Source organism: Rhynchophorus ferrugineus, unplaced genomic scaffold (genome assembly GCF_030347505.1).
Source record: "Rhynchophorus ferrugineus isolate W39M unplaced genomic scaffold, kcgeb_rfMv2 rfM7, whole genome shotgun sequence".
In the NCBI taxonomy this organism is placed as follows: Eukaryota; Metazoa; Arthropoda; class Insecta; order Coleoptera; family Curculionidae; genus Rhynchophorus; species Rhynchophorus ferrugineus.
In genome coordinates, this window is record NW_027472586.1 from 5,397,742 (window position 1) to 5,523,072 (window position 125,331).

General features: G+C 32.8%; 1 long non-coding RNA gene across 1 annotated transcript; it reads left to right on the forward strand.

Moving 5' to 3' along the window:
* The first annotated feature begins 15,442 nt into the window (after positions 1 to 15,442).
* LOC143199324 (uncharacterized) lies at positions 15,443 to 110,965 on the forward strand. Its single transcript, XR_013006408.1, has 3 exons — positions 15,443 to 15,657; positions 56,187 to 56,238; positions 110,834 to 110,965. It is a non-coding gene; the product is annotated as an uncharacterized LOC143199324 (long non-coding RNA).
* The last annotated feature ends 14,366 nt before the right edge of the window (positions 110,966 to 125,331 follow it).

Here is a 125,331-nt window from a genome sequence, read left to right on the forward strand (position 1 = left end):
CTGCGTTAGCTTCGCCGAGTTTTCGGACGTTTTTAGTGGATAGTCCGCATATTTTAAAGCAGAGACAGCGAATTTCGAAGCTACCGAACAACAAAAATCGCGAGTGCTTCCTTCCGGGGAGTACAGAACATTGAAAAACGACAGAATAAAACTAGCGAATCTCTTAGAGGGCCGCTTTTGCAAACTCTCGTAAATATCCGAGAGTTCGCGCTTTTTTCATTAATTATTCAATGTTTGCTAAAGCGAATTGGATAAACAAGCTGCAGTTAAGTTTACGTACTTGTCGCAAGTCCATTTTCCATTAAAATATTCTGCAATATATAAAAGCAGAACTGCTACTAAATTAATTAATTATATATCCGTTTTTTTCCATTACATAATTACCTTAAATTACGAGGGTATGTTGAAAGTTCTCGTCCTGATACAAAACCAGAAAACATTAATTTTTTTCTAGAATATACGTTTTAAATTGTTGTTTCAAGTGGCTTGTTAAAATCGACGAACGTATGTATCGTGATGTCATAAAATTCCTCGTAATGGGTTGGTTATACCCTAAGGAAATTCATCTGAAGTTGACAAAATCTTAACGGCTCTGATTCTTCCATGATAACCATTAAAAAGTGGACACGTAAAGTGGCGGTGAGTGATATACAAGTGAGGGTAGGTGTGATAGTTGGGGTTCTGAATATATTGAAAGAGGGTAAGAAACTACTTGTACAAAGAATTATATATGGGAGAACTCTGCCCAAGCTGGAAGCTGCATTAGCTGAATGCCAATCAAAATTATGTATGCGCAATGGCTATCAGTCTCAATACATACCACTTGCAATCAGTATCAGGATCAAGGCCCATCGGATACTTGAACCTCCGATAAACAGGACCACTAACTCTGAAAGTTTAGATGTCTCAAATAATAATGAATGAATGAATTAACTCCAGGTTCGCAACATGATGCACCAACGAATAACAAAATTAAATTATATTTGGTAACGCTCCCAGCGGTCTTTTGTTACCAAACAAGATAGAAAGATGTAGTGCTATGGCATAATCTTGCCAAACATTGAAAAATGCTGAATGTATATATATATATATATATATATATATATATATATATATATATATATATATGTATACATTCAATCAGTATCAGCTCAAGGCCCATCGGATACTCGAACCTCCGATAAACAGCACCACTAACTCTAAAGGTTTAGATGACCAAACAATTAGGTTACATTTCTCTGTGGTCGCCACAGTAATATCACAGTATTAGAGCTTAAGTGAATTGCCTCCAGGTTCGCAGCATGATGTTCCAGCGAATAACAAAACTAAACTAAATTTAGCAACGCTTGCAGCGATATTTTAAGTTAAGAAAGAAAATTGCAAGGTGTTCTATCATGGTGTTACAAAACATAGAAAAATTTCGATCAAAAGTATGTTAGGTAATTGAACGACAAAATTTCTGAGAAGGGTGACCTGAAGAAGAAACAACATTTTTCTCCAGGTCAAGGAACTGGGCTATCCCTCGTTTTATTTTGAATTGACACCCTCAGGTTTATCTGGGTTTTACCCAACCTGGCTACTGGCGTGATTGAGATTATTTTCATTGTCGGATACAGCAGGATTCAAACCCACAACTATCTGAATTGCATTTGTTTTAAATTTTCACTTGTTATCCTGAAAAGTATACTGTCAATGTTTAGATGAAATGGAAACAATTATTGTAACTTGTGCTATAAATATTACTTAACACATAATTTAATACCTTTCGACTATATTGTATGCTCGAAAATCTTCTAAAAGGATTTATTGTTTAACTCATTTGTACAAAAATCAATTTCTCAATTGGTTTTACTGAATTACCATCAGAAACGCTGTAGCAAACTTAGTACGACAGTTCAATAAATTGTAGTCTATGTTCGTTCAGCTTAGCCAGTGGATCTTCTAGTAACTTCAAATGATTTACGGTCTAATACAAATTTACAAATCCGTAGTGGATAATAGAGAATATTCATGAAGATATTTAATTAGTAAAGATTTATTTCTCCTGGTTTTTTTAAATATTTTTTATTAACGACAGTTCTGATGTGGGAGGGGTGGCGTTGCATTGGAATTAAATAAAATAAAAACACAGACTAATAGTCTATTCAAAGTTATTTTGCACACACGACATCTAAATTTGTGACGTCAAAACGTCGCAATGTTGCTGCATGAACTCTGAGTTTTAGTTCGATTTGGCTTTGACATATAACGATATTCTGTTCTAAAAAAAATTATTGAATAAAAATGTTATCAAATATTATTTATTTTAACATTATAGTACATCTAAAAACTACAGTTAATTATAGAGCCACAACCTCTTATCTCTATTGCTTTCAATAATTTTTTTAAAACTTACCTACTACTACTACTACTACTTAAAAGAAATACCTAGATTGCTCTTCCAAAACATCCGAATACAATGAACTTTAAGATTTACTTGACGAAAATCTAATCGATTGCTTTCTATGATGTAAGCTATGAATGATGACCATATGTGATTTAAATAAATTGATTTTCACAGCTGAACTTTACTGAAAAAACGAAAATTTTCATGAACCATGAACATTTTCCCAAACCCAAGATATATGTTCATTGATATCAAGCGAAAATAATACTATAATATCAAAAGTATACCATAAAACATAATGCGAAACAATAGCATTTCCCCCAGGGACGGGAACGAAAAAAAGAGAGAGTGGGGAAAGGGCGAAAAATAAATACAGCAGCACGTTTCGGTGACAGCATCGATCGGAACTAACCCCCCGGCTATTTCGGTTTTATTACGTTCGCGATCCGACCAGTTTACTTAATAAATGGACATAATCGACTCGACGCTCTCCCAGTACGTTATCTCCGATACAGGGTTGTAATGTTGGCGTTGTTTCGGCTTAAATGAAATCGTTTGTAATGCGAGACGGACAACCATCATCCGTTTATTCTTTCCCTGGCCGTACTCTCCGCTCTGCCATTCTTTTCGTCTTAATTATTGCTGCTGAAATGATTCATTATCCCATCGGAACCTTTTAAAACCATTGACACTTTGACGAGATGAAAACATCGCCCATTTTTCGGTTGAAATTTTAGAAGCACCCAGTGTCTTCTACCTTTCCTTAATTTTAGACTGTTAGCCAATTTATACTCAGTAGTTTTGGGAGATGGTAACGAGTAGCTTTAGGAGTTTTAGATTAACCTAGCCTGTGACTAGTAATTTTAGGAGAGTCTAGAATAGAGATAGTCCTTTTTAGGATTTTTGGTTTCAGGTCAGATTAGCCTGTAGCTAGTAATTTTAGGGGTTTTAAATCATTCCAGCTTGTAGCTAGTAGTTTTAGTAAAATCTAGCCTGTAGTAATTTTAGGGCAGTGTAGAATACAATTAGCAATTCTTAAGGCTTTTGGTTTAAGGCGGCCTAGCCTGTAGCTAGTAGTTTTAGGTCAGCCTATTTTATAGCTAGTAGCTGTAGACGTTTTAGATCACCTTGACATATAGCTAGTTTTATCAGGACAGTCTAGAAAATAGATAGTAATTTTTAGAATTTTGGTTTTTATGAGTTTTAGATCATCCTAGCCTATAATAATTTTTAGTTCTAGGTTAGCCTAATATGTAACTAGCAGTTTTATATCAGCTTATAGCTAGTCATTTTATTGCAGCCTAGCTTATAACTGGTAGTTTTATTTTTGCCTAGCTTCAATCTAGAATAGAACGAGTTATTCTTAAGACCTTTGGATTAAGACAGCCTAGCCTATAGCTAGTAGTTTTAGGATAGCCTATTTTAGAGCTAGTAGATTTAGAAGTTTTAGATCACCTTGACATATAGCTAGTATTATCAGGACAGTTTAGAAAATAGATAGTAATTTTTAGAATTTTGGTTTTTATGAGTTTTAGATCATCCTAGCCTATAATAATTTTTAGTTCTAGGTTAGTCTAATATGTAACTAGCAGTTTTATATCAGCTTATAGCTAGTCATTTTATTGCAGCCTAGCTTATAACTGGTTGTTTTATTTTTGCCTAGCTTCAATCTAGAATAGAACTAGTTATTCTTAAGACCTTTGGATTAAGACAGCCTAGCCTATAGCTAGTAGTTTTAGGATAGCCTATTTTAGAGCTAGTAGCTTTAGAAGTTTTAGATCACCTTGACATATAGCTAGTATTATCAGGACAGTCTAGAAAATAGATAGTAATTTTTAGGATTTTGGTTTTTATGAGTTTTAGATCATCCTAGCCTATAATAATTTTTAGTTCTAGGTTAGTCTAATATGTAACTAGCAGTTTTATATCAGCTTATAGCTAGTTATTTTATTGCAGCCGAGCTTATAACTGGTAGTTTTATTTTTGCCTAGCTTCAATCTAGAATATAACTAGTTATTGTTAAGACCTTTGGTTTAAGGTTGCCTAGCCTATGGCTAGTAGTTTTAGGTCAGCCTATTTTATAGCTAGTAGTATTAGAAGTTTTAGATCATCTTGACATATAGCTAGTATTATTAGGACTATTAGGAAAAAATAGCTAGTAATTTTTAGAATTTTCGTTTTATGAGTTTGTAATATGTAATAATTTTTGGTTCTAGGTCAGCCTAATGTGAAACTAGTAGTTTTAGCTAGTAGTTTGTAGTTGGTAGTTTCACTGGGAAAAATATAGTGATTTAGTGTGTGCTAGTGGTCGTGTATTAGACAAAAATATGTATCGTTACACAATTACTAAAATTGTCAAGAAACTTGTCGTCCTATGACAAGAAAGAAGTCAATTTAGGATTCAATATACTTAAAAACATATAGATTAGGTCAACAAACATAAACAGCTCTTTGAATTTTTATCTTGTAGATTTTTGTTATCGATATTATTTTTGTTAATTAAGAAAATATAATAAAAATATACTAAATAACAAAGCGTAAAAATTAGTAAAAAATCTGCTCCAAGCAATGGAACCACCCGAGGACTTCGATACAAAAAATGCTAGGACGTAGAACATGTCGCCTAACAAGGGCTTCACAGACAACACTTGATACGACCTAAATTTTCTCCAATAGAATAAAACTAAATTTTTATATATGAAAAAAGAACGAGCGTAAAAAAATGACACACTATTTACCTTCGTATAACCGGGTCCCCTTGAGAAATTGACGAAAACTTTTCGCAGCTCCCTTTTCTCCTTTCGTTCCTCTTCCGCGTCCCACGCCCAGAAAAACGACCATCCGAATCCCTTATGAACGGCGATATTTTCCTTTGAATCTCCTGCCAATTCGATATTCGGCAATAATAAAAGTTACACGGCATTTTTCCGTTCCCGGAAATCCGGACTCTTTTGAAAGGAGACGAGAGCACGGAGTAATCACCGCGTTTAAGGGCGAACGAGCTCCTTGGGAGGATGATGGATGGAGTCCGAACAAGTATGGAGTGTGTTCAAACAAAGAGGACCGAAGGCGATGGAGAGATGTCGCCGGTCTATGCACCGAACTCACGTTTCCGTTTCATTTTGTGTCTTATCAGTTGATGGAGAAGATTTCGCTAGTTTTTTGACTATCGACTGTTTTGTGACTATCGACGGTTTCGACTATTTCCCAACGCTACTCTAACTCTGCAAAATCTCAGTGAAGATGCTCTGATATTATTTCATGTGACCAGAAAAAGTTGCACTCCAAATGTCACGAAACGTAATATTAGATTTACGATCCCGAATAATGCGAATGGGACTATAACTTTGTCCATACAAGTCCCGCTCATATTCCTCCGTCGAAAACTAAGTTTTCGTTTTAATTAATCTGGCAGAACGACGCGCTCGGACCTCGACGACAGAGCGTTTGGATATGGGAGTGTGGGAGTGAGGGGGGTCCGGTTGATATTCGCCGAGGAGACTCGTAACGCCAACAAACTACACATGAAGTAGCGGGTCTTGAGCGAACGCTTAAAATGATTTAAGGTCGGATGCAAATTTTACAAGTCGTAATTCGTGAGCTGCTGCCACTGGAGCGGCAATATCCTCGAGATATAATTACGGGCGAACTCGTCCAGCGGCAATAAAATGTTTCGGTGGATTTATGTCTCTCCACGCTCTCTGGTCTATGCTCGTACTTTATCCGACAACATCTCCACATGAGCTGGTTTAATTTTTTAAATTTTAATATCTATTGGAACAGTAAAACACTTTTTTTGGCAAAATTAGTTTTTTTAATTCAACACAATTCCCTTCAAGGGTGAAACACTGATTATAGCGACCCTTCAACTTTTCGTTACCGTTTTTGTAGTAGGATTTGTCCTTTGCTTCAAAATAGGCCACAGTCTCGGCGATCACCTCTTCATTCGACGAACATTTCTTCCCAGCGAGCATTCTTTTGAGATCTCAGAACAGGAAATAGTCGTTAGGGGCCAGATCTAGAAACGGTGGATGAGACAGTTAGACGAAAAATGTTCAATTTCACCAGACAGCTTTAGGACTGCATTACTGTACTCAACTCGTTGATCAGGATCTCTCGGTAGCAACTATTGGACTAATTTTAATTTTGTACGGGAACATGTACCACATATGCCAAGACTTCCTTATGATCTGTCTAGTTTAACTTGAACCTGGTGAATTTCTTTTTCGCTAAGAAAAACGAATATGATATTTTTACTGGAAATTATTTAATCATTATTAAAATACGGTTCTGGATTTTCTATATTAGTATTGAGTAAGAAGTTCACAATGTTAAGACGCACTTATTTCTCAAATTCAGATGTCTGGTAGCCTCACAGTCGTCACTTATAAGAAATATTTTAACTGATTAATGAAATATCTCATTAGGCAGAAGAACAATACAAATTGATTTTATAACACAGCAAAAAACATTTTATTATATAATATTTGTATATTTGTATCAATAAAATTAATAATTTTTCTTCTCTTAACTGCGAAACGTTTATATATATGTTTATATATACTATTGGGACAGCAGTTTCTTAATGTAATATGTATATTCTGTCACCAAAGACATAATAGTAACGATTATGTTATTTCATTTCATTCAATCACAAGCTGTTCGGATGAATTTCAGGGAACCGCAATTCCAAACTATGTAAAGGGTCTTAGAGCAACGATTAAAATGAATTATGGACGTTGTAAATTACACAAGTCGTAAACGAGTAATATAGTGGTTGAACGCGCCTATTATAGTTGCTGGATGGGAGACCATTTAATTGTTTTATTGAATTTATGATCTATTCTTACGGTCCAAATATGTAATATATCGTAAAGTTCCTACTTCCTCGACGTACATATTAGTCGTTTGGTTGCGTTTGTTTGCTCAGGTTTTGGCAAAACAAATAGAACTGTTAAACAAAACTTAACGTGTCAGAAATGGAAAATGTAATAAGTAGGTGTAGAAAAGTCATCATGAATTATCGAATCGACCAATTTTTGGTATCTTCATAAGTAGTGAAGCGTTACTCAAACAGATTACGGCTCATATGTAGGAACAAGTGGTAATCAAAAGTAACAAGATCTGGAGAATACGGCGGATGGAGCGGCGCTTCCCATTTTAATGTTTCCAAGTATGTTTTCATCTTCTGAATAATAACATTATTGTGTCATATTCAGGCTAATGCTTAGCTCAAGCGCATCAATCATAGTCAATAGCGATAGTGATCCGCTTGTCAAGATCAAGCTGATTCCACCAAACACAGAGCGTTGACTTGGAGCCAATGATATTCGGCTTTACCGTTGAGGTTGATGCGTAACCAGGTGGTCCCCATGATTACTTTAGCTTTTGGTTACTGTAAAGGGTCCACTTTTCATCAGCAGTAACCATACGATGCAAAAAAACCTTTACGATTTTCCGTTAAAGCAGCTTTTCATATACAACGTGGGGCAAAAGACCCGCTACCAGTTTGATTGCCTATACCTTTGCTCGAAGAAAAGATAAGAAAGTTTGGTTTTCAAAAAAAGTTTATTTGGTCTTTACGTTTTTTTTTTCGTTATGATTGAAAGATTATATCGGACAAATGATGACAGCGATTCGCTATGAAACTTTCGGCTCTTGTTAATGTATTTCATGATACTCTGCAACATCTGAAGCTGAATTTCTTCAATTTCGTGACGAATATTGTCCTTAAGATCGTTTAGTTAGTTCGATTGTTAATCGTTTGAGGCTTATTCACTTAAACTATTGATTTTATATAAACCCATAAGAAAAAGCCTGCTGCTGTTATATCCGGAGATTTGGCTGGTTATGCTAAATAGCCACTTCAGGAAATTAATCTTCGTGGAAAAACGTCATTCATTAATTGAATTGTTGAACGAGCTGTGTGTCTTGCTGAAACCACATGCCCTCTAGTCCTTGCTGTTCCATTTTAAGCAAATGAAAATTTCGAATCATGTCTTGATACCGTTCAGCAGTAACAGTAACTGCAACACCTTGGTCAATGGCTTCTTATGTTATTCCCAACAATTCTGCATATTATTCTAGTACTTTACATGGATTATCGTGCAGTAATACCTTCAAAGTTTGTCAAAATTACCATTTTCGAAACGTCTAAACCAGCTTTTCCTGTATTTTTAAAAAAATTGATCTCTTAGAACATCAACAATTTGCCCGTGGGCAATAAATATTATTATATAACTACTCCAACATGTAGAAGATCACTTTAGTAAGTGATCTGCTGTACAACTAATAACCTAAATCTTATTCTAGATACTATTCTAACTTATTCTAAAGACTATTCTAACTTATTATTATCAAATATCACTATATGTGTTTATTAATCAGTTTGTATGGCAGTTTGCATTTGAGCCTACGCATTGTAGTGTCATCGCACACATTTAACTGTTTGGCGAGTGCATTGAGATGTTCTAATAGACTTTCACATTCGTTATGGCTTCTAAGGTGATATCGCGCTGAATCAGTTTGTTGGACACGTAATATGGGGCGTTGACGATGACTCGCAACACTTTATTCTGGAACCTCAGGAGGATATCTATGGAGATTTGCTGGTAGCACCCCACAGTTCAATACCATAGGTTATCTAATGGTAATTAATCAGCCAATTCATCTGGTTTATTTTTAGCTCACGCTGTTTGCGTTTTGTCACTACATGATTTTTCCATGTCAAATCTCGAACAAAATGCATTCCCAGTTATTTAACGTATTTTTCCCACCTGCGCTATGGTTTTGTCGCACAGTTCGGGCGATTCTGACGACATGTGTAACCTATAAGTAAGCAATAGCGGGCTCTTTGTAATATTTGCAGGAATACAATGACTAACCATCTTAAAACGTATCTGTTGTCATGGAAAATTATACTGATAAATATGTGATGTGTTAAAGTTTTGTCGCCGAAGGAAAGATCAAATGGTATAACATAGACATTAGTAATGTAAAAAATGGGAACGTAGGTTCGAATACGCCTCATAAAATGTGACGTATCTTTATTGTTATGTGCCCGTGTTAGCAATCGAACTATTTCATATGATATTCAGCGTTCGTTCGTATGGGGACCCTTCGAAAAAATGCTATAATCGCTATCGGTCTTCTGACCTGGGTCGTTATAACCCTCCGCCGTCGACGATATCGCACGGTTCTCGATCCAGCCGGCATTATAAACGATTTCATTTGGATCCCAACAACGCGGGTAATATGGCGAGGAATTAGAAGCAAGCGATAAACGACGCGGACCACAATATTCCCTCTGTCGGTTTCGATATAGCACTTGATTATATTCGTTTATTAAGTAAACTTCGTTAGACTTTGTAAGCAACGTTGCTCCATTAGTTCGACATATTAAGTTCGTGAAAATGGAACGGAAAAACGGATTTAAAGGTTCATACGGTTAGATTTAGAAGCCATCATTGCAGTTCTGTAATCTGTTGTAAACCTGATGTTATTTTTCATGAATGAATTTCAGTGTATACGGTGAATGGCCAAATTGTTAGGGATACTATTCTGATTACTTAATTTTATAGTTTAATTGGATTTATGTAACAAATGATTAGTTGGGAGTCCCTTATATATTTTCTATTTGTATCTGTAATCTATTAGGATCATAAAAAGTACCAAAAAATATACAAAACAGTTTTATAGTCTTCGTTTTAGTAGTTTTAATATTTGGTAATGCCACCCTTTGCTGCAATAAGAGCTTCTATGAGTCGTGACATGCTCTCAATATATGTTTTCGCATCTTCCTGTAGTTTGGAATTGTAATGCCACTCTCTGATGAGAGTTTCAATTAACTTTTGCTTTGTGGTAATTACTTCTTTTGACACAGCCTATTTGGTGACTTCCCACATGTTTTCTATGGCATTCGTGTCTGGTAAATTTCCTGGCCAAGGCGAAATAGTAATTTTCTTCGGAAAATATTCTTCCGGTTGTGTGACACGATGCCAAATCATGCATAAAAATGTAGTTCTCATCGTCAGGGAACCATTTGTCTTGTTTCGTTGTCCTTTCTACGTATAGGCGTCCCATGCCTTTGGCTGAGAAAACACATCACACCATGACGCTAGCCGGGTGTTTAGCCCCCTTTCCGTCCTAGAAGGTAATCGGGGTGGAATTGTTCACCAGGGCGTCGTCTTAGAAAAGAACTTTTGCCAATCAAAATTTGGAGGTTGATTTATCGGAAAATCACACCTGCAAGTTCATTAATCTTAGAAAATCATTACTGACCAATTGTACTGTTCAAAAAAGTTATGCTTACTCGACTACAGTCTGCAACAGTTATGTTTCGTTGTCTAGAGCATTGGAGTTATTTTTATATTCATGGTGTCGGTTAGTCGTGGGTTTTTTTGGAAGGCCGCCGTCCTATTAGATTCTCTTCAACCAACCAACTCCAGTGTCCTTTTCGATACCTTTACACCCTGGCCGTTGATTATCCTAGTCAAATGAGCGACACTATTTGCGATTTTTGAAGCACCTATTTCTGATTTCTCGACCGGTGCGAGGTGTGATCGCTCTTTTTCTGCCATATTTGCAAATACGATTTTTATTTATCAATTATAATTTTAATTCAATGGACGACATACTTTGAAACTCCAGCAATAGCTGATATCTCTCCTCTCTGGGAATGCGTGGAGTACAGTAACCTTTTTTGTATCGGTCTACATGTTCTTAGAAATGTGTTTAAAGTATTACCCAGGCTGAAACTTGAAAGCTTGAGTTAATCGCGTCGAACCTAAATAAAATATAAATTCGTAGACAAAACATAGTAAAAGTATTTAAATAAGTACTTAACTCTTAAATATTCTAGACACAACAACGTTCTTGTTCGGTTAAAATAATAAAATTATAATATTTAGACAATACAACAATATTGCAAAGGGTGCGTTTTAACGGACCATGATTGAATGAGAACAAACGTCACACAATTGACAAATGACGCACGTATACTCTGTTTCCACTTCACAAAAACAATAATAATGATACCAATACATATTTAAGATAAAATAACCGTTTAAAACAACATCATGTTTTCAAAAAAATACAACAATTTATAAATTACGTAAATACAAGTACTATCCCTACTAATAGTTTGGCCACCTACTGTATAATCCAAAAAATCGTATTTAATTTTTTGCAATATCAATATTCCTAGTTGGTTGCGATATACTGCTTGATTATACTCGTTTATTAAGTAAACTGTGTTCGACATGAGCTCATAAGTTCAGTTACTTCCACCTATTAAGTTGTTTAATTAGTTTGTTCAAATGAAACGGAAAAACCGATTTAAAGTTTCATGTGGTTAGATTGATATCTTAAGAGTTCAGTTGTTGTTCCAGATGGAAATATTTTGTAAACTTTGGTATATTTTCCATGATTTATTCTATGTAAATTAATACAAAAAATTAATGAATGAAATAATTAATGATGAAATGAATTAAAAGTTAATGAAAATTGGAAAGAGTATTTAAAAAATTATAAATTTTAGAGCAATTTTATATGGATTTTCGTTTATTTCACCCAAATTTTTTTATAGTTTTTACTTTGATTTCCTTTCAAATAATTGGAGGTTAATACAAATTACTGGAAGTATAAAGAATTTTACGCTGAATTGAATGTTGGTATAATTATTTTTATGCAACCTTCAGATTTTAAGATATATAACAAAATGTGTATATTCCAAAAAGTACGTTATATCAACTAACTATCAAAATTATAAATTCTGAAGCAATTTATCACGCATTTTTGTTTATTTCACCGCAAAATACATATATTTTGAGATTCTTATCTCAATCCAAGAGGTGAAAAATTTTGGCAATTTTTCCATGTATATAGTCATGAAAATTAGCGATTTTTTGCCATTTTCAAGGTTTTTACTCTCAGTTATTTTCAAATAGTCGCAGGTTTATAAAAATTGCAGCTGTTATAAACAATTTTATGCTGAATCGAATGGTGGTGTAACTATTTTTATGCAATCTTCAGATTTTAAGATGTATAACAAAATGTGTATATTCCAAAGAGTACGTTATATCGGCTTATGTGACATATCTCAAAAATTATAAATTCTGAAGTAATTTATCACGCATTTTTGTTTGTTTCACCGCAAAATACATTTTAGAATTTGAGATTCTTATCTTAATCCAATAGGTGAAAAATTTTGGCAATTTTTCCATGTATATAGTCATGAAAGTTAGCGATTTTTTGCCATTTTCAAGGTTTTTACTCTCAGTTCTTTTCAAATAGTCGCAGGTTTATAAAAATTGCAGGTGTTATAAAGAATTTTACGCTAAATCGAATGGTGGTGTAACTATTTTTATACAGCCTTCAGATTTTAAGATATATAACAAAATGTGTACATTCCAAGAAGTACGATATATCGGCTTATGTGACATATCTCAAAAATTATAAATTCTGAAGCAATTTATCACGCATTTTTGTTTATTTCACCGCAAACTACATATATTTTCAGATTCTTATCTCAATCCAAGAGGTGAAAAATTTTGGCAATTTTTCCATGTATATAGTCATGAAAATTAGCGATTTTTTCCATTTTCAAAGTTTTTACACTCAGTTCTTTTCAAATAGTCGCAGGTTTATAAAAATTGCAGGTGTTATAAAGAATTTTACGCTGAATCGAATGGTGATGCAACTATTTTTATGCAACCTTCAGATTTTAAGATATATAACAAAATGTGTATATTCCAAAAAGTACGTTATATCAACTAACTATCAAAATTATAAATTCTGAAGCAATTTATCATGCATTTTTGTTTATTTCACCGCAAAATACATATATTTTGAGATTCTTATCTCATTCGAAGAGCGGAAAAATTCTGGCAATTTTTCCATGTATATAGTCATGAAAATTAGCAATTTTTTGCCATTTTCAAGGTTTTTACTCTCAGTTCTTTTCAAATAGTCACAGGTTGACAAGAATAACTGGGATTATAAAGAACTTTACGCTGAATCGGATGGTAGTATAATTATTTTTATACGATTTTATAGTTTTAAGATACACAACGAAATATATACTTTCAAAAAATTAGGGGATTTCTGTGTATGCCCCATATCTCAAAAATTATACATTCTAAAGCTAATTAACATATATTTTCTTTTATTTCGCCTCGAAATGCATATATTTTGGGCATTTTATCTTGACCCCTGAGGTAAAAATTGTTGGTTCAATTTCTATGTGCATAGTCAAGAAAGTTTGGAATTTTTTGCCATTTTAAAAATTTTTGGTCTCATGTCTTTTAGAATAATTGTAGGTTAATAGAAATCTGGATTTCTGTTTAAGTTTATGTTTATCTACCGAAATATAGTATACTTGCAGATTATAAAGATGATGGGATTATAAGTCAATAAATATTTTAAATAATTGGTGTGAATTTGAAATATTTTTCTTAATATATCAACTATAGTGACGTCAGTACATGTATATTATAGAGATAATATATTTTCTTTCTTTCAACCTGATGAACGCTATTTTAATTTTGATTGTTGTTAGTATTTCATCATTAGAAACCGTTTTGTTTTGATATTGCACAGAATAACAGCCAGATAAGCATAATAACGAATAATTTGATGGCTAGTTTTTCATGTTAAATTGAAATGATAATGTTTTTTCGAATGTATCGGTTGTTATTTACTAGTTTCCGATAATAACCTAAGCTAAAAAACCTTTCCATATTAACTATTGAGCATTTAATTGCTGTATTGAATAATATTTTGTCTTTAAATTACGTTTAAATTCATTTTGGGAAAGAAATATTTTAATATCGGCATTAAATTGAGAAAACCGAAAGTCAATTGGTCTAATTTGCGTTCAGCTACAGAAGAGTTCACCAGTAAAATTGTGGGATTTACAAGGTTATGTAACATAATTAGATAGCTTTTAACAACATAGCATTCAAATATTAACAATTTTCTATCAGCATCACATCCTTGCTTTGTTCTAATGTAGTTTTGGGCCAAGTAAGGGTAGTTTGTAGGGAACTTATTGTTTCACTCATCGATGATATAGTTTTTAGAACGAAGTTATCGAGGAAGAATTTAGCGTCAAAAACAGACATGGCAATGGAAGGCAGAAAGGGAGAATGAAAGGTTTAAACCGATCTAAATTTTCATAAGAAATATACTATAAGTTGAAAATAGCTTTATTTGAATCAATAATTCAAAACAATTTGTCATATAGATATAAAATGGTCTCAAGGGATTATGCAGTCTAGTTTAGTGACGTTGGCAATATCTGATTCCAGTTCAGTTTCTTAAATAGTCGTACTTGATTTCTAAAACTGTTGGTGTTAATTTGTTGCATAATAAACACTGTTTTTTTCTGGAATTTGGTATCTCATTGTTCTTCTTGAAACAAAGATCCTCTGTCTGTTACCCATTTAACTTCATTTTTAATGTTTTATTGTTGTTTGAATTACTGTTGTTGTTTTTCTAGTATTGTTATTATAGATATTTAACATTAAAACCTTTCAAGTGCATGTTTATCATGCTTTCAAATTATAGCGACCTTGAGGCATGTCGAATTTGACATCGTGGAATAACGGTCAACAAAGTACCCAGAAATATAATCCCAGATGTTGAACACGCGCGGGGTGTCAGCAGCAACAACTATAACACGATAACAAATAGGTGGCAACCCCGAGACGTTTATCTGGGATGTTATTGAAGGGTATTTCCGATCATTCAGTAACCGACCATCGTTTGGTTTAGACGTGCCACCATCGATTGCCCAAGCCTCGTCACCAGGTAACACCGCTGCCATCCGTTTTATCTATTTTGTATTTTCTACATTTTTTTATAATGCCGATAAATAACGTCACATAATGTAGATACCACTGTTCCATTTCGTTTTACCTCCATTCACCCAAACACTAAAAAAATATTTAAAATCGGACGAATTAACCGGTATCCGTTATCACCGAATTAAACGAAAACATAAAGTGTACCATTCAATAAATCAAATGTCGCTGATAAGGCCCGATGCCGATTCGAAATCACAGAGAATTATCAGTGTTCGACGAGTGCTACGGTCGGTCTATATATGTTCTGTGTGTACTTTCACGATTTTGTTTTGTGGCTATTGTCTCGGCTGGTTATCCTCACCTTTCCACCAAACAACCGCCGAGAAATCATCTGCTTTTCTGTGTGTCCGCTTTTGTTTTGTTGTCTTTGTCTTGTCAATGTTGTTGTTAAGCAAAACGAGCAAGGTAATAATAAATGTAATATTATTCCAGTGAGTTTAAACATTTTAAAACATACAGCTGATTATATATGTATCATTAATTATTATTAATAATAATTTACTAAGTCTTTTGGTCATTAAATATACTCGAGCGCATATATCTTTTAAGCTTTCAAGCAATTTCTATCTTACGTTTTCAAGTTCGAGTATATTTTGTGATCTGATGTTAACATCAATGTTAATAGATAACTAAATAGGGGGGGTTATTCACATAGTGTTACATCTTATTGTGTGGCTATTCAAAAGTCATTTACTGAGCTAATAATATAAAAACAGAAATTATAAAAGCTTTAAAAAAATATTTAAAAAAATATTCATCACCGAACATCAAATTCACTAAGAAGTTTGTAGCATCATATTGAACACCATCTTTCTTTTTGAGTATTTTTCGCTATGTTAAAATGCGGTGGTTTGAGGACATATCTTTGGTGGCCACCGTTTTGCACTCACAGATAGGTAAAGGAACCTTCGTAAAATGTCTGAAGGGGTCTAGTGATTTTTAGGGGAACATTTTCAGCATCCAGAGCTGTCCAAGGTGAGCGCCAGTGTATACAGTCGAAAGCAGAACGAAAATTAATAATAATAACAATCGAACTCTTTCTATATCTAATATGTTCCTCTTTAAACCATTTGAAGTCTTATTTGCTTAATTTTCATAAATATTTTTCTATGTACATCGTAAAAGTTTTTTTAATTATTTAATTATTATATTGTTACTAGTCGTTGCCGTCTAACCTACAATTTGCCTTTATGATAACTTAAATCTATATATATAACTAAAAGGACTCATCGGCCCTACCTCAGTCTCTGGTCATCACTGCTATATTTTTTATTATATGCACCTCGACAAGATCAGATCGTTTGATTTCTTTGAGTCTGTGTCTTGTTCTGGTGATATACAAAAGCTGCAATATTTCAATATTCTCATGAGAATGGAGTCTTTCCTCATGCCCCCTTGCAATTCTCTATTTGTGGTATATCACAAGTGTAGATTAGATAAAGCGTTGGTCCCGGTACACTTTCTTGTGGTACATCTGCTTTAGCCTTTTTTATTGTAGAGTAAGCTTCTTCTTGTTTGATACTAAACATTCTGGTTGTAATGTATGGTTTTAATAGTTCGGTGTGTTGATTTGGTAGTATTTTCTGTAGTTTATGAACGACACCTTCATGCCAAACCTTATTCTAGGCTTGTGCTACATCTTAGAATATAGTTGAGCATAGTTTTTTCCTTTGGTGTCGTAAAAGTGATAAATGTATATAGTTGGAATATAATTATTTATGAGTTATTTTAATTTTTTTATATTTTAAAGTCTCCTTTTTACCAACGTGAGTTTATCTGGACTGGACCTACAGTTTAACTTGGGCGCCGAACCACGGTACTCGGCATAAAGCCTACCGACTGGCGAGTGACCAACTTAGAAATCATCTCAGAAGACATCCGGTCTTACCCCGCCTGGTTACTGGCGTGACTGGTGTCATTTTCTTTGTCGGATTTTGCACTCTTGCCTAAGGATAATCACAAATGTTCACACAATCACAAACATAAATTTACGACCATGCCCTAGCAGGATAAGAACCCGCGGCTTATTATGAATTGTTTCATAAATAACTATTTGCTTTGCATGGATAACTAGATATTTTTTATTACGTTGCAGAAATGACATATCCTGACATATAAACTGAGCTACAAAATGTAATGAACCATTATGAAGGAATCCAGTAAAAGCGTTTGTACAAACATAACGCTCAATCGCTGGGACGCGGTATTGAATGGACAAGATGTCCGAACAAAGTTTTATACGGAAAATATTTTATAGGATATTATTGGATCGAATGGGAAGCTGTTTAGATAACGGGCGTATATGTAACGATTTTCAAACGACTATAATAGCGAGCAATTTAGCGATGCTCTGCAGCTGTTCATTATTATTCATGTGCTAGCGTTGATTGCTATAAAAATACTTTTGTTTTCTTTTATTAGATGCTATTTACTGGTGAAAATGGGAAGTATGAATATAAACGAGTGTTAAATTCGACGGTTTTAACACTTCTCTGCAGAAATTAACAGTTTTCCATGTCGTATTATTGAGTTATTCAGTATATTCATTACTTTTGTTGTTTGATTTAACGAAATCTGCTGCCCAAGCCCACAGGGCACTTTTAGAATCTGATGGTGATGCTGATTCATGATATCCCAATTGTTAGTTTCGGTGTCGATGATTTAAAAGTGGTGATTTTGATATCAGTGTCCAAAAACGACCAAAAAACTTCGTAGACCTTGAATTTTAATGCTTATTGGATAAAATTCTAGAATTATTAGCAACCACCAAACCAACATTGTTCTTTCAACAGAAAAGTTGTAGAAAATGATGGATATATTTTGCTTAATATTAATATCAATATTATTCTATCAATTTTTCTCCATAAGTCCCTTTTTAATGCGAAAAATGATCAGAAAATATGTAATATTTCAACATGATTTGTACCATGTAATAAACCTAAACATATTTTTAACAAAAAACCGGCATTGAACCGGCTCCAAAAATAAATAAGGAACTCACTAAACATTAAAGAATAATCAAACTTAGATTTTTAACACAAGAAATTCATTTTAAAATAAAACATGTACATTATAATCGTTGTAATAACTAAACAAAAATAATCAAAAGCCTTATTTAACCTCTCTACTACATGTATTTTATATTCTACTATATACACACAATTCAGCTTAATACCTACCTAAACCTATTTATCTATTTACAATGTTATTTTAACTACCACCAACTGACTACTTCAAAGTCCCCCCCTTCCCCCAACAGATCTTAATTTGGTTCGAATGGGACCACCTCGGAAGTGCAGTTTCGAGTAAAAAGAGAATTTTGAACATCGACAAAAAACAATACAACCGAACATAGAACCTCCGCTTTCGAAGAAACATGAGTAAATAAATTAATGAATTAATTAGGTATATTTAATGTTTTTCTTTGTCAGCTTGGTTAGCATCGTAAACTCTGTCATCAATACTGGAATTATTATTAGGAAAAGACATCTATTTTAGAGAGATAGAGGGAGAGTGAAAGACATAGTCGAAGGGAAATTAAGATAACACGATACATCTTATCAAAATTGTATTAAAACCTGTGTAGAGATAAAATTATGAAATTTAATACGATTCATAACAACCGACTAATAAATTATTCAAAGTTTGCGATGTTGAAACATAAAATATTTCCCATCGAACAAACTAAAACATCGTTTTTTAATTAAAATTTTATCTTTCGAGAGCAACCTCGTTCTTGGAGCCGTAATTACGGCCAGAAATAAATTTGAATTTCAAATGGTGGTACGAAGTTGGGGCCGGCAGTCTGTATGGGCATTTAATACTCAGAAATAGTTGGGCAGTTTGTTTTCATAGGACGGGTATTACTTCGCTCTTGTAACTTGAAACTAAATGTTGCTATAATTTGAATTATGTTTGGGATTTCCGTGGAGTCCAGTGGCGGGTACCTCGGTGCTAATAATTAATAAATTATAATGTTGACCTTTATTGTGGTTTTAAGGTTGGTTGTTAGAGAAAGATATTATGAAAATCATCATTGGAAAAATCATTTCGCTATTCTTAATTTAAACTGTATGTTGCTATAATTTGAATCATGTTTGGGATTTCCATGGACTACAGTGGCGGCTAATTTGGTGAGAATAATTGATAAATGTTGACTTCTGTTGTGGGCTTAACGTTGGTTGTTAGAGAAAGATATTATGAAGATTGTGAATTAGTTTTCCAGGATGAGAATCTTCATTGGAAAAATCATTTCGCTATTCTTAATTTAAGCCGTATGTTGCTATAATTTGAATCATGTTTGGGATTTCCATGGACTACAGTGGCGGCTAATTTGGTGAGAATAATTGATAAATGTTGACTTCTGTTGTGAGCTTAACGTTGGTTGTTAGAGAAAGATATTATGAAGATTGTGAATTAGTTTTCCAGGATGAAAATCTTCATTGGAAAAATCATTTCGCTATTCTTAATTTAAGCCGTATGTTGCTATAATTTGAATCATGTTTGGGATTTCCATGGACTACAGTGGCGGCTAATTTGGTGAGAATAATTGATAAATGTCGACTTCTGTTGTGGGCTTAACGTTGGTTGTTAGAGAAATATATTAGAAGATTGTGAATTAGTTTTCGAGGATGAAAATCTTCATTGGAAAAATAATTTGGCTCTTTTAATTCTAAACTATAGGTTGCTATAATTTGAATTATGTTTGAGATTTCCGGGGACTACAGTGGCGGGTAATTTGGTGAGAATAATTGATAAATGTTGACTTCTGTTGTGGGCTTAACGTTGGTTGTTAGAAAAAGATATTATGAAGATTGTGAATTAGTTTTCGAGGATGAAAATCTTCATTGGAAAAATAATTTGGCTCTTTTAATTCTAAACTATAGGTTGCTATAATTTGAATTATGTTTGGGATTTCCATGGACTACAGTGGCGGCTAATTTGGTGAGAATAATTGATAAATGTCGACTTCTGTTGTGGGCTTAACGTTGGTTGTTAGAGAAATATATTAGAAGATTGTGAATTAGTGTTCGAGGATGAAAATCTTCATTGGAAAAATAATTTGGCTCTTTTAATTCTAAACTATAGGTTGCTATAATTTGAATCATGTTTGGGATTTCCATGGACTACAGTGGCGGCTAATTTGGTGAGAATAATTGATAAATGTCGACTTCTGTTGTGGGCTTAACGTTGGTTGTTAGAGAAATATATTAGAAGATTGTGAATTAGTTTTCGAGGATGAAAATCTTCATTGGAAAAATAATTTGGCTCTTTTAATTCTAAACTATAGGTTGCTATAATTTGAATTATGTTTGAGATTTCCGGGGACTACAGTGGCGGGTAATTTGGTGAGAATAATTGATAAATGTTGACTTCTGTTGTGGGCTTAACGTTGGTTGTTAGAGAAAGATATTATGAAGATTGTGAATTAGTTTTCGAGGATGAAAATCTTCATTGGAAAAATAATTTGGCTCTTTTAATTCTAAACTATAGGTTGCTATAATTTGAATTATGTTTGAGATTTCCGGGGACTACAGTGGCGGGTAATTTGGTGAGAATAATTGATAAATGTTGACTTCTGTTGTGGGCTTAACGTTGGTTGTTAGAGAAAGATATTATGAAGAATGTGAATTAGTTTTCGAGAATGAAAATCTTCACTGGAAAATTAATTTAGCTCTTTTAATTCTAAACTATAGGTTGCTATAATTTGAATTATGTTTGAGATTTCCGGGGACTACAGTGGCGGGTACCTCGGTGCTAATAATTGATAAATCTTGCCTTCTGTGGTGCGTTTAACGTTGGTTACTAGAGGAAGATATTACGAGGATTGTGAATTAATTTTCGGGGATGAAAATATCTATTGGAAAAATCATTTCACTATTCTAACTTTAAACTATATGTTGCTATAATTGGAATTATATCTGAGTTTTTATGTGGCACATAAGATAAGCATTTTAATATTAATAATTGATAAAATATATGTATATTAGGTCATTAAATTTTTTATTAAATAATAATTCTAAAGAATTATGTAAGAACTTTTTAAATTACATTTTACATTATATATGCTTAGTACAATCTTTAAAATTAATAAATCCTTATTGTTCTGTTGTACTTGCATCAATACATAGATTAGTATTTCCCAAATTAATATAAAATTAAGTTACTTAAGCAAAAGCTAAGAGTAAGCACTAAGGTAAAGTTCATGTGGTTTGAGTTCAGATCCCCTGCGGCTTATCCAGTGACTTTGTATTGCTTTCACGTTGCTATGTCACTAAACTTATTTGATGTTCTAGTGTGAAATCTTGGATAACTTCGTAAATCCTTATGATGCCGAGGTCATCATGCAGTTCTTCGTTGGTTACGTAGCGATAATCATTGGCAATTAATCGAAGAACACTGTCTTGGCAGCATTACTAGTTGGTGTCATGTAACTTCATATTTGAATTGTAAGAAATTGTGTTAATGATATTCTGGAATAAGTCTTTTTTAGCATTTTTACCCAGTAAATTAGTTACAGTATACAAGTGAAATTAGGAACATTATGGCTTGAGTTTTTAGCCTTTTCTCACTGGTCTTGTTCATACTTTTGACAAAATGCAGTTACCATGAGCTTTAAATAATTATAATTCCAGTTCTAATTTACGTCTTAATTCAAGTTAATAATTGATATTGTAGAGATTTTCAGCACACAGCGCACTGCTATTAAACTTATTGATTAAAACGTTTCGAACTAGTTAGGAACATAAACTAATATAATAGAGTGTATCAATAACAATAGGTGAAATTGTGTTATGTTTGCCTTCACTCTCTGATGAAATCGATTAATTTCTATTACTCCAGTAATAATTTTCCTGCGATGTTTTTTGAGTTAAGGCGAAATATATTTCTTAAGTTTATGTTGTAGTATTCTATTGAATATTGTTTTGTTTTTGTTGCATACAATAAACAAGCTTTAGTGAATTTGGCTATTACGTAATGATATAAAATTGCACAGTTTTGCATAAATAAATATGTTTTTCAAATTTTATCAATATAAACTATTGAAAATGGTAGAAGATGTCCTTATTTCATGTTTAGTATACAGGTAATAAAATAGATAGGCTTCATATATACCATTAGTACTACTTGGGGCAAGAGTCCCTCTAGTATTTTGATTGCCTATAACTTTGCTCAAAGAAAAGATCAGTAAGTTTGCCTTTCAAAAAAAGTTTATTTGGTTTTAAAATTTTTTTTTCGTTATGATTGGAAAATTGTCTAAATGACTAAATGGTGACCGCGATTCGCTATACAACTTTGGGTTCTTTTTTTAGGCATTTTTCATGACATTCTGCAACATCCGAGGCTGTATTTCTTCAATTTCGTTACGAATTTGGTCTTTAAGATGTTGAATCGTTTGAGGCTTATTCACATAAACTTTTGATTTTAAAATATCCCATAAGATCCACACCATACAGTATATAGTGGATGCAATGATATTTCATGGATTAATTGAGAATCCTGTGTTCCCTTAAACCGACTGTTTTATTTATTGACGTGGCCACTGCGAAGAAAATGAGCTTCAAAAAATTTTCAATTTCGCCAGACTGTCGTAGCGATAATCACGATCAGTATCACTCAGTGACAATTTTTGAACTAATTGAATTTTGTACTAGAACATTTTCAAATCAGTTTTCAGAATTAGCCTTAGTCTACGTGCAGAAATGTGTAACTGGGAACTACGTCTCCGAATTGATGTTTCTGGAGACTCTACAACACTATTGCGCACCAGAGCCACATTTTCAGCATTATGAGACATCCGTTGTCTTACAGAAAGAGGCCTGTCTGTTGTCATACTGTGCTGTCGAAAATTCGCATGTAAACGACATATTGTGGTTTTGTCAGGCAATTATTTGCAATAAATATTGTCACCATTTCTGCTTGCTCTGATGGCGTATATTTATCCATAATAAAATTTGGAGGTCTACACAACACAATGGTTAACAGCAAAACTGAGTTAAACGTCACATAACTAAGATGGCGCGCTATCAAAATGGTTGCAGGCCTTTTGCCCCACCTGTTATATTACTACTGTATTAACTTTACTTAATTTTTAAACTATACATTAACATTTTTTAGTTGTATTTTTAACTTTTGTTTTTCATTGCAAGTATTTACATCGTCTAGTAGATTATAATTTTAAGTTTTCTATCATAATTCTACTGTCTACACTAGCTCATTGTTTTCCTTTGTTAGATTTTTTTGTTTTTTCACTCTTTCTTCATCTGTTTATTTTTTATTTCATTCAAAATACATGCAAACTTAATTCCCCTTCTAAAGATAGATTGATCAACAGTATCAAAATCATAGACACACGATAGAAACTAAAGACATGGGAAGAAGCAAATGAGGTAATAAGTAATTTTTGAAAAATCTTAGTAAAAAAAAAAAAGAATGAATGAGCAAAATTAGTTTTAATTAAATGATCATCCGACCAATTTATCAATACATATTCTGGATTCTATTATGTTTTAAAAATCAAAAAAAAGGCAACGATTAAATATTTTCTTTCGCGGTACTAAACGGATTTGGGAGATAATAGGCGCCAGAAGAAAAACACTGTCGACACGCCGTATATTAAAACAAATCGCCTCCATGCCGGGGGGCATATTAAACGCGAGATGATCACTCATTTATCATTCGTCCCCCTGTTTCTATACGGAATCAATGTCAGAGGAAAAATTGTTTTACCATATAATTGGCATTTATTGGCAGGAAAAGGTAACGGAATTAAATAAAAAATTTCCCTTCTGTTAAAGTGGCGGTGTCGCTGATAAATGGATTATGAATTTGTAAAGGATTATTGATGGTTTTCCCGAGCTTTTCTTTTGTTTGTTCGAAGTTGGGACGTAGTTTAATCTTAATTTTGGGGTTGGCGAGGGATTGGTTTCACAAGAAGAATTATCGGCGGTAATTCGTGATATTTTTGGATCGGCATTTATATTTTTAGTGTCTATAGCCTTGTTATAGTTATGACTACGTAATTTTACGTTTTTTATTGTGTTTGTGTGCACTTGAAGCAATATATAAGAATATTTTCTTTCCCTTTTCATGATGCAGTCCCCCTAATTAAGCTTTAATTATATATTTATATATATAAATATTTATAAGGAGACTTTAATATATATATATATATATATATATATATATATATATATATATATATATATATATATATATATATATAGTCTCCTTTTACCAACTATGGATTTATCTGGACTGGGCCTAAAGTTTAACGTGGGCTCCGAACCACGGTCCTCAGCATTAAGCTTATCGACTGGCGAGTGACCAACTTTAGAAATCATCCCAGAAGACATCCGGTCTTACCCAGCCTGGTTACTGGCGTGACTGGGATCATTTTCCTTGTCGGATTTTACACTCTTGCCTAGAACATTTACAAATTTTAAACAATCACAAATATAAATCTACGACCATGCCCAGGCAGGATTCGAAGCCGCGGCTATCGCAACAGTAGGAAGACCGTCCCATCGCCTTTACCACTATGCCGCCAAGCCGGCCTATATATTTTTGATATTTTAGAATATTTATTTTTATTGCGGCAGCTTTGGGACATTCTTCCTTATATCAGGAAAGGTTGTCAGTATCATAAGAATGTCAGAAGTTAGCTGGAACATGTTTTTTCTCTTTATGTCATCCATTGTTATTTTATGAATAATAATATTCATCGCAGGTTTCCTTAGATTCACTGGGCATAGAGAATATAGAAGGGAATCTGTCATGCATTAGCCGTGAACAAGTTTAGCATTATTTTCACAACAGAGTGCATGACTCTGTTAATTTGAGTAGAGGGAAATTCAAATAATAATAATAATAATAGTAGCAAGAATAAGAGTAAACTAAAATAAAATTTTAAAAATACATTTTCTTTAAGTATATTTAATATTTTAAGTAAATATTTGGAAAATACATGTAAAAACACTATATACTTAATTACGAAGTATTAAAAAATATTTCGTAGCAATAGGAATATTACTTAAAGGGACATTTATAGAATTTGATACAAAAATTTCACTTACAAGCTTTTGTACTTTAAACTATACATACAAGAACACATAATCCTTAATTAATTCATGAAACATTATTGCATCCACTAGAAACAACTCTATGGTGTAGTATTTATTTTGGAAACATCATTGGTTCCTTTTTTTTAAATGACCAAGGTTGCAGTTACTGTTATTGCTCAATGGTACCAAGACACGACTCGAATTTTTTTTGCACCTGAAATGAAACAGCGAAGACTAGGGGATATGTGGTTTCAGCAAGATGGGGCCACAGCACATACAGCTCATTCAACAATTCAATTGAATGACGTTTTTCCACGAAGACTAATTTCGCGAAGTGACGTCGGAGCATGGCCAGCAAGATCTCCGGATTTAGCACCACCAGACGTTTTCTTATGGATTTTTTAAAATCAAAAGTTTATATGAAATATTTATATTGATAGCACCCAAATGATTCAACATCTTAAAGACAATATTCGTCACGAAATTGAAGAAATTCAGCCTCGGATTGTGCAGGATGTCATGAAAAATGGCTTAAAAAGAGCCGAAATTTACATAGAGGTCACGGTCACCATTTAGCCGATATAATTTTTCAGTCATAGCGAAAAAAATACATAAAGACCATATAGACTTATTGTGAAAACCAAACTTACTTATTTTTTCTCTGGAGAAAGTTATAGGCTATCAAAATGGTAGCAGGACTTTTGCCCCACGTTGTACTTGGGCACTACAATGGATGCCAAGCTGTAGTGTAAAATTCATGTTAGCAGAAACCTTATGGTTCGATTTAAAGCTTGAATTATTTATTGTGGCTCCATAATTTGCTGAACGTAAAATTATTTTAGTATCCCCATCTTAATATTTCGTTTGTTTTGTAAGTTTTTATCCAAACATTAACAAAAATGACGCGACAGGTGGTGGCCAAAGTGAACTGACGCACGACAGGTTTTATTAAACTTAAAGCCGAGACGTTGTCGACGTTTCAACTTTCTGATCCTCGGCCAAGATTTTAATGTCGGCCGGATTTCAGTTAATTTATTAGCGGTGCCGACGAAACCGTCAAAAACGTCTTAAGTAAATTAGACAAATCTGAAATCGTCGTCGGGGTCCCGCTCTATTACCTGCATTCCTCAACCGGGAAATTTAATTAAAAGTAGCAGGTTCTCTTAACGTCCGCGGAGAGAGCCGATGAAGCGTTCCGAGCGGGCGTTCCGTGGAGATTACGGGAAAAATGTGGGTATTTTCGGTCATATTTTCCTCGTCTATGGTTTCTAAATATGAGTTGGTTACTAATCAAGTCATGTTTTTATCAATATCCAATTATGAAGCCAAGATAATAGCTGTATAATGATTTTATTTTTCTGGCTCTTTGGACCTAGACTTTTGACAAATTCTTTTCTCCTGCCGATAATGGAGAACCTTTTCCACAGCTCCTTAGTTTAACTCTCTTTGAAGCCGATTTATTTGTATCATTAGAATCAGCGACATACACACTGACGCTGACTTGAATAAATAAAGAATTAAACAAAATTATTATTATGAAATATAATTTATTTTAGCATTATAATACATCAAAAACATATATTATCGAAGAACTTAAAACTACAACTAAGAACACAGGTTATTTTATTTACATTTAACTATTTTCCACACCACCCATAAGGTAAAGTTTCTAGGTCCGTTTTTTATGTACTGGTATCCCACTGGAGGACTAATCCACCTAGTTAAGATTATATATCAAAGTAATGTATTTAACTTTTATTTTAGAGCATATTTACTTTTTTGCGTTTAGTTCTTGTTTCCTTCGTTGGTGTGTTTACTTGTCAAGTCATCTCGGTATAACTGTATATTTTATTTCTTCTGCTACTATCTGTGTACAGCATTCTTCATAAAATTAATCACTGAATTGTCTAGTGCATTTACCATATCTGCAAAACAGTTAGTATTCATTCTTTCCTCATAAGTTCTAACCTAATGCTCATGTTTAATTTTGAACAATTGCAATCATATCTGTGCACACAAATCGTTCACGCCCTACAATACCATTTTCTATAATTATATTCAATTAATTGTGTGCATACCTTTAGTTGTTTTCAGTCTCATCACTTTGTCTCAGGAGTTTCCAGCATTAGACAGCATTATCACATATCCTGAAAATTTCCTTCAGTCACATTCACTTTCTGACTCACTGGCCAATTCAGTCACTAAACTGTTAATTTCTAATTTGTCTACATCCTGTGTATGGCTTATCGAGTTCATCCAAACTGAAGGTGTTATGGTTGACAATACTTCCTTCCACATATCCAAACAGTTTTTAATGGAATAACCTTCTCGACCAGCACCATATCTGCAATTAAAATAAATATAAAGGCCAGCAAAGCCTAATCGAATGCTATTGTAACTTTTACCTTTTCCATCAATTTTTATGTCTTTACACTTTTTTTGTTACTGTCTTGTCAAGAGTGCCACAATGAACAATTTTGAAATATTAAAGTTTCATCAAGATACACAAATTCAAATAGTTTAACTTCCTTGGTCTGTCTTTATGCCTTTAAAAATTCAATTCTTTTTAAGGCAATGTCTGAAAGTTCCATTAAACCTCTCCGAGGGTTATCTTTACACCATTTAAACCCTAGGCCTTGTAACAGTGTATGAAATGATGTCTTACATCCCTCAAAAAGCTGCATGTCCCTAACTCTTTTATGTATACTTTCCAGACGGACGATTTTTTCTAAAATAATTTTATTGAATTATGTTTATATCGATAAAATAGTTTGTGTACTTACGGTTCTTATACATTTCGTATATTTGACCTCAAATAAAGTCAATTTCAAGATGGTCAAGATTCGTCACTCATTTTGTATGTCGACGGGTTTTCTCACATGAATTTAATGTATTATTCTTCATTTTGTAAGCAATGTTATTCGCAGTACCCACAGTAATATTTAGCACGGCAGCAGCAGCCCACTAAAAAACATTTTCAATAAAATTGTAGGGACATATATTATTTAATATCATCAATATAATCAAACCTCTCTAACGGAAATTATAGGCAAAAGGGGGCCTCCATTATCTCGTTGCTTTTCGAAATATTTTGTTAAAGTTGCAGTCAATTTGTGACCGCGATTATCTATTATTTTCGGCATTTTCAAACGAAATGTTATCATATGTGACGGAGCGTTTTTCAATTTATCAAAATAATCAAAGCTCTAAAATAACGTTTGTCAATTTTTAATTTGTAGTAATAATAACTAAAATTTTGAATAATTTTGCGTACGTTTGACAAAATTCTTTAGTTTTTCTGAAGTTTTAAGTCCTACCTATAAATTATTGAGGCTGTATAATTAACTGTAGTTTTCAGATATGCTATAATGTTAAAATAAATTATATTTGATAACATTTTTGTTCAATTATTTTATTTAGATTAGAATTTTGTTGTATGTCAAAGCTAAACTGAACTAAAACTCAGAGTTGATGTGGCAACATTGCATTGTTTCGACATCACAAATATCCTTGACGCATTACTGATAAATCTTTGAATAATCTGTATTACTAATTTACTAATTCTATTGGAAATAATTCAGACATTCTACGAATCAGCTTTTTTAAAACTAAATGGTGGCTAAACACCTTATTTAAGTTAATGAATACAATATATTTCTCAAGTTCCCTTTATTTTCTAATGGAAATTTCTGTCTAGATTATACAAATGAGCATAAAAATATCTAAGGGCAGTTCCTTTTTATCATAGGACGACATATTTCGTAGAAATTTAAGTAACTATGTTAAACGAGTCATTACACTAAAATAGAAGAGAATATACTAGAGATATAGTATTTTATTTATAAATTATTAACGATATATAATATTTTATCTAATATACGTTCACTAGTATACACTATAATCTTTTTTTCCAATACGGCTCCTTTTTAGACTTTTTAAACCGCCTAGATCTTGAAATGTTTTTGTTATTCTTCTGACGATTTGTTTATAGTAAGGATGTTTATGATTGCCTAAAAATTTCTCTATGAGCTCCTTCCCTCATCCCTTTTTGTGAGGATCCGTTATGGTCGTGAAGAATTGTAGGTTAGTTATAAGCCGTCTAATGTATGTTTTTTATTGTTAATGCTACAAAATGGTCTTGAGAGGCTTTGACTATGTGCATTTAAAGCAATTCCCAGCTTTGGGCAAATTTGTAAAATAACAAATTGCTTCTTCAATTCGAACTTTATATGGAGCGGTGGTAAAAGAGCGTGATGTGTTAGATACGAAGTGTGTCTCGTATGACGTTTTTTTTACCAACTTTAATAAATATTTTTATGTTTTAATATATGAAGAACTTATTCCAAATCCTTCCTATTCTTCACTCTTATTAAGCCATATGAATCCATGAAGAGACGCCATTGTATTGTATCGGATTGGATCTTAATAAAAACTATATATAACAGGTTAATTGAAAAGTCCCCGGCCTGACACATAGATAGCGCTACTAGAATTAAATCCATACGTTTTTTTAGTTAGCCCTAACCCTCAAAAGATGGATAAAACGGATTTTCGCGTGTTGTTAAAATATTGCTTTTTGAAAAGAAAAAATGCGGTTGAAACGAAAACTTGGCTTGATGCCCAGTTTGCGGACACTGCCCCAGGAAAATCAGCCATCAAGGATTGGTGCGCTCTGTTTAGACGTGGTGAAATGAACACCGAAGACGGTTAACGCTGTGGACGCCCAAAAGAGGTTGTTACCGACGAAAACATTTAAAAATTCAACAAAATGATTTTCAATGACCGTAAATTGAAATTGAGTGAATTAGCAGATGCTCTAAAGGTGTCGACTGAACGTGTACATCATATCATTCATGAATATTTGGGTATGAGAAAGCTCAATGCAAAGTGGGTGCCGCGCGAACTTACTATTGACCAAAAACAACGACGAGTTGATGATTCGGAGCAGTGTTTGAAGATGATCAATCGCAACAAACCCGAATTTTTGCGTCCGTATGTGACAATGGAAGAAACATGGCTCCATCATTTCACTCCGAAGTCCAATCGACAGTCATCCGTGTGGACTGCACACAGTCGGCTGGCAAGGTTATGGCGACCGTATTTTGGGGTGTGCCTGGAATAATTTTTTTCACTACCTTGAAAAAGGAAGGACCATCAACATCGACTATTACATAGCGTTATTGGCGACGAAATCGCCGAAAAACGGCCACATTTGAAGAAAAAGAACGTGCTGCTTCGCCAAGATAATGCGCCGTGTCACAAGTCAGTGAGAACGACGGCAAAAATCCATGAATTGGGCTTCAAATTGGATTCTCATCCACCGTTATCTCCAGATCTGGCCCCCAGCGACTCTTTCCGTTCTCAGATCTCAAAAGAATGTTCACTGGGAATAAATATTCGTCGAATGAAGAGGTGATCGCCGAAACTGAGGCCTATTTTGAAGAAAAAGTCAAATTGTACTACAAAAATAGTATAGAAAAGTTGGAGAGTCGCTATAATCAGTGTATCACCCTTGAAGTGAATCATGTTGAATAAAAAAGCAAGTTTTGCCAAAACATATGTTTTACTATGGTAGGCCGGGGACTTTTCAATTGACCTGTTACAACAGCTTGCCGAAATACATATAAATCAGTTGAAAACAGCAGTTTTGTTGCAGAATTGTTTTATCATTCACTCATTTCATCATTCGTAGCATTTGTAGCAACATAGTGTATATTTAAAATATTTGCTTGTAATAATTCTGCTTTTCATGTTCTATACCTGAGAGACAATTCAGGGCAATTGACGATGGTCTCTATTCAATTAGAGAACAGTTTTCAACGACAGGCTGAGCAGTGGCACGCTCAGTGCTCGAAGCTCGTAAATTATTAACTTTATCTCTCGCCGAATATAGTTGGACGGGGACCTTTCGACCTTTTTCCGTATATGTTATGTTCCGGATTTAACAAATTAATAAATATATGGTCTCTTGGATGTCTGAATTCTTTTATTTCTATCGTTTCCCGTATGTGTCGATACATTATTGAGTTTATCTTTATTTGTTTCTTCAATAAGATGTTTTCGAGATAGTTCCATGACATTTTTGCTTAAAAATACGAGGAAGTCAGAATGTCAGAATGTGGCTAGTGTATTGAATTTTTTTGGCGGAGAAATAGTTCGGTTCTAAACAGGAAATAAAATTTTGGTGGATGGTATAACGTTGTTCTTATACTTGATGATTAAGCGTAGTTAAAATAATTAGTTACATTGAACAATATGTAAATTATAGGTTTATTGATAGAATTATTGTTCCTTTTTCCATGGTATGTTTTTATTTTTACTGATAACTGAGTAGTTTTCTGGCCCATCCGGTGCTTTTTCGTTCTTCAGGTATGCCAGCAAACTTTTGAATTCTTTAATTTTTATGTTCACTACGCTCTCTCTTTCATTGCTTGTTAATCTTCTTGGTGTTGGTTTTCTTGCTGTGGATAAATGTATTAAAGTATTCCCACCGGCTCTCCATTGTTTTTTCACTCACGGATATAATATATTCCGTTTTATCTTTTCGTCTTCTCATGCCGCTACAGCCCAAACTGGACCTTGGCCTCCTTTATCTTCTGCCTCCATGCCTATCTCCTGTCGCCATCCTCCACATAGATGCACAGAATGTGCGTGAATATTCCCAGTATTTTCCGTTGTTCCTAATTGGTGCTATTATCTTTCTTTCGAAGACATTGATCATGTTTTTTGTTCCTTTTTCCATGCTCCACGCTTCCTTCCATAATTTGCGATGTGTCTTACTGTTGTTTTGACTCGCAGCTTTTTAGATTCTAGTACGTAGAACATTGCGAAATAGGTTTTAAGGACTGTAGTTATTCATCTACGAATTTCTTTGTCTTCCGCATCCGCCAAGTTCAGTTCCAGTGTATGCAAAGTGATCTACATACTCAATCTTGTCTTCTGCTATGATTCGTGCGTCTTTATCACCTCTTTTCTGTATTAAAGTCTTCTTTTATCATTTGTGTGTCTATAGTAACATGATTTTCCTCTTATAAAAGTTTATAAAATTTGTAAATTTTAATTTTCTTAAAAAATAATTCTTTTTCCTTCTAGTTGTAGTCATGTTTTCATTTTTAGTTGCTATAATTTTTTGTATATTTCGTAGTTTTTAGTTCTATTTTCATGCAGATAGTTTCTCGAAGTTCTTAGTACTACTATGCTGTTTGTTTTTTGTCAGATCTTTATTTACTAATGTCACAAGTTGATTTTAATGCATCTAATAATGACTTATTGAAATAATTTCGGTGAAGAAACATGTATGAGTTAATAATTTTAAAAAATAATGTCCAAAAGAAACCGAGAAATGCGTAATTGGGTTGTGGTATAAAATAAATGAAGTCGTCCGTTTCTGTAAAACTTTATTCTCTCCCTTTGTGTGTTAACCCAAATCACTAGTCCACTTGTTTAATTTCGAACCGAACAGAAAAGTTTAATGGGCTACGTATCGGGGTACGTACTCTCTTTCTACCCGTTTTACGCGCAGCCCTCTATCTTGACGTGGGACCCAACGATCTGACACCCGACTTGTCGATAATTCAGGCCCTGACGACTTATTCTGCTGATGGCTGCAAATTCAATTTTCCGGATGTGGTTTCGGAGCCCCGAGGCCATTATAGTCGGGTAAAAGGTTAAATCCAAATGTGCAATATTATTAAGCCTAAAGCCCGGCCTAATTTAACTTCTATAATGGTTTTCTCTTCTGCTTATGGCCCCGGAAAGGTTATTCCGCCTAATATATCTATATCATTGAATAAATTGGGTTTCCACTTTCAATAACATATCTCTGGATTTAGTTTTTATTTATCTAAATGAATTACTCCACTTCCGGCAGTTCCAAATTTTTGCCAAGTCATGTATCATCACAGAGTATTAAATATCAGATCAGAAAATCAAAATGCTGTTTATTATATATTCCTTCTGCTAGTACAAAGTGCCAATAATATTATTTTAGTGTTATTTGTCGTTTTCATGAAGATAGTTGTCTATAGTAGTTAGAATTATGGAGCAATATTTTTTGGTTCCTCTCTAAGATCAGGCTCGTCACTCAGCATTTTGTTTTTGTGACTGTCATCAAAAATTCAATCATCTTTTAGGACTTTCCCGTTTTTAATGAGCCATGAATAACCATAGAGGGTTAAATGTCAGATCAGAAAATGAAAATGCTGTTTATTATATATTCCTTCTGCTAGTACAAAGTGCCAATAATATTATTTTAGTGTTATTTGTCTCTTTCATGAAGATAGTTGTCTATAGTAGTTGGAATTATGGAGCAATATGTTTTGGTTGCTCCCTATGATCAGGCTCGTCACTCAGCATTTTGTATTTGTGATTGTCATCAAAAATTTAATCATCTTCTAGGACTTTCGCGTTTTTAATGAGCCATGAATAATCATAGAGGATTAAATATCAGATCTGAAAATCATAATGCTGTTTATTATATATTCCTTCTGCTAGTACAAAGTGCCAATAATATTATTTTAGTGTTATTTGTCGCTTTCATGAAGATAGTTGTCTATAGTAGTTGGAATTATGGAGCAATATTTTTTGGTTGCTCCCTATGATCAGGCTTGTCACTCAGCATTTTGTTTTTGTGATTTTGTCATCAAAAATTCAATCAATTTCTAGGACTTTCGCGTTTTTAATGAGCCATAAATAATCATAGAGGATTAAATATCAGATCTGAAAATCATAATGCTGTTTTTTATGAATTCCTTCTGCCAGTACAAACTGGCAAAAATATTATTTTAGCGGTATTTGTCGCTCCCATATTATTCATGAAGCTATTCTCTAGAACTCAGAATTGTGAAACAATAAATGTTGATTATTTGTTGTGATGAGGCTTATGAGATAAAAATATGTTAGGTGTAAAAATTGTACTGCTGTTTATTATGCATCCTTTTTTCCAATTCAAGCTTCTATTATTTTAGTGTTATTTGGAACAATAATTCTTGGTTCTTTGCTATGATTAGGTTTATGAGATAAAAAAGTGTTGGGTGTAATAATTGTAGTGCTGTTTGTTATGCATCCTTTTTTCCAATTCAAGCTTCTATTATTTTAGTGTTATTTGGAACAATAATCCTTGGTTCTTTTCTGTGATGAGGCTTATGACATAAAAAGTTTTGGGTGTAAAATAGTAGTGCTGTTTGTTATGCATCCTTTCTTCCAATTCAAGCTTCTATTATTTGAGTGCTACTTCTCGAGTATATGAAGCTAGAAGAGCCAGAATTGTATAGAATTATTTCAATCACCACAATCACAATCATCCTATTCACCAGGTTTAGCTTCAATCAATCAATTTCAATTCAATTCAATTTCAATAGATTATTTAAATACCATATCAGAAATCTAACCACTATTTCACATGTTGACATAACTGCATAGCATACAACTAATGTTTCATTTCAAAATCCTTATCCATTTATCATAGTTTATTAGTTATTTCTGCATATTGTTGTTACTAAAGTGCTTTTAAGTTCATTTATGATAGTGAATTAATTTCGAAACATTTCTTAAGAATTCTACAGATTCATTTTTTATTTCAGTAATTTTTATTCTACAGATTCAGTAATTTTTATTAACCTGCGGTTATTTTATAAGAAATGACAGTAAATGGATAAAGTACCGAAATGTATCATCTCTGTCAAAATACATCTATCTTGAATTGAAGGAAACGAAAATATATATTAAATTGTCTTAGAATTTATAGCTTTTAAGATATATGACATAAACTGGTATCTATTGGGTTTTTGAAAATACACTTTTCGTTGTATAACTTACAAACTCTAAGTTGTATGAAAATTATTATATTACCATTCGATTCGGCGTAAAATTCTTTATTTTCTTCGGCATTTGCATTAAGCTGCGATTATTTGAACGAAAAAAATTGCAAAATAATTGAAAATGGTCAAAAATCGCAAATTTTCATGACTATATGTATGGAAAAAGTGGCAAAATTTCTCATCTCTCAGATAAAAATAAAACTCTCAAGATAAATGCATTTTGGTGTGAAGGAAACGAAAATCCATGTTTCATTTCAAAATCCTTATCTATTTATCACCGTTTATTAGTTATTTCTCCATATTGTTGTTCTAAAGTGCTTTTAGGTCCATTTATGATAGTTAATTAATTTCGAAGCATTTCTTAAGAATTCTACAGATTCATTTGTTGATAAAATTTAAAGTGTTTGATAATGTTCGACCAATACGATAAGCTCTCCATACTCTCTCTGTAACCTCTAGAAAGTCCGAATATATTGAGTTGCAAGACCTATTGGATGGAAACCACGCTAAAACTCTCAAAGGATAATTCCAATTTCATTTAAATGTGATGAGAATGAAATAAAGCCACATCAACTTCGCGGTTTCATTCCTTGTGGCTGTCGATGAAAACTCGTGGGTAAGTCTAGCGAAGCTATCCATATCGACAGCAAATCATGATATTTATTAAGGTTTAATAGTTAAACTTTTGCTGTGCTTATGGAGAGGACAGCAACATTAGTAATGTATTACGAGCTACTAATATCAAGTAAAAACGTTACTAAAAATGTCTGCCGATATTAATTGAAGAAATTGGATATTGTATTGTTGCAAAAAAATAAACATTGTTGTCCTCTAGGATAACATTCTTAGTCAGACGTTGCAAGAGTTTTGAAGAATAGACTGTTGCTTTTCGAATAGATTGGGATACTGTTTCAGAACGCTGAAAAATGGAAAAAAAGTTATAGAAAATGATATATTATTCCAATCTCTCCCAATATACATCTTTTAAACTAGTAAATAACCACAATAATCAGAATACTTAATAATTAGTTTAAGTAAAATGTATTTACGGAGCTATTAATAGACATAACAAAGAACAATACCGTTCAATTTAGCCTATAACTCGACATATTAAAATTATTAATTAAAATAATAGTATTCGATCGATATAATTAGAAAATGTATCGGAACTGAACGTAATATGGCGTGTGTATTATAATTGATACGTTCTGCTATATTGGTTTATGTTTCCAAATAGGAACAGCTTACCTCGATAGGTTTAATATCAGAATGTTCTGCGGGCACAGTCTATATTGCGGGGACTTACAAATGAAACGATAATATGAAGGATCGATTTTCTTAGTTAAACATGAATGATCAATTTCAAATTCTAATGTGATATATTGGTTCAGTTTTTGTTTATATTAATTAAATATCCACGTTATTTTTAGGGAATCGTATTTATTTTTTCTTGTTTTCTTTCGTTTCCGTATTACCGGTTTCGAGGAAAATTGATCTAACTTTTAACATCATAATTACGATTTGCCCTGTTCTATTTTAGGTTTGTTTTAAGTCTTTTATATTAATGAATTTTGGTTTATCAGAACTGGACCTCCTGATGAATGTCAATGGCGACCATTTTAAGGGTTTGAAATAACAGGTCAACTCAAAAGATGCGTGTATAATTTTGACAGCTGTCGGATCACTAGTTTGGGAATTATAGCATTTTGAGTGAAGCAACTCTTGTTATTGTGAAAAAAATGGATAAAATATAATTTCGCGTGTTGATAAAGATTTCGCTTTTTGAAGAGAAAAATACAGTTGAAGCAAAAAGTTAACTTGATGCCGAGAAGAATGAAATCAACCATCAAGGATTGGTATGCTAAATTTAGACGTGATGAGGGGTGAAATGAGCACCGAAGACTGTGAACGCAGTGGACGCCCAAAAGAGATTGTTACCGATGAAAACATTTAAAAAAAATCCGCAAAATGATTTTGAATAACCGTAAATTATTATTGAATGAAATCAGACACTCTAAAGATATCAATTAAACGTTTACATCATATCGTTCACGAATATCTGAGCATGAGAGAACTTTGTGCAAAGTGGGTGCCGCGCGAGCTCACTTTTGGCCAAAACCAATGTTGAGTTGATGATTTGGAGCAGTATTTGAAGATGATCATGAGTAATAATCCCGAGTTTTTGCGTCGATATGTGACAATGGATGAAACATGGCTCCATCATTTTACTTCGAAGTCCAATCGACAATTATCCGAGCGGACTGCACACGATGAACCCGCTCCAAAGCGTGGGAAAACGTAACAGTCGGCTAGCAAGTTTATGGCGTCTGCATTTTGGGATGCGAATGGAATAATTTTCATTAACTACTTTGAAAAAGGAAGGATCATCAACAGCGACTATCAGATAGCGTTATTGGACCGTTTGAAGGACGAAATCACCGAAGAACGGCCGCATTTGAAGAAAAAGAAAGTGCTTCAGCAACACAATGCACCGTGCCACAAGTCAGTGAAAACGATGGCAAAAATCCATGTATTGCGCTTCGAATAGCTTCCTCATGCACCGTATTCTCCAGATCTTGCCCCTAGCGACGATTTCCTGTTCTCAGATCCCAAAATAATGCTCGCCGGGAAAAAACTTTTTTAGGCTTTTCAAAATACACTATTCATTGTATAAATTAAACGCTAAGCACTACATGAAAATTGTTATACCACCACTCGATTCAGCATGAAATTCTTTATAATTCGTGGAATTTTTATTAACCTGCGATTGTTTTATAAGAAATGACTATAAAAGAAGAAAAATAGCCAAAAATCGCCTATGTTCACGACTGATATATGGAAAAAGTACCGAAATTTATCATCTCTGTCAAAATACATGTATCTTGGATTGAAGGAAACGAAAATATATATTAAATTGTCTTAAAATTTATAGCTTTTAAGATATATGACATAAACAGGTATCTAATTTTTGAAAATACACTTTTCATTGTATAACTTACAAATTATAAGTTGTATGAAAATTATTATAATACCATTCGATTCGACGTAAAATTCTTTATAATCTCTGGTATTTGCATTAACCTGCGATTATTTGAACGAAAATCATAGCAAAATAATTGAAAATGGTCAAAAATCGCAAATTTTCATGACTATATGTATGGAAAAAGTGGCAAAATTTCTCATCTCTCCGATAAAGATAAAACATTCAGAATATATGCATTTTGGTGTGAAGGAAACGAAAATCCATGTTAAAACGCTCTAGGACTTGTAGTTTCTAAGATATGTGACAGAAACTGAAATCCAGTAATTTCTTGAAAATACACTTTTCATTGTATAACTCTGAAACTATAAGCTGTATGAAAATTACTATATTACCATTCGATTCGGCGTAAAATTCTTTACAATCTCTGGCATTTGCATTAACCAGCGATTATTTGAACGAAAATGATAGCAAAATAATTGAAAATGGTCAAAAATCGCAAATTTTCATGACTATATGTATGGAAAAAGTGGCAAAATTTCTCATCTCTCCGATAAAGGTAAAACTCTCAGAATATATGCATTTTGGTGTGAAGGAAACGAAAATCCATGTTAAAATGCTCTAGGACTTGTAGTTTCTAAGATATGTGACAGAAACCGAAATCCAGTAATTTCTTGAAAATACACTTTTCATTGTATAACTCTGAAACTATAAGCTGTATGAAAATTATTATATTACCATTCGATTCGGCGTAAAATTCTTTATAAACTCTGGCATTTGCATTAACCAGCGATTATTTGAACGAAAATGATAGCAAAATAATTGAAAATGGTCAAAAATCGCAAATTTTCATGACTATATGTATGGAAAAAGTGGCAAAATTTCTCATCTCTCCGATAAAGGAAAAACTATCAGAATATATGCATTTTGGTGTGAAGGAAACGAAAATCCATGTTAAAATGCTTTAGGACTTGTAGTTTCTAAGATATGTGACAGAAACCGAAATCCATTAATTTCTTGAAAATGCACTTTCCATTGTATAACTCTCAAACTATAAGCTGTATGAAAATTATTATATTACCATTCGATTCGGCGAAAAATTCTTTATAGTCTCTGGCATTTGCATTAACCTGCGATTATTTGAACGAAAATGCTAGCAAAATAATTTAAAATGGTCAAAAATCGCAAATTTTCATGACTATCTATATGGAAAAAGTGGCAAAATTTCTCATCTCTTCGATAAAGGTAAAACTCTCAGAATATATGCATTTTGGTGTGAAGGAAACGAAAATCCATGTTAAAACGCTCTAAGACTTGTAGTTTCTAAGATATGTGACAGAAACCGAAATCCAGTAATTTCTTGAAAATACACTTTTCATTGTATAACTCTCAAACTATAAGCTGTATGAAAATTATTATATTACCATTCGATTCGGCGAAAAATTCTTTATAGTCTCTGGCATTTGCATTAACCTGCGATTATTTGAACGAAAATGATAGCAAAATAATTTAAAATGGTAAAAAATCGCAAATTTTCATGACTATCTATATAGAAAAAGTGGCAAAATTTCTCATCTCTCCGATAAAGGTAAAACTCTCAGAATATATGTATTTTGGTGTGAAGGAAACGAAAATCCATGTTAAAATGCTCTAGGACTTGTAGTTTCTAAGATATGTAACAGAAACAGAAATCCAGTAATTTCTTGAAAATACACTTTTCATTGTATAACTCTCAAACTATAAGCTGTATGAAAATTATTATATTACCATTCGATTCGGCGTAAAATTCTTTATAATCTCTGGCATTTGCATTAACCAGCGATTATTTGAACGAAAATGATAGCAAAATAATTGAAAATGGTCAAAAATCGCAAATTTTCATGACTATATATATGGAAAAAGTGGCAAAATTTCTCATCTCTCCGATAAAGATAAAACTCTCAGAATATATGCATTTTGGTGTGAAGGAAACGAAAATCCATGTTAAAATGCTCTAGGACTTGTAGTTTCTAAGATATGTGGCAGAAACAGAAATCCAGTAATTTCTTGAAAATACACTTTTCATTGTATAACTTGCAAACTATAAGTTGTATGAAAATTATTATTTTACCATTCGATTCGGCTTAAAATTCTTTATAATCTCCGGCATTTGCATTCACCTGCGATTATTTGAACGAAAATCATAGCAAAATAATTGAAAATGGTCAAAAATCGGAAATTTTCATGACTATATGTACGGAAAAAGTGGCAAAATTTCTCATCTCTCCGATAAAGATAAAACTCTCAAAATATATGCATTTTAGTGTGAAGGAAACGAAAATCCATGTTAAAATGCTCTAGGACTTGTAGTTTCTAAGATATGTGACAGAAACCGAAATCCAGTAATTTCTTGAAAATACACTTTTCATTGTATAACTTACAAACTATAAGTCGTATGAAAATTATTATATTACCATTCGATTCGGCTTAAAATTTTTTATAATCTCTGGTATTTGCATTAACCTGCGATTATTTGAACGAAAATATATATATATGCAATAGTGATGTCAAATTATGTAAAAATTATATACTATTTAGGTATGTAATAATCTAAATTTTGTGTATATAGTAGAATATAAAATACAGGTTGAAGTATTTTATTTATATTTATTTGTTTATTACAACGATTATTATGTACATATCTTATTTTAAAACGTTTTCTTTTATTGATAGAAATTTAAATTGTTTAATGTTTACTTCTTGATGAGTTCCTTGTGTATTTTGTCATGTACTTATATTTTATTTAAGCCTTTTTAATTTTCCTTAAAAATACTTTATTTTTCTCTTCTTAGTACTAAATATTTACTGAATAAATTATGCAGTTATTTTATTTAATATTACAATGAATAGGCCAAGTAAATGTACATCCCGAAAAAATTCCGGCCTGTTGGGAATCGAATCCACGACCTCTGTGTGTGAGCTGAACCTTCTAACCATTACACCATAGAAACAGTCGGTTACAGTGTCTCATATGAGGTGGTTTCTGCTCAAAAAGCAAACTGGCTCACTTTTGCACTGAATGACTTTCTATTTTCCATCACATCAGCTAAGAAATAACATTATACAAAAGTAACTGATTATTTTAGATAAAAAAATTATGAAAGCTTTGTACGTGTCTTTTAAATTTAAGCGTTTCCCTCTATTTCCCCCATTCGCCCAAGATTTTCTGATTTGGTTTCAATGGGACCACCTCGGAAGATGAAAAAAGAATTCTGAAAATCTGCTCACAGTTGAGGGAGAAATCGGCTAATATGCATTAAAAAAATATTTACAGCCGAACATAGGGAACCTTCTCCTTTTTCGAAGTCGGTTAATAAAACTCACGCTGTATTATATTTATATTATATATATTTGTATATGTATAATAAACTCCATTTTTCGGTTTATATTTTATTCATAAATTCGAGAGTTAATTGTAATTTTATTATTACAAAAATATAAATTTCGCCGCCACGGATGATATTTACGGAAACGAAACAAAAACGGTCCGGGCTCCGAAACCCGATATTTTATTTTAATATGCCGAAACGGAATATCTTCCTATTTTCGATATAAATTCTAATTCGCATCGAAACGGTCGGTTTGGATTTCGGGGGACGTTTCTTTCCCGGGAAACTAGAGACAATAAAACCATTAAAAGGCGATATAGATCCGATGTAGAGAAATGCGAATGGATAAAAGACCTAAATATGGAATTGTTGGAACCGGCGAGATGGAACCGGTAAGGGAACGGCCGCATTTTTCCATTTTTCTCCCACGGAATGTACGCAAACTTAAAAGCAAAGAAACATAAACCTTTATGATTCTGTCAATTCTTGTATCTTTTGTTTTTTTGTTGTTCGCACATATAAATATATGTATAGTACCGATCTTAAATGAAGAAACCGACAAATATATAACATTCATCAATATATAACAAACATCATCATCATCACATAACATCATATTAATATAGTCATCATTAATATAGTTCATAATCATAGTCATCATCATAACAACATTTTATCTAAAAGGAGTTCCGCAAAGTAGTGTCTTGCCTGTTTAACATTTGAGAATTTACTTGGAACATTTGCCCACGACAAATTTATTATGGAAAAAGACGCATCTTTGTCTAAGGCTATAGAACAAGTAGAAGTAGCGGTCAACAAGATTTACAAATGTACTAGGCATCATTCCTTGACTCTGAATAACCAACAAATTCCTGTTAAACAGACTGCAAAGTTTCTTAGTGTTTTCTCTTTTCCTCTCTTGTTGTCTAATATATATATATATATATATATATATATATATACAGGATTATTTCTATTATCCTCAAATGTTAGAGGACGATCCATAATCATCGTCACTATGAAATGAAAATGTTCTTGTGTTTCCACCAGTGCTTATTTCTGTCATATTTTTTATATTATATAATAAAAATCATTATAGAAAATTGTAATGAAGTAATGAATTGAATTGTAAGAAGTGTAATATCTTATAATAAAGCATTGGTTCTATTGAGATTTCATTATTTTATGAGCCTAATTCGTTAATGATGTTTTTAAACAATTATTAGGAGAAAAACATTTCGGGGACGTTTCTTTCCCGGGAAACTAGAGACAATAAAACCATTAAAAGGCGATATAGATCCGATGTAGAGAAATGCGAATGGATAAAAGACCTAAATATGGAATTGTTGGAACCGGTGAGACGGAACCGGTAAGGGAACGGCCGCATTTTTCCATTTTTCTCCCACGGAATGTACGCAAACTTAAAAGCAAAGAAACATAAACCTTTATGATTCTGTCAATTCTTGTATCTTTTGTTTTTTTGTTGTTCTCACATATAAATATATGTATAGTACCGATCATAAATGGAGAAACCGACAAATGTATAATATTGTCATCATCATAACAAGTGTCATCATTTTATCTAAAAGGAGTTCCACAAGGTAGTGTCTTGTCTGTTTAGCCATTTCTATATCTGTTCTATATTGATGATATCCCAACAACAAAAGAAACAGTAGTTGGAACATTTGGCCACGACAAATTTATCATGGAAAAAGACGCATCTTTGTCTAAGGCTATAGAACAAGTAGAAGTAGCGGTCAGCAAGATCTACAAATGTACTAGGCATCATTCCTTGACTCTGAATAACCAACAAATTCCTGTTAAACAGAATGCAAAGTTTCTTGGTGTTTACTTCGACCAAACACTTACTTGGAAGGAGCATATATACGATTTGAGACAGAGAACCAGTAGGGACTTAAACATACTTATTGCTAATCGCAAAAACGGACTCAACCAAGGTGCTATTCTACATGTTTATAAAACTATAATACGTCCCAAACTTGATTATGCAAGCTTTCTGTACAAAACCTCTTACACATCCTACCTACGAATGCTTGAAACAGTTCAAAATCATGCTCTCAGTATGGCTCTTGGGGCATATAAATTTAGCCCAGTTTTTACTATACAATGTCTTGCTGATATTGAACAGGCAACAAAATAATAAATCTGTCTGTTAGGAGACCCATTACACCGTCATGTAGGGTACGATCTTTCAAGGACATTATTTAAGGTTATAGATATGATAACGTCTCCAGCTTCACAAATCTCCCACCATGGATGTTTCCATCGCTGCCCACAGAGAGATCTCTAACGATTCATAGCAAGGATAATTTTTTTTTCGGTCTTCTATCGCTGTATCCAAGCTATACAGTTTTGTATACAGATAGTTCCAAATCGTCCGAGGGAGTAGGCGCAGCTGCTCTTGGATCCTCTAGAATAGAAATTTACAAGCTTCATAAACATTCATCCATACTATCGGCGGAATTAACAGCCATCTGGAACTTAGTGCTTGTATATTAATACAAGTACGACAGAATGGTAGTACTATATTCATTAGTGAATTAACAATGTACTATGCATATCGAATATAATGTAGTTAATAAAAAATTATCTAAATTATCTTCCAGATCAGTATTATTGTAAGATAAATAACAAATACTAGACCAAATATAAATGAGTTTTGAAATATATTTTTAAGTTTCGAACTTTGTTGTGCAAAATCGGCACAATATATTTTATTCAATGTATTGTCCATCGATATTAGCAAATTTTTCCCACCTTCTAGTATATCATCGTGGTTTGAATGATTGAACATACTGCGTTGGTGCTGGTTGGTGCGCGCGTCCCAAGTGTTAAAAATATTTGAATATTCTCATTATTGCTTGTGACGCTGTCAGTTGCTCTGTGAGTTATTTATAACCAAACTTCCACTGATATCTGCATAGTATTAATTTGTCTTCAAGATATGAAGTATGCTTTGTATTATTTCTTAAAATAATTAAGAATGTGAATGTTTGACATTATTTTTAACATGTTTCTTCTACTTGAGTAACATCAGGATCCATTCCAATATAGATGCAAGATCTATATTCACTAATTTATTTTGATTCATTTTGATGGGCCATTTTTCTGCCCAGCATAGTATTTTCGCAATAGCTATTTGTAACTATTCGGTCGATTCAATACTACAGTTAATATTAAGTATGAATATATTTTATGTGACAATAAAAACGTTTGGTATACCGGATAACAACCGAAAACATAATACGTGTTCAACGACCTAATTCTTACGAGTATCTCCCTTATAACGACGCGACCTTTTGTTACCTACATTCAGTCGTCCAAGTTGCCCCAAATAGCCCCTCCATATACGCTATCCAGCAAATAAACGTCCAAACAAATATAAAACCAAATGACCCTCGATGAATCTATAAAACCGATATTGATTTCATATCTCCTATTTTAGTCCTACTCGACTTGAAAGCCCTCTCTCGGCATTACAGCAATATCGATCTTTAAAATACCATTTTCTCTTTTCCTCTCTTGTCGTTTAATATATATATATATATATATATATATATATACACAGGATTATTTCTATTATCCTCAAATGTTAGAGGACGACCCATAATCGTCGTCATTATGAAATGAAAATGTTCTTGTGTTTCCACCAGTGCTTATTTCTGTCATATTTTTTTATATTATATAATAAAAATCAATATAGAAAATTGTTTTTTTTTCGTTGGACATAAAGAGGACTATTTCTTATAATGAAGCATTGGTTCTATTGAGATTTCATTATTTTATGTGCCTAATTCGTTAATGATGCTTTAAACAATTATTACATCTATATATTAGTTAATTTTGCGAAAGATTCTTCTCTTAAAAATAACTATTCAAATACTCTCAAATCTCATAAATGCTCTAAAGCGCCTTAATTATTCAGAAGATATATCCCAGACTATAATAGTTAAGGCATTTGGCAAATGAAAGTTGAAATATATTGCAGGAGAAAAACATCATTTTTATAAATATATTCTACTCTGCTCTAGCATCACTTTTAATAAATTTATATTTTTTCATTAATCACTAGTAACTAGCGCTGGGAACTATCAATTGAAAACAGGTTCGACTTTTTTGTTCAATTCGTGATATCAGATGAAGATGTACGAACCCTTTCCTGTATAAATTGTGAGAGAGGAAAGGACAGAGATAATTGCTTGGAGCAGTTAATATTATATGTGCTTATATCTTCAAACGTTTTTTTTAGAACATTAAAAATCAGTCGAATGAAACTAGTAGAACCAAAACTAGTACACAAAACTAAAAGTACACGACTGAAACAGTCGATAGTAAATAGTAACAAAATCTGTCGGGCCTAAAATAGCGACTGAAACAGTCACTGGTAAAACGTTGTAAAATCAGTCGAACCAAAAATAACGACTGTAACAGTCTGTAGTAAAACGTAGTTAATTACTAAACAGTTGATAGTCGATTTCAATCGATAGTTCCCAACACTACTATTAACGTTGAAAAAATACAGATGAAAAGGTACTGTTTTAATAAAATATATATTGCTATTTTCAAAACAATGTTTAAAATAATATTGGGCGTTGTTAATTTCATGACAGATATTATTAAGAATCTTCAACAAAGCAAAGAAATCACTGTATGAAATATTATAAGGTATTCTAACTACAAAGAGTTCCAATTGTAAAAAGTAGAGAAAAAAGTGCTTTCCTCAGTACAAATTATAACCTTTGTTTTCTTTGCTCGATGTACTATCAGTACTGAAGGAGGTCATTGAAGAGAGGTCGACGAAAGCTCCAGGGTTTATAAAGTATTTTACGCTGAATCGAATGATGATATAATAAGTCTTATACAGCTTCTAGTTTATAAGTTATACAATGGAAAGTGTTATTTCCAGAAATTTAAAATAACTAAACCCTAAGCAGTTTGACATATATTTTCGATTCTTTTTCTCCAAAATACACATTGTAGGAGAGCTTTATTTTTATGAAAGAGATAATATAAATGTGGTCCTAAATATTTACCATTTCTGTTCAAATAGTCACTGGTTAATGAAAATACAAGGGTTTAGGAAGAATCAAAATATTACGCTGAATAGAATGATGGTATAATAATTATTGTGCATCCATTAGTTCTTAAGTTATAGAATGACAAAAATGTTTTCGAAAAATGAGTTAATTTCACTTTATATCACATATTTTAAAAACTATAAACTCCAAAGCAATTTAATATGAATTTTTATTTTTTTTATATCATAATACATATATTTTGCGAGTTTTATTTTTATCCAAGAGGGAGTTTAATTCCCTTTTCCATTTTTTCCATGTATAGTCGGGAAATTTTGCCATTTTTAAAATGTTAATAAATAACTAGGTATTACACCCACTCTGAGCTTATAATTTTTTACATATTTTCAAGATTCCTTTTTAGAATTCTATTTTTTTACTGAAAGCGCTTTAAAAATTGATGTGAATTAAAAAATATTAGTATAAGTATAATAAATTTCGTGTTAATATTTCTGAATAAAGCCGCAGAGTTACAAAAAAAGAGAGTCGCAGAGTCCTATATAAGTTATGAACCTTTGATTTATTTTAAGTTATTTTATTTTGAGTTAAAGCTGTGACTAATGCCCACTCAATTTTATTCTGATATAAACGAAAGCCTTATGTTGGGTCTTGGAAAGTAAATTTGATTTTGTTCAAAGTGAATTTCTTCATGTAATTTTGAAATGCTAATCAAATGGTATATCTGCAGTTTTCATCAATTATCTTTTGAGATGATCTGAGATTTTTAGATGAAAAAAGTTTTTTTTTTCAAATTAGTTCTGTAGTTTTTAGAGAACTTTCTAGAGACGGAAATAAATGATAGTCAAAGGGAGTAAAGTCCAGAATAATGGATCAAAATGTGTGAGGTGATGCCATGATGGAAAACAATAGCTTTCCTGGTGGTCAGCTCTGGGCGTTCTTTAATCGCGTGCTTTAATAGCATAAGTTGTTGACAGTAGAATGTCCAATTAATAGTTTGGCAAGATTTGAGCAGGTTATGCTGGCCAAATCCTTTCCAATCGCACCAAGCATCACACGCCAGCACCATCTTTGTCAACCTCGACGCTGTCTTTGTGACTGCTCGGGTAGCTTCTTCGAGCTTCTTCATCGATCTTTTTTACATATTTTTGCCGTAGTAATTCATTTCAGAAATGGCTGGTTTTGTTTTATCTTTGCAGATATTCACGAATGGAGGCTTCGTTCATTATAATTTCCAATTTAAACTGATATGAAAGCCATGTATCGAGCTTCTTTCTGTCTTATGATGGGTAGATGGTTCAAAACTTCATATTTTATTCCGAAATTTAATAAAGTGATCTTCAGAATATCCACTGTATACGCGAAACAGAAACACGACAAAAATGAAATAAGAAATCCCCCAAGACATATATAGAAATCCAATCGACCTCGGGAAACAATTAATAACAATATTTACTCGATAAACTCGATGATTAATAGACCCGTCTTCGAACTACAGTCTCCATTTCCACGACGACGGAAAAAGCTGAAGTTGACCGCTAATAATTTTGATAAATTCCCTTTTGATTGATTTATATATATCTCTCCCGCTGTGGTCGAGAGGCGGGCGGGTCGCTCGCCGATAAACTTGCTGTCCGATGATGGATGGAGACAGTTCCGTTCTGGTTACCTTCGGCTACACGGCCGCCGCCGGATCTGATCGGAAGATTGATCTGGGGTCGTTCGAGTATCGTCTTGACCTGCGACGAAGACAGCGTGCCCAGGCCGCTCCAAAGAGTTATCTCGGTTTGTTTTTGCTTTGCGGCGGAGTATCGCTAGCCTAGAAATTTGATTTAAATGATGGATTGTCTGGTTGGAGGTGCTTGGAGAAGAAAAAATTGAACGGGGAAATCTGCGGGAGTATCGATGAAACTCGCGCGAAAATATTGATGTTGATTGATGAGTTTCTTTTAGGAAGAGAGGAAATTAATAATAGAACACATTAGGTGCCTGTATGTACGAGGGTGGTTCAAATACGAGACAAATACTCTGACACCTTTATTTATTATTGAAAAAATATACAAAAATGTACAGTTTTTCCCCTCACTAGTTGCGCATTTTGTCCATCTTTTGGCGGTTTTTTGATGCCGGTATCGAAGAATTCTTTGGGCAACTCGGACAGCCATCTGCGCACGAACTTCTCTACCTCGTCGTCGGTGTTGAATCTTTGGCCTCCGAGGGATTCTTTCAGTGCTCCAAACATATGGTAGTCATAAGATGATAAATTCCGACTGAAGGGGGGGGGGGGGTGATTCCAGTGCCTCCCACACTAATTCCGATATTGTATCGAGCGTGATACGCGCGGTATGAGGGTGCGCGTTATCCTAGAGAAGAATCGCATTTCTTGCTGGAATGCTCGTCCTTTTCGAATGATAAGCGGGTTTCACGTGTGTTTTCGGAAGATTAGAGTAGTATGCAGTATTAATGATACGTTGGGTGAGTAGTAACTTGACGTAGAGCACGCGCCGCCGGTCCCAGAAAACCGTACACAGAACATTACCTACGGACCTGGTTGTCTTCGCTTTGACTAGCTCCCCTTCTTCCTCCACTCTTTAAACGACATCTTACTTTCGGGAGAGTGTTTGTAGTGAAGATCCGCATTAAAAACCGACCCCCCTCCCGCCCCCCTTATACCTATAACTTTAGATTTTGCAGATGTTTCAAAATATCACCAAAAAGTAGATGTTTACACAAATTTTACGTTGCAATTTCTATTGGGGAAATCACATTTATAACTACATCGGGCTGATAAACAGGAGCTGCATAGATTGTAAATTCTATATCATTTAGTTCTAATATATTTGCGAAATGTTGGGTAAATTATAATGGGAAAATCTCCAAGTTGCTTTCCTACATCGACCTTTGCTCAGTAAATATCTTTTTAAAGTAAAATCATTTACAGAATACATGTAAATCTCTGAGAGTTATTGTTGCCTCATACTCGGTACAGACTGGACCAACGAAAAACAACGAATGGGTTTGTTCTGTAGAGTTTTCGATATCGTTTTCAATATTGTTAAAAAATATCGATATATCAATATATCGGAGAAAAAAAAACGATATATTTTTGCAACATTAATAACATGTTTAATAAACCCTTATAATTAAATACCAAATATGCTAAACCTTAAAATTCAGTATTAAATTTTAATTGTTAAAAATAATTACATGGTTTTTTATATTGTCTAAGAAATATATTTTTTGAAAAATTATCGATATATTTTCAAAAAATCTCACGACCGGCGATCCTACATCACCTCCAACCCATTCTTTCAGAGATTCCCATTTACATTACTACTGCTACACAGTATTCGGTGTACGGTCTGACAGCGGCAACAACTTGCCGAAATTCATAATTGCAACAATAAATCTGGGAAACTCCCCGGGGAGCTTTAGTTGTACGTCTCCGGGAACGTTTGTCTCGAAAGCTGGATGCCCGTCTACAGACGCAATGTATCAGCCGGGTATTAATAAGATCGTACCCGTATCCGCGGGATTAGTTGTCGATTAAAAGCGGACGGTAACTCAAAAGCTAACAATGGACGCAGGTGGGATCGCCACGGAACAGGTATAATTTACCAAATAGCTTCTGGTCGTCTGTGTTTCCGCGTATTAACTATACAAATAGAGTAATATCCAATCTTAGTTCAAACTGATCGGTATCAGGATAATATCACTATTCCATATACAAAGCTGTTTACGTTTACAAACTTACTCATATGCTAAAACATTATTGGATAGATAAAAAATCAAATATATTGGGTAAATAAATAATAAAATAAACTCTCATCATAATAAATCATCGAGTAACTCACAGACTAATAGAGAGAGAATAGGTAACAGGTGCGGCAAAAGGCCCGCTATCATTTTGATTGCGCGCCATCGTGGTTATATGACGCTGAGCTCAGTTTTGCATTAACCATTGTGTTGTGTCGATATCCAAATTTAATTATGAAGAAATAAACGCCACAAGAACGAGCAGAAATAGTGACAATATCTATTATCCGTTAATATAATCTTTCCACTATTGCCACTCGGCGGAAATTGCGTCAAAAATATCCTAATCGTCCAGTGCTTCGCAAAACTCCAATTTATCTTTTACATGCGAATTTTCGACAGTACGGTACGACTGCAGACAGGCTCTGGTGCGCGAGAGTCTCCAGAAACCTCAATTCGTTGACGTGGTTCCCAGACACATTTCTGCACGCTGTTTAAAGCGGTTGAAAACTGATTTGAAAATGTTCCCGTACCAAATTCAGTTAGTACAAAAATTGCTATAATGCAATCCTAAGGTTGTCTGGTGAAATTGATGATTTTTGGTCTAAATTGATAACGAGCGATGAAGCCCATTTTCCTTTCACTGGCCACGTCAATAAACAGAACAGTAGGTTTTGGAGAACACAGAATCCATGAAACATCATTGCATCCCCTAAAAACAACTTTATGGTGTGGTATCGATGCTCGAAACATCATTGGTCCCTTTTTTTTAATGACCCAGATGTTGCGGTTACTGTTACTGCTGAACGGTACCAAGACACGATGAAGAGCAAGGACTAGAGCACATGTGGTTCCATCAAGATGGGGCCACAGCACACACAGCTCTTTCAACAATTCAATTATTGAATGACGTTTTTCCATGAAGACTAATTTCGCGAAGAGGCGATTTAGCATGGCATCTAAATCAAAGTTTGTGCGAATAAGCCCCAAATGACGTATTAAAGACAATATTGATGACGTAATTTAGGAAATTCAGCCTCATATGTTGGAGGATGCCATGAAAAATGCCTTAAAAAGAGGCAAAAGCTGCATAGCCAATCGCGGTCACCATCACAACGAAAAAAAAGTAAAGACCAAATAAACTTTTTATGGAAACCAATCTTACTTATCTTTTCTTTAAGCAAAGTTATAGGCCAATAAAATGGTTGGCTTTTACCTCACGTTGTATATCTGGAGAAAAGCTTCGCAACTTTCAATATCCATATGGTACTGCGGTTGCCATTCGAGTTAATTTGAGTGGTTTGTTTAAATTTCCACTGTAGCCACCTGTAAAGGAGATATTTTGTTGTGAAAGTATTTAATTGTTTCTTAAACAAGTTTATTTAAATAAACTCCATCCAAAAAATAGAAAAAACTGGATTGGTGGCGCAGTGGTAAAGGCGATGGGACGATCCTCCTACTATTGTGATTGCAGCGGGGCTTTCGAATCCTGCTGGGGCATGGTCGTAAATTTATATTTGTGTTTGTTTAGAAAATTAGTGATTATCCTAGGCAAGAGTGTAAAATCCGACAATAAAAATGATCCCAGTTACGCCAGTAACCAGACTAAGTATGACCGGATGTCTTCTGGGATGAAGTTGGTCACTTTCCAGTCGGTAGGCTTAATGCCGAGGACCGTGGTTCGGAGCTCACGTTAATCTGTAGGTCCAATCCAGATAAACCCATATTTGTACATATTTATTATTTATTTAAATATCAATTTGCATTGCCAATTTCTTCAGTGTCCCCAATTTAATGGCATATTAAGAATCTTTTTGTTTAATTATATTGAAAACAAATTCCTCGTCTTTCCTTGTTAAATTACTTTAATCCAAAATTTTAATCCAAATATTTATTCATAACAGAATGTAAAGAAAAACACATTTAATTTCTTTTTACATCTAACATTTACATTCTAATAGATCCAAAAAACTATAGACTATAAACGTAGCTCAAATAAATAAAGGAAAAATAAGAGAACATTTAGAATGTGTTGTACGCTGTTACATCTCAAATGCATTGTAGCATGGCTTAGATCAATAAGTATTACTAGATATATGAGACTTAAAAACTGTTACCAATATGGGCAAAAAATTGATCCTTCATTGAAGGTTTATTTAACCAAGCTTATACGTTAAATATAGTTAGAAATTCTATTTGTTGAATATATCTGGGCATGGTTCGTAAAAACCGCACGAGAGCCATCCAGAGTGGATCTGCGGAATTAATGCTAAATAACTTCGGCAAACTTTAGTTAAAATGACAAATAGTTCCGGTTGTCAGAGCGCGCAAATGTTTATTGAATGTGGTTTAAGTAATTTGTAGATTTAGGCAGACGTGTTTGCTTTTTGGATATGACGTTGCCTCGAGTGTAATCCTGTTAGCTTTTGCTTTGGCAATTCGTACGTATTAAGGTGTAAGGTTGCATTATTAATGAACTAGCTGCAATATGACCATATATATATATGGTTATTTGAGAAATAGAAATAGTTCATTGAAAAAATACTATGGTTACCAAAGAATTTGTTAAGATTCAGACCAAAGATTTTCTATGGTTAAAAGAAGGATGTAATATATAGTATAATAAGCAGAATATTTATTTAGAAATAGCAGAATATTACAGATTATATCGATTTCATGATAAAAACGTTCGATTTTCTGTTAAAAATGATTTCATTTTCTTCATAATATTTTTGATTTAGCTAGCTTAATTCAGATTTCCTCCAACATCAGTCTTCTCTCTTTTACAAGCATTTTAAGGAAGCAACTTGTGTACCTCTTCTGTATTTTTAATCCCAAGTAGTCGAACTCTTTAATACAAACTATAACATGGGAAATGTTAGAAGCCTCAACAACAATATCAGCGAATGTAGTGCTATCATCAGCGAACATTAGATTGGGCAAGAAATTTGTAGCATCGTATTGAACACTATGTCTCTTTCTTACATAATTCCTTCTATTAGCACTCAACTTAAATGAACTTGACAAATCCTTTCGCATTACCTCGCTACTAATGTTCCCATCGTAAGATGCCTGAAGAAGTTTAATACATTTTAAAGCATATTCAGCTTTCGAAGCTTCGAAAAGTGGGAGTTGGTGTATACAGTCAAGAGCAGATTTTTTTAAAATTATTTAATTACTACATTGTCACTAGTAATGTACTGATAATTGTGATTTTCTTCCAATTAGTCAATATATTTTCCTATTCATTCCAGCGAAGCTTTACATCAAGATTCATTCCGAGATATTTAGCACTGTTGCTATATGGAATGATAGTATTATTTAATTTTATTGGTGTTTGTACGGTCTGATTGTAGGCGAACTATACATGCACACATTTTCTTTCTTTAATTTTTATTTTCCAAGCTAGTATCCAGTTATTTATATTGTCACTTGCTTGTTGTAATTTTCGAGTGCCTTCTTCACTATTGTCTCCGACAGCTCCAATCGCAGTATCATCAACAAATGTAGCCATTCATTCTCCATTTGTGGTAGATCACAAGTGTAGAGTAGATAAAGCACTGGCCCCAGTATACTTCCTTACGGAATATGACTGAGCATACTTTTTACTTTCGTAACTCTTTTCAATAAAGTCTGTTATTCTGTGGACCTGGCCAATTGTTGAATGCTTGGTAATAAACCCAAACTGGTGTGTTGGTATTAGGTTTATTCTATCTAAAAATCAGAATGAAAATCACCAACAACAACAAATGCACTAATTGAGAATCATCTTTGTTAACGGTGTTTGTAATAATATGGAGAATATTCCGGGATTCAGGATTTTTTGAAGTCCAATAGACTATATCACAATAGCATCTTAGATTCATCAAAAAGAAGTCTTAAGGCAGTTCTACTTCACAATGGCGGTTTTTATGTTTCCATTCTTGTAGGTCATTCCGTATAACTCACTTAAACCTACAAGAAATTGGAATTGGTTCTTCGCAAATTAAAATATGACGACTATGGTTGGCAGTTATGCGACGATTTTAAATTTTTATGTATATTGCTCAGACAACAAGCTAAGTTTAAGAAATTCCTTTGCTTTTTATGTCTATAACACTGAACCAAAAATAGCTCCCAAAGTAACTGACGCAGAGAGCTTAAAGATGGTGATAAGAATGTCATACAAGAAATATTAGTAAAGCAATTTTGTGAAATGTATCTGTATGTTTTTACATATTTTGCTTGTCATCTTTCAACATACCTGTAATAACATTGTGTAGTTTTACTGATAACTGATACTGTAAATGTGTTGTATATTGTATATCTGTAAATAGACCGTTAATAATTCCGGAGGCTGATGGGTCTATAATATACAAATAAATAAATAGCGTGAAGTTGATGAAGCAATTTGTAAAATTACTTTCCAAAAATGCTTCGATATATAATTTCATGTATCGCTTCAATTATTCAAAGTTTCATTGTCACTTTCGGATTCAGCATACTATACAGCATACAACATTGAGATTTAGTCACACAACGTAAAGGGCTCTTCTCAGTCAGAAATCTCAGTCGATTTTTTATTAGTTTCTAGATAAGTTTATCCACTTAATCAGAACTTGTTACAATAGAAACAAAATTATTTTGATTATAATATTGTTCATAACATTATTCTAATATCTCCGCTTATATAAAAATGCCTGAGTTCCTCATTTACTTTTAGTTTCAGAAATCCTGTCCTGTCTCTTTACGTTTAACCAATTATTTAAAGTGCATGTGATATACACCCTTTCATTTCGACGATATTCATGTAAAGTTTAGCGATGTCTCTTAGACACAGACAGAGACATGTTAATCTTGGAGTTGAATAAAGTTTGCGAGAGTTATTAATATTTCATGTACACCGGAACAAACAGTGTGCGAAATTGTCTGATCTTGTTATGTTCTGTGTTTTAAAATAAAATAGATATTGTATATGATATGAACTTCTATGTCCTGTATAGTGTCGTTTATATATAGGCGGTGTGGTTATCAAATAATAGATTACAAAAAGCAAAGAATGTTAATCGAGGGACAGCAATACATCCGAGAGCCCAGTAGTTTTATCCTAACTTAGTATCATGTGAGCTGTCTAATGTAAATTAGTCATTATTTAAAAATTAAACCATAAAAAGATCTCGTAAAGTATATTAAAATATTTCGTAGTGACAAAAATAGATTGCCGCAGAGATCTACGAAACAGTAATATTGATTGTTTTTTTATAGTTTCTTTTCAAAAATAATTAAAATTTCAAGTCAGATATTACAAGTTTTAATTAAAGCCGTGAATTTTCTTTTCTTTTCTTTCCAATCAAGATAGATATTCCATGTTCTAATACTATTAAAACAATTTAAAAGAAAACAACTTTTCTTATAACTATAACCTTACAGACTAGATTTTCAACTAATACTGTTAGCTTGTTTATCATTGTTCTATCACATTATGCGTAACTGGGTTCTAACTAATATATAGTGTATTAAATGTATTAATCTTTCCCTCTATTGGTTTATAAGTTACGCTTACAAAATACAATTTCAAAATTCAACCAACTTCCTCAATTGATTCACTTCGTTCTTTGGAACATTCTAGTAATGTCTGGAAACAACCAAGTAATCACGGGGAACCAGCTCTGCACTATACGGCGGGTGACAGAGCTATTAGTTCAATTTAACCATTGTTTTTCATTGGTTTGTGATACAGTGTATTATTTTAAAAAGCAAAAGTTACCTCTCTATTTCATAGACCTTAATATTGTTACTTAATTTTTATGCAAATTTGATTCCCATAATGATTATTGTCAAGTACAGTAAATAATCAGTTTGTTGTTAAATATATAAATGCTTTTTTCGATATTCATAGGTTCTTTCTATTTCAGGTCGGCTTAGCAGCATGATTCATGTTCAGTTAGTTTATGGGATAGGTGTAAGGTAAATTTTTCTTATTAATAGAATAGGAAGTATGAATTAATTTTAAATATTTTTTGTATTATCGCGCAGTGTTATCGCTTACAATTTCTATTATTTCTAATATATCTGCCAACACACAAAACTACGTGTACATGTGTGGCCTTTTAAATCAATTATATTAACTGATTTTATTGAAAAACTGTATATCTTAATCCATTGAATTTTTTATTAAGTATGACCATGCAGTCTCAGCTGTATATATCTATACATTTCTTTTGAACACCACAAATTTTGTTTGTTTTACTTTCTCTTATGTTTTCCACTTAGCTCATATTCAGTTTTTCTTTGTTGTAATTCAAATTGGTGTTTTTTTTTTGGTAGCATCTGTTATATTTTGGTAACTCTTAACACCGGATATGTTGACAGACATTCTTCGAAGTAAGGACCGTTTGATAGGGGAGTGAAGGTAGATTCGACTGGCAGAAAGAAATTCCTCGACTTTTCTTTTTCGCCTCTTTAATTTAGATATATTTTCTATTTTCTAATATCGATCTAAAATTAACTCACACTTCTATTACAACATTTCTATAGTTTTATTTAAAAACTATATTTAATAGTTCATTGAATTTTATACGTTATATATGACATGACATTTCTATAATAAGGGAAAGTCAAGTAGAGGAACTAAAGAACACAAAATAAAATTCAGTAATTCATAAATGTAATCCGCTTTGCTAGCCAATTTAGTGACTTAATTGATTAAATCATAATATTAAAACTAATCAACAAAAATTGGATTTTTGTAAATATAATACCAACATGTATTACTAAATTTATTATTCCATATTTATATTGACATAAAAATAAGGAAAGAGTCTGTATATTTATATTGGATGCTCTGAAGTTGTTACAATTCTGAAAATAATATTACTTATGATATTTTGTTATAATCTTCAATGGTAAAGTAATTTAAACTTATCAATATTTTAGTTAACTTAATGAAAAATAGTTTTAATTAGTGTTAGTTATTGTGAGATAGCTCCCTAGATCATTATTTAAAATTTGTCTTGATATACAGACAATTATTATATTAATTAATGTATGTATTGTGAAAACAAATTATACAGTTACATATTTTTACACTAGTAAACATAACAAGATGTAGATTAAGAGAATGCGAATGAGCAGAACGATCTAATCATAGAATGGAGCACGTTCAAAAATATATTCGTGTTTATATATTTAATAACCACTTTATCGAAAATGTATTCGATCTCTAGCGGTACAGACATATAAAAAAGAGGGCAATTGACGATTTTCATCAAGCAAGGGAATCGAGTAGCGAAACGATCTCGGTCCCAGTTCCACACGGCAAATATACTCGCTCTACAAGACATAAATTGCGGCTTTAAGAGCTCAGTTATTGGCTGGCGCGAGGCCAGACCGACCGGCCAAGTTTGCTATCTTGAACTAGACGCTGGTAAAGGCGAGAAACCAAATTTAATCAACAAATTTTAAACTTCTCAAAGTTTCGAGCCGTTTCGGCTAATAACGAACGGCCCTCGAAATTATTTGTATATTTCGGTCGAAACGTTGCGGTGGGCCGGCAGCGACGCTTTCTTTACTATCCCGGCGCCCCCTTTTAACAGCAATTTGCGCGATTGTTCGTCAAATAGTTTCACCTTTTTCGCCGAACTCCGAAGAACTGTGTGAATAGAGATTTTGATCTGCTCTGAGTACTTTGAAAAGTTACGTTACTTTTGTGGTAATAACGAGAAAAGTGCTATCTAACAATTTTCGATAAACGATTCTCATTAAAACGTATTAAATTTTACCATTCCATTCCATATATATATATATATATATATATATATATATATATATATATATATATATATATATGTCAATATGTCAATTATGTAAATTTATATATTCATATTTCTCATCTACAATATATATTGCTAAAAGAATAAATGATCTTTAATTTGCCTTCTATAGCTTTCATTTATTTATTGCTTTTTACTTTGTCTTATGACCCAAATGGGAAAGAAAATCTCTGCAAGAGATATATCTCTGCCTAGGGCAATAGAAAAAGTGCAAGTGGCAGTCAACAAAATCTACAAAAGGACAAAAGATTGGAAAATTCAACTTAATAGCTCCAAATCTGTCCACGTTAATTTTGCATTAAGGCGAAATAATAAAAACTTAATTATATCACTCAATGGATGCATGATTCCTCAAGCAGAATCAGCAAAATGCCTTGGAATTTCTTGATGGTAGATTAAATTGGAAGCATCACGTTAGACAAAAAGCAAAACACATTAGAACCAAAATAAAACAACTATACTGGTTAGTCGGAAGATACTCCCAACTTGATCTAAAATCAAAGAGGTTGATCTATAATATAATTATAAAGCCAATTTGGACCTATGGGGTGCAAATATGGGGTTGCACTAAATATTCAAATCAGTTAGTCATACAGCGCTGTCAAAACAAGATTCTTCGATTGATTACCAATGCCTATCGCTATGTAACCAATGAAGAACTGCACAATGACCTGGAAATCAAATGGACTTGCGAAGTTGTGCAGGATTTCGCCTTGAAGCACGAAAGAAGATTACTAAATGATTCTAACGTGGAAGCAATACAACTGCTGGACAGCGGACAGGATGTCAGGAGACTGAAACGAACAAAACCATACGAACTTGTGTGAACATTTAGTGTGTATTATTAGTGTAAACTATAGCTATAAGTTAATAATTAATAAACAATTATAATTTTATAATTGAGGAATACATACTGATGTATTTTCTCGTACTCGTCTTGCTTGTTAATTAATCCAAGCACATAGGAAAAGTAGTAATAAATTAATTGTAATAATAATAATTAAGATTGTACTAAGCATATCTAATAAAGATGTTATAAAAAAAACTTTGTCTTATGACCCAAATGGGAACTAAAAACTCACCAAAAAATAAATAAATCTTACTAACCTTTACAATTATTTCGACTATAAAGATATACTATGTCTCCAGAACCGTATCGATTAATAAGAGTCCGAAAGAAGAAGAATTTTTGTCTGTTCCGTATTTCGAAATTCTAAAATATCTTGTAAATAAAGAGGACAGGCGATTCTTGTTACATTGATGAAATGTTCTCTTATGTAACGTTTTTCTCTCACAGCTGTATATACCTTCCGATAAAGCAGACATATTAATTTGTTGCCTCTACAAGAAATGAATTCCTTATATTAAAATATAATAAATTAGGACAGCTCTTGTTTGAAATCTCGAAGAGTTAAAAAAAATAAGTAAGGAAAAATGCAATGTTATTGAAATTTCTTTCATCAAATAAGGTTGGTACACATGTGATATTGTTTTCCAATGTATATTTTGGATGAGATGAGAATGATAAAGGTTACGCGAATACATTAATAAGGCAATGAAAATATGTAGTAAAGTTAGTGAAACTAACTACATAATTTACATAGATGGAACATATAGCGCAAATATAAGAAAGTATGAATTATTCACGTTAATTGAGTAAATATATTTCAACGTATTAACATATTAATGCAATAAAATATAAACCTATGTATTGAAAAGTCACTATTTAATTTAATGATTGTAATTATATTCTTTTAATACATATTTTTAAATTGTAAAACATAATGTGCTTAATTATGTTCGTTATTGAAATATGCAGCTGTTTTAAGCTATTATAGGTTAATTAGATCATTTAATTGTTATTAAGATTCTTTCCTGTTAATATGTTTTAACATAAAAACTTTTTGGATTTTGGAATGAAAATAATGTCCAAATACTAATAACATAACATATCATTTTTAATTTATTCTTTTTACTCTTTTATGAGGAAAACATTATTAACTTAATAAATTGTGGTTAAATTTCGACCACTGTGTCATCAATACTTTTAATAAATAGATTAAAGATATCTATTGACTTGTAATAAAGTTTGGTAGTTTCTTGAAATAATTTTTATTTTGTTTTTCAAAGAAAGCGACTGCTGACTAGCTTATTATTAGTCTTACTAATAAATAAAGAAAGACTTATAATATTCTGGAAGCTCTGTTTTCGTTTTCTAGTCAAGACCACCATTTCTATCCAGCACCGTGATCGAAACTGGCCTCATCTGCAGACAAATTGCATCTAAACACGTGTCGTTACGACAGATCCTCCGACCGTGAATCGTTTAATTTGAACCTAACGAATATTTTGGGTCCCGTCCGGATAAGACCATCCGGAGCGCTTAATAAAGAAATGCGCCACATGGTGTAGGCATTATATCTTCCCGGTTTATTTACGCCCAGGTATTATGTCCGACCGTACGACGAACAAAGCCCTACTAAGGTGACGGCTGGAATTGGTTCGAGGATATTAACAAGACAAGCTGATTAATCAGAGAATGGCCATGGAGTTTTTTCGGAATTGAAACAAATTACCATCGTTTAGTTTCAATTAATTTTTTTTATAACATCTTTATTAGATATGCTTAGTACAATCTTAATCTACAATTAATTTATTACTACTTTTCCTATGTACTTAGATTAATTAACAAGCAAGATGAGTGCGAGAAAATACATCAGTATGTATTCCTCAATTATAAAATTATAATTGTTTATTAATTATTAACTTATAGCTATAGTTTACACTAATAATACACACTAAATGTTCACACAAGTTCGTATGGTTTTGTTCGTTTGATCTCCTGACATCCTGTGCGGCGTCCAGCAGTTGTATTGCTTCCACGTTAGTATGATTTAGTAATCTTCTTTCGTGTTTCAAGGCGAAATCCTGCACAACTTCGCAAATCCATTTGATTTTCCAGGTCATTGTGCAGTTCTTCATTGGTTACATAGCGATAGGCATTGGTAATCAATCGAAGAACCTTGACAGCGCTGTATGACTAAGTGATTTGAATTTTTAGTGCAACCCCACATTTGCACACCATAGGTCCAAATTGGCTTTATACGTGTATTGTAGATCAACCTATTTGATTTTAGATCAAGTTGAGAGTATCTTCCGACTAACCAGTATAGTTGTTTTATTTTGGTTTTAATGTGTTTTGCTTTTTGTCTAACGTGATGCTTCCAATTTAATCTACCGTCAAGATGGATTCCAAGGTATTTTGCTGATTCTGCTTGAGGAATCAGGCATCCATTGAGTGATATAATTAAGTTTTTATTATTTCGCCTTAATTAACGTGGACAGATTTGGAGCTATTAAGTTGAATTTTCCAATCTTTTGTCCATTTGTAGATTTTGTTGACTGCCACTTGCACTTTTTCTATTGCCCTAGGCAGAGATTATATATTTTGCCATAATAACTGTGTCGTCAGCAAAGGTTCCAAGAAGTGTTTCTTTTGTTGTTGGAAAGTCAGCAGTGTAGAGCAGATACAGGAGAGGTCCTTAGACGCTACCTTGCGGAACTCCAACCGAGATATTTTTAAATATCGAGAACGCCATTTCGTGCGATTCTCTAAATTTTCTTCCGAATAAATATGACTCCAGCAATTGACAATAGTTTCGCGGTAACAATTTGCTCATATTACAGATTAATCCCAAATGCCAAACCCGATCAAAAGCTTGTGAGACATCCAGGAATATTGCAGGGCAGTATTTCTTTTCTTCAAACGCTCTTTCAATAGCCGCAGTTACTCTATGCACTTGATCGATAGTTGAATGATGATTTCGAAAACCACACTGGAAATCTGATATCGTTACCAAATGTTTAACACGTTTAAATATCAGTTTCTCTAATAGCTTTGATATTGCAGGTAGTAGCGAAATAGGCCTATAAGATTCGACTTGTTCTGCAGGTTTGTCAGGTGTTTCAGTTAATTGTAAAACATTTTAAAAGCACGTGATACATATTTAGAACTAGCTATTGATTGCAGTTGTCTTGTGTAAAATAACTAACAACTTAGCAATAAATAAAGAATTAAACTTCTATGAAGTTATCTTATAATTGTTATTATTCTTTATAACACTTAATTTATCTCTTGATGCACAAGTGGATGTATTTACACTTACCTCTAGTACCATGATATACTATGAATCTTTAAAACTATTCAGTTGTTAAGCATAAAACATATTTTTGAGCTGTTCTGTATTTACCAGACATCAAATTAATTGATATCTCTAAAACTCGAGATTGACAGATTCATATATAGAATATGAAAAAGCTGATTGCGAAGATCCAAGTGCCTTGTAAACAAACAGGGTATATGATTCTGGTTATTCTCAAATTTGTATTCTATCTAATATTGTATATGTGATATTTTTTTTTGCATATGTTGTGTTTTTCTTTCACAGCTAGATATATCATCTGATAAAGCGGTTTGTTCCTATAAAAAATGTAAAATGCAACTTTATATAATCGTAAAATTCTTAAACCTTTTTATCCAAACCTCTATAAATTTGGAAAAATCGATTTTTACGGTTTAAAGTTTGATTTTGGATGCCTTCTCTCTAAAATAGCTATATCTCCAAAAATAATTGATATTAAAAAAGGTCTTAAGGGCAAATTCCTAAGAGACTAGGCTTTGAAAATGTGCAATCAGCTTTAGCACAATTATCAAGGTTATAAGTATATTAGGTTGTATAATAATAAAAACTCTGTTAATATAATTTTAAAGGATTTACAATAGATGGTTTAATTCGAAGGAAAAGATGAACAACCAACAAGGATGAAGCCTGAACACATGACAAACACAAGATGAAGCTTGAAACATCCGCCAACTATTTTAACATATCAATCAATATTTTAATTATTTAAATATTTTAAAATAGGTGATTTTGAAACGGAAGTTAAGAAACTTTCTGGACAGCCACAAGAGCTTCAGGACGAAAGATTTGACGGCATTATTCGATGAAACCATCAATGGGGATCGCTATTGAATACAATCGATACGTTTGAGGCCGGCATTGCCCGAAAATCGACAGCAATAGGAGCAAAGATACAACAGTGTTATTCTTCAGCATGACAACGCTCGATAACGTGTTGCGAAATGGGTAAAAACATTAATATGAGAAGTGCTACCTCACCCTCCGTACTCTCCAGATCTTGCTCCTTGTGATTATTACTTGTTTCAATATAGGAGTCGTATTCTTTTTGAGGAGCGCTTCATTTCTTATGAGGGTACCAAGAAATATATATATATACCGACAAATACTTATCAAAACACTTAAATTATATAGTTCGCGTATAGATATTCTCACAAAAAAGATTTAAAAATAATTTTTTGTACTTTTCTGGAAAGAGCGACGACTATCGAGGCATGGAAAAGTCATTGAAATTAAAATCGAAACCGTTTTCTCCGTCTTTTCGTGAACTTTTTGTAAATACTGCTGCTTTTTACTTTTTTCTCGTCTCTTTCTCCCTCTCCTGCCATTCAGCGGTCCTTTTTGAAGCTCCAACGAGCACGGCTGAAAACAAATTGATTTTTAGGAGCAATATTACTTAAAGTGAAGTCGAAGAATTTGATTAATGGGGATTATTTTGTAAACGGCTAGGTTTTTTTTAATAACATTAATGGCAGGTTGACTATTCGCATATTATATCGAATTTGTTATGTGGAACTTTTATTTTTATATATCTTGTTAAATTTAGTTTCGCCAATCTTTATATGAATTTTTATAAAATTTCTTTTAAGGGTTGAAATATAAAAATGGTTGCCTAATAACTTCTTAATATATAAATATTACGTATGTAGTATATGCAAAATCTTTATATACATACGTCATCTAGATGTTTAATGTATTGCCTGCCGCAATTTGTAAATTCCTTTTAGAATCAGACAATATTTTCCTTCTCTTTTTTATTCTTGTTAAAAAGAGACACAATGCTGTCTGATTAGTTCGAACACGTAAACGAATGAGCCTGTTAAAGTCGTCCGGTTGTCACACGTATGCAAATTTCTTGAAAGAGGTAACCTATAAACCTCTAACCTATAAATTATTGTGGCCGTATAATAAACTGTAATTTTTAGATGTACTATAATGTTAAAATAAATTATATTTGATAACAATTTTGTTCAATTATTTTAGTTAGATTAGAATTTTGTTGGGTGTCAAAGCCAAACTGAACTAAAACGCATAAATTTAGATGACGTAAATACAAAACAAATTTAGATAGATTATGTGTCAGAGGTTCAGATTATGTTGTCCATTCTCTGCATGTGCAATGACCATTACTCTTTTACAAGCATTTTTACTTGATTTCCATTTTAATGATCCAAAATTAAGCATTATATTGGGCGTAAGCTATTATATTCTTGCCCATTTACTACCGATATAATCCAAAACAAGTTCACATGGTTACAAATAATAATTTAATAATTCCCCAATCAAAAATGTACCTGTTTTAATATTCCATATTGCACGTATCGATCATACTAATCACTACACTCTCCAAAACCTAGATTATACGGTTCCCGAATATAATCTACGTTTTCAAACCGGCTGGAAATCATCCCTATTTCCAGTAAATTCGGAATTAATTGGCAAGTTTATGTGTATAATCGTGGAATCTAATGTAGAATTATAGCTGGCTAGTTTTTAGTAATTGTGTTAGGGCCTTACTATGTATATTACCTTCAAGGGGCGATATATATTAACTGCTATTAGGTCATTGAACGAATATATATATATATATATATATATATATATATATATATTCAATATATATTCGAATATATATATATTCATCGAAGTTCGAAAAATCAACAAATCAAAATTTTGGGAATTTGTGTCAGTCGTCCAAACACATATATAAGTTTATTTACACTTTTCAATATATACCATTTTGTCGAAAAGTGAGCAACATATTTTTCCAGCGTATCAAAGATGCCTGAATTTTTACTGGGTTTTCGAATTCGCATTTTCGAAAAGCTTTACTTCTTTACTTCAGCTTCAATAAAAAGGTGACTGAAGATCTTCGAATACTATATGAAGCTTATGGCAGCAATGCTACATCGTTCTCAACACTTGAATATTGGTTTTTGATATATTAAAAGTAGTAATTGTGACGCCGAGGATAAGGAGCTTTGTGAACAGTTACAAAAATGTTAAAAAGATAATGATTTGAAGGCATAGCTCGACGAAACTATCTCTGGGTAACACTATCCACTACGATTAATGGGTTAGAGCTGAGCATAGGGCGGAAAACTGCCGGAAAATGAGTAAGGACATATTTCAGCATGATAAGGCTCAACCACATGTCGAAAAACCTGTAAAAAATACTTGTAAACATTTAATTGGGAAGTGCTACCCTATCCATCGTATCCTATAGATCTTTCCCCCTTTTATTGATACTTGTTTAAGTATATGAGTCCGACATATGATACCAAAGATATCAAAAATATATATAGTTCTTACGAGATAGAATCCATAAATTGTCTGAAAGATGGGAAAAAGTATCAGATAATTCTAGTAAGTATCAGTAATATATAATTCAACAGAGCTAGAATTTATAGTGATGATATAACAATAGATAATACAAATGACATTTTTAAACACAGCTATCTCTCATTCCAATTTAATTTCCACTGCCCTTTATAAAATAATAATAAGGCCTTAATAAAACACTTATTAAGATATATTCCCAATATTTTACCACATCACCATAGTTAGAATAATAGCGATGATATAACATATTTGGCTAATACAAATGAAGATTTCAAAAATAGCTAGCCTTCCTTCAAACTTAATTTTAAGTTAGTTAATATTTCAAGAGTGGCAGTGACTATAAAGCTCCTAGTCTCATCTATTTACAATATTTGATGAAGTTTACAAAACAGCAACCAATATACTACGAATGGTAGTGGATTGACTTTGATTAGGCTCTTATTCATACTTATTTTCAATGTTTTTTGTACATTTACCTAAAACAATGTGTATTGTAGCTATATATATATATATATATATATATATATATATATATATATATATATATATATATATACATATATACAGCTATTATTTTAAATATGGTAGTGGAATGAATATGAACGCATTTATTCATTTATTTAAATACATTTTTTCTTCACAATAGTTATTATAAAAAGCATAGTATATCTAGCTAATAAGAAATTAAGTTCCCACGAAAAAGTTCGTGCAATCCAATCAATAAGGATAATGATTTATGATATAATAAAATACTTTAAGAATGATGATTTATAATCGCTTATTCAGATTAATTTTTAATATACCTCATGTCACCTAAAGTACCTTCAAATATTGTTTACAATTAGTGAATACTAAACTTATAAAATTAAGGAACTTTAATAAAAAGAATGTATGTATATATTTCAAAACTTATCTTATTTATTATATCTAGTTATTTACACCGTAATTACGTCGAATGTTGAAGGCATAGCTCTACTAAACTATCTCTGGGTAACACTATCCACTACCATTGTTGGGTTATAGCCGAGCATAGCGCGAGAAACTGCCGGAAGATGAGCAAAGACATAATGTTATACTTCAGCATGATAAGGCTCAACCACATGTCGAAAAACCAGTAAAAACATACTTGGAAACATTTAATTGGGTTGGTTATTACTACTTGTTTAAGCATATGAGTCCGACATATGATACCAAAGATACCAAAAATATATATAGTTCTTACGAGATAGAATCCATAAATTGTCTGAAAGATGGGAAAAAGTAGCTGCTATTGGCGGACGGTACTTTGACTAAAATACATCGTGCCATATTTATAACAACTATATCATTTGAAACTAATTTATAAGACTAATAAATCAATGAAAGGAAATAAGATTTGTACCATACCGTCATACTCGCCAGATGTAGTCACCTATGATACATTCTGTAAAAGAATTAAACGAAAGTTTCATTACATAATGCAATATAAATATTAATAAAACAACGATTCGAAAATCAAATTAGCGAAATATTATTATTTAAATTGTTTTATAAACTAGAAAGCCGACATTAATATTTTCCGCATCAAACTGATAATAAACTCGGCTTTCATCAAACCGACGAACAATTTCTATTACCGACGAAGTTTTCCAGACAATTCAGTTTTCCATTAAATTCGAAACTAATTGTTTTGTTTTGGGCGAGGCTGACGGATGCTGAGCGGCGCTCTCTATTTATCGGCGTGAACATTAATATTTCGTAGACGGGGCGAGATTTTCGGTGCAATTCTCGATGTTTTAAGGAACGTAATGGATTTTATTCGGATTTATCCTGAATGGATCCCGATCCGCTATATTGCGACAATAAAAAGTTATATATAGCATTTCTAGCTAATACAAATCAAGTTTCTAAGCTTTCCTTTAAAATTAGTTCCCAGCAGAACCTTTGTAGATCAATACAATATAAGTTACTTTATCAGATTTATTCTCGATATTACCTACTACACTATTTTTAAATTAAAAATTTATACTATAACTTATCTAGCTAAGACATATGAAGTTTCCAAACATTCTTTCAAAACTAATTTACAGCAGAATTTTGGTGCATCACTTTTAAGGTACATTTTTATATTCATTCTCAATATTACCCACTGCATTACAATTGGTACAATAAAATTTTGAATACAATACATCTAGCTAATACAAATGAAGTTTCCAAACTTTCCTTCAAAACTAATTGTCTGTAGGGTCACAGTAGATTCATTATAAGCCCTTTATCAGCTTTATTCTCAGTATTACCCACTACACTATTATTAAAATAAAAGGTTATATTATAGCACATCTAGCTAATACAGATGAAGTTTCCAAACATTTCTTCAAAACTAATTTACAGTAGAATTTTTGTGGATCACTTGTAAGGTACATTTTTATATCCGTTCTCAATATTACCCACTACACTACAATTGTTACAATAGAAAGTATCAATACAATACATCTAGCTAATACAAATGAAGTTCCCAAACTTTCCTTCAAAACTAATTGTCTGTAGGGTCACAGTAGATTCATTATAAGCCCTTTATCAGCTTTATTCTCAGTATTACCCACTACACTATTATTAAAATAAAAGGTTATACTATAGCACATCTAGCTAATACAAATGAAGTTTCCAAACATTTCTTCAAAACTAATTTACAGTAGAATTTTTGTGGATCACTTGTAAGGTACATTTTAATATCCGTTCTCAATAATACCCACTACATTACAATTGTTACAATAGAAAGTATCAATACAATACATCTAGCTAATACAAATGAAGTTTCCAAACTTTCCTTCAAAACTAATTGTCTGTAGGGTCACAGTAGATTCATTATAAGCCCTTTATCAGCTTTATTCTCAGTATTACCCACTACATTATTATTAAAATAAAAAGTTATACTATAGCTCATCTAGCTAATACAAATGAAGTTTCCAAACATTTCTTCAAAACTAATTTACAGTAGAATTTTTGTGGATCACTTGTAAGGTACATTTTTATATCCGTTCTCAATATTACCCACTACACTACAATTGTTACAATAGAAAGTATCAATACAATACATCTAGCTAATACAAATGAAGTTTCCAAACTTTCCTTCAAAACTAATTGTCTGTAGGGTCACAGTAGATTCATTATAAGGCCCTTTATCAGCTTTATTCTCAGTATTACCCACTACACTATTATTAAAATAAAAGGTTATACTATAGCACATCTAGCTAATACAAATGAAGTTTCCAAACATTTCTTCAAAACTAATTTACAGTAGAATTTTTGTGGATCACTTGTAAGGTACATTTTAATATCCGTTCTCGATAATACCCACTACATTACAATTGTTACAATAGAAAGTATCAATACAATACATCTAGCTAATACAAATGAAGTTTCCAAACTTTCCTTCAAAACTAATTGTCTGTAGGGTCACAGTAGATTCATTATAAGGCCCTTTATCAGCTTTATTCTCAGTATTACCCACTACACTATTATTAAAATAAAAGGTTATACTATAGCACATCTAGCTAATACAAATGAAGTTTCCAAACATTTCTTCAAAATGATTTTACAGTAGAATTTTTGTGGATCACTTATAAGGTACATTTTTATATTCATTCTCAATATTACCCACTGCACTACAATTGGTACAATAAAAAGTCTCAATACAATACATCTAGCTAATACAAATGAAGTTTCCAAAGTTTTCTTCAAAACTAATTCCCAGTAGAGTGGTAGTGGATCATTTTTAAGGTACTTCATTCTAAATATTACCCGCTGTTCTATTGTTATTATAAAAGTTTCAATATAACACATCTAGCTAATACAAATGAAGTTTCCAAACTTTCCCTCAAAACTAATTTTCTGTAGAGTCGCAGTAGATTCATTATAAGGCCCTGTATCAGCTTTATTCTCAATATTACCCACTGCACTATTATTAAAATTAAAAGTTATACTATATCTCATCTAGCTAATACAAATGAAGTTTTTAAACTTTCCTTCAAAATTAATTCCCAATAGAGTCGTAGTAGATTAATTATAAGATACTTTACCAGCTTTATTCTCAATATTACCCACTACACTATCAATAAAATAAAAAGTTATACTATGGCAGATTCAACTAATACAAATTAAGTTTCTAAGTGTTTCCTTATCAATCAATATTACAAATACGAATGGTAGTGGATTTACTTTGATTAGGCTCTTATTCATACTTATTTTCAATGTTTTTTATACATTTGAAGTTTTTTATACATTTTTATACATACATACAATTGAAGTTTTCTTCAAACATAATTTTCATTTCTTACTTTTCAACAGAACAGAAAGAATGATGATTTTTGATATAATAAAATACTTTAAGAATCATAGAATGATGATTTATAATCTCTTATTCAGATTAATTTTTAATGTACCTCATGTCACCTAAAGTACCTTCAAATATAGTTTACGATTAGTGAATACTAAACTTATAAAATTAAGGAACTTTAATAAAAATAATGTATGTATATATTCCAAAACTTATCTTATTTATTATATCTGGTTATTTAGACCGTAATTACGTCGAATGTTATATAAATTTAATAATATTAGCCGTATCTATACTAATTTCATTAACATTAAATATCGTTTAGGAAAGGGTAAAAGCAATATTATTACGCCCTACATGGAGCTAATCATTGAAGCCCTACGAGGCCGATTTCCGAACCGAAAAACAATTTATATTCCGAATGAATACGATTTTCCAGTAAATTCAAAATTAATTGGTGTGTTTATGCGGGCCAGAGGGGCTTAAAATAAACCTTTTACTTTAATTTCTGACGCTCCACATTAGAGATATACACTCGGCGGCATATTAAAACCCAATTTGGATAATATTCCACCGAAAATAAATGAAAATTTACTGCTACGTAAAGACGTGGATGCGGTGCGGTTAGATGGGTTTTTAGATTAAGAGTGCTTGATATAACTAGCGATGTTTCCCTCATAATAAACTAAAGAGAACAACTCAAAAACGATACGTTAATATTACTAAGATTTATTTTGATAATATTTTCAATACAAGATCAGAAATATATTTGATATATAGGGTGGGGCAAAAGTCCCGCCGAACCAGTCATACCTTTGATGCAATTTCCGCGAGTGACAATAATGGAATGATTATTTTCAATAAATATTCTCACTATTTCTGCTTGTTGTTGTGGTGTATATTTATCCACAATAAAAGTTGAACATTTACTCAACACAATAGTTAACGCGGTACTGAGCTAAACGTCACGTAACCAAGATGTCGCGTAATCGAAATGGTAGCGGGACTTTTGCCCCACCCTATATATCATTAATTACAGTAACAAATGTCGGTAATTATTCAAATATATGTAAACTATCTCAAGAACTAACACATATCGATTACAGTATTTGTATTAAAGGAAATATATATCTAATAAAACTAGTAACTTTTACTAATGATTAAATAAAACTGTAACCTGACTTTCTTGCTCCTTCTTCCCATCTTAAGACCAAGAAACATTGTGGGCTGTGTGTATTTTTGTCGACAGTTTACCAATATATTTGGCACAAAGGCTCAACAAATAGATGGCCACATTTAAATTGTCGAAACCATGTTTCACATGCTCTTGTAATTCACATCTATTGAGAAAAATAGATATAATATGTAATATATAAGATATGTTTTACAATTTTCTACTCGCAACATGGCTACATCGTGTCGCAAGATTGATGGTGACTTATCAGTGACCTAATTTTCGATCAATTTTTACACTTCATCAGCATTTCGAATCTCTGATTCAGACGAGTCATGCTGTATAGATCTGAACAAGTCGTAATCAGAAGAAGGTATGACGGTGGGATAACAGAACTTCCCATTCCAATTGCATTCCAAAATTATTTGTTGCCTAGCAAGTAATAAAATGATAATATCCCTCACTAGTGAGTCAAGTTAATTTACTAGCATTATCCAAGCTTTTTTTTCCATTTTCCTAGTCATTTCTCCGGTAGGCATTGTGGCCTTCACAATGGGTCATTATCCAAAAACATTTCATTTGCTTTTTAACATGTCTGTTTTTTCCTTTCTAATCCATATATTGATATTATGGGACAATATCCCGTAAAAACATTTAGCTAATATGACAAGTGGTTCACAGAGTTCACACTCGGATATACAAGTGTTAACATTGTTCAAACCAACTATATCTATAAACTTACCTATTTGTTTCTTACTTTCATATATTTGATATTCTCTTATTATTGTTAGTTATTATTGACTTTAGTGTTATTTTTATCAACGAATTTAAAAATAATCCCCATGATACCCTAATGTTTATTACCATTTATTACCATTTAAATAAAAAATAAATTGCTTCGGTTCTCTCGTCCTGTCATCCACTTCTTTAAAAGTTCTTTAAACATTTTAAAATGATATCAATATTGTGAAGTTTTTTCAATGACATACTGTAGTGACATAAATTTTATTAAAATCACCAATTTTAGAGCACTATTGTGAAGTTTTTTCAATGAGATACTGTAGTGACATAAATTTTATTAAAATCACCAATTTTAGAGCACCAAAACCTTCATATTAACCATAAGTCCTCTGCAGCATTGGATATACCGCCAAAATTAACTGGCAATTCCAGTAGCAAGCTTTGTAATTAGAGTTAGAGTTAGTAATTTAACAAAATTAACAAGATAGCAAAATTATGGGACCAGAATTTTAAAAACTCAATGGCGTCGTGTCATGGCTCTAAAACCTCTGCATTTTTGTAATATCCATTTTATTTTAGCGAATTGATATTTTAAAATATTACCGCGAACTTTCAATAACGGATTCTGCGAAAGGGTTTTCAAATAAAATTTAAAAACCATAAAATATTTTCAATATTTTCCGAAAACTAACGATATTTGACAGAGCACGGATTGTCGATGTCGAATAAATATAAATTTTAACGGTTCTCTTCGCTGTATCGATTCGGTAACGTATAAAACTGTAAACTAATCCCCCCTGGAGCATCAATAAAATTACAAATCATCTGTATGTCTGCCATTTTTTGTTTGGTTTCATTTTGGCAAAAAGGATGTCGATGGATTGTTTCGATATAGGTATAGACCGCTTTTTTCAGGTGTATCAACTAATATCCATATATTTGGGAACAAGATGAGGCTTTAATTTAAATAATTGGAACCATCTATCTGTCTGATAGCAATATCTTTCCATTATAGTAGTTACTTTGATGTCCTCGATTCCTTTGGAAATTGTTGTTTGTTTTTCCAAATGTATTTTGGCTATTTCGAATTTTCCTTGGAAACAGTAATTTTATAGTTGTAAAATAATATTATTTGATCGTTCTTCGAGTTTGATTAAATATATCCTAAGTAATTTTTTAAATGCATGAATTGGACGGATGTCTGATGGAGGTAAGTTGGACGAATAAGACAGTATACATATATGTTGAATTATTGGCGAAAAAGCAAACGAATTATTTGTTTATTCCAATGTTTTTTCGCTATTTGAAGCAGTTGTTTGATATTATGTTTAGAAGAATTTAAAAATATCTTTATTCGACTAAGGAACAATTTTGGCTCAAATAGTCATCAATAACTTACGATGTCTTTATCTTCTTACTAACCAGCTGCTTTTTAATATATTCTTTTGAGTAAATCATTTTCCTTCCCAAATTATTCTTGAAACAGATCTTCTAATGAATCTGGTACACAGATAACAGACTAAAACAAAGGTGGTAAAATTACACACGTACCTATATTTCACCGTTAAATATAATTTACTCTTGCAGCCATTTCTTAATATACTAAGACTCATAGAATCTTTCACATCTTATTTGCACATTTTATCTTTTTTTTCCAACCAAGGAGGATCAGTAATGTCTACAACCATTTTTTTGTTGGCCACTGTTGTCTATCCAATGTGTCCGGTCTGCTCGAAGTGGTACAATACTAAAAAACTGTTAAATCTCTAGTTTGTTTTAGCTAATACACTGGATTCGTAAATAATTATCGAATTTGTATCATATTTGTTTTCAATCTGCCACCAGACAATAAAACTAATCGGTCTGAAATGCAATTTCATTGTAACGCGTTATTAGATATTAAGCCTCTATGCAAATTCGCCCGTAGTCTTGATTTACCTACAACAGAAGGACGAATAATCTACCGTATAAGAGTTGGAGCTGGCACCGCGTAGGTCAGAGGTTGGTTGTTGGTTCCTTGATTTGAACCTATTTCGTTTTATGAAATTCATTTATTGGTAGCTCATATTACACTATCAGCCATTAGAAACCTCCAACTTCATCTTAACAAAGTCGAATTGTGGTTGGAAACGTGGCATATCAAAGGAAATAAGACAAAATCTACCTGTGTGACATTCACCCTTTGTAGAAGAACATGTCTGTCAGTAAAATTTAGAAGTTACGAACTTCTGCAAGCAAACAACGTTAAATATCTGGGAATTCATTTTGAACGACGTTTGATATGGAAAAAACATATAGTGACAAAACGTGAACCGCTTGGGACTAAACTGAAAGTAAGTAAAGTATACTAAGATTCATGGAATCTTTGACATCTTATTTGCACATTATTTCTGATATACTTCACTCCCCATACATTAAGTGTCCTTACCTTCTATCTTTTTTTTCCAACCAAGGAGGATCAGTAATGTCTACAACCATTTTTTGTTGGCCACTGTTGTCTATCCAATGTGTCCGGTCTGCCCAAAGGGGTACAATACTAAAAAACGGTCAAATCTCTAGTTAGTTTTAGCTAATACATCTGGATTAGTAAATAATTATCGAATTTGTATCATATTTGTTTTCAATCTGCCAGCAGACAATAAAACTAATCGGTCTGAAATGTAATTTCATTGTAACGCGTTATTAGATATTAAGCCTCTATGCAAATTTGCCCATAGTCAACAGCGAAGCCAGAAAGGGTGCCTGTTTTAACGGGAATAATTCATATAATGCGGCCAGCGGGCACTATTTCCAGCAAACTGCGCATGGCCCGACCGCTAAAACAAAATTGCTGATATATGTGGTGTCACATAGATTCGGAACGATGTCATCTATATCCTACAGTGCGAAATAATCATAAAATATAGGTTTCAGTTCTATTGGTTTAGCGTTTGTATAATCACATTACATATAATGTAAAAACTTAAAACTTTGAATGCAATATATCCAGTAAAGTGCATTAATATTAACAATATATAACTGTATTGCTATACGGCGGATATATAAAAACTTCCCAATCAAGATTTTGTAATTTCTCATGAATACTCAAAGAAGTTCAGCGTCCACATTGGTTAGCTTTTGATTTCATTAACAAAATATGAGAACAAAACAATACTATAACAATCTACTCTTAATTGAGATACTGCAAATACTGACTTTGAATTGGATGTATTGAAATATGGGTTATATCACAAAAAACTATTTGGATATAAACGTTATTATATAGAGCCAAATAATAAAAATAGCCTTAAATATTTATGGCTTTTTTATGAGTCATATTATTTTCCTCAAATGGTTACACGAAGTGATCCACGATTTAACTTTAAAACATGACACAAGGTTGCTGAATCATAGCAACGTGGAAGCAATACAGCTACTGGACAACACGCAGGAATACAGAAAATTGATGCGAACCAAACCACACGAAATTGTTTAGTGTATAAGTGTGTTCTTAACTTTAGCTTAATTGGATTAGCTTTATTTTGATTTGGGAAACATCGATGTATTAATCCCGTACTTGCCTTGCTTGTATATTAATGCAAGTACAACTGAAGAGTAGTAATAAACTCATTTGTAAATCAAGACTGTACTAAGCACATCTAATGTAAGATGTAATTAATAAAAATATATTAATTTCTGAACATATTTACCTTCTTTTAGCTGAAAAGCCTAAAGCTACAGCCTACAAAATACGGTTGGCACAAGGAATGCTCACTTGCAGAATGCTTGAGTTGGTAAACCAGGCAATTGAGCGTTTTCAATATCTTCCATTCTTTTGTTTTCGGATTAATGTCATTTTCATCTTAATGTATCACCCACCTCATCAATCTAATGTCTTACTTTTTTGAAAGATGGTACTGTCATCGAAATTTAGTTAAAATAAACAAATTGACGACAAAATCAGTAAATAGCCTGCTGGGTAGGCCCAAGCTGTCCATATCGTAGATATGGAGATTAAATAAATCTAAATAACTTGAAAAATAAATTAAATCTTTCTTCTATGTCACCCTTGCAGATAGCTCATCTTGAATTTGCCTTCTATGGTTTTAGTTTTCTACATTTTTTTAGGTCCCACGTGGGAACTAACAAATCACCAACAAATGAATAATTAGAATTCTATGAAGCTATTTTATAATTGTTAATATTCTTTGCAACATTCATTTTAATTCTTGATACACAAATTAACGTATTTATTACCAGAAATGTTAGGTTAGAGCTTTCTTAAGAAATACATTTAGTAAAGAAACCTGAAATGAATCAGAAGTTTAAAATTTATAGAAAAATCTTAAGAACCTTTAGAATTACCTCTAGTACAATGACTTCAGAGTATCTTCTTTACTACCATATCAATTATCAAATCATTATATACAATTGCCTGTTGGCATTTTGTGGCACAACATTACCAGATTTTGGTTTTAAAAAATTACGCGTCCGTAGTACTTGATTTACCTACAACAGAAAGACGAATAATGTACCGTTATAAGAGTTGGAGCTAGCACAGCGTAGGTCATAGGTTGATTGTTGGTTCCTTGATTTAAGCTAATTTCGTTTTATGAAATTGAGTTATTGCCAGCTTATATTACACTATCAGCCGCAAGAAACCTCCAACTTCATATTAACAAAGTCGAATTGTGGTTGGAAACGTGGCATATCAAAGCAAATGAGACAAAATCTACCTGTGTGATATTCACCCTTTGTAATTGGTAAAATTGAATTGTCATGAACCTCTGCAAGCAGACAACGTTAAATACCTGGGAATTCATTTTGAACGACTTTTTGATATAGAAAAACATATAGTGACAAAACGCGAACAGCTTGGGTTTAAACTCCAAAAGTACCGGCTGATAGGGCGTAAATCTAAATTACCATTAGATAACAAGGTTTTGCTGTATAAGTACTTAGGCCCATTTGGTGACTGTGGGGTACTACTAACAAATCTAACATAGGTATTCTCCAGAGGCTCCAGAGTAAAGTTGTTGCGAGTCATCGTCGATGTTATGTGTCCAACAAACTGATTCAGCTCGATATCCCCATAGAACCCATAACGAGTGTGATTAGAAGTGTTAGTGCGAAGTACTCTGAAAGACTCTCAGTACACTCGTCAAACAGTTAAATGTGCGCGATGACAGTGAGGTGCGTAGGCCCAAACGAAAACTACCAAATGAACTGATTAATAGACACACGAATGAGATTTAATAATCTCTAGAATAAGCTAGAGTAGTTTTTAGAATAAGTTAGGATAAATTATATGTTGTAGAGTAGATCAGTTACTGAAATGATTTTCTACATGTCGGGATGATTATATTATATAACGAAAATCATATAATAATACTTATTGCCCACGGGCAGATTGTTAACGTTCTAGGAGATGAATTAAATAAATATATTACACAAAAAGTTTAAAGCTATGAATTCTTCATCGATATAAGCTTTAACCGTGCCAAATTTCAGCCTCCAAGTGCCTCCGTTTTCGTAAAAAAAGGGAGGCAAAATTTTCAAAAGTAGTTAGTTGATTCCTTTTAAACTTAATCAAAATAGTTTAATTATTTAGTGGAAGAATGTCGATATATATCTTTTAATTCGGATTTCGAAGGGAAACATAACATTTTAGACATTCCAGGTTGACTTATAATTTATTATAATGCTATTATGGAGGAATGTATCCACAAATAAATGTAACCCTCCCAAAAAAAGAACCTGAATAGTTTCATAATCATTATCCGTGTTTAAAAATAAAATTGCATGCCGTATAAACACTAGATCGGGACCGAATAAACTAAAACTGGGAAAATGCCCGAATCCGAATGCTCTTCAAACAAAAAAAAATTACACAAAAGCACGGAACGGGAATGCCAAAGAGGACATGGCGAAACGGTCGGGGGAAGGGGTGGCATGGAGGGGTCGGGGGGCTTGCAGGAAGATATGTAATAGAATGGAGGACACACGTCGTGGAATGGAGTGGAACGAAAACATCGCGGAAAAAAATTTGACTTAGTCGAACGATTGATTTCTCAGGCCGAATACCGAACAAACGTTATGGCCACTTGAAAATATTGGAATTTTTATTGTCCTTTCTGTTTTCATACTCTTCAGAGTGAAAGAGGACTTTTACCTTTTGTGCCGTTGCCTCTTTTTCCATATTTAATGAAATTTTTTCTCTCCGGATGGGTTTAGATGAGAAAATACGAAAAAAAAAACAAGACCAAAACAAGAGAAAAAGTTTTTCAGACGCTCTTAGTTCATTATATTAAATTAAAATATTTTTAAATGTACGAATGGTTCAACTTAGTTGCCAGGTTTAGCACCCTTTGATCTTTGATTTCTGGGTCCACTCACACCTTAATTTTCGTGGAAATCCATGGGATATACTGTGGGGAATCGTGGGAATAAGTGTATTTGAAGTTGAGGGGATATATGCTGAAAAAATAAGGTATTTTTATATCTATAAATCCGTTTTTTATTCGCTGTCAAATTATTCATTCAAAACCCTATTTAAACAACAGATAATGTTTCCTATATATATATTTCGAAATTAAAATAAATATACTTTAAAAACATATACTTGTAGAATAATTTAATCAAAACAAAAGAAACATCAATGTTATAACCAACGTCTGGTGGTAAAAACAATTATATATAAGCCATATTTGTGGATTTGTTGAATATATGTGAAAGAGTAGTTAGTTTTTATGTACGTCTAGATGTACAGTAAACCAAATGTTGGTAAATTTGGATTATTTATTTACTTGAGATTCTCTTAGTTAGACTATTGGTATATTCGACTTTTTGTTAAGTCGTAATTATATTGTAATAATAATGTTACTGTTGTTGTAAACTCATTTTGTGTCCCCAGTTCTAAATTATATGTATACTATTAAAATTAGAGCTTATTTAGCATGCACATTGTTCTGCGTAGTAAATACATTTTGTATATTTCAATAAAAGAAGTTTTGATATTTACAAGGCTTGAACAGATATCGAAATAGTCAGAAAATCGAAAAAGTGAATCAAAAACAAAGGCTTACATAAACTTAAAACTAACATTTCTGACAAAAAATTTTATTATTTGTATTATTTTATTGTTTTGACGTCGCAAATTTCGATGATGCATATACAAATAAACTTTGAATAGACTATACGTTTTATTTTACAGAGTCGGTGTGCTGTAAAACGAAGATTTTGTATCATTTTCTTCATTATTACACCTATGAGTATGTCTATGTTCATTAAAAGAAATTACTGTATGTTCATCATCATAAGACTGTGTAACTGACGGAAATTGGCGAATGCACCCGAAGCAGACTCTTATTAAGCACGAACGAACACGGTTATGTGCCAATTTTTTCGCTCGATTACGTTCAGATCGATAAATATTTCGCACAGCGAGAGATCCTAATGGATAACATCGGCCATCGGGCCGGTGGCAAAGCGGAATGAAATATTTACCGCAAGATGAATCAGGCAGACGGTTGCCATGTCGACGCCGGGCATAACTCGCATTATTAAAATCGTCCCGCTTGACTGACGTACGTGTCGTTTCATACCGATGTTGACATCTTGGTACCTCGGCATAGGTCGCAGCGAATGGCAGATATTGGGAAATTGAATGGATGCTATATATTTCCAAATATACGGGGCGTTTTAACATAAAACACATTTCGCACATTAACATACAATATTTAAAATTAAGTAACATATTCTAAGTATTAGTACGAGGCCCACTATTGATATGGCTAGTCTAGGCAGTGCTCTAACATTTTCATTGAAAACTTGGTATTGTTGAACATAATATTCCTCGGAACATTTCTTAATATAACCACGATTTGTATTGTTTACAATAACTAGAATAACGCATCTTGGGGGCTACTATTTATACGGCCAATCTTGGCAGAACTATCTAGCATTTTCGTTAAAACATGGGCATTGCTGAACATAACATTCTTCGAAATATTTCGTAATCCAACCAAGATTTGTATTGTTTACAATAACTAGAAAAACACATCTCGGAGATTCCCATTTATACGGCTAATCTTGGCAGAGCTATCTAACATTTTCGTTGAAAACTTGGTATTGTTGAACATAACATTATTCCGAACATTTCGTAATTCAACCACGATTTGTATTGTTTACAATAACTAGAATAACGCATCTTGGGGACTACTATTTATACGGCTAATCTTGGCAGAACTATCTAACATTTTCGTTGAAAACTTGGTATTGTTGAACATAACATTCTTCGAAACATTTCGTAATCCAACCAAGATTTGTATTGTTTACAATAATTAGAAAAACACATCTCGGAGATTCCTATTTATACGGCTAATCTTGGCAGAGCTATCTAATATTTTCGTTGAAAACTTGGTATTGTTGAACATAACATTATTCGGAACATTTCGTAATTCAACCACGATTTGTATTGTTTACAATATCTAGAATAACGCATCTTGGGGGCTACTATTTATACGGCCAATCTTGGCAGAACTATCTAACATTTTCGTTAAAACATGGGTATTGTTGAACATAACATTCTTCGAAACATTTCGTAATCCAACCAAGATTTGTATTGTTTACAATAACTAGAAAAACACATCCTGGGGGCTACTATTTATACGGCCAATCATGGCAGAACTATCTAACATTTTCGTTGAAAACTTGGTATTGTTGAACATAACATGCTTCGAAACATTTCGTAATCCAACCAAGATTTGTATTGTTTACAATAACTAGAAAAACACATCTCGGGGATTACTATTTATACAGCTAATCTTGGCAGAGCTATCTAACATTTTCGTTGAAAACTTGGTATTCTTGAACATAACATTATTCGGAACATTTCGTAATTCAACCACGATTTGTATTGTTTACAATAACTAGAATAACGCATCTTGAGGGCTACTATTTATACGGCCAATCTTGGCAGAACTATCTAACATTTTCGTTAAAACATGGGTATTGTTGAACATAACATTCTTCGAAACATTCCGTAATTCAACCAAGATTTGTATTGTTTACAATAACTAGAAAAACACATCTCGGGGATTACTATTTATACGGCTAATCTTGGCAGAGCTATCTAACATTTTCGTTGAAAACTTGGTATTGTTGAACATAACATTATTCGGAACATTTCGTAATTCAACCACGATTTGTATTGTTTACAATAACTAGAATAACGCATCTTGGGGGCTACTATTTATACGGCTAATCTTGGCAGAGCTATCTAACATTTTCGTTGAAAACTTGGTATTGTTGAACATAACATTCTTCGAAACATTTCGTAATCCAACCAAGATTTGTATTGTTTACAATAACTAGAAAAACACATCTCGGGGATTACTATTTATACAGCTAATCTTGGCAGAGCTATCTAACATTTTCGTTGAAAACTTGGTATTGTTGAACATAACATTATTCGGAACATTTCGTAATTCAACCAAGATTTGTATTGTTTACAATAACTAGAATAACGCATCTTGGGGGCTACTATTTATACGGCCAATCTTGGCAGAACTATCTAACATTTTCGTTGAAAACTTGGTATTGTTGAACATAACATTATTCCGAACATTTCGTAATTCAACCACGATTTGTATTGTTTACAATAACTAGAATAACGCATCTTGGGGGCTACTATTTATACGGCCAATCTTGGCAGAGCTATCTAACATTTTCGTTGAAAACTTGGTATTGTTGAACATAACATTATTCCGAACATTTCGTAATTCAACCACGATTTGTATTGTTTACAATAACTAGAATAACGCATCTTGGGGGCTACTATTTATACGGCTAATCTTGGCAGAGCTATCTAACATTTTCGTTGAAAACTTGGTATTGTTGAACATAACATTCTTCGAAACATTTCGTAATCCAACCAAGATTTGTATTGTTTACAATAACTAGAAAAACACATCTCGGGGATTACTATTTATACAGCTAATCTTGGCAGAGCTATCTAACATTTTCGTTGAAAACTTGGTATTGTTGAACATAACATTATTCGGAACATTTCGTAATTCAACCACGATTTGTATTGTTTACAATAACTAGAATAACGCATCTTGGGGGCTACTATTTATACGGCTAATCTTGGCAGAGCTATCTAACATTTTCGTTGAAAACTTGGTATTGTTGAACATAACATTCTTCGAAACATTTCGTAATCCAACCAAGATTTGTATTGTTTACAATAACTAGAAAAACACATCTCGGGGATTACTATTTATACGGCTAATCTTGGCAGAGCTATCTAACATTTTCGTTGAAAACTTGGTATTCTTGAACATAACATTATTCGGAACATTTCGTAATTCAACTACGATTTGTATTGTTTACAATAACTAGAATAACGCATCTTGGGGGCTACTATTTATACGGCCAATCTTGGCAGAACTATCTAGCATTTTCGTTAAAACATGGGTATTGTTGAACATAACATTCTTCGGAACATTTCGTAATCCAACCAAGATTTGTATTGTTTACAATAACTAGAAAAACACATCTCGGGGATTACTATTTATACGGCTAATCTTGGCAGAGCTATCTAACATTTTCGTTGAAAACTTGGTATTCTTGAACATAACATTATTCGGAACATTTCGTAATTCAACCACGATTTGTATTGTTTACAATAACTAGAAAAACACATCTCGGGGAGTACTATTTATACGGCTAATCTTGGCAGAGCTATCTAACATTTTCATTGAAAACTTGGTATTGTTGAACATAACATTCTTCGGAACACTTCGTAATATATCCACGATTTGTATTGTTTACAATAACTAGAAAAACACATCTCGGGATTAGTATTTATACGGCTAATCTTGGCAGAGTTATCTAACATTTTCATTGAAAACTTGGTATTGTTGAACATAACATTCTTCGGAACACTTCGTAATATATCCACGATTTGTATTGTTTACAATAACTAGAAAAACACATCTCGGGGATTACTATTTATACGGCTAATCTTGGCAGAGTTATCTAACATTTTCATTGAAAACTTGGTATTGTTGAACATAACATTATTCCGAACATTTCGTAATTCAACCACGATTTGTATTGTTTACAATAACTAGAATAACGCATCTTGGGGGCTACTATTTATACGGCTAATCTTGGCAGAGCTATCTAACATTTTCGTTGAAAACTTGGTATTGTTGAACATAACATTCTTCGAAACATTTCGTAATCCAACCAAGATTTGTATTGTTTACAATAACTAGAAAAACACATCTCGGGGATTACTATTTATACGGCTAATCTTGGCAGAGCTATCTAACATTTTCGTTGAAAACTTGGTATTCTTGAACATAACATTATTCGGAACATTTCGTAATTCAACTACGATTTGTATTGTTTACAATAACTAGAATAACGCATCTTGGGGGCTACTATTTATACGGCCAATCTTGGCAGAACTATCTAGCATTTTCGTTAAAACATGGGTATTGTTGAACATAACATTCTTCGGAACATTTCGTAATCCAACCAAGATTTGTATTGTTTACAATAACTAGAAAAACACATCTCGGGGATTACTATTTATACGGCTAATCTTGGCAGAGCTATCTAACATTTTCGTTGAAAACTTGGTATTCTTGAACATAACATTATTCGGAACATTTCGTAATTCAACCACGATTTGTATTGTTTACAATAACTAGAAAAACACATCTCGGGAGTACTATTTATACGGCTAATCTTGGCAGAGTTATCTAACATTTTCATTGAAAACTTGGTATTGTTGAACATAACATTCTTCGGAACACTTCGTAATATAACCACGATTTGTATTGTTTACAATAACTAGAAAAACCCATCTCGGGATTAGTATTTATACGGCTAATCTTGGCAGAGCTATCTAACATTTTCGTTGAAACATGGGTATTGTTGAACATAACATTCTTCGGAACATTTCGTAATTTAACCACGATTTGTATTGTTTACAATAACTAGAAAAACACATCTCGGGGAGTACTATTTATACGGCTAATCTTGGCAGAGCTATCTAACATTTTCGTTGAAAACTTGGTATTCTTGAACATAACATTATTCGGAACATTTCGTAATTCAACTACGATTTGTATTGTTTACAATAACTAGAATAACGCATCTTGGGGGCTACTATTTATACGGCCAATCTTGGCAGAACTATCTAGCATTTTCGTTAAAACATGGGTATTGTTGAACATAACATTCTTCGGAACATTTCGTAATCCAACCAAGATTTGTATTGTTTACAATAACTAGAAAAACACATCTCGGGGATTACTATTTATACGGCTAATCTTGGCAGAGCTATCTAACATTTTCGTTGAAAACTTGGTATTCTTGAACATAACATTATTCGGAACATTTCGTAATTCAACTACGATTTGTATTGTTTACAATATCTAGAATAACGCATCTTGGGGGCTACTATTTATACGGCCAATCTTGGCAGAACTATCTAGCATTTTCGTTAAAACATGGGTATTGTTGAACATAACATTCTTCGAAACATTTCGTAATCCAACCAAGATTTGTATTGTTTACAATAACTAGAAAAACACATCTCGGGGATTACTATTTATACGGCTAATCTTGGCAGAGCTATCTAACATTTTCGTTGAAATCTTGGTATTCTTGAACATAACATTATTCGGAACATTTCGTAATTCAACTACGATTTGTATTGTTTACAATATCTAGAATAACGCATCTTGGGGGCTACTATTTATACGGCCAATCTTGGCAGAACTATCTAACATTTTCGTTAAAACATGGGTATTGTTGAACATAACATTCTTCGGAACATTTCGTAATCCAACCAGGATTTGTATTGTTTACAATAACTAGAAAAACACATCTCGGGGATTACTATTTATACGGCTAATCTTGGCAGAACTATCTACCATTTTCGTTGAAACATGGGTATTGTTGAACATAACATTCTTCGGAACATTTCGTAATCCAACCATGATTTGTATTATATACAATATCTAGAAAAATACATCTCGTGGCTTACTATTTATATATCTAGTCTTGACAGTGCTTTTTCTCTCACTCACTCTCAGTCTCTTGCCATAGTATTCTTCCATAACACTCTTCCAGGCCTTCTGTAATTCAGTCGCGATTTGTGTTTTTTTACAGTAGCTAGAAAATTATGTGTTGACCAAAATAAGAAATAAACCAGGGTATTTTTCAAAGCTCATATAATGGCTCAAAATGTAAAATGTAACTGGTTACCTAACAGTGCTTGGAGCGTCAATGTTTTTCCTAGTAATTGTTAAAAATATGATGCGTAAGCCATTTATCTGTAGTCTACACTTCAGTGAGATTGTTTCATAGCTTTCGACATTGGTTATCGAGACAGCTGTGTGAAATGAATGTGGGATTTAGTCGTTCCTTGAACAAAGGAGTAGTCCTCTTTTTTTATTTATTAATCAATTAATTTACTTTTTTATTAATATTAATTCTTGTGCTGTTGTTCTCTTCTAAAAAAAACTCAAAACTAATTTTTAGGCCATATATTTTAAACCATATTTTATTAAATAACCTAGAAAACGCTACATGTCTTGCGAATATTAGAAAAAGTTAATGTACTATAAACAGAAAACAGACACAAGATTATATACTGTTCGACAGGTTTACTAGTAATTCCCTGCAAATTACGTTTCGTGTTTAACGCGCGTTGATCTAAAAATAGGGACTAATTCTCGAGCTGTACGTTACACCGTCGCATTTTTGTCCGACATATTTGTTTTCTATTACATCTGCATGTCAACGGATTGACAGCCCTCGCATCATGAACTGTTTGGCGAATGGATACTCGCTGCCGCTACCAGACACAGAATTATAACTGTTATTTAGTGATTTACGCTCGCGAACTGAACTTTGTTTACGGGGTGGTTTGATTTTAAATCGTACGAATTCCTAATTGTGAATCTCCGTATGATCGGTTGGATATATAAGGTATTTATTAGAAAAAGCCGAAATTACTTTTCCCCTAAGCTTAGTTCAATTTTTAACTGAATTATTATTAACTACCGATGAAACAATCGATTAAGTATATCCCAATGTAGCCATTACCAGTAGATGCGTGGAGAATTAACTATACTGTTCTGCTGTTTGGACCTAATCAAGCTTTTGATTACCATACAGACTAAAGAAAATGCTTTCACATACATATTACTACATATTCTCATCCAATCTCATCGAGGAAGTGCAATGTAATGATTATTCTGCTTTTCAAGAAATACCCTCAGGTGTTCCAGAGGGCAGTGTACATTGCTGTCTCTCGGTGTATTCTTATCCATAAACTACTTTATTTTGACTACAATTCCATCTCCAAGTCCAAGCCCACTCATGTTACTTACTAACTGAGAAGGGAAACTTCTCATTCGTAAATTTATGTTACAAAATTATCCGGTAAAAGGAACATGCAAAATGTTTTAAAAAACATTAACCCTGCACCAGGAATAAGATGACACCTGTTCCCAGCATGAAGAACAATATATCTGCAATTAATTATTAATAAATGCTATGCCTAAAAAAGCTCAATCAATTGTTATTCCAAACTTTACTTTCTTCCATTAACTTTTGTTGTCTTAACACTATTTTTATTATAATATTGCCATGAGTGACCCATTGTGCAAATCTGAAATATCCATACCTTATCTAAATACACAAATTCAAATAATAAGTCTTATTTGATTATATTATATGCTTTTAAAAATTGTATTTGCATTTGCTCCAGGTGGGTTTGTAGGTACATTGATGCCTTGACTGGATCTCCATGATACTAAGATTGCTGTGTCGACCGCGTATGTTGCCACTGTAGTTATTTTTGTTGTGGATAGATTGGCTGTATATAGAAGACAGTGTATGGGACCTGGTACACTACCTTGCGGAATTACTGAATATATTGAATGTAGTTCGGTATGTTCACCACCTTGTTTTGCATTAAAATGTTTATCAGCAAGATATGATTTTAGTAACTGACAGTCCGCATGACGGAGAAGTTTATTTAATTTAACCTGCAACCCCGTATACCATACTTTGGTAAAAGCCTGAGATATGTCTAGAAAAGTAGCCGAACAATATCTTTTGGCATTTAGCTCCATGTTTATTTTCTTTATAAGTCTATACACTTGTTCTATAGTTCCATGCTTATTGCAAAACTCAAGCTGATGTACTGGAATAATTCTCAAAAACTTTCAATATTATCGGTAATGAACTTATAGGCCGGTAGTGGCATTATTAATATTTTAGCTCCTTTCCAAAATAATGAACTAAATTGTGAATATTTTCATCGAGGTAATAGAAAAACGTAGTAATTTCAAATAACCAAAAAGAAATAATAATAATTTTATCGAAATAATCTTCTTCATCCCTAAAAGAGTCCCACTAACTCGACGAACCTCCCCAAGACCTAAGTCCGTTATAATTCATCCTGCGGCCTGATTAATCTCATAAACCTCCCCATCAGACCGCAATCATAAATCAGTGAAAAACTTAAAACCGAAATAAAATTAAATGAAGACCTCTTTTAATTTTTAACGAATTAACGTTCGACCCCCTTCATCCCTTTCTATCCCGGCCGGCCCGCAACAGCTCGAAGGCGATAATAAAACGCTGATTAAAAAATGCCCAACATAAAACATTCTTTTAATTAAATTAAACAGAAACAAATTTAGAGTTCGGCCGGCGAAATAACAGATTATATCGTTCAGAACAATTTGATTAAAAAGGGTTCGCGGAACGCTTACCTCTGGGCTCCCTCGGAAAAGGAGAAACCGAAATAAAACCTTGGCCACGGTAATGCATTCGGTTTGGTGTAATTAAACTGCAATTAATCCGATTGGGTTTGCCTGACGGTGGAACAGGTTTGGTGGGGGCGGGAGGGGGTTAGGTTAGAGGGGTGGGGGGAAGGAAAAAGAAAACAAAGCCGGGGATAATGACGAAACGATCCAATTGGAGGCTTTATAAAATTACTGTACCGTCATTCGATATACCGTAAAAATCTCTATAGTAGCTGTAAATTTCCTTAACTTGCAATTATTTTAATGGAGCTTATAACACGCTTCTTTCAAATTCTAGGTCTCTTTGCTTCAGTAATTGACAGATTTCCAAGCTTGATAAAAGAACTTGTCTTGAAAAACAACTTCGTTTACAAATTTAACTAAACACTAGTTTTAGACATTTAGAATTTCGACATTAGCCCAAAATACAAGTGAGGGCCTTTATCATAACTTTTTAACGCCCAATCTTTCAATATATTATCTTTCTTTCTTTCAATTTTAATCTTTCTTCGTTATTAGAAACCATAGAAATTCTTAAATTATCATCACTAAAGTGCTGCCCAGCTCTTACTAAGTTATATTCTAAATATACAATAAATAGTATATAAATATTACCTTTTGTTTACTATATTATCAAAAATATTTGTTCACCATTGCCTTTATGAGAATATATGCAGTTCTGCTATAAATAAGTAGTAGTAAATGATGACAAAATACTTGAAAATGGTTAAAAAGCGCAAATATTTACTGTCTCGACATTTTCTATGTTTCTAATTTTTTCTAAAATTTCATTAGAGTGTATGGTTTTTAAGATATGTGATATAAAACGAAGTCAACTCGTCTTTTGAAATTATATGTTTCATTATATATCTTAAAATGTAAACGTTGTACAAAAATAATGATACCACCATTCAATTCACCGTAAAATTCTTTATATTCCCTGTAGTTTTCATTAATCTACCATTACTTCAAAAGATATTAGAGTAAGAACATTGAAAATGGCAAAAAATCGCAAATTTTCATGACTATATACATGGAAAAATTCACAATTTTTTTTATTTCTATGATAGAGATAATACCCTCAAAATATATGTATTCTGAGGCGAAGAAAACGAAAATCCATATAGAATTGCATTAGAGCGTGTGGTTTTTATGATATGTGAGATGAAACGAAATCAGCTCATCTAGAAACTTTGAAATTATATTTTTCATTATATATCTTAAAATTTAAAGGCTGTAGAAAAAGTGTGATACCACCATTCGATTCAGCGTAAAATTCTTTCTGTGTGTGATATAAAAACGATATCAACTCATGTTTTGAAAATACATTTTTCAATATATATCTTAAAATTTAAATATTATCTATAAATAGTTGTACTACTATACGATTCGGTATAAAATTCTATATAATTTCTGTAATTTGTTTTAACCTGGCATTAATCCAAAAGGAAATAGAGTAAAAATTTCGAAAATGGCCAAAAAATCGCAAGTTTTCATGGCTATATACATGGAAATATTTCTAAAATTTGCTATTTTTCGGACAAAGATAAAACTCTTAAAATATATGTATTTTGACATGAAGGAAACGAAACTCCATATTAAATTGCATTAAAATGTATGGCTGTTAATATATGTAACATAAAACTAAACTAATTATTTGAAAAAACATTTTTCTCTCTATGACTATCTACTGTCCTATACAATTTACTATACCAGCTTCGATTGTCTTCATCCAGCGCGAAATTCTTCATTATATTATATTATTGTTATTATTTAAACGAAAATGCCATGAAAAAACTTGAATATGGCAAAAATTGCAAACAAATGGAAATATGAAACTCTCGATTAAAGATGTGTAGGTATATAAGTGTATCTATTGTTTTAAAATATGCTTTTCACTCAGAAACTAATTACTCTGTAAAATATTTTAATGTATTTAAGAAGTCTGTCGAATAATGTGAGGTTAAATTTTTGATGAACAAGTAGCAAATAACATACTTTCTGTATGAAGGCACATTAATATATTGAGTCCCGATAACTCGACCGGCCGAAATAAATTAGTAATGAAGAACGCCCTTTAGAGGGAGTTAGGATAATCGGAAAAATGAAATAAGGAAGTACCAAAGAGACCTAGATAGTACCCTGCATCAGCTCCGGATCAGTAAGCTCAATAAGTAAAAAGTTAGCATCTTAAAAGCTCATTACAAATCGAGATATTATAACATATAAACATTCTCATATGTTGCGTCTTTTATATTTAGAGACCCTGTTATTATTTCCTTTTTCTATGGTTTAAAATTAAGGTTTAACATGTATAAAAAGAGATTAGGTTAATAGGGTATTCAGAAACGTGTTAAAAGAAAGAAGTAATGTGTACAGAATAGTAAATAAGTCTTCTAACATAATATGTAAAATTAAACTATGGTGATTCAAGTCCATAAATAATTAAGAACATTGTTTATTATCTGGTAAATGTCAAAAAAGCATGTCAAAAGTAAATTGGTCCTTCGAGCTTGATGCACGTATTAATTGCCATATAGTAAAATACTGGGTGAAGCAGAATCGTGGGTTCAAAGCTTCAACGTCATGTATTGTTCAAAAAACTCCCAACAAGAAGAAAACGAGAAACTGAGTTAATAACTTAATAAAATCCCGTATATTTAGCGAACTAGCGACAGTGTCGATTACGATTCTAATTAAGGCCGATAGTCGGCGCTCATGTTCACCATGCATATGGATGAGAGAACGATTGATGTCGGTTTTGCGCTGAAAAGTGATGGAATTACCTCTGAACGCACTGGCGGGCGACCCGACATGAAATCAGGACTTGTTGGGGGTAGCAAATGGCCTATTATATTCGAATTTACGTAGGAGATGGTCAAAGGATCTATAGCATCGGAGACTAAACTGATTAACCTGATTAATATAACTCGGTCAGAGGAAAAGGCGCAGCAGCGACAAAGCCCTCAGATGTAGCTAATTAAATTTTATATTTAAAAGTGCCTTGTACCTGCAACTTCATATTTATACCTTTTTATTAATATAATTATTGCTCAAATAAATACGAAAGTCACTATTTATATTTCGGGAATTGACAACACTGTATTTTTGTATTGTTGAGGCTCGGCACCGAGCTCAAACTATTAAGCTAAGTTGCGGGTATATAGTAGAATATAAAATATGTGTAGTACATAGGTTTAATAAGTTTTTTGCTTATTTTTATTTAGTTATTACAACGATTATTATATACATATTTAATTTTAAAACGTTATTTTTTGTCTTAAAAATCTAAGCTGGATTATTTTTTAATTTTTAGTGAGTTTCTTTTTTATTTTTTGAAGTCGATTCAATTTTTTTGTTAACCTTTTTATTTTTCCCTTTTTAGTGTTAGGTATTTACTTAATATATTACTCAATTATTTTATTAATTATTATAATGGATAGCCCAGTTAAAAGTGAAGCCCGTATGAGGAAAAGTACCGTTAAAGAAACGATGATTCAAAATAAGGCACCCTCCAGGATGTTTTCCAATTAAACTAGAACAAAAAAGTTGCTGGTCCCGTTCAGAATGGAAGCTGTGACCTCCGCGTGTCTATATATATGATTCTAATCCTCACACCATCAACACAGTTACGTAATTTGTTTCTGCGACACCTTATATCATAGGGTTTGCACTTAAAAAGCAAAATAAATGACTTTTACACTAAAATACTTCCGACTTATCGTCACATCAGCTCAGCAATGACATTGTAAACAAATATCTAATTATTTTAGTTAAAAAATATATAACTTTGCACGTCCTTTTGAGATATGAGCGTTTTCTTTGATTTCCCCCCTTTCATCTCAACAGATCCTGATTTGGTTCTAATAGGACTACCTCGAAAGTGCACTCTTTCGAATAAAAAAAGAATTTTGAAAATCGGTCTATAATTGGCGAAGAAATTGGAGAAGAAAAATATATACAGCTGAATATTACACCTCCTCCTTTTTCGAAGTCGAAAAAAAAAGTTCGAAAAAGAAAAGAGCTGGCAGCGCGTCCTCAGGGTTTAAAATATTTATTTACATATTTTCTGTCACCGATCTGACGGCTGTTCTTGGTTGCTTGATTTAAGCGTACTTCGTTTTAGAGGAATTTATTTATTTGTAGCACCTTTTTTTTGGCCTGGAACCGGGTAGGGGAATCCTGTTACGGATACCTGGTCGGGAAGACCGCAAGAATAAGCGAGTTGAACTGGTTATGTGGAGGCTGCCTCTGGGCTACCCACTAAACCCCACCCTATCAGCTGATCCAATGACCCTAACTGATACTTCTTACTGTTAGTAAGGAGGGTGCCCGTAACCGGTAACACCGTTAAGAGGCACAAGGGCCAGGCAAGGACGTGGCGTCGTTATCACACCACGCAGCTTGCGGTACATGAGTTAATCGCTCGCCGGAGAAGGTCGAGACAATTAGGAGTTAGAGCACGACGGGGTAGTGTAGGCTGTGATAGAATAAGGCTACGAAGAGCCGAATGAGTTATTGGCCTAAAATATCGGCCAGCTCGGTAATACATCTATTGTCCGAGAGACGAAGAGTGGAGAAATATCTCGAGTAAACCTCGGATATAAAATCGTGAACTTGGGGGACGTCTGTTTCTCTATGAATTTGATTGTTCCTGACGAACCATGGGGCATTGATAATTCTCCTGAGAATTTTGTTTTGAAACACTTGGAGACGTTCCACCTGGCTAGGGGAGACGTATTTCAGATAGACACTGGAGCCGTATAGAACGACTGATAGAACCAGCATCTTGTACAGGGGAGATTTTATAGATAGAGGAAGCCTGCTGGCCCTTTATGGAGGGACTTTTGAATGTGGGAGTTCCACCTAAATTTGCGATCGAAGACAAGACCGAGATAGGTGGCTGTTCTTCTGACCATGGGATTTCGGCGTTCTCGATTTTAAGACGCGAAATGCTCGGTGCAAAACGCTTCTTGTGGAAGAAGATGGCCTGGGTTTTCTGTGGGTTGACCTGCAACCTCCAGAAATGTAACCACTGGACCGTTTCATCGAGTTGTTTTTGGAGTCTGCTTCGGATGTGCAGTGCTACTCTTGAAGAAGCAAAGTAAGCAGTGTCGTCTGCGTAAAAAGCAGCCTCAACTTGTGGTCTCCTAGGGATATCTGAAAGAAAGATATTAAATAGAGCGGGTGCCAATGGGGAGCCTTGTGGAACTCCTGCGTCGATGGTTTTCCGGCTAGAGAGAATATCTTTAATCTTCACCTGGAACGATCGTCCTGACAGAAATGATTTGATAAGAGCTGTTAGGTCATCAGGTAGACCTAATCGGATGCATTTCGCCACTAAGCCTTCGTGCCAAACCTTGTCAAAGGCTTTGGTTAGGTCCAAGAAGACCGGTCCAAGTCTTTCACGTCGGTTAAAAGCACAGTTGATTTTTGCGGCCAGCCGATGGGCCTGATGAACGGCTGAATGTTTAGCGCGGAACCCGAATTACTCATCTGGAATGATATTGTTTGTCTTCGTAAATATTTGTAGCACCTATTACGCAAACACTTTAGGCCTAAAAATTCTTGCTCGATGTAAGGTCTCCATGCCAAATATCATGCGCCCAAGTGGCCAAATTTTCACGATTAATATAGAGATGGACTAGTAAACAATATCAAAAATATCAATACTACTTCTAACTCTCAATTATTTTTTTCCATCTATTATTTCTTTTTTATGTATTTATTATAATATTCGTCTAAAAACTACCTGAATGATGTGAGTGAGAGTGAGACGGAGGAGACGGAGGGGTCTGTTTTCTAATAAACAAGAATCTTCAGTATTGTTTTGTGTTACTGTTAAACCAGTCGCCTCTTCTTTCTTTGAATAAATCCGAATGAATTTTAAAGTAAAAAGTAGTTTTTGTGACTAAGACCCTTTCACATATTTTAATTTATATAAGTGACGATTTCTGCAAGTTTTTAACATTTTTTAAATATTGTATTTTTCGTCTCATATCACTCGTTTTACTCTTATTCTGCTTTCTTATATATTTTTTAGTTTTATGTTGATTTTAGTTATTATTTTTGGTAGGCAATATGATGATTCAACGCCTCCCTTCCTCCTGACCATAACAAAACCCCGAAAAGCTCTCGTCTCTAATAAAAATGATACGATCGAAAACGTTCCCGGTCGGGCGCCACCTGCTTTCTCATCTAATATTAATAATTCCATTAAAAACATGGATTCCGACTTTGCTCCCGGCCCAATTCGGATAAAATCAATCATCGTCGTCGCGAAAATAAAATGGCCTGTGTTTTTCTTTTTATTTTATTTTTTTCGGGGGCTATTTGTGTCGGGAGAGAGAGCAAATATAAAAATTGGTCCTGGCGGTCTTTGGGAACTTTCAATCAAGCCGCCCGTTGGCCTGATTGAAAAATGATTGATTCTCGGGAGTCCCCGTATGAGGGTAATGACGTCGGATAGGGAATTTTTATGTGTTTGATGGGGGATAATTATGGACTCGATTTTCGAAAATTAAAGTCGCCAAAACAAAAAGTCTCTGAAACTGGAGGATTACCAAATAATGTCCCATCAATCTGAAAAATCAAAAGGTACAATGTCTGGTAAATACGATGGTAATAAGGTTATGTTTTTATGATAGTTAACTGCATTTCTAGATATGTATCTCAGGCTTTTGACAAATTATAGCATACGGGCTTGCAGGTTAAACTAAAGAAACTTCTCCCTCATCTGGACTATCAGTTACTAAAATCGTATCTTGCTGATAGACATTTTATTGTAAATCAAAGCGATGAACATACCGAATTAAATCCTATATATTCAGGAGTTCCGCAAGGTAGTGTACTGGGTCCAGTACTGTATCTTCTGTATACGGCCGATCTGCCCACCACAAAAATAACTACTGTGGCAACATACGCAGACGACACAACAATTTTAAAATCCCATGAAGATCTAATTACAGCATCAATAAACCTACCAACCCATCTGGAGCAAATACAATTATGGTTGAAGACATGACGAATTAAAGCCAATGAAACAAAATCCACACATGTAACGTTTACCCTGTGTAGAAGAACATGTCCCCCAGTGAATATCAATCATCGTCAACTCTCACAAGCAGAACATGTTAAATATGAAGAAGCACATACTCTTTAAACGGAAACAACTTGGACTTAAATTGTATCAAATGTATTGGCTCATCGGGCGCAAATCCAAGTTATCATTAGATAACAAGGTATGAGTCTATACTCAAGCCCATTTGGTCATATGGAATCCAACTATGCGGTACTGCTAGCAAATCTAATATATCCATCATTCAACGGTTCCAAAATAAAGTGTTGCGTGCTATTGTTGATGCTCCGTACTATACTGAAAAAAAAGTAATACAACGCGATATTCCTCTAGAACCTATAACGACTGTAATTCAACGTGTTTGTGTGAAGTACTTCGAAAGAGTGTCAGTGTATCCCAATGTACTCGGTAATAAAGTTTTCTGAAACATTTTCTTAAAGACTCAACTTTCATCGTCATGCAAATAGAATAGGACTAATAGAATAGGACTCCAGCCGGCTTGTTAACCAGTAAAAGAAGAATTTCGTTTAATAAACCGTATATTTTTAAATATAACATCCTCTTGTTGAGAAATGATGAAATCTGCGAAAGAAAATAATCTTTCCACATATCCTGATGGGCAAACATTTGTCAATATATTTAAATAAAGTTCAAGCATGGTAAGCATTTCACCCTCATCATATAGGAAGCTGTTGAACTCTAATATAGTATTTTTTTAAGGTGGCTTTGCTTTTTGAGCTATTATCTTCTGTATTAAGTGACGATTGGGTAACATAGAGACCATCTCAGAAGATATAAGCTGATATTCAGCTTAGTTATTAACACGAATTCGATGGTAGTGGCTTTAAACATTAAAAATATTGATGAGTATCAAAAAACAATAGTTTTTTTAACATATTATACAGTTTATTTCATCAGGTAACTGATGGCATACCGAGTTCGTATCGACCATTCGAAGTCATCAAACAAAAACCGTTGTGTTATCGTTGATTAGTAAAAATCAATACGTCAATCCCCTCTTCTTGTAATGAATTATCAAGCAATGTCTTAATGGCAGATATTCGATCCGTTCGAGTCCACCACTGTCGGTTCAATAATTTATTAATGGACATTTTCCGATCGGAGAAGGTCGGATGTTATTAGTGGCTATTTCTAGGACGACGCAACGTATTGTTGTGGTGGAATTACAGTGCTTGGAAACGGTAAAAACCAATAGACCAATAGGAAAATAGAGAAAAATGTGCGTATATTATTTATTATATAAAAGGTAAAGATAACATGAAAGAACCAAAACCATATAGAATATTGTATAAAATTATTGTACATAATATTGTATATAAATATTATGAGTATAATATAACTATATATATATATATATATATATATATATATATATATATATATGAATACATATATATATATATATATATATGTATATATATATATATATATATATATATATATATATATATAAATATATATGTATATATATATATATATATATATATATATATATATATATATATGTATATATATATATATATATTTAGAATTTTTTTTCATTAAAAAAAATCATTGAACCCGCTAGCTTATATTATAATGGTTTATCCACGTAAATTTTGTTATTTTTAGTACATTGGTTTTTGGTACATATTGATTCCTTATCCTCTGTTACCATCGTTTAGCAATCCTTTATTCTTTTGTTTTATTTGTTCGTTTAGTTTATTCCTCAATTATCTTTTCGTTTTGTACTTTAATCGTTACTATAAGTATTCTTCAGTTTCTATTTACTGATGAGTAATGTTTTTCTTTTGCCTCAACGAGCAGAAGTGCAGAAATGGATCATCCAAGAACCTCGTTCTACGGACACGGTATCCCAGTGTTGTCAGATAGATGAAGAATAAGTAAAAATTGATGAATGTTGAAGGAAAATATTTTGATTAATATATATTGCACCAATTTTCCTCAATAAATGCTTTGCTAAACCAGGCAAATTGAACAAAGTGGCCTTGAACGTAATTGTTTTGCCATTCACCGTACAGTCCAGACCAAGCCTTGAGGGACTACTGCCTTTTCACAAATCTAAAACAATTCGTCAGGGGAAGACGTTTAGATCAAATGAAGAAATTATTGTCAAATTTGAAGCCTATTTTGAAAGATATGACAGGTTTATCGGATAATGTCGTAGTGGTTAAAGGTCTCCGAAAGCAGATGTAAAGTCTCGTAAGAGATAATTGCATAAGACACTGTTATATTCACTGGCGCATATACGTATACGAATATTGAGGCGTCTTGATAAACAATATTCGCCAGCATAATGGCATTAGAATAACTTTTCAATCATTTGATCCATTAGATCAAGATATTGGAAACTTTCAATGAAAAAGGATAATTATTTGGGTTACATTAAAAATTCTGGGTTAGGAGAAGAAGAAGTTATTAATAAGAATGTGAAAATCATATATATATATATATATATATATATATATATATATATATATATATATATGCAATTTAGTGCTTCATTATCCATAAAATTCAATCAATTATAATGCAGAATAAAATATTCATAGTATGAAAAAACAGCATGAGCAGAAGTTGCTCGGATTTTATTCGAACCGGATTCCCGGGCTTTTATTAGCATTTTATTATATATACCCGCAAATAAAAAGAAAAACTGCGGCCGGACCCCGCGGGAGTTTCCCAGTCGGTCGGATTGATTTAGGATCTCGGATCTGATATTAAACGAAAGCAAATATTTGGCGTAAGGATATTAAAAAATTGCTTTAATTAAGTTGATTTTGAAAAAGGCCCCCGGCTACGATTTACGATCTACGTCACAATAATTGGTTTTGGATGAAAAAATATATATCCGGCCGGTAAGGGTGACAATATTTCGTTCTTTATCGGATACAGAACGAACGTATTTTAAATACTCGAGGAGGTTTGCTTTGTGTTAATTTATAGACGGACATTCATTGGATGAATCGGCGTTCGTCGTGTATTTTTCATCCTCATTGTTTATAAGTTTTATTGTATTCTTCTGTTTGTTCTTCAGATGGAGAATCTTCATTATATACACTTTAAAAATATAATTTTCTAGAGCTTCTTTTCTTTCTCATGGCTGTGATAACGTGAAGATTCTGAAGAAGTGTGTTAACAGAAATAGTACTAATCAGAAGCCTCTGTATTTTGCACAATTATGCATAAGAAGACTTTATGGCCCTGAATATTCCACGGTGTCAATATGAATGGTTCTCTTTGAATAATCTACTGGTAGAATATCTGCTTTTTATTGTCAGTCACAATACATCACTGAAAACTCTCACTGTATTACCAGGCAAGAAATGAAATATTGATGTTGCAATAGTTAAAAATGACATATTCATCCTATTTGTGTGGTAATTTTCCCTTCTTTTCGACCTTTTCCGTTGCTAGTACATTTTTGGAAATAATTTCTCCATCACCAGCTAAGCTGTCTCAAAGTTATTTGGGATTTTGAAATAGCTATTCTTCCAATAGGTCTTGAACTACTATAGGTCAGCCTACTCTTCATCAGAACATCAGAGTCATCAGAACCACCAATCAACAGTCGAACGTTGAATCGAACTAGTAATCAACATAAGTTGGCTTCCGGTTCGCTTTTCTTTTCTTTCTTTTGACTCAGTAGCATTCTCCATTTTTCATTAAAATTTTCAAGATAACCTTCGACTTCACAATCACTTCTTCCTTCGTTCCGAGTTCCCAAAATCCGTTCCGACTTTAAAATCAATTCTACGTCTTTACAAACTGAATTTGGCGGTATATTCGACGTCATCTCTGATGCTCGTTGGCTGTTTTATTGGAAGGGTTATAAGCAGGATTTTGATACGTCGTCACCTATATATAATTTCTTAAAGAATACACTTTTTTTTTAATGTTTTAGTGCGGATATTTAATATTTTGTATTGTTTATTTAGTTGGTTCGTGTACATTTGTGAAATATATTTTTGGTAATATTTTTGATCATTAATAATCTTATATTATTATCCAAATCATCACTGCCAATTATAACAAAATACTTAATTTATGGCTAAGGGTCTTTGACTACCTTCTATTGTCTTTTTGTGACCTTACAGCTAAAAGTGCGATACTTTTTCCAGAACTTCATTTAATCACATCAAGGAATGTTTCGGGTAACTTTGGAATGATTGCCAATCCAACGTCAACATATCTTCTTTTCTTGATAATTCATTGGGCTCCAGTTTATTGAGTGAATTTCAAGGAGAACAGCTTTATAATATTCCCATAATCCTACCGACTATATCAGTTTTAAAAAGTTTAGAAATAGGTTAGAAAAATAAAACCACTAATTCACTTTAAAATAACTATTTTATTTAACACAATGAAGAGACAACTGTTTAAACTGTAATGCAAAGCGACACTGAAGTTAAAAAGGGGTGGAAATAATCACCACATCTATTTTTAGATATTTTACACAAACACAATTCAAAAAAGATGGAGACCCCTCAGATTGTAGTGCAGTTCGTATCCAGTGCAGTACTAGTCGTATAATGTAACATATAATTTACTATTTGTTTCACCAACCCTCCGATGTCCTCGCAAAATAATTCCACTATTAAAAATGGCCTATTCAAATCCACGAGCGCTACATTCGGCATTTTACTAAACAAATAGCCCGTTTCTTGATAAAACGGCCGCAATGCAAATCCCATTCATCCAGACGATGTTTTGTTATGGCCCGAGCCCGACAATGGACGAGCTCTCAGCGAAGTACAATGTGTTTTTGTTGCGTTATGACAATGTTTTGGACCCCTCTGAAATAAACATACTACTAACGTAGCCATTAGCCGTGACGTTTCCAGTTAAACTGTGTCCATGCAACTGGGAACAGAGACTGGACCTCGCATAATTTAATTCAATAACGCTAACTAGCATAATGCGGTATCTAGATGGGAATACGGTTATAGGTCTTTGTTACGGCTGACATCGGACGTTGCCACATTGTTCAAGTGTCGTCGATATGATGTTTTGTCGGTAATCTTTATTATTATGTATGCAAACACTTGTCGTTAATTAGAGCAGGAATTCCCAACCTTTCCTTGGTCAGGAGCCATTTTTATAGTATTCTTGTTAGCTGGGAAAACTATGTATGGTATAATAAAAATACACTGTAATAATCAAACTCACATATAAGCCCTTAATCAGTCTTCCCGAGGATATGCAATGGGATGATGATTACGATCCCAGATGCGGATAGCAGAATCACCATTATACCACCGGGGCAGCTCTCTAAAATACATACAGACTTTTCTATGATGGCTCTGCATAAAAAAACAACTAGTCCCTTTACAGTAAAAAGATTCTTCCGACAGATAATTGAAGGGAACTATCTTGGAGAATCATCTTATCATCTACACAGATGCAGACAGCTTAGTATCAGACACATTCTTCTAGATTGTCGGAAACATGGTGACCTGAGGCTACAAATAGAAATTCAGAGAAAATTCAGAGAGCATGACCATAATATCCATTAAGAAAACGACTATTTTAAAAACTTTATTATGTAACTTATATGTACTGTTAAAGTTCCTATAAGTCTTATAACTCATTGTAATCCACCCAAAATAGCCCAAGAGGCTGACAGGTTAAATAAATAAATAGACAATAAGACAGTAGGAAACTGCATAAAAAGAAATAATAACACCTTCAGGATAAACTTCTCTAACTCTGTACTAATGTAATTTCTGAGCTTGCGTCTTCTGCACGAGTTGGGCCATCCTAGGACTAATATTGGTGACTCAAAACTACACGCAAATCATCATTTACTTTCAAACGATTCCTTACCTTATTTTTAAATACGAACAAATCAGAGAATCTTTATTAACATAAATAATTTGTTGAGAAACCCACAAAATAGCGTAAGGCGATTTATCAATTTAAAGGACCCTTGCAGTTTGTCATTTTGAAATTCAATGGGTCCTTCCTGGATTCCTTAGTTAAATTCACTAGCGTCCATGCTAAAGGGATTTCCAATTAGTTTTTGATCAACTTCTTTGCAGCTTCTTTGGTGTATTCATATTCCGGTAACGATTGAATTCATCAATCAATATTTGTGAATAAATCTTGTATATTTGCTTTACTAGCGCCGTACTAATTTTTTCTCCCACAAGTGGTTTAATGTCGCAAACGCTGAATAATCATTTTCTTCAATTTTGCATAACCATAACTGACTTTTTCTAATTCTTTATTTCCGGAATCATGCAGTTGCATATTCAATTTATTTATGTGTTTGGTAATATCCACAAGGTAAGCCAAATTCTTCTGACATGCCAGATTAGTAAACTGTTTCAACAAATCAGTACGATCTTAGACGTTAATATCAATATCGTCATTTTTAAATTGTTAAAACCAAAACCGACGATTGAGACTATTCTGCTTGAGCTAAAACTAAACCAAATGTATTGACTTATAGGGCGTCAATCTAAATTATCATTAGATAACAAGGTTTTGCTGTATAAGTCAATACTTAGGCCCATTTGGACCTATTGTATTGAACTGTGGGGTTCTACTAGCAAATCTAACATAGATATCCTCCAGAGGTTCCAGAATAGAGTATTGCGAGTCATCGCCGATGCACCATATTATGTCTCCAACAAACTAATTCAGCTCGATATCTCCTTAGAACCCATAACTAGTGTGATTCGAAGTATTCTAAAAGAATATTAGTGCATCCCAATGCACTCGCTAAACAGTTATATATGCGTGATGGCGATAGAGATTCAGTAATCTCTAGAATAAGTTAAAATAGTATCCAGAATAAGATTTGGATTATAAGTTGTACAGTAGATCACTTACTGAAGCGATCTTCTTCTTGATATGTCAGGATGGTTATATTATATAACGGAAATCATATAATAATACTTATTGCGCACGGGCAGACCGTTGAAGAGATTAATTAAAAATTAATTAAAATATTATTAATTATTATAAAAGATTAAAAAAAATTGTTCTTTGTTGCTATTCGTTAATGAGACTGCAATATTTTCAGTGTATGTGTGCAGAATTTAATATTAATTTCCATCATTAAACCGAATATTACATGGATATAGTTACCTTTCATGAAAATTTGCTCGCAATTTAATACCCAGTAATAGCGATATGGCGCACGAGTAATTTTAAATAATTATGATACATTTGCACAAATTAATATATATGTATATGTGTATATAAAAACCCCCAGAAAAAAATCAAATGCTCATATATTCCGAGTAATCTCGTATTAATAATTACCGTAGGATTTAATTTAAATTACTATTTTATATTTTTATTATTACCTTGTGATCGACACTCAAACACAATTTATATAGTTATTCATCTTTCTCTTATAACAGAATAATGGGAATAATTTAAGAAATATATGCTACTATAACTGTTTCCATAATATTTTCAATATAATGTCAGAAATGTATTTGATATATAACATAAATTAAAATAATATATGTTTATATATTAAAGCATATTATAATAACTATCTCAAGAACTAATACTCACTAAAATTTTTTAAATGGCATTTAATTAAGTCTAATTAACAAAAGATTGATAAGTTTCAGTTTCTACAATACTGAACATTGTAACAAAATATCATAAGTTAGATTTATTTTTGATAACATCTTGATTAAATATGCTTAGTACAATCTTAATTATAAATTCATTTATTACTACATTTCATTTGTACTTGCACTAATTCACAAGCAAGACGAGTGCGAGGAAATACACCAATATATATTCCTGAATTACAAAATTGTAATAACTTAAGCTATAGTTTATACTAAAGGTATACACTTCATATAAGTTCATATGATTTGGTTCACTTCAATCGTCTGTTTTCCTGCGCGTTGTCCAGTAGTTGTATTGCTTCCACGTTAGTTTGATTTAATAATCTTATTTGGTGTTTTAAGGTGAAATTTTGGATAACTTCGCAAATCCATTTGATTTCCAGGTCATCGCACACTTCTTCGTTAACTACGTAGCGATAAGCATTGGTGATTAATCGAAGAATTCTGTTTTAGCAGCGTCGGATGACTAGTTGATTTGAATTTTTAGTGCAACCCCGTATTTACACCCCATCTTTACATTTATGTTAAAAATATAAATATGGAAACAGAGAATATATGAAAAAAAAATCTGGGGTAGGTATTTGGCCTTAGCATGTATGTTAAAACTATAACAAACACAATTAGGTAACTTATTTTTTACAATTAGAAATGTATATTAAAGAAATGTATCTACAACAATTAAATTAACTATTGATTTTTCAAATATTAGGTCTATAAAGTAAACAATCAATATAATTAATATAAAATTTAAACAATAAGTGTCATATAGTCCCATTACTAAAGATACCTGTAATCAGTCACAAATTAATACCACCCAAAATTTACAGAAAGATCTTAGTAACGTTTAGAATTACCTCAAATACAATGATATACCATGTCTCCAGAACCATATCAATTACTATCAGTCCTTAAACAAGAACAATTTCCTTAATTGTTTTCTGTTCATTAGACATCAAATTAAATCAACATCTGATTTAGAAATTCTAACTATCTTGTAAGTTTGAGGAAGTTCTTACTATGATTAACATATTGCAGTCAAACGCAACCAAAAAGGTTTCAGTCTTAGAGTGAGAAGCATCAGAATATAATCGCACATCTTCCAAGGCTGCACACTCGTCAGACCTCAATATAATTAAACCGTTTTGGGCACTTTTATTGGACGTTTTGGTATAATGGTGGGACAATATTCCGTTGGAAACTATTCTGAATCCCTATGAATCTATTCCGTGCACAATTGTAGGCGTTTTAATAAAAAAATATTGTATGCTGTTCATATAGTTTTGTCTGTCCTTCGTATATATTTCCATTATACAATAGTATTCATAATAGAATAATATTAATTTAAATAAACCATTAACAACGCTTGGAACGAATTATATTTATATGGTAACCGCTTTAATGAAACTATCACTCATTAAAATATAAAGTAATTATATTGAATGGCTATATATTAGGTCGTTTGGATAATCTGGATGGTTATAATACATTATGGCGCGTTGTTAATGGGAATTTGCCACTTTTTAGACTACAATAATGATCAGGTATTAAAATGAAAGCTTTAATTTAAACGAGATACCCTAACTGGTTATAATTAATACAGAATGTTCTTTCCCTACGATGAAATATTGAAAATATGTGCTCTCTACGATACAGAGATCATAAAGAAATTTATGTTGATTCGAGTACTGCTGTAACATTGCTTATGTTATACAACGTTATGTTAGTTTTCAAGATGTACAGTGAAAATTGTATTTTCTGAATGAATGGAGTTTTGTTTATGTCCCTTTTAAAACTTTTAACTCTCATTCCCGTTCAAACATCTCAGGTTAATAAAAACTACAGGAATTATAAATAATTTTGTGCTGAATCCAATGGTAGTACAATAGTTTTTGTACAGCTTCTAGTTTTTAAGTTATAAACGGAAAAGTGCATTTTAAAAAATGTTGTGGATTTCTCTTTATGTCATATATCATAAAACATATAAACTCCATAGCAATTTGACAGGGATTTTCGTTTTTATCGCCCCAAAATACATATATTTTGGGTGTTTTATCCGTATCCGAGAGATAAAAAAAATTGGCACTTTTTCCATATATATAGTCATAAAAATTTGCAATTTTTGGCCATTTTGAAACTTTTAACTCTCATTTCCGTTCAAAGAATCATGGGTTAACAAAGCCATCAGGGGTTGTAAAGACTTTTGCGCTGAATCGAATGGTGGTATGATTGTTTTTGTACAGCTTCTAGTTTTTAAGTTATACAATGAAAAGTGCGTTTTAAAAAATTTTGTGGATTTCTGTTTATGTCATATATCATAAAATCTATAAACGCTATAGCAATATGATGGGGATTTTAGTTTTTATCGCCCCAAAATACATATATTTTGGGTGTTTTATCCATATCCGAGAGATAAAAAAAATTGGCACTTTTTCCATATATATAGTCATGAAAATTTGCAATTTTTGGCCATTTTGAAACTTTTAACTCTCATTTCCGTTCAAAGAATCATGGGTTAACAAAGCCATCAGGGGTTGTAAAGACTTTTGCGCTGAATCGAATGGTGGTATGATTGTTTTTGTACAGCTTCTAGTTTTTAAGTTATACAATGAAAAGTGCGTTTTAAAAAATTTTGTGGATTTCTGTTTATGTCATATATCATAAAATCTATAAACGCTATAGCAATATGATGGGGATTTTAGTTTTTATCGCCCCAAAATACATATATTTTGGGTGTTTTATCCATATCCGAGAGATAAAAAAAATTGGCACTTTTTCCATATATATAGTCATAAAAATTTGCGATTTTTGGCCATTTTGAAACATTTAACTCTCATTTCCGTTCAAAGTATCATGGGTTAACAAAAACATCAGGGGTTGTAAAGAATTTTGCGCTGAATCGAATGGTAGTACAATAGTTTTTGTACAGTTTCTAGTTTTTAAGTTATACAATGAAAAGTGCATTTTAGAAATTTTTGTGGATTTCTGTTTATGTCATATATCATAAAACCTATAAACTCTATAGCAATTTGACAGGGATTTTTGTTTTTATCGCTCCAAAATACATATATTTTGGGTGTTTTATCCATATCCGAGAGATAAAAAAAATTGGCACTTTTTCCATATATATAGTCATGAAAATTTGCGATTTTTGGCCATTTTGAAACTTTTAACTCTCATTTCCGTTCAAAGAATCATGGGTTAACAAAAACCTCAGGGGTTGTAAAGAATTTTGCGCTGAATCGAATGGTAGTACGATAGTTTTTGTACAGCTTCTAGTTTTTAAGTTATACAATGAAAAGTGCATTTTAGAAATTTTTGTGGATTTCTGTTTATGTCATATATCATAAAACCTATAAACTGTATAGCAATTTGATAGGGATTTTTGTTTTTATCGCTCCAAAATACATATATTTTGGGTGTTTTATCCATATCCGAGAGATAAAAAAAATTGGCACTTTTTCCATATATATAGTCATGAAAATTTGCGATTTTTGGCCATTTTGAAACATTTAACTCTCATTTCCGTTCAAAGAATCATGGGTTAACAAAAACATCAGGGGTTGTAAAGAATTTTGGGCTGAATCGAATGGTAGTACGATAATATTTGTACAGTTTCTAGTTTTTAAGTTATACAATGAAAAGTGCATTTTAGATATTTTTGTGGATTTCTGTTTATGTCATATATCATAAAACCTATAAACTCTATAGCAATTTGATAGGGATTTTTGTTTTTATCGCTCCAAAATACATATATTTTGGGTGTTTCATCCATATCCGAGAGATAAAAAAATTGGCACTTTTTCCATATATATAGTCATGGAAATTTGCGATTTTTGGCCATTTTGAAACATTTAACTCTCATTTCCGTTCAAAGAATCATGGGTTAACAAAAACATCAGGGGTTGTAAAGAATTTTGCGCTGAATCGAATGGTAGTACGATAATATTTGTACAGTTTCTAGTTTTTAAGTTATACAATGAAAAGTGCATTTTAGAAATTTTTATGGATTTCGGTTTATGTCATATATCATAAAACCTATATACTCTATAGCAATTTGACAGGGATTTTTGTTTTTATCGCCCCAAAATACATATATTTTGGGTGTTTTATCCATATCCGAGAGATAAAAAAAATTGGCACATTTTCCATATATATAGTCATGAAAATTTGCGATTTTTTGCCAGTTTGAAACTTATAAGATTATAATCGTTATAATAATCATAGGTTAATGAAAAATTTGGTGCCTATTAACAATTTTACTCTTAATCGAATGGTGCAGAAGTTTTTATTTAACCTTTAGTTTTTGAGATACATAATGAAAAGTATGTTTTTAAAGGATCAAGTTATTGCCGTTTATATGCCATATCTTAAAAACTATTAATTCTAACGTAATAAAGTACACCCCAAAAATACATATATGTTGAGCATTTTACTTTTATCTGAGAGGTAAAAACATTTAGAACTTTACCGATAGAAATTGTCAGCTTATCGATTCCAAGTATTGCAGGTTAATAGATTTATTTTTATTTTGTCATTAATATTTCGGTAATTGCTAAACGTTGTTAAACTTTCGTAATTATAGTGGTTGTTTATAAATTTTCATTAGTAATATTCATGAAGGTGTTTCCATCCATTACAGCAAATACTGAAAACATGAATTATTCAGTCCATTTCCTGTAGCGAAATCGATAAGACATAATCGATTTTAGAGAGGCAAAACACTTATAAAAAAAGTTTGTTTTATAATTAAAAACTTTCTCTACTGTCTTATATATAGGTATTATTTTACTACAATTTGCAATTTTAAACTGAAACTTTGATACCAATTTAATAGTTCATCTTTCGCAAGAACTATATTTCTCTGAGTTTATTTAAATTAATTTTAATTTATCAAAGTTAACAATGGAACAGAAATATATACAATCTACTTTAGGTGGCTGAACTCTGAAGATCAAGTTTAAGTCCAAATTCCAGTAGACTATTTCAGTTTCCAGCAACATTTGCCCGCTTTTGGTAGCTTTATACCGTAAATTGTGATGCTTGTGCCGGGAATGAGGATGTTTTCTAAAGCCTAATTGGAGTAGCTTATGGCTAGAGGCCTTTGAACACTTTCAATCTATCTTTTATAACTTTACAGCTTCAGCTGCGATACTTTTTCCCGAACTCCTCCTTCAACAACACCAAGAAGCGCTTCGAATAACTGGGATAGTTTATAGCTAGGGATCGGCTAGCATCTTCATTCCACCTCTGGTGGCCTTAGAATTTCAGTTGCGATACCTTTACCCAAACTCCACTTAAATATACCAAGAAAAGCTTCGAGTAGCTGCGGAACAATTGCCAACCCAACGTTAAGCTGTCTTCTTTTCCTGATAATTAATTTACCGACTGCGCCAGTTACGAGTTTAAATGTCCTAAAAATGTTGTGACATAAAACACACCTAATTATTTTTATATGGTTGTTTGAAGCTAAAGGTTTTTACTCACCACCAAAACCAGCACCAGCTCTGTATTTCCGGATATTCAAAGAGGTTATGGAAATCCTTCCACAAAATTATACTGTTGAGGTAGTGGAAACTATTTGTCTAGTATGTCAATGATCCTTGTATGTATAATAGCAATTAAAATATTTCTTCTAGAAATCTCTTAAAGATTATCAATTCTAATTAACTTTTATCATTATAAATTAGCAGCTAAAAGACTATTATAGTATATTTTTAATCTAATATAAACTAGTTACCACAGACTATAATTATTTATTAATTTTCCAAAGTCAATGTTTCCTATTTCGCAGTCCTGCATCAAACCCGAGAGAAATGAAAAATGGAGCGTATTAATTACTTAAATAATCCATGATTCATTTTGTAATAAAGTTGGGCCGAACTGAAAAATTACTATTACTAATAAACAGTAATTTATGGTCTATTCCCGACAGATCCAACATAAAACAAATATACTACTTCCAAATTTATTGTGCCATCCAAAAGGAGCAATACGCTGTCGCCCTGAAAGTTATGGACCTAATATCTTGATAAATATACCAATTAAGGGTTTTCCGCTTATATCCCGGACGGGGATGGCAACGAAATTTATAAAAAAATAATGGACATCAATTTTCCTTCGGTGTTTTGCTTTGGAAAGGTGTTTAAAATACAGGCCGATTAAGAATCTTCGTTCAATTTATTTTTACCAGCCATAAATCGCAGTTAATGATGACTCGGCTGTCTTTTCGGAGTTATTTAATATTGGCCTCTTGAAAATATATGATCAGCGATACCTACAGGACGCGTGGTAATGATGCTTCATCATATCCCAGTTGACTATTTTGGTTTCAACAATTTAATATGTCAACGATAAAGAACAACCTGGGAGACCATAAAAGCTCGAAAACGTTGAATTACAAAACTTATTAAACGAAAAAACTCTCGAAAAACTTTCATAGAGCTTAGCAGTTAATCAACAGTTTCCAAATATTTACATACGATGAGAAAGATGGAGGAAAATGAGGAAAAATCACTATCATTTGAACTAGTTAAAGATGCACTTTTAGACAATTTCCATATGATAGCTTTATTGCTTGTCAGTCACAAAAATAATAATATTCTGTTGTTTATTGTAACTAGCGTTAAAAGTGGATCTACTACGTCAGTCTTACGTGAAAAATGTCATGGATTAGTCCAGGATAGCTATCAATATCGAAGCCGAGTTTTCACTGCCATAAAGTATTGGGGTACATATGTTGAGGTCAGCAAAGTGTAACATCTGTGGACTGCAAAAACCGAATAAAGATGATACTGCAGATCACAAACGATGTCAACTTGCACATTGAACGACGTATGGTTGCAGAAAAGACCAGCAATATCGAGCATCAGAAGGAAAATCATCATTTTAAATAACAACTCTGGGCTACATGTTGAAAAGGTTTGAAGGATACACTGTTGTAGCTTGTATATGAAGTTCTGCCGTACTCAGTATACTTATCTGGTCTAGTGCTTTCTGGTTAAGCCTTATTGAATGCAGTATTGCCAGGACTACGGTAAACAGTTGTGGAAATGATGAAAAATAGTTTGATTTATATATATTGCGCTATTTTTTCCCAACAGTTACCTTTATGAGGTGAAAAATTGGCCAGAATACATACAATCGCCTAATAAATTGTTCCTTGGTAACTCCAAATAAATCCAAATACTTCTTGGGGACAGATTATTTTTCAGGTGTGTGAAGAGTCGGGTGAATATGCAGAATGTTGTAATAGTTCCTAACTTATTGAATCATTTTAGTGATTTTTCTTTAAAGTGTGTGAATAATCGCGCTATCTATATGGAAGATTATTTTTTTCTCTAAACTCGGTCTTTTTTCGCGATTTCTAAATCCTAGTTTTTCCGAATAGAAGTCCCACTATCGACGAATAAATGGTGCTTCGCAGACTTATTGTGAAACCTAGTAATAATCTTCAAAATCCACTTAATGACGTATTTCTAGATTACAATTTATGGTTTGTCAAAAAATCAATTAACAAGTTACTGAGTTTAAACTAAATTATTTAATTAACAATAACTCACAATTATTGACTTTATTTTATTTTATGTTAGCCGGCTTCGTTCGGTAGTCAAAGCGACAGGACGGCCTCCCACTGTTGCGATAGTCGCGGATTTGAATCCTGATGGGGGATGGATCTGCTTTATGTTTGTGATTGTTATCATAAATATCTTTATTGACAATTGTGGAAAATCCGAAAAAGAATAACCGTGCCAGTCCAGTGGCCAGTAGCCAGGCTGGGTAAGACTGGATGTCTTTTGGGATGGTCTCTAAATTGATCACTATCCAGTCGATAGGCTTAATTCCGAGGACCGTGGTTTGGAGCTCACGTTAAACTGTGGGTCCAGTCCAGATAAGCCCTCGTTGGTAAAAAAGAGACTTTAACATATTTAATGACAATTAACTGAAGTAGAATCAAGCCCTATCTTATCCTATACTAAACCCTATTACATTCCACCGATTGCCATTGCTTTCGATCGATTAAAATATGATTTTAAGTGTAATATTAATTATATATATTGACTTAATATGAAAAAAAATTGAACTAAAATACGAAATTAATTCAACCAAAGGGAATGTTCACAATTATTCTGACACAAAGACCAACTTTCCAACGCTATCGGGCGGAAATTTACGAAACTAATATGCTGATAAACACGCCAATTAAAAGTTTTTGTTTGTCAACCAGGTCCTGGTCGAAAACGCTGAGTGGAATTTTAAAAAACCGCAGCAATTAATTCACGACAAGTTCCCCAACTCGCAGCTTTTATTTGACATCGAGTTTTTTGTACGGTTTTTCTGTTTTAAGTTCTATCACAATAGCGAATACTTGCCTTTATAACATTATTATCTATTGTAAACTCATCTATTAAGTTGTCTGGAGATAATTGTTTTCCTTGCAGATCACGGAAGTGTAGTAGTTAAAATGGCGTCGAAAAAACGGGACAACTAATTCAAGTTGACGCCGACAATTTAGATAACAGTGGAAAGTTTAGCAGGAGGATCCAGGGCGACCACATGAACGACAAATAAAGGTAATTACTTTTAAATTAATTACTACCGGCCACTTGGATCCGAGAATAATTACTCTGTAGGATTTGTGCTTATTTTGTGTTTGGCTAAAGCATAAGAAAGAATCATTCTGGAACAAAGAAATTATCACAAAAATTATGGACCTCCCATGTTATTAAAAATAACTGATATGAAGTTTATTTTAGATGTTGAGATTCAATATAAACGAATATTTATTTGAGAAATTTATATTATTTCATTCAGAAATTGGTAAGGTAAAAAGTTATAAGAAGGAATTGGTTAGTGATAATTAGTTTATTGGTTACTTATATTGGTTTATTGTTATAATTAGTTAATTGCTAGTTTACCAATTGGTAGTTTTTTGTAAAAATATATAAAACTTCTTAGACTGTTAACTAAACTGACTGGAAACAAATACCAAATTTATAAGGTAATTAAACTTTTTGGTACTACAAAATCTCTCTCTATATATATATATATATATATATATATATATATATATATATATATATATATATATATATATATATATATATATTTAAAGTTCGCACATTTTTATCGTCATGAAAAAGAACGTCACCCAAAAAGATCGAACGTTTCCGTCAAACACTCAGAACTGAATTTATACGATCGTAAGGTCGACACCAACTTTATGATTTCGACCGGGTTCTTTCTGCCCGTTTTTTCCTTGCCCGTTTGTTTCTGGATGAAGCCGCCACCGCCACCTTCTTCCCAAACATAAAACCGTCTCGAGAGTTATCGTAAAAAGTTGCCGCATCTTTGCCAAAACTTTACAGCTTTCGTGCTGCAAAAAGGAACCGTGAATTATTGATAGTTTAATTCAACGAAATGTACCCGGATCTTTCCGGTTTAAATGTTTTTTTCGAGACAGCCGGATGGGTTCGTATTAATGTATAATTTACGGGTTGGAGCAGGTCTCGGCCGAAAGCTGAGCTCCCTCGCTCTCTATGTTGCCGGTTTGATATGACGCCTGCTGCACGTTCACGCACAAACATTCCGAATAATGTATTTTTATTTTATTTTGCAAAGGAAATTCGATGCAGTACACAACGGGAATGGTAAACGTGTTTGTAATGGTGCACGTAAGAGAACATACGCACACAAGAACGCCTCAAGTAAAGCATTGTATAAAAGATTTTTTTTTCAAAAAGATTTTTAACACAAACGTTTTAAAATAAAATATATACATAACAGTTGTTATAGTAACTAAATTAAAATAAAGAAAAACCTTATTTAACCTATCTACTACACGCTTATTCTACTATATACACACAATTTAGCTTAATACCTACTTAAACCCATTCATCTACTTATTTTAACTACACTATTCTATTACAACTATTACTACACTACTATTACTAGTACGAACAACAAATTACATTTGTTTTGTTCGTAATTTAATTTTGTGTAAATGTTACAAAATGTTCATTTGGTAGCAGTTTAAATATCACTTTAAATAGATGAATAGGTTTAGGTAGGTATTGAGTTAAATTGTGTGTATATAGTATAGGTTAAATAAAGTTTTTGTTTATTTTCATTTGGTTAAAATAACGATTATTATGTAGATGTTTTTTAAAACTTTTTTTTTTGTTTTAAAAGTATAAGTTTGATTATTTTTTACTTTTTAGTATATTCCTTATTTATAAGGAATATTATATTAAGTCAGTTCAATTTTTTCGTTAAAAATATTTGATTTACTTTATAACAACCACAGCAACTGTTACCAAAATCTAAAAAGCATTCTTATTAACTTATAGCGATGGTTCTCTTTCATATATCAATTGTCTATTTTTGTTTCAATGCTGTAAAAGTGTTGATTTTGATGCCTATTATAGACATCCAGAAATAAGCAGCTCACGCAATAACCCAGCTCAAATTCTCAGAGAGCTTTCATGCAACTTAACTGTCATTGAATAAGTTGCTTCTAAACATTTTCGTATAATGATAAAAAACAACTAAATTGAGCTAATAGCTAAAATTGCCACTCTGTAAACTTCCAACCAAAGTTATTTGAACAAAGTTCTCTCTCTCTCTCTTTGTTTGATAGAGATAATTATTCTATACCATTAGCGATCAAGCAACTTATTTCGATCGGGAATACGCTGAATAATTAAGGCAAAATGTCGAATCCTAACCGCGCACGATATATTAGATCGGACGGACCCTTGTGACGTACTCACCCTTCCCCCTACAAAGGCCATTAATAATATTACGTCCAGAGAAAACGGGCGACGTCGCAAATTAACTCGTCCGTTGTCAATCAGGGATCGCATAAAGCGAAACCACTCCGCTAGGAGGTAGTTCACCGCCGCAGAAGCCGCAATTTATCCACCGGCCCATAATAGCATCATTATTAACTCTCTTTGAATAACGCAGCTCGTTCCACGGTGCGTCCGAACGCCCACCTGTTGGCCACGGCGTTCCATCCGACGTTATTGTTGCCTAAAAGGATCGTTTATCCGGCGAAAATGCTGACCATCGGATCGACGAGCGTATTTCGACCAACGAGTGTATTTGGCGAGAGTTCTCGCGTTTAATTCGTAACATTTTATTTAATATATATATTTCGTTGCTCAATTCTGTTATTTCGCAAGCATTAATATAAATAACTGGTCCCTGACATATTCAATTCACCTACAACCAAACAATGTTGAGTATCCTAAGAAGAATCTATGGAACTCAGTTTTGTGGATGTTCTGTGAGAAGTAATATCAACATAATATAAGAACCAATTTCAAAATAAAATGCTGAGAACTATTGTGGATCCAGAGGGTATAGGAACAGTTTCTTACACCGAGACTTTCGGATTGCAGCTGTCATAGAGGAAATTAAGAGATTCGCAAGAAGTTATGAGGAAGTTCTCTACTTCCATGTTAACACCGAAGTGCTGAAACCCTTAGATAACTCTGAACTAGGACGCAGACTCAAGAGAACCAAGGCGTGTGATCTTGTGGATTTGTGTAGTGAAGTGGTCTAAATAGTAAAAACTCTGAAAAGTGCTACCAACTTTTATTTTATTAGCGAGTAATCCTAAATAAGTAACTAGTACATAGTAAGTCATTATATGGATACATGTAGTATATATTTTTTACAGCACATGTATTGATATTTAAAAAACGCATAAAATAAATATGTTTTAATATGGTTTAACATCTAGTACTGCTTTCTTCTTCTAGCACAACATGAGTTCTCCAGGAAACACTTCGTGTCTAGTGCCCTAAATTGTTTTCTGTATTGACATACAAAAATTACTTATTTTAACAGTGATCTACTTATTTCCCATTTGTAAAATTGTCATGGATACATTTAGTGTCATTCAAAACCTCATTCTCTATTGCTTCATCGAACTGTTAGTTTTCATGAGGGTATCGCTAGCAGAAATAGTTATTGTTTGTGTAATATTGGTCGTATGGAATTTCTAATTGTCGAGGCTAATGAAGTATCTACAAATATTCCTGAATGCAGGAGACGTATATATATTCCATAGATCCGTGACATCGAAGCTCGTCTGGTGCAAGGTGACAATGGAAGACATTGAAGTAGTCTCTTACCAAGTTTGCTTGGCGTTTTTGTATATATTAGTGTAAAAGTTGTGCTTTTGTTGATTGATTTTAACTATGTGATTTGTTGACTTTCCCTTTACCCGATCATTGTCATACAATAATACAACTTCACGACTATTGCTCGCTATACATGATCCTTTTAGTAACAATATTTCGCTGATATTCTCAGATTACGTTGGTAGACAAGTTTAGTAACAGTCTTATTCTGTTTTAGCATATCCTAATACACCAGATCATGAATTTTCATCATCAGTCCCTTCACTTTTCATCCATTCATCATCAGTGCCTATTTGTCGCGAAATTGTTTTGTTTTTACCAGACGAGCAATAAAACTGTGACGCTAAAACTGTTCGATATAACATTCAATTCGTGTGGTAAACTATTCTTCTCCATTTACATCATTTACATCACATATAAATGTTTAAGAATAGTTTATTCATCAACTGCCAAGTTGTTCGAAAGTTGCACTGAGTTTTTGTCCAATAAGTCTATCAATTCATTGTTTTCGAACTTACTTTTTTTTCAGGCTGCTCTTTTTCATTCTTATCAACTTCACCATTTTATGAATAAATTAAACCAAAACCGACAATTCGAATGTGGTGGAGCATCATCACCATATGTTTCTAAAGGTGTTAGATTGAATGTCGAATATACAGTGATTAACATAACATTAAATGTTGAATAACTCGGTAATACTATCTGGAAAACTGTAATTTTATATGTCAAAGTCGTACAATTTCCCAATTATTCGCATTGATACCAATGGATATTGTTGATTAAATCACCTAATAGTGTCCAGAAACATCAAAAATGTTATGAATAGGGATATCGGAGAAAAACCGCAGAAAAGAAGATCGATATATCGTTCTATCGGCAAACAACAAATGTCAATATCAAACCACTCAAAATTTATTGGATATCCGGAGGAGATAAATCTCAAAACAACAATTCCTTACTCTTCCTCGGAAAATATAGGTTTTTAATATTGATATTTTACTTAGTAATTTAAAGTTTGATACTCTTATTTACAACTGTTGATACTTCTTTGCAAAAAGTATTAAAATATATTGATATATCGATATTTTTTTCGGAACCCTTATTAGGAATATTAACAGCTAGAATAGTTCATGCTAGAATGCGGTGAATTTTGGTAATAGTAATTCTGAAAATAGTAAAATTCTGGAACTAACACTAAAAAGTATTGAATAAAATGAAATAATAAAAATATAATTTATATATGAACAGCCATTCTATTTTTATAAAAACATCATATTACACATCAATATTTTTTATAAATAAATATAGACAAATTTAATAAATAATTGATTTAATGTTGAAACTATATATAGGGAGGGAAATGAGCATTGAACATTTTTTGAAATAACCCAATTTATTTATAAAATTAATGAATAAATTTAAATAATAAAGATAATTTCTATATGCCTTTCTATTTTTATAAAAACATCATATTTAAATTAATTTAGATATTTGAACAATTAATATCCAAGAACCATATAGTTAAACATTGCCATAAAAAGTCCAAAAATGTTCAGATCAAACCCAGCCAATATAGTTAAAACGAAATGAAAAAGCCACCACTGTATATGATAGCTAGAAAATTCTCATAAAAATCCTTAAATATGATCAACTATGATCGCTACTAATGAATTGACTATTTCGAGCTTTCCGTTAACATATTGTACATTTACTAGCCTATAACGAATGAATGATCGTACTTTTAAGGTGAAAGAAATCTCAGTTAACACATCATTATTTTTACAAAACAATAATTTATTTACTTATATTCTTATATAATAATTCATTGTATTTTCTTTGTCATTAGGTCATTAGGGTGTCGTTGATAGTTTTATATTTTATTTGATCCAGATCTACTCATAATATGTACTGTACTCACTACACTGTCTACACTGTTCTTATATATCTTAGCAAAATATGTAATGTACTAAACATGTAATGTGAAGCTCAAAATTGATATACAAAAGAATTAGTCAAATCAAAGAAACCAGAAAACGTTCAACATATCTCGACTGGTGACCCAACATATTGGAAAGAAACAGAAAGTCCAAAACTATAAAGTGTGCAAAAGTTATGGCTGAATCATACTTTTATCTATCCTCTGATCATTCGCCAGTCATAGCGATGGTTTCTTGAAACTTTATAACCAAATATAAACCTTCTTCACTGCATAACAAGATAACTAACTCGTCAATATTCAGAGAAAATTTAGATATAATTATTTCATTTTCCTCCTAGATAGATTTTAAAAAATCGGCAGTATATATAACTTTAAATTATACATGGTATGCGACACATAACAGAGAAATATCTCAAATAGGATCCTCATGTCATCCACAATTCAGTAGAAAGTTGCAAAAAAAGGAAACTAACTTACGTCTTAGCAAGATGCTGTCTAATTTTTTCTTCTCTGAATTTCACGTTCTTCGACTTCCACTCTCAACAAATTCTAGCTACATCTTACGTATAAAATAAAATTTGAATCATTACTAAAATATATTATGTTTAAATTAAATGTCTAATTATTACCAGTTACTAGAATTTTTGCTACTATTGTCGATGGACAAACCTCATTAATGCCTTCACTACTAGCAAGACAACAAGAATAATTTTCTTTTCTGTTGTTGTTATCATTACATTTGGGTATACGTTGATACCTATTCGATTTGGTTGAAAATGGTGTGTTCTAAATTTGGCAAGTAAGATTCCCATTATAAATAAAATGAATGCTGTTTGGATTTTATAACTTTTACAAATATAACCTTACGCTCTGCACTTACCCTCGTTCTTACCATCTATATCTACACATTTACTGTATATATTTGATTTAATAAATCTAGTTAAGACAATACCAGCCAAACCAGCTAACGCTTGGCTGTTTTACCGCCACTATTTACTCGAAATTTGCGGTTATATAGATAACTCCCGACTCCTAAGCAAACGTTGAGCTAGTCCTTTATTCGTGTTTAATGTATTGTCTACTTTAGCGACTTCGCGAGCTCTCTCTATTAATTAAAAATAAATTAATAGCGTTAACGGTTAAATAATCCATCAAGTGTAACGTTTAGATTCGCGCGGGAATCAGACGGGATAAGTTGTTTACTAAGCGTTTCAATTTAATATCGCCAAATTAATAACAAATATTAATTCTCGCCGTAGATAAATTATTTTACTGTTTGCAGTTTGAATTTAATTAAACTGAAACAACAAAGCTTTTAGTTATTGGACGGAATAATGTATGGAATTTTGGTGAATAGAAGTTTATTATTGTATTGTTTTATAATGCCATTTCGTTTGTTTTTTATTCTCTATATATTATAGGGTATCACATCAAACACACAAAAAGTCAATGTTACAATGGGAAAGTGACAATATATACAAAGCCTGGATAATAAAAAAGTATTTTCGAACGAATATTGATGCAAAAATTCGATGAAAGGAACATGTAAAAAGGAAAAGCAAGGAACTAGATTTCAAATAAAGGAGAAAATGTAATGCTTAATGGGAAGAAAACCACAATTATCAATATATAATAAATTGCTGTTATACAAGCAAGTTTTAAAACCTATATTGACATACGGAACTATGGGGACGTGCCACGAAAAGTAACATAAATACGAAAGAAGTTTTCCAGAAGAAAGGCCTGAGAAGTTTTGTAGGTTCACCCAGATGTTATAGAACTGATTACTTATACCAAGACCTTCAGATACCGACCGTTATTCAGTATATTAAGAAAACGACAAGGAGATATGAGGAGAGATTCTCAGTGACATGAGACATAAAAGTATTAGTACTCTTTATATACTAGTATTAGTACTCTATATATATATATATATATATATATATATATATATATATATATATATATATATATATTATTACACTAGATACTAAAATAGGACCGATGACCGAATTGTTGTAAAAATAAGTTATCGGTTAATCGGTAATGACAAGTTATAATGTAATAAATAATTAATTTTAAATATATTCTTTGTAGTCCTGAAAAAGTAGCAATAGAAAGAGATTAGAAAGCTTTTATTTTAGCTCCAAACATAGTCTTATCCCTTTATTACTGAAAAGAAATATCCAGCGTCTTATCTTTTCAACTTTTAAATATCTAAAACATTGAATCGTATAGTATTCTGTACTCGCATCCCCTTCATTCATCAATAGTTTTTTTTTTATTAATTTCTTAGAACGTCAACAAACTGCCCGGGGGCAATAAGTATATCACTTCAGTAAGTGATCTACTTACTTATACGTCTATCCTAACTTATACTAAAGACTAAAAAAAAGATATATCGATTCAAAATACAAAACAAAATAAGAATTTTAAAAAATCAGTTTACAAAAATGATCAAATAAAAGTAGAAAGAACATTCATTGTTGCATGAAAACGACAAAGATGTTTTTCGCATCCTAAACCTTCCGCATCCCAGTATCGCTCCTATTCAATTAGTCTATCCGAACTGGAAAACATATTTCTGTTGACAAGACATTCGAAAAAGGCCTGATACAGTAATCCATCAATACGGCCGAGGCAAAAGAATGAAAAGGACTACTCCCCTCCCCCGTTACACCCGTCTCAACCCCTCCCCCATCCAGAAAAAGAGGATAAAGCATGGGAGAAATATGTAATACGATACCGCCGTATCTTTCTTCCTTTACCGATATATCGATAGGTTTTTTAAATTATATTCGTACGCATGGCCAACTCCCACCAATAAGCGAATCAAAAGAAAAAAGAAACGGGAAGATGCGAGGTAAGACGAATGAAATCTTTCGTGTCGTTTAGCGTTGGGAATTATCGACTGTTTAGTAATTGACTATTTTTTACTATCGACTATTTAATTAGATTACTTTCAGTCGCCATTTTCGATCTGACTGATTTGACTACTTTTTAACCGACTTCAAAAAAGGAGATTGTTTTATATTCGACTGTATATTTTTTTATGTTCACCGATTTCTCCGTCAATCGTAGATCGATTTTCAAAATTCTTGTTTTGTTCGAAAGAGTGCACTTCCAAGGTGGTCCCATTGGAACCAAGTCTGGATCTGATGGTGCAATCTGGGGAAATCAAACGGAACCCTCAAAGTTTAAAGGAACGTACGATGTCTTTACATAGGTTTTCTGTCTAAAATAATCAGATATTTGTGTATAATATTATTGCTGAGCTGATGTGATGGAAGACACAACTCCTCAACGGTTAGGAGTTAGAGGATATTTCTCTAAATGTTATGAGGACGTACAGAGAACTAATTGTATACTTTGAAGATATTTAGGTAAGCTGATGACGAAAGCAGGGAGCGCACCGCTATATCTTTCAGGGGATCTTAAGGGGTATTTAGTAAGTGTTTGCTTAGCAAAGTCGTTCAGTTTGCTTTAAGAACGAGCCATATAATGTGAGAACCCGTAGAAATATTGTTAGAGCCGAGTCCGTGCGTTCGATTCCCGGTGGGGGCAACGACTTTTGTTGGTGTTCTAGTTTGGTTAAAACATTTGTCAAATCTCCTAGGCTTGCTTGAGGACGCCGGGATCTGAAGCGTTGCTTATTTTCAATCGTTGTTTATTCATTCTTATTTTTCCTCATACGGGCTACACCTTTACCTGGCCTACCCATTGTAATACTAAATAACTGCGTAATTTATTGGGTAAATACCTAATACTAATAAGAGAATAATAAAATATTTAAACAAAACTAAATTAACTTCAAAAAAGTAATAAGGAACTTACTAAAAAGTGAATAATAATCAAACATAAATTTTTAACATAAAAATAACATTTTAAAATAAAATATGTACCTAATAATCGTTGTAATAACTAAATGAAAATAAACCAAAACCTTATTCAGCCTATCTACTACGCGTATTTTTATTCTACTATATACACACAATTTAGCTTAATACCTACCTAAACCTATTTATCTATTTACAATATTATTTTAACTAATACCATCAGTTTAAAGTGTGTGCCGAGCCCAAACAATACAAAAATAATAATATAGTTTTTTGTCATAGGCACACAATTAAATTACGAACAACACAGTTCTCATAATTGCTCGTGTGCCCAGAGAATCAAACATTTACCTCCGTCCTTTCTCTCAGTCTTTTTTCAATATTAACGCCGGAGGGAATTCGTACATCTCCGCCTGTTATCTCGAATAGAGAAACAGTCGAATAATGGATTTGGATTTTTGCTTTAGGAAATATTAATTACTATTTTCAGTCGCAAAATATTTGACCAGCGACTACTTCGACTGGTTTGCGTTTATCGACCGTTTCGAGGGTTTTTAGTCGATAGTTCCCAACATTAGTGTCGTGTGTCAGTGGAGCGACGTCACGATATCCGCGCTTGAAGAAGAAAAATTATTTTCTCCAGGCACGAGGTTTTATTGAAAACGGTTCCCGGTTCGTCGATGATCCGACTCTGGGTTTCCCGTCTGATAGACCGTGTCGCACGAATCACAGCCGGCGGTTGACCATCAAGCCTGACAGGGATTACCGGGAGATCGGCCGGGACGGTTCGGGTTGGGGACGTATTAAAACCATCGACGTTGAAATAGGTGGATGATCTCGCTGTGTAATTCCTAGACTACATTCTGGTTAATTTTTTATTTTAAAAAAGCATTTATTGACAATACTGGGTAATACTATAGTAATTATAGATATTTTAAATTAATTTCTGCAACTTTTTACAGAATGTCGAGAAAGCCCTGATTCTTAAGGGGTATTTACGGTATTTACAAATATCATTTTGGTCCCTATTTTGTTACTATAACAACTAACATTAATCATACATTACATACAACTAACATTAAGTTTAAGGGGTCTAATGACATTATCCACATTTAGAGATCTGGACGCTTCCATGTTGACGTGGTTCTATAGTCTTCTTTGATGGGAATTGGTAAATCTTCTGATAGTGTCCGTAGCATTTCAATTTCTAGGTCTCGATAGAGGTCGTAAACACGTACTTGTCAAGGCGCATTCACAATACACTTCGGCATCTTATTTTGTAATTACATGAACATTGGAGTCACTAGCGCAGACCCACAGCTGAATATCATAGCTCCACACTGGTGTTAGTATCTGCTGATATAAAATATGCTTATTGTAGGTTGATAATTGAGAGCAAACAACCGACTTCAAAAAAGGAGGAGGTTCTATTTTCGACGGTATATATATTTTAAATGTATGTTCGCTGATTTCTCCGTTAATTACTGATATTCAACATAATTTTTTTAGTCGAAAGTGTGCTTTTCTGAGGTGGTCCCGTTGGAAGCAAGTTACGATCAGATGGGGGATGAGGGGGAAATCGAGAGAAAACTCCAAATTTCAAAGGCATATACCATGGTTTCACATATTTTATATCTAAAATAATCAGATATTTGGGTATAATGTTATTGTTGAGTTGAGGTTACGAAAAAATGGAAGTACTTTATTCCGTTTGATTTTTGTGCACTAACCATATCACATGAAACGACATAAAGACATGGTAGGCAACAGTTTCTATGGTGCAATAGTTAGAATTTTAAGTTCACACGCGGAGGTCGCATGTTCGATTCCCAATGCAACTTTCTTTTTCTAGTTTGGCTGGAACATTTGTCAAATCACCTAGACTATGTAGCGGACCCCAGTGCCTAAAAAATTCCTTATTTTCAGTCATTGTTTCTTTATTCCTATTTTTGCCCATACGGGCTGTACTTTTACTTGGGCTATCCATTGTAATACTTAATAAAATAACTGCGTAATTTATTGAGTAAATATCTAACACTAAAAGGGGGAAAAATAAATTATTTTTGCAAAAAGATTTCAAACGACCTCAAGGAATAAATAAGAAACTCAATAAAATATTAAAAATAATAAAATTTAAACTTTTAACACAAAAAACGTTTTAAAATAAAATATGTACGTAATAATCGTTGTAATAACTAAATAAAAATCAGTTTCTGTCGGTACCGAGTCTGCAAACAATATAAAAATAATAATATAATTTTATTTCATAAAGACAAAAATAAAAAGGAACAAAACAAATCTAATTTAATATAACTGTTTGGGCACGGTACCGACTTCAAATTGATTTTTATTTAGTTACTACAACGACTATTACGTACATATTTTATTTCAAAACGTTTTTTTTTTTGGTTAAAAGTTTAAGTTTGATTATTTTTAACATTTTAGTGAGTTTCTTATTTATATTTTGAAGTCGGTTCAATTTTTTTGTAGAAATATTTTATTTATACGCTCTTTCCATCTGAGCTTGGCCTATTTTGCTGTGTTGGTATATGAACCTTGCAATATATGGTAGATTTTGCTTCATACAATTTAGTTTACCATTTTTACATCCAAATAATGACTTTATCAAGGGAAGAATGGAGATTCCGGGTCGAGGTCTCTGCAGTCTCTGATACTGCTTATATTGTCATATCTTCAGCAATGGTGCTGTATAATATTGTAATCTTAATGTTTATCTATGTTATAATAGTGTTTATCACTGATGTAAAGGAGATAAAGCACTAGCTCCGATGCATTGGCTTGAAGAACAGTTTGAGCTCAGAGTATGTTCCTTTATGTTTAACACCCCATCGACTAATCAAATAAGATTTTAATGGTAAGTAGAAATACTTAGGCATAAGTGGCTTTATATTATATAGAAGGGCTTCATACCACACTGTGGCAAAAACATGTGCAATATGGAGAAAAATATCGGAGAAATTTATTTCACCTTTATTTCTTAGAGATGTTTCAATTTCATCTGTAAAACAATGTACTTGGTCAATTGTCGAGTTGGCATCCCTGCAACCGAAGGTTTGGGGCGTTTCATAAACAATTCCTCAAATACCTCAGCTATAACTAGCAGTAAATAAACAGGGTGGTATGATTTAACTTCACTTAGATTTTAACCAGGTGTTGGTATCATTATGACATCAATAGTTTTCCATTTCTTGACTCTCGAATATATTTGTTGTAGTTCTCTGTGTTTATAATCTTGTTTCATAGTGAACTATCTATTTTTAAGATAAGATTTCAGTACATGACAGTGACGACGGGCGAATGCTATTACAGTGTGTGTTTTTTTATTTTATTTTCATGACCCAAGATATTTTTATGATTTTGAAAGCTACCCTTTCAACTTTACCCGCTAATGAATAATAATATGACCAGAAACCTTTGTGGTATTGTTAGTATGATATATGTACAACGTAAAAGAAAGCAAAACCTAGACAAAGAAAGCTGTAAAACAATTCTAACGTTGATTCGAACTAGTTAATGATACTTTATACGACAGCGGCGTAAACAGAAACACAAGAACGCGCCCGATTAAACGTTCGTCGTCGCTTACGACATATTAACGCGAACTTAAATACCAAAACACCTACCGTACCCCCGGAACAAACTTAAACCGGATCGTTAGAATTTTAATCTGCAGACTTCCGACCGGATTAGGCAAATACTCTACACGTCGCCCGATCCATTCTAAACGGCGCCTGGGCCTAAGCCGTTCTCCATCATAAATACGATGTAGTTAATGTCGCCTCGGAGAATCCAACTAATCTTATTTCGCTGGATTAATACGAGAGGGACAATAACGACGCCGGCGTCGGTCGCCAGGCAACGCCATCTATGCAAACACCACCTGGTCCTTCGGAACTCGTCGCCGGGCACACCTGAGGCACGAATCTAAATTTCCATTGGGGATTTTTCTCGTTTTTTTTTGTTCTTTATCCCCCTCGCCCCTCACCAAAACCACAACCCGTCGTTATCTGTTCTCCGGACGCCGTTTTGATAATCTTGCGGTTGGATTTTTGACAGGATGAGTGGACGGATAGAGGGGAAAAAGTGGAAATTCGACCGGCAGATGGGCTTTAAATGTCTCGTTTTGGCTTTAAAATATTCTTTCTTGTTGTACAGCCACATTCTACTTATAGTCTATTCAAGGTTTTTTTAGCAATGCGTCACGAATATTTGTGACGTCGAAGCATTGCAATGTTGCCGCATCAACTCAGTTTCAGTTCGTTTTGGATTTGACATAGACGAAAATTCTAATCTAAATAAAATAATTGAACAAAAATGTTACGAAATATAATTTATTTTAACATTATACTATATCGAAAAATTACAGTTAATTATACAGCTACAATAATTTATAGGTAAGAGTTAAAACCTCTTGTCGCTTTCAAGAATTTCACATACATCTGACAATCGGACGAATTTAAAAGACTCATTCACGTTCGAACTTATCTGACAGCATTGCGTGTCTTTTTAACTAAAATAAAATGAATACAAATTGCGACAGGCAATACAATAAACATCTTGATAACGTATGTACAGAAAAAACTTTGAATGGACTATATAATCGTTCTAAACATTATTAAAACACAGTTATGACAGAGTATCTAATGAAGATCGTTAAGTCTGTTATTTTAATTAGATCCACTCAAACACACAAGACACTTATATTTCAGTTTTGATGGCAATATTAAGCTAAGATGGAGAATATGTTATTAATTTAGTATTAATAAATTTAAATTATATATATTATATAGTTTACCAGATCGTAAACACACTGGTTAATTTTTCGCTAGTTATTTGTTCTTCACCAATCTGTTGTCTGCTAACGATATATTCGGAAGTGATTATTGCGCTAACAATCTTATAAAACTCTAGTATAAGGACGAATTTTTAAATCGTTTGACACAGGGTCGACAACTACCAACATAAATCTAATTTTTTAGATTGATTCAGTT